Below are 101,515 nucleotides of genomic sequence, written 5' to 3' on the forward strand. Positions count from 1 at the left end.
CATACATTAGAAAGGGACTGCGTGATTCGTCCCTGAACCGCTGTCAAACTTCGGTTTTGTATGAAAATTCCTTTCTGTACGGTAGTATTATATATTCTGTGTAAACACAAATAATTACCAGGATTCGAACCTGGACCTCCTACTTCGTAGGCAGGGTCACTACTGACTAGGTTAGTAGCCTGGTATATAACCTTTTAGACGCCAATGACCGATATATACGCACCGTAGGTTCAACGCCAAAGACCGATTAATCGGCCATAGACCACAGGGCAACATAGACCTAATATGCATATGCATAAAGTTCGAAACCACTCGCGCTTTGGTAAGAAAACTGATGTATGGAGTTACCACTCTTTCTTAACTTATATTTCTCTATGATAGAAATAGTAATTTTTTGAGTTCCATCAAGGGCCTGACACTTATTGATAGAGAAAGATAGTCTTATTGCGATTCCTATAAGAGGAAAGAGAAAATAGTGCCATGCTTTGTCCTTATTACCGACCGGGTGGCATCATAGGTAGGGGGCGATAGCGAAATACCGAAATCTATAAGAGTGAAAGAAAAAAAATCCTATGCTGCCCAAATTTTCTATGAATATTCTTTCTCTTACCCCCGGTCGCTCGGTGACGCGTCTATAACTACTTGTATATACTATTGTCTACGACATTTTTAAATTAAGTACATGAAACTTAGCATGAATATTTATTTTATGTAATGTAACATAATTTATATTAGTTTGTGTAAACTATGTATAATTTATTTTTCGCCATATTTTATGTCTCTTTCCTTTTTGTTGCTTTCTTTTTGTCTGTTACCTTCCGTGATTCTCACTCGATGGTCTCATCGGAAGATCAGCGCTGGAAGTCGCCAGCAGCATGCTGAGATGGGGCCATTTCGTGACACTTTATTTTCACTATGTTCTTTTAATATATGTCTATTGTCTGTGTTTACGAATAAAAACTATTCTATTCTATAATGTATATACAGGGTGAATTCTGGGTCGTATTGCAAGAGAACAAGACATCATACAGAATTCAAAGTTTAACCTAATGCTGTTGTTAATTATTGTTTATCGCCAATAATGATGATTATTTTTAGAGAGCAGTTATTTTTAAACACAAATTCTATTTAAAAAATCGGTTACCAGTATAAAAAGTAGGTGTTGACCGTGACGTCATTGTTTAATGTTACATACATGGAGACTATATAAAGGAGCCAAATCTTAATGTATGAAAAGTGTCCATCAAAAAACAGTAATAAGGCGGCGCCACCATACACCGAAATACTACCAAAAACAACCTACGTAATTTGGTCGGGTTATTTGTTGCCTTATATGGTTCATGTTATACTCATGTCCCAGAGCCTAACTAGCGCCACCGGAGAGATTAGGAACTATTATTTAAAGCTGAAAGCGGTCACTTTTGCGACAATTCTGCCATAAGAGATTGCGATCCTTTCTATACCATCCATAAGTTACATATAAATTTCATATTAGCAAATCGTTTTGATAGTTCTAAAAAGAAACTGATTTGACCAGTAGGAGAATACCCTATTATTATTGTACACTGAGAAAAATGCCCTATAATAATATACCAATAGTACTTAGCATCGGAGCTTTCAGTAAAATGATAAATAAAACCAAAAAATGTTTTAAAACAGTATATTAATATCAATAGGTCGCTATGCAACAAGAAATCAAAAAATGTTTCTGCTGCCAGGGTTTTTTTTTAAATTTCATAAATCGAATTAATTAATTAATTTCATAAATCGGCGCCATGTTAAGACCTAAGCAGGGCAATGGAATTAATGATGAACATGTCAAAGATCAAGCTCATGACTAACAGCCGAAAAATAAGTGGTAGTGGATGGAGAAGAAATGTCATATGTCCAAGAATACATTTACCTGGGTCAATCCCATCCATTTATCTGGGTCCTGGGTTAAGTGGGGTGGGTCTGGGTCTGGGTGCTCTGCACGACAGGACAAGGAGGTCGCCAGACGAACCGGAAGTGCCTGGAAGGGCTATTGGTTTATGAAGGACCAAATGTGTATTCTTCCCATCCTAACCTACGGAGCACAGACTAGGTCTTTGACAAAAGTTCAGAAATCCACCCTTAGGTTTGCCAGCGCGCCATGGGATACGTGGAAAGGGGGGAGGGAAGCCTTTGCCCAGCAGTGGGACACTCTAGGCTCATATAACTAAATAAATATAAATAAATCGAATTTAATAATTTGGTACAATTAACTGAAGTAACTAAGATCTGGTGTGGCGCATACAAATTGTCACTTCAGCAGCGGGAACACAAGTGTTACTAAATATAAGAAAAAATTAAATAACAGATTTACCTTAATCTTATAATTGTGTGTTTACACATAATTATAGTGTGTAAAATACGTATCGGTTTAAGATCGTTCAGATTCATGATTATATTTTTTTAAGTGCTGTTCCAATCTACCTTTATGCTTAAACACCTTATTGCACGAATTACATGAATACGAGACTTCCTCAGTGTGAATACGTTTGTGTTTACTCAAGTAACCTTTAACTGCAAATTGCTTGTTGCATACGTCGCACGTGTAGGGCTTATCCCCAGTGTGCGTGAGTTTGTGTGACGACAAATGAGCTACTTGGAAAAAACTTTTTTCACAAACATCGCAAGAAAACGGTCTAATGCCTGTGTGGCTACGTTTGTGTCTTTCCAAGTCTATGTTTGACGCAAAATTCTTGTCACATATTTCGCATGGAAAAACCTTTGGTGTTGAAATTTTTTCTGGGTGCGTTAACATCATGTGGTTTTCGAGCTGGTATTTTTCTGTAAACCTCTCTTTACACATTTTACAAGAAAACTCTTTAAAACTTAAGTGCACACGTTCGTGAGTAACCAATTTGTATTTATGATTAAATTTCGCTGGACATTGCTCGCAATAAAATCGTTTTGCTTCATCTCCTTTGTGGATTAGCGAATGGGCAGCCAGATGTGCTTTCTCCTTAAATTGTTTATCGCATACTTCACAGCGATACGGCTTCTCCTCAGAGTCGCTGTGTGTGCGAAGGTGTCTATTAAGACCATTTGATGACGGATAATACTTTTGACAGACGTGGCACTGGTAACGCTTCTCCCCAGTATGTTTTAGCTTGTGCACATTCAAATGACCTTTCTGAGTAAAACCTTTTTCACATATATCACATTGATAAGGCTTGCTTCCAGTGTGGGTGTTTTGGTGTCTTATCAAATCGTGTTTTGACAGAAAATTCTTATCGCATATTTCACAAGTGAACGGATTATCGCCCGTGTGAACTCGCATATGGTGACCGAGCAGAACATTTTGCGTGAACCGCTTGTAACATACAGTGCATTCGTATGGTTTCTCACCTGTGTGGACGCGTTCGTGACGGACCAATTTGTATTTGTGAGTGAATTTCATCGGGCAGTCTTTGCAGGCAAACCGTTTTGCTGTCTCACCTTTGTGAATTAGCGCATGAATATACAGTTGTGATGATTGTCTGAATTGCTTTTCACAGATTTCACAAGTGTATGGTTTTATGTCGTCGTGGATGCGCTCGTGTCTGCTCGATTGCGATAACAATGTAAACTTTTTGTCGCATACTTTGCAGGAGTATGTATTCTCACCTGTGTGTATTCGTCGATGACTATACAAGTGAGAGCGATACTTGAATTCCTTGCTACAAATATCACAGCAAAAAGGACCGTGGTAATTTCTAAAATGTTTGGTCAAATGAGCTTTGGTTGTAAACACTTCATTACATGTGTCACAAGTGAAAGTTCCTTTTTCAACCTTGACCTTGACATTTGTATATTTTCGTTTTTTCTTTACATGTGTTTTGCTTCCTTTACAATCTGGCGTCGCGTCGAAGCTTTGCCCCGTCTGATGCTCGACTTCCGGTTCATATGGAGGGACTGAAAAAAAGAAGATAAATGTAGTTAATGCTAAGAGATTTATATCTATTCTATATTCATATAACGGGTTTTTGCGTTAGCTCAAACAGAATACGTAAATAGAACATCAATAACTTTGCTCAAAAGAAGAAAAACTAGCCAAGTGCGAGTCGGACTCGCGCAAGAAGGGTTCTTTACCATTACGCAAAAAACGGCAGAAAAATCACGTTTGTTGTATGGGAGCCCCACTTAAATATTTATTTTATTTTGTTTTTAGTATTTGTAGTTATAGCGGCAACAGAAATACATCATCTGTGAAAATTTCAACTGTCTAGCTATCAACATGAGATACAGCCTGGTGACAGACGGACAGACAGCGGAGTCTTAGTAATAGGGTCCCTTTTTACCCTTTGGGTACGGGTAAGTATGACCAATTGCTAACTGGCGCGGACGCATACCTATATATACGACGAATTTTACCTACATTTGCATCCGCGTGCGTGCGCCCGCGCCAGCTAGCGGAAGCCATAATACGTATGTCATAATGCGCTTATCACGCCGATAAAGGAGACATAAAGCGTATGGTTATTTAGTTACACCGCGTGTTAACTATTAACCTGTGTGTGTATGATAATTGATGGGTGAGGCGTCACCAGGCTGTTAGCCTGGTCTCAAGTCCAGAAACTCAACAAACCCATACATGCGACTTAAGGATGACTCACGTTAGACCGGGCCGGAGCTTCCGGCGCTTACTTTTCTATGACATGACAGGTGGTCACGTGATGCTTTCCATAGAAAACGAAGCGCCGGAAGCTCCGGCCCGGACTAACGTGAGTCATCCTTTATTCGGCAAGAAGTGCCGTGCAGCGGTAGGCTTGTATAGCCATAAGCGAAAATGCATTGGACGTCTCAAACGCTCTTGACACAGCGATGCAACAATCATACGTCAGGGATGCAGTGGCCATTGATGATAAATATGATAATAATTAAGGATCCTGATAAGATAAGTCTGCAATGATTTTGATAACACAAGCAGCTAGTGCAAGTTTTATTTTAAACGTCAAACTTCTATGAAATTATGACGTATAAATAACACTTGCACTGCGTGTGCTATCAAAAAAGTTGCACACTTTTCTTGGTTTAACTCTAGTAATATTTTTACATTTTTTTCGAGAAAGATTTTTTCTGCTCTACGAGTGTGTGTGTGTGTGATGTTTCTTGACATTATCGACGTGAAAAGAACATCCATATTACATTTTTAGCATATTTTATTTCCTTTAGGTATTCATTGGAGGTAGGTATTAGTTTAGGTTTTTCATAATATGAATATAAAGTAAAATACTTAGAAAACAATACAAACTACACTAGACTTATATTGACCGGGATATAGACCGTGATTACCTTTTGTATTGTTTATGAGCTCCCGATATTTCGACGCAGTTACATCTCGTTGTTGTTGCTCATAAACAATACAAAAGGTAATCACAATCACGGTCTATATCCCGGTCAATATAAGTCTAGTGAAACTAACCGTGGATCATTCAAAACTCTTAATACAAAATACATATTAAATCGTATAAACACATTTTGAAAAACCTAATCTAGGGTGCCGTATCAGCGCTCAAGCTGTCGGTGGTCAGGGCCGCGAAGAGGGATACCGATGTCACAGAATAAGTAATAGTATTATCATACAGAACGGCCACGCCCCGCCCCGTCCCGATTCGAATTACCTCGCCCCGCGACAGCATTTACTTTTATTTTATTTTTTTATTTTTATTTATTTTTAAATCATAAATTATAAATAAGCATAATATAATAAGCAATAAGCATTGCCGACCGCTCATACTGTTTTTAAGCAACTTACTCACACAATGACGCGTGTACAGACGTGCCGTTCACACATAGAAACGCAAGTGATTTTTACTATACCTACGCGCCGTGTCCAAGATCACCGCCTTCTGCATCTGACCCTTGATCCAGCCAACTAGCGAGAGTTCTCAAGGAGTTGTTCGAGACTTCACTATGAGACCGTTCGCTGTTACGATTATCGGAACAATATGATCGTCGAGTCAACATCCCACATGGCGGTTATCTCGTGAGCTAAGTCTAGCGGTAGTAGCATGGTAGGATTTTTATCGCCTGTCACTTTTGCACTTACATACTTGTTAGAACGTGACAGGCGATAAAAATGCGACCATGCTACAACCGTAGGCACTCAGCATATAATTATTTGATATTCAGGTGTGGTCGCGCGTCAGTTGACGTCTTTGGCGCTATTTGCAAGTGAATTCGAGCCCCATTTCGACCAATAAGTCTCGAAATTTGATTGTACACATTGTTTAAAACTAAAAAAAAAATACTGCCTTGGGTGAGACTTGAACTCACGGCCTCTGGATCGATACTCCAGCGCACTCCATCCACATTTATCCAACAATCACACACACACACAACACACACGCTCTGAATTATTGAATGAAATTGTCATTATATACTATCCAATAAAATTTGCAAATATGTGGTCTATTTCGGAAACAGCTATTGTAAACCTCAAACGGAGGAGCGGGGTTTCCTGACACAGATGTATACATTCATCTACTAGGAAATTCCAGCCATTATATTGTAATTGTAATTTATTTTTTACCCAAATAAACATTTTTATTTACATTTTTCAAGTACAAAGTATCAGAGCAATCTAGCTAGTCGTTTTAAAATAAGAGCGTAACTACGTTTGTATGGAGAACCTAGCTTGCTGCGGACTCTTAATCGAAATTGTTTAGTATGGCAAGTACTTACGCTGTACAATTTAAAATAATGCTATGAAAACGGATTATATCGCGTTTATTGAATTTATAATACATCCCGACGTTTCGAACCCTTTACAGCGTTCGTGGTCAACGGGTGACTGAGGAAAAACTACAAAGTGCAAAAATACACATACTAAAAATAATGAAACCATCAGAGACTATCTATATACGCGATATAATCCGTTTTCATAGTTTTATTTCATGAGTAACTATCGCGGTAACCGAAGACAATATTAAAATAATGCTTTAAATAGTAGGTACTTAGCGACGTAGCTCACAGTAAAATGATAAATAAAACCAGAAAATGTTCTAAAACAATTTATTGAATATCAATAGGTCGTTAAAGAACCCATATGTATCGAAATCGAATTTCATAATTTGGTGCAAATAAATAACTAAGATCTCGTGTGGCACATACAAATTGTTAGCTTAGCAGCGTTAACATGTGTTAGTTAAAAAAATATAACATAGATAAATCATCTTAATACATAATAATGGTGTCTTACAACAGATACGTTTGTAAGTAAGTGTGTTTAAGATTATTCAGCTTCATGAGCATGCTTTTTTAAATGTTGTTCAAGTCTACCTTTATGTCTAAACACCTTATCGCACAAATTACATGGATACAAAACTTCACCAGTGTGAATTCGTTTGTGTTTATTCAAGTAACCTTTAACTGCAAATTGCTTGTTGCATATATCACACGTATAGGGTTTCTCCCCAGTGTGCGTTAGTTTGTGTGACGATAAATGCGCTACTTGGAAAAAACTTTTACCACAAACGTCACAAGAAAACGGCCTAGTTCCTGTGTGGCTACGTTTGTGTCTTTCTAAGTCTATATTTGATACAAAATTCTTGTCGCATATTTCACATAAATAAACTTTTGGTTTTGAAATTAATATTTGTCCTGAGTGCGTTACTCTAATATGCTTGCCAAGTTGGAATTTTGTTGTATACCTCTTTTCACAGGTTTCGCATGCAAACTCTTTAAAACCCAAGTGAACGCGTGAGTGAGTAGCCAATTTATGTCTTTGATTAAATTTCGCTGGACATTGCTCGCAAAAAAATCGTTTTGCTTCATCTCCTTTGTGAATTAGCGAATGGGCAGCCAGATGTGATTTCTCCTTAAATTGTCTTTCGCATATTTCGCAGCGATGCGGCTTCTCGTCGGAGTGGGTGCGTATGTGTTTGTTCATCTGTGTGTTGCAGGTAAACTTCTTTTGGCAAATTGTGCATGAGTAAGGCTTCTCGCCCCGGTGTGTACGGAGGTGTCTTTTAAGACCAGTTGAAGTGCCAAAATGCTTTTGGCAGAGATCGCAAAAATATGGTTTTTCTCCAGTGTGTGTACGTCTGTGTTGGTTCACGTAATTATGGGACATAAATTGTTTGTTGCAAATGTTGCAGTAAAAAGGCTTATTAGTGTTATGGTAATACAAGTGCGTCACCAATTTTTTTTTGTTTGTAAAGACTTTTTCGCAAACATCACATGTATATGTTCCGTTTTCTTCACTAGCTTTTGTTTCAGTTGAAAGTTTGCGTTTTTCTAACTTTTGCCTCTTTTTTCCTGGCTTTTCTATATTTGCCTGATTGTCCGAACTTGTGCTACTCGTAGCTTCGCTTTGTATCTCCTCTTGTTTGCAAATCCATTCTCCATGCGGTGTAACTGAAAAGGAAAAAATACAGCTTGTATTTTTGATATAACCATAAAACGAGACCTAGGTTTTACGCAATGAAATAATTTAGCCTTAATTACCAAAGGGTATATATTGTGCGGCTAACATTTTTTTCTTTCTTCCTCGCGTTATCCAGGCATTTTTTGCCACGGCTCATGGGAGCCTGGGGTCCGCTTGACAACTGATCCCAGGAATTGGCGTTGGCATTAGTTTTTACGAAAGCGAAAGCCATCTGACCTTCCAACCCAGAGGGTAAACTAAGCCTTATCGGGATTAGTCCGGTTTCCTCACGATGTTTTGTTTACCGAAAAGCAAATGGTAAATATAAAATGATATTTCGTATTCGTACATAGTTACAAAATAGTTATTTACGATACAAGTGCGGAAAAGTCGAAAAACGACCGCAGGGAGTGTTTTAATTCGACACGAGTTGCGAATTACCTTTTCGCACGTGTATCATACAACGTTTTACAGTACATATGGCCCTTTAAACTTTCGAAATATGCACGAAAAGTGCTCTTTACGCACTAGTGCGAAAAAGTAGCACCATATGTACTGTAAAACTCATTAGTTCGAGCTGGGGTTTGAACCCGCGACCTTCGGATTGAAAGTCGCACGCTCTTACCGCTAGGCCACCAGCGCTCTGATCCGTGCGGCTATAATATAATATAAATAATTATATGCGTTGCGTACAGTCAAGGGCATCAATATATATACATTCCCAAAGTTTCAAAAATATGTGTACGCTCTTACACGTTAGACAATAAAGTCGTGTTCACATATTTTTGAGCCATTTGTCTGGATCGATATTTTTGCCTTCGACTGTACATGATCCTCACTCGTGACAGCTGTATCGCCGCGTTAGAAAGTTTGATGTTTTAAATAAAAACAAAGTATAAGTATAACTTAACTAACTTAGCGGTTTCACTCACGTATTTTTAGTCACTCGCGCGACATGTTTCGGAGAACCTAGGTCTCCATTTTCAAGCACTAACAGTGCCTGAGTGACCACTAAAAAGAAAAGAAGGCTAAGAAGAAGGTGTGAAGTGAGAAACCGCTAAGTTAGTTAAGTTAATATATCTGACGATAGTTTAAATTCGATTAAAGTATAAGTAATAGGGAATAATACAATTTGCACATTATAATACAAAATATTAAAGTTTGTTCATCGGGCATATACAAAGTACTAACATATAGTGTGGTCGTATCAAAAATACACGCTATATATTTAACTTTATCAATTTTACCGCAAAACGAACACATCAGCACGAGATCTCCAGGAGAATCCAGCAGCAGCGGACATCCTCAAACCCGTTAACACTCCACAATGCCTGAAAACTCGCCTTTAACCAATGTGTCCTGCCCACCATGACCGGTGCCGAGACATGGACGCTCACTAAGGAGGCTGTGCATTAAATCCGAGTGGCACAGAGAGCCATGGAGCGCGCCATGCTCGGCATCATACTTCAAGACCGAGTGAGGAATGTCGAGATCCGACGCCGCACCAAGGTGCAAGACGTCGGATACGTCATTACCAAACTTAAATGGAGCTGGGCGGGACATGTTGCCAGACAGTGATGGGAGGTGGGCCAAAATGTTAAGGCTGGTTTTAGTGTCACGCGGACCGTCCATGCGGATCGCTCCGCACTGCCAAATCGTGTGAGAAAGCTGTCCGCGCGTCCACTCTAAGACGCTAACTTAATACATATTGGTCCGGTGCGGAGCAATCCGCGCGGACGGTCCGCGTGACACTAAAATCAGCCTAACGGAATGGTGGCCGTCCGTTGGCTCGTTGGGTGGACGACATTAGGAAGATTGCGGGTCACTTCTGGATGAGATTGGCTCAGGACCGGGATAAGTGGCGTACTTGAAGAGAGGCCTATGCACAGCAGTGGGCGATAAAAGGCTGATATGGTGATGATGAATTTTACCGCACGGTGCGGCTGTTACAGGTTTTAAAAAAAAAGTTAAGCAATAGACAATCCACGAGAATTTATAATGGTGTGTATGAGGAATTAATTTCCTCCCGCGGACGCTCCGTCTGTGGAATAAGCTCCCTGCCGAGAATTTCTCGAGGGGCTACAGTATGAGATCCTTAAAAAAAGGAGTGTATAGGTTTTTAAAGAGCCGGCAACAGCCGCATGTAACAGCCCTGGAGTTGCAGGCATCCACAGGCTGCCACCGACGTGGTATTAAGAAAACCGGCCAAGTGCGAGTCGGACTCGCGCACCGAGGGTTCCGTACATTACACAATTTAAACAATGTATTTTTTATGTGAAACGTGAGTGAAATGTCTTTAAAAAACCCGTAGGGGTCGGATCAAAAACTAAGTAATTAAGTCCGACTCACGCTTGACTGCAATTTCTAATAGGTTTACCTGTAATCTTTAGGTAAAGATCTATTTTGTGTATTTTTTTCAAAATTTTAGACCCAGTAGTTTCGGAGATAAAGGGGGGAATGTTCATTTTTTGCCTATTTTCTTAAATACCTAACTTCTAAATTGTTTATCCTAAAATTATAAAAAAAAAAATTTGAGATTTTCACAATGAGCTCTTTCATTTGATATATAACACGATATAGTTTAAAAAGCTTTAAGTTTTAATTTTCTCATTTACCCCCCAAAAGTGGACCCCATGTTTGTTTAAAATTCATTTGTTTACGTTACATGTCTGTCTTTGGGTTACAAACTTACATATGTATACCAAATTTCAACTAAATTGGTCCAGTAGTTTCGGAGAAAATAGGCTGTGACAGACGGACAGACAGACAGACGCACGAGCAGGGGTCGGAAACCGGTATTTGCTCCATACAAAAATACCGGTATTATTATAGAATAGAATAGAATAGAAAACATTTATTGTAAAAGTCTACATTACGTTCTTTTTCGTTCTTTTGTTTATAATTTAATTTTTAATGGGACGTTTTAATAATGCAAAATTGTTTCCTAAATACATGATTCGGTCCTACGTAATGAGCATTAAAAAAAAACAAAATATTGGGCTATTTCGGGGTTTTAAAAAAATACCGGTTCCGAGCCCTGCGCACGAGTGATCCTATAAGGGTTCCGTTTTTTCCTTTTGAGGTACGGAACCCTAAAAAGTAGGAATGCAATTCAAATATACCCTTACAAATTAATGGTCAGGAGACCATCAGAATCTACTATATTATACTCCGTTGCGTCGTCAGCCGTACGTGGTGATATACGTGTGACAGTTAATGTCAAACTTGTCACAACCACTTGACAAAGTCACAAGTATACTTACTTTATTCTTTGGTCAATCAATCAATCTTTATGTAGAATGGCTCCATCGATACTGTCGATGATTTCGCCAACGTCAGTGGGATCCACGTGGGATCGAGTTATATTTCTTCAATCTTGATGTAAATCAGCCAGTGTACGGTAAAAGTATAAATAATACAATTATGGCCTCTAGGGCTCTATCCAGATACGGTTACAGGTAGAAATACCAAATGCTCTTAGAGCACGACGTTGTTCGGTAGTTGTGATATTATGAGCTCTTGTATAGCGATAGCGACTATACAAGGGCCACGTGGAGCTACTTGGCGTTGACGCCAAAACGGTGGATAAACTCGTATCTAGATTAATTCTTCATTATCCGCACACGTCTTCATTAGTTTACTGCATAATAAGCTATCAGTATTACACTTCAAACAACGTTAATGAGCAAAAACAAAAAATTTGTCCCGACTCGATGTCGCCAAGATGGCGGTCGTCAAGCAACCCTACTCTTTGGTCACAAGATTGATAAGAATGACGAAGAAAAAAACACTTGAGTGCAAACATACATTTATTTTCATGTAATAATATTCCTACTTCGTAAATACAAGTTGTATGTATTATTATTAAGTTTAATGAAAATTAATCATAACATCTATCGCAAAATGTTCGCTTTATTTATTATTTTTATTATTATTTATATTATTATTATTAAATGTCAGGGACATCACCATTAAAAACCGTACAAGTTCGAGTCGGACTCGCCCACCGAGGGTTCCGTACAAATTTAACTTACCAATTTTTTTTTACAATTTTTTTTTGCAGTGCTTGACAGTAGCAACAGTATCCTGAGTGTGATAGCGGGTAGGCTCGATAGTCGCTATATGCAGCGCTGGTCGAACCTGCATCGTTCCCTAGCTACGTATGTATTAGTAAGAGTAGTAAGTTAAGTAATAATTAATTATATCTAACATAGTTTTAAGTGCCTGCATGTAATGTACATGTTCGACTAACCTGTTATGGATATCTGTGGTCCGAAATAAATGTTTTTTTATTATATAGTTTTCTGAATTTTCCCTGTTTTGGAACAAATTTCATAGTTCCAGGTCAACGGGAAGTATCCTATAAATTTTGATTCCCTTGAGAATGTCGAAATACTTATAAGTTTTTTGCGGCATAAAAGGCCGTATCATTTTTTTACGTTAACTTACAAGTTTGATTTTTCACAGCTTCTGGGGACTGTAGACCTGAGGATACGGTAAAAAATATCAACTTGATACCTCGATACTCGAGATAAAGGGTCTCTCGGACTCTTGACCGACAGACAGACGGAGAACAACGTGATCCTATAAGTTTTCCTTTTGATGTACAGCCAAGGGCATAAAAGTATATACATTCCCAAAGTTTCAAAAATATATGTACGCTCTTACACCTTAGACAATAAAGGCGTGTTCACATATTTTAGCCATTTGTCTGGATCGATATTTTTGCCTTGACTGTAGGTACGGAACCCTTAGGGCCAGTTGCACCAACCACAGTTAACAGACTGATCAACGTCACGCAGCAGAGATCTATGGAACTGCCCATACAATAAAATTTTGCGAACACTAACGGGGGGACGGCTCGTCTCGTGTGATGCGGAAGGGTCCTGGATTTTTCCCAGGCTACCATCCTCCCACACAGTCCTACCGCTCTAATTGCCATAGGTGCAATAGAGCCCAAGTCAGGTTGTGGTGATATGTTAGATTTATAAGGCTCATCCGGTGTGTCCTAGCCCTAAGTTAGCTCCTAGTCATTAGTTAATTTGCATGTTAATTTGTTTTGTAATTGCACTAACATTATTTTTATTAGCTATGTAAGTTACTAACACATATGGGTGTATTAGGCCTGAAATAAATGACAATTTAATTTAAAAAAATAAATAAAAAAAAGAACACTAACGGTGACAGAAGGTTTGGCGCAACTGACCCTTAATGAAGTAATTGTTATCATAACCTAAAGATTTTTATTCAGAAACACAAGTCGTTCCGCTTCATAACCGCTTAGCCGATTCCTGCTTTCAGTTAAAATTCGCCCCGATTTTAAAAATATCTGTTCGGGCGGCACGGACGTAGCCGGTATACTTAGTCGCGGACACGCAACGGCATACAGTCGCGGATACTGTATTTTCTTACTTAACCACCACTTGTGGGGGTTTTGGTTTTTTGGCAAAGGAGGCTCCTCAAAATATCTATCCATCTCTTTTTGGACTATTGAAGCGAGGTTAGTTTCCATAACTTCGCTCACTGTTGAATCTAAAGTCTGCCCAATTCGTTTTTTCGCTGGAGGTGGGGTGATATCTTCCAAAGGTTCCGACGATTCCGGAATTTCGATTTTCATAGCGGAAGTATGTATGTAAGAACGCGCTGCAAGATTAGTACAGAATTCGAGAAACCCTTGTTTTTTAAAACGTGGATCTAGTAACGTGCTTTCTAGCATCAAAGAGTCATGTATTAAATTCGAAGATTGCTTCTCGAGGTCTTTGTCGAGACATCGAACCAAGTTACCAACCCGTCCAGGCAAGGTTTTGTCCAGTAAACATTCTGCACATTTATACTTCAAAGCACTAGCGTAATAAACAATCTGTAACAAAAAGAAAACTCATTTAATACTATAACTAAAACTTTACAATTTTTTATTTTTACTCTGAATTATTGCTCTAAAAGTCATGATCAAAGGCACGCTGATAGCGCCTACTACAAGTTAATTACGTCATTGAAGAAGTTTGTGCGGGAAACATAATACAAGAAAAGTTACTCAGTTTTATTTTTCTTCAGTGTATAATTACCTCTGCAATCGTGACGGTCCTCCCCGAACTCATTTCCTTCGTCACGTCTTTGAAAAATCGGAAGACTTCCGTCACTCCTTGTATAACGTCCAGATCATTATTTGTTAAAAATATTTCATCAGGATAATCTTCAGTAAAAAGCCTGTGAAGGCTGTTCCTCATTTCTATCACACGTTCGAACATGGCGCATGTCGTGTGCCACTGACCATCAACATCTTCCTTCAAGTTTAGATCTGGTTCCCCCAAAATATCTTGCATTCTTTTCAGTCTTTTACGCGCAAAGGAGCTACGCTTGAAAAACTTTACCACCCGGTTAACCTTCTGATGAATAAGCTTACTTTTATCGAGGGCATTTTGGAAGGCTAGGTTTAAAGAATAGGCGAAACAAGTTACGTGTCTCCACTGATTTAATGCTACGGCCGATTTTATGTTATGGACATCATCCGTTGTAACTGAAACAATTTTATTGGATATTTCCCATTCTTCGCAAATTTTTCTCAACTTTTCCGCCAATTTTTCTGCATTTTGGCGCTCTTCGTAGTCGCACTGGGCACATTCTAAGATATATGCTTTTAACTCAGCTTCCTCGTTAATGAAGTGTGCTGTCACATCTATATAAAACTCATTTTTGTTTGAAGAATACCACTCGTCTACAGTTAAAGCAACATGATCTGTTTTATCAATCTCGTCTTTTACTGTATATTTTGTTTCATTATAATATTTTTCAATAAGTACGTCGGACAACATGTTCTTCGATGGCAATTCATAACCAGGGTTTAATTCTTGGACAAACTGTTTGAATTCAGCAGACTCAACAAGGGAAAACGGAAGGTAGTGTTTTGCAAATAATTTTACAAGTTTTTTATTAATTGTTTTCGTTTTCTCGTCTTCAAATGGTTTCTGTTGCCTCAGCATATCACTAACATCGGTAGCTGGCACGTGGCTGTATTGAGTAATGACTACGTCGGACGATGAAGACGGTAGTGGCAGGCTGGCTGGCTGTTTGGTAACCTTGGCTTGTGAGTCTGATGCAAGGGAATGCTCGAAATCTGATTCCATGACACGATTAAACTCCTTAGGATGTTCAGATTTTGTGTGACAAGTGAGGTTGAATCCATCCTTATATGATATAACTTTTTTGCAAAAGTTGCATTGAGCCAGCTTTTCTTTGTGATCTAAATCCGTGAAAAATTCCCAAGCCATCGATTTCTTCATAGGAAAGCATTTCTCAGGAACTCGACATGCTAAATAACAAAACAAAAACACACTTAAGTCACTTGGGTAATAGTAGCAAATAAAGTGCAATAATATGATAAACACGACCGGTCTGGCTAAGTGAGTAGTGACTATGAAGTCGATGGTTCGAATCCCGGTAAGGGCATTTATTTGCGTGATGTATACAGATCAAAGAGGATATAATAAGGTAGAGCGGTACTGTCATAGTAAATTTTGTAACCACTGTAAATTCACTGCCATCTATCGACATACTTTAAAACTAAAAATGAAGTTTTATAAAAATACGTTAAAATGTATTTATATATGGATAAATGATTTTTTTATTTGTATTAATTATTTTTATATGATTATGACCCATGTTCTTCCACTGATATGCGTTAAAACTATAAATAACAAACAAAACCGTCAACGCCATCTATAAGTAGGCCAAAACTAGTGGCGCCATCTAATCGAGAAACAAATTTTCGTGATTTTCGAGGCACGTTTTTTCCTTAGACTGTATCCATCTATTACGGAGTTATATCTATCTTTGATACAGATATTTGTTTCTGATCTGAGTCATGGCTGTTTCCTATGTACATAAGTATGTATTTATCTATATACGTATGTATATCGTCGGCTAGCACCCATAGTACAAGCTTTGCTCAGTTTGGGGCTAGGCTAGGTCGATCTGTGTAAGATTGTCCCCAAATATTTATATCTATTTATATAAATAAATATTGATTCGATGCCAATATTGCCAATGTCACAGTCACAGTCGAGTAAGACATGAACAATCACTATCAACTACAAGTTTACCGTGCCGCTTCCCAAAAACATCCAAGCACTGGTGCATAGAAAAAGGAGTAGTTGACTCGTTGTCATGGTTACGAAGACCACATTAAAAACAAGAGTAATTAAGTAACGTTTAATATGAATACAGAACAAATATAACAACTCGAATCTTATATGATAAATTTTTTATTTATTTTTATTTTATTAATTAAAAAAATTTACACAGCATTACAGCGAACTAATACACTGAGAAATTTATAATAGAAAGTATTTATACAACTAGGTACATGATACAGTCTAGAAAGGACAACAGAACAAATGTAAGAAAAAAAAAACTAATACAAAACAGATGATTCACGCTTATCCATCGCCTCACAGTACCTCATACATTCTTTACACAGATCCATCCAACTACTTGCAAATAAATCACATTCCGGTGCTGATGCGAGGAGCGCGTTGATATACTGTAGAGCGCGGACAAGTGGTGATTTGCCATGAGACATAGTGCGCGTTTTAGGCACAGCTAATAGGTGAGGACTTCGTGGTCGTAAATTAATTTGGGCCTTAGCTATAGATGGTACGAACAGGCGTACGAGCTGTGCAACCAGTTCAAGGCAGTCCGAGTTCCCCGAAGAATGTGGCTTTCCTGTCCTTTGGGTCCTTTTTATCTAAAATCTCAAAAGATTAAAGGTCCTGATGATTGCACATGGAGCATAAAGACATGGAAAGCCACAAATGTTACGTAAAACCTAACTATGGTTCAAAAGTAAGTGGAATGTCTTCGTTTAGTCGTGAATATTACTTGAATGTCACATTTCTGAGACAAAATATGGATTTTCATAAAAGAAAGAAAAAGGCCATGAAAAACAAATAGTAGATTGTTAACCAAGGGATGATAGGGACACACCTCTGCCGAGGTTGTTTGGCGCTCGAACGCAGTGAGAGCGCCCATAGTCCGAGGCTGAAATGATGCCTTTCACCCGAGTTAAACACTACTTTTCATTTCGAATACGAGGAAAGTAAAATGCATGTGGTTTTTTAAAAACATGACTAAGTATAAATTTTTATAGTATTAACAATTTTTTAACAATTCAGGCAAAAGTATCGTTATTTTTGGAATGGGGAGTTAAATATTAGAACGGAAATTTTGTAACAAATTCATTTAAACCCAAATTTCAATTAGCCTCATGCATGAAGTTTATATTTGAACGAAATATGTTTTATTCGGATGTTTGTTACCGTTATATCATGTTACAAATGCATTTTCGTTTTTAAATTACCATTTAATTACTTAAAATTATAAATAAAAAGTACAAAAATTTGCCCGCGAAAAGCTAGTGAGCGAAACGCTCGAAACGCCACGTGACGTCACGCGTTCGACAGATAAGTGTCATTAGTAGCAAACGTCAGTTGGGCCGCCCAACGTGTGACGTCATCACGCTCTGTCGAATTCGCGCCAAAAATTATGAGCGTTTCAACCGCTCAAAAATTTTCAACATTTTAAATATTTTTTAATAAAATAATGTTAAGGTTTACAAAAGTATTTTTATCATTTCCGATGTTCCAACGATATAAATTATGAATCCAAAAATAAAAATAAATTCATGCATGGAGCTAATTGCTTATCGTAAAAAAAAATCGTATTTGGAACGTAAAATGCTCTAGTGCAGAGACTATTATTTTCTGCACACCTTTTAGAACAACAATGACCCTCTTTCAGAGCAGGAGAAATGAAAAAGAAGATTGTTACTGATACTTAATTACGTGTTGAACTTGTGAACGATACAGCCGACGCGCAAGAATGAGGGTAGACAGAACGCTGTCTACACAACTTTGACACCCACCCGCTATCTTCAGTCACCCGTGAACATGATGCATGTAACTGCGTCGAAATATCGGGAGCTCACAAATAATACAAAAGGTAATCACGGTCTATATCCCGGTCAATATAAGTCTTGTGAACGATAGTTGTAGTACAGTCGCCATCAGATACATCGGAGCGGCTAAAGTGCTCACAAATATCTGAACACGGCTATTATCAAGGGGTTAGGAGTCCCCGGCAAGTTCGGACGAATTTCACCGTCCCATAAAAACGGTGTTTCGTTCTCATTTTAGAACTACTTATTGGATTGTAATGAAACTTTGTACATACAATGACATGAGGTATATCTAGGTCTGTAATTAGTTATATAGCTCCAGTTTATAAAACAAACGAAATAGAGCAAAAACAAGTTTTGTATGAAAAACTTAAATTTGCTGTATTTTTTAACTATGGCATCTGAAGCTACATAAACTAATTACAGACATAGATATACCTTATCCTATTGTAAGTACAAAGTTTTAGAGCAAACTACTACTCGTTTTAAAACGAGAGCGTAAGTTTATATTTATTTATTTATATCACAAAAAATAATACAAAGAACTTAAAGCTAATATGCGCCACAGATATAGTTTATGCGTGGTGCAAACGCCAACTACGTTTGTATGGAACCAAGCTTGCCGGGGACCCTTAAGTACGTAATCCGATATATCGGAGCGGCCATAGAGAAAATAAGTTCTCGAGTCTATATACACGGTGTTACTTGAGCCACTGAAAACATGAGACACCCCAACAGATTTTTTGTATTTTAAAATCATCTTGAGTATTTATTCTTTAATCCGATAAATATTTAAAAAAATATTCGTTGTTTAGTTCTCTTACCAATTCTATTCGACTGGTAATTCTACACAAGATACTTCGTTGTTTGTGACATCAAACAATTGCTAGTTACGATCGCAAACACTGTTAACTGACCATTTGCATACCTTGCAGCAACGGCATAAGGTTTGCCAATTGACAAATAACGTGTCAAATGCTAGTTATTGATATTGTTTCATTACAAACTTGTAGACTGAGCATGTAAAAAAAAAAAAATACCTCCATTAAAATATAGCGCAATCGATTCTCCTATCGATTTTGAACAAACTGTTTTAAGGTTTTCACTGGGTCATGAAACACCGTGTATAATATACTATATTATCAGGTATCGCTAGTGCGATAGGGTGGAGGCAGATCTGCGCGAACTTCGAGTCACCAATTGGCGAGAGGTCGCACAGGATCGAGAAAAGTGGCGCTGTCTTGTCGGAGGCCAAGTCTCATTTTGGGTCGCTGAGCCAACGGAGTAAGTAGAAGTAAGAAAATTATATAATTCTGAACTCATTTATTTTATCCGTTTTGTTTACATAAATTTCGACCAGTTACATATACATAGCTAAAGCAGTAGGCATAGTTTAGTTTAGTTTATTTATCACATGTATACAATTTTCACACAGGTAAAATATACGTACATTTCAGCTTGTACTACTTGTCGTATAATGATCGTTTTTTTGTAATAATAATAATAAGAATTAGAATTGAACATCAGTATAAATTAAATTACAATTAATATTAACAAAAAAATGCAAATAGAAATAAATTAAAAACGCTAAAACGTCACAATAGTAAAAAATAAAAAATATAAAACAATGTCAATACAAGAACACAAGAAAACAATGTAAATGATGTCAATATTTAAAAAATAAATACTAAGTCTAAAATATAATAAAATAATAAAAAGGATTATTAAATAAATCTAGTACTGTATAGTACGCATCAATGTCAAATAACTATAACAAATTAATTAATCAATCAAGGCATGTTCAATATTTATTTTATTATTTGTATATATTCTTTTACGGAGTAAAGCTCCTTGTTGATAACTGTATGAAGTAACTTGCTAAGCTTTTTCTAGTCGGCTTAATCCGATTCGGCATCGACACGTTTACTATGCGTCTGTATATGCCTTTTTAAATTCCATTGGTTATTGAATTTTCTATTACATACATTGCATTTTTGATGAGCTCGGCGAGAGTGCGCATTTTCGTGTATTTTCAAGGTATTTGCTCGTAAAAATTGTTTGTCACATATTTGGCAATTGAACTTCTTACCGTCCATATCATACTTATTGCCAGAATGTATTCTCTGTACATGTTTAACCAAGTAGCGTTTAGTAGTGAACCGCATCGTGCAATTTTCGCAGGCGAATGGTTTCTCACCACTGTGAGTCAGTTTGTGCTCCGATAAATGCCCTATTTGGGTATAGCTTTTATCACATAGGTTGCACGCGTAAGGTTTGAGCCCGGTGTGAACCACTTTGTGCCTTACCAAGTAAGTTTTGCAACTAAAAGCCTTATCACACACATCACATACGAAGGAATATGTGCTGGTGATTTCTGGATGAGTCCGTCGGTGGTCAAGGAAGACTCTTCTTGTTTCGAAACTTTCGTTGCAAATTTCGCATGAATAAACATTGTGTCCTGTGTGTACTCGCAAATGCTCGTCTAGTAGGTATCTATGGTTAAATCGTTCGCTACACAAGTTACACGCCAAAGGCTTGACGCCTGTGTGAACACGTTCGTGCTTAACCAGTTGATATCTATGTAGGAATTTCTTCGAGCAAAGATTACAATCGTACCGCTTTACTGCATCTCCTTGATGTATTAGCGCATGAAGAACCAATTGAGATCGCTGTTTAAATCGTTTTTTGCATACTTCACAAGCGTGCGGTTTCTCGTCAGAGTGATTTCTCTTATGTTTCTTCAAAGAACCTGAACATAGGAACCTTTTCTGGCAAATATCGCAACTGTAAGGTTTTTCCCCACTGTGCGTGCGCCGATGTCGGGAAATATAAGCGTAACTAAAGATTTTGTCGCAAATTTCGCAGTAAAGAGACTTCGCTATACCCATGTGATTAAGTATATGTTGGAACAGATTGCCTTTATTTGAAAATGATTTATTACAATAATCACAGATAAATGATTTTACTTGTATTTCACCCGTGTGAACTTGAATATGTACTTTAAGCTGATGCTTTTGCTTAAAGCGCTTGTCGCATATTCCACATATGAAAGGTCTATCTCCTGTGTGTAAGCGCTCATGATTAAGTACCATATATTGAAATAGGAACTTTTTCTTGCAAAATTTACAACTAAACCGCTTCGCTGCATCGCCCTTGTGTATAAACTCGTGAAGAGTCAATTGTGTCTTTTCTCTAAAGTTGGCATTACATATTTGACAGAAATGAGGTTTCTCATCAGAATGAATCCGCTTATGTTTAGCTAAAGAACCGGAAAACGTGAATCGTTTCTGGCAGATGTCACAGCTGTAGGATTTCTCCCCGGTGTGGATAGCCTTATGTCGATACAAGTAGGTTTGATGAGAAAACGCTTTGTGGCAAATGTCGCAGATGAAAGGCTTCTTGTCAGAGTGACAGCGCATATGCTGGACAAGTTGCTTTTTAGTTGGAAAAGATTTTTTGTCAGCGTCACAGATAAATATTGTTTGTTTTTTTCTTGACCTCTTTCCAGGCGCACTGATATTGTCCAGGATTATGTTAATATTAGTCTTTCTTCCAACAGGTCGTCCTCTCTTTCGCCCCTTACCAACAGCGGGCACCTCGAGACTGGGCCCGCCATAGTTCTCTCGTTTAACCAAGAGTTCTCCCGGATCTGAAATAAAAACACTCATTTCAGATACTAAGTGCAATAAATCTACAAAAGCGCACTTCTGCCGTAAGTCAGAATTTCGTAGTTATGTCAGTGGGGCCACATGGCGGACACGCTATACATCAAAAATCACTTGCGTTTATATGTGTGAACGGCACGTCTGTACACGCGTCATGCGTCATAGTGTAAGTTGCTTAAAAATAGTACTGAGCGGCCGGCAAACGGCCGTCAATCTACAGTCGCTGGGCGAGGTAATTCGAGTCGGGGCGGGGCGGTGCGTGGCCGTTCTGTATGATAATACTATTACTTATTCTGTGGTGGGGCGAAAATGATCCTCTCGGGCATTCTCGGCTCCGTTCGGCTTACCATTGCTCCGAGCAATTGTTAGGGTTTGCACAACTTGACGTGCACGACCACAGATAAGATAATGACTTGAATTTTGACAAGCCTAAATAGCCGAAAGGGACAGTGCCATATATTATTCGTCCTTGTATCGCTGTCAAACTTCGGTTATGTAGGAAGTTTCTTTTCTGTACGGTAGTACTATTACTTATTCTGTGGTTATCTTTTTGTCGCAAACAATATTTATCCTAGAAAAATAAGTCCCAGAAGATAACATTGATGAGCATTTTTCAACAAAGATAAAATGTATATGTACTTAGCCTATGTGTTTACTGTTTAGATTTTTTTGCGCGCATACACTAGTTATGAGCTTCACTTCCACATCGAAATGGCAACGTAGTAAAAGCAGCGCCAGAATGAGCCACAACGAAACCTTTATGTTTAAATCATACCTAATGTCTAAATGTCTCGGATGATTAGCAAAGAAAGATACAGTATGGCTTTAAAAAATATCTGACTTATGACAAAGAGAATTAAGTAGACATAGAGTGCTCACTCCATACATCAGTTTTGTTACCAAAAAGACTACTATTATCGTCGTCGACATCTAGCGTCAAGTAGCGGAACTGTCAGTACTGCTACTCGAGAATAGATGTCAAATGTGTCGCGACTGACGAAAAGTGTATTGTTCAACAATTTACAACTAATATTATAAGCTGAAGGAATTGAAAATAGAGTTCCGGTTATAATATTAGCTGAAAATCGTTGAGCATTAGAATTTCCGTTCGTCGCGACATCTATTGTCGAGTGGCAGTACTGATAATCCCGCTACTTGACGCTAGATGTCGACTACGAAAATAATCTTTTCGGTAACAAAACTGATGTAGAGTGAGTACTCTATGTCTACTTAATTCTCTTTGCTTATGGTAAGCAGATACCGTAGTCTTTAGGCTCCTGCAACTCCAGAGCTTCATTTATTTTTAAGTTAAGAGTTTATTTAGTGGCTACCAAACAGTAGCGTGCACAAAGTTTTGAGACTGGGCAGACAAAATATAAATAAGAGTTTTAATTTCGCTAATTCGAAGTGTTTAAACCCTTTTCCATGATGCACCAATCTACAAGGTTTCCAAAAAAAGGAAAAATATATTCCATGCTTTGATGATTCATTTGAAAACATGTCACATTTCCTGAAAGTCCAATATAATTTGAACCTTAAAACGGATTCATCATCATTATCATCATCATGTCAGCCGATAGACGTCCACTGCTGGACATAGGCCTCCCCCAAGGCTCGCCACTCCGACCGATCCTGTGCCGCTCGCATCCACCGAATTCCCGCGACCTTCACCAGGTCGTCGCTCAAACGGATTGCTAGGGTTGAAATTCTATTGGCGCGTATGTCGCGCGTAAATCGTACTATGCCTAGAAAAGGGTTAATAATGAGAATGACGTATGTTTTTACTAAAAGAAAGCTTTGAAAAGCATCATTTCAATGGTCTGTACACACACACACCCACCGTATAACTTTCACAGTTTACAGTATAAATTTTTCCATATTATAACCCTTTCGTATTTTCGTTGCCGGCAATCGTTGACACCAAAACAAACAATGGCGGCCGAATATAGTAGAATAGTAGGACGGAACAGTAACTCGGATAAAAATTGCCGGGTACAGCGGCTCACACAACCTAATTCCAACATGAGTTGTTATCCGTGTGTGAAATGTAATGTAATACTTAGTATTGGTTTACGTAAAGTCGTGTAAACGTATTTATAAATAAATAAATGAGAGAGGCTATTTGCGTCCCTGCTAATACAACAGAAACATTCAACAAATTCAAATAGACGAGCAATGTTATTATAACACGTAAGGTTGCTACATAACAGTGTATAGTGATATTTGGGCGACCGAGCATCTGTTTGCGTTGAGACACTGTTCCCGCCTTGACCCTACATTCTGTATTAAGGGCGGCAAACAAGAATTAACGAACGAGTGTGAATTGAAGTCCGAAGCCGAAGGCTTAATTAACCACGAGTCCGTAAACCTCGTAATTCCTGTACCGCTGTGTATTAGTACTTGAGTGGCGCGATAGATGGCGCTGCAAGTAGATAAATTCCCTTAATTAGGGCTGAGTTACAAGGGTGTTATCTCATATGTGGTTCAAGCGGGAGGCAAGGATACCTAAATATAGTATTTATTGTTAATTTATTAATCATTGTCTTATCTGGTCACAGACAGCGGTATAGGTATATCACTCAACAAGCAGAAACGACTGCGAATGATGCTATTAAGCTTAGAATAAATTTAAAAATGGAAAAATTACTGCCTTGGGTGAGGTTAGGTTGATGTATTTCGGTTGCCATTATAGCTATAGTTATAAAATGAATATTTAAGTGGGGCTCCCATACAACAAACATGATTTTTTTTGCCGTTTTTTGAGTAATGGTACGGAACCCTACGCGCGCGAGTCCGACTCGCACTTGGCCGGTTTTATTTAAAAAAAAATGTTTTTTTCTAAATAAAAGGTGTTTAAAACTTGTCGTTGGTTCTATGTATCAATTTAACATCTTGTTTGATATAAAACTATGAAAACGGATTATATCGCGTATATTGAATGTATAATACATCCCGACGTTTCGAATCCTTTACAGCGTTCGCGGTCAACGGGTGACTGAGGAAAAATTACAAAGTGCAAAATCTGCAATCTTGATTGACACGGTAAACAATAAACAAATTATTATTCTTATTCTTAAATAAATAGGAGCCAGTGGTGTAACTAGAGGGTGGGATAATTCCACGGGCTCCCAATGCCTCTGTATCTGCCACAGGCTTCAGATGGTACAGTTACGTCATTTTTAAGGGCAATAGAGTCTGTCATAAATATACTACCTATATAGTGTTATATTTTGCTATTTCGAGACCTTCATATTTACGTTATTTAGCAGTATATAAAAAAAATAAAATAAAAATAAAAATCATTTATTGCAGACTAAAAGGTCCATACATGGTTAGTAAACATTAGAATCTTATTACTAGTGTTAGTAGCGCATAAAAACTAAAACTAAAAACTAGACGGCGAGTGCATGCAGCCCCTGCCAACGGTTGAGCATGGGGCCATTTTCGCGCTCCATGAACACGCCCAGAATGCTGTTGGGGCTGCCGCGCAGGCGACGCATCAGTGAAGCGCACCTCTTGCGCATTATCGCCGCAAAGCTGTCAACTTGTGCCTCCGCAAACATACCAGAGGCACTACAAAATCGCGGCAACCCCATCAACACCCGGAACGCGTTATTATATTGGACGCGTAGGCCGTTGTATGCCCTCTGCGTATAGTTGGTCCACAGGCTGCATGTGTAGAATGACTGACAGTACGCTTTGAAAAGTGTAGTCTTTACGCAATATATGTGGAAGCTTGTAATTTGCATTTAGTAGATAAGTCTGTTAACCTATGTATATTAGGCAGTAAGCATCCCAAATAAAATAAAATATATATATATATTTTGTGACCATCCCTATCAAGTTTGGCATAGATTTATGTTCGTGCCTACTTTCCTATACCCATAGGACATAGGCACATTGGTGCCCTAATGGGGCATTCCACGAGAATGTCCCTTACGAAAAGCTTTTACCTTTTGTATGGCAGCTAATTCAATCAAAGTAAAAACTGTAATAGATGTCATATATTAAAGAAAAAGTGACGAAGCCCTCCAGTGGTGAAGGCCAGATTCGAACCGGCGTCTTTAGCTATCGCGGCTAACGCCATGAACCCCTAGGCCACCTCGCCACGGCGGTACCCGTCACAATTTCTCGTCTATATGCCATCTTAGTAAGACTAGGCGTCTTTGACCAGCCCTAAGGGCAAAAAATAAAATAAATTGATCTGTTCCCAAACTTGTTCAAATCCGTAAAGCTCAAGAATATACTGCCAATAATGTTAGCAAAGTCATAAAATATTACCAGTGACTCGGATTAGATACCCATAAAATATTACCAGACCCAATATAATTTTCTTAGCCTTTTCAGAATTATTAGGAGAACGTTTCGTAATATATTATTATTATTATTATTTGTAATGCAGGCAGGCAGTTTAAACAACTGATAATGCCTGTATCCAGAGTCATAAACCGAGTTCTCAGTGTTGAGTAGAATTTGCTTTGTGCTTATCTAATTTATTCTTAAACTCATTGACACTTTGGGCCGCTACTACATCCTCTGGGAGTTTGTTCCAAGCGTTGACCACTCTGTTGCTTAAGAAGTGTCTATGAGGATTATTGTAGGACCTGTGAGACACCAGCTTATACTGATGACCTCTTAGACGGTTGTTACTATGCCGTTCTAGCATCTTAGTTTGTCTTAGAAATATGAGTAGGTTCCCGAAATAGCAAAAAAAAACATCTCCTATAGAAAACATTGACATCTGATCAGCCAAAATGTGTGAACCTGCCAATATTTTTTTCGGGGACTGGTCCCATAATAAAAGTAGCTTAGTTTAGAGTGTACAATAGAAACCCTGCATTTCAAGCCTCATAGTGGACGACACACTGTATAAGGCTGATTTTACTTTACAGCAGAGGTCACCACTTAGTTTCCTCAGGGGTCTGGTTCCTTAAATAAAATGACCATTGCGGTCCGTTTCTCCTTGAGTTTATTAAAGAAGGAAAAAAATAATATGCGGACCGCGGTCCGCCATTTGGTGACCCCTGCTTTACAGTATAATGATTTATATTATAAGCCTTAGCAATCTTCATTTATCTTCAGAGAAATATGGTAAATGGTAATATTCATTAAACACAAAGAGATTTTAGCCAATAAATTACTGCACAAAAGATCCCTATGGGTCGAAGTGTATCCGTAAGGGCCCCTGAAACTATAAGATAAGCCAATAAATTAACAGTATTGGTTGCTACTTATATGAACAGTTTTCGGGAGCCCAAAAACTCTAATCGGGGACATGGCAGACCCCGCTGGCGATGGATGAACTAGACTCCTTTTTGAAGGAGTGGCCAGACCCAGCACTGGACAGAGATCTGTGGAGAGATTGAGGGAGGCCTTTGCCCAGCAGTGGGACAGGTAAGGCTCCAAATAATAATAGTAATAATTGGTTGCTAGGACTTATAACCTCCAGGGCCGGATTTAGAGGAGTGGAGGCCCCCTGGCCCTAAATTATTTTTCCGAAGTTTCTATTGTGGGGGCCCCTCTTTTGTGGAGGTCCGGGGCAGTTGCCCCGATTGTCCTCCCCTAAATCCGGCCCTGATAACCTCATTAGATGTTATAGGTTATGCAAAACATCTAACTACCTTGCTATAGCAAACATGCAACCAGCCCTAGCTGTTGCTGCTAGCGTTGGTTGGTAAAGACCTAGTTTTTTAGGGTTCCGTACCCAAAGGGTAAAAATGGGACCCTATTACTAAGACTCTGCTGTCCGTACTTCTTATAGTGGCAACATCAACTGTCTAGCTATCACGGTCATTAAAAACAGCATGGTGACAGACAGACAGACGGCGGAGTCTTAGTAATAGGGTCCCGTTTTTACCCTTTGGATACGGAATCCTAAAAAGAATAGAAGTATTGCAATAACATTCAAACTGCATGAATAAATTACCTAACTTTAGAGAAGGCTAGATGTTTAGCACAACCTATAACTGAACAATAGAATAAATCTACAACTCACCCCCAACAAATTCAATATTAGGCTGCACAGGTTCTTCCTTGACGACCACCTCGTGTTTGACCTCACGTCCAGCATACAGTCCAGCATCACCAGCCTCCTCATCCCCCCACTCATCCTGTTCTTCTTTTATACAGTCTACAAATTCTTTCTCTTGTTCGACATCTCTCTCCACTTTTATTTCTACAGTTTCACACTCTTTATTTTCAGACATATTTTGTCTTGCGGAATCATTGGGTCAATAATTTGTCGCTTTCTTTCATAATAGCGTACGGAGAGTGTCATCAACTGGGTCACACAGACATTTTTGCTGTAGCTTGGTTAAAACTAAAATCTGTCTAGTCCAGCTAGTTAAACAGTAAAAAATTCGATTACTCGTTGCTTTAATACAAGCAATAAACATACAACTCGAACCAAAATGGCAGCCACGTAACGCAACCACGAAAACTAATGACAGCACTTGGACAGCACATACAGCAATGACATTAAGTGACATTAACAAACAAAAAGTGCGAAGTGTCCAAAAAATATAGTGTGAGTGAACCAATCGCTTTGTTCCACAGCTAACATACACGTACTTTGTACTTGTACATTTCCTTTGATGAAGCCTCTACACAGTCAATCTTATTCATCAGCTTAAATAATGGGCTTTTTAGGGTTCCGTACCCAAAGGGTAAAAACAGGACCCTATTACTAAAACTCCACTGTCCGTCTGTCTGTCACCAGGCTGTATCTTATGAACCGTGATAGCTAGACAGTTGAAATTTTCACAGATGATGGATTTCTGTTGCAACAAATACTAAAAACAGAATAACATAAATGTTTAAGTGAGCTCCCATACAACAAACGGATTTTTTTTTGCCGTTTTTTGCGTAAAGGTACGGAACCCTTCGCGCGCGAGTGACTCGCACTTGGCCGGTTTATTTTCATCTAAGAGCCTACTGCGAACCACTTTCGACGTGTTTCCTTTCTGTCGCACTTGTAAATTCGTACGTAAGTGTGACTGGAGTGGTTCGCGGTAGACCCTCTTGTTCTCAATCACTTGCACATTCGATCGACAGAGAGGCAGTTAACGAACTTTAGATTTTTGAGTTTCGCGGTAGACATATATCATACTACTCTTTGCGGTAGACCCTCTGACCTGACGAGCGATAAAGCTCGACCCAAAAAGTGGCTGTCGATTATTGGTCGTGCATTATAAGGCTGCGCATTAACCGATTGGACTCCTGTCAATGTCAGTGCCAGAAGTCAACAGTCAATTGCGGGCATCTTTCTCTGTCACTCTAATTACGCCTTAATCGGCGTAAAAAAGATAGATGCTCACTTTGCGAACTTCGGTGCTCGCCTGCTCGCGGTAGATCTTTATCTCTCTGTTTTTAACGATTTTCTGCTCTGCAGATTTTGGATGGTTCTTAGTTCTGGATATTGATTTGAATTTAAACTAAATTAACTAACAACAAATCGTTAATCGCGTGTTCATTAACCATTACCTTTTGTTACAACGTTAAATCGATCGCTGGAAACCGCAGTTACTAGTGAAGCCTTTACGTTTCGAGATATCCCGGCCCGATGGACACGGATTTTAAGTCCTGCTGAGAGCGAGCACCGAGCATATTGAGTCGGTCGCAAAGAAGAATGAATGAACGAATAAAGAACGAATGCGAGAACGAAGACGAAGACTCGCCGGGCGTGAGTGAAGAAGAAACGGCTGCTAGCCTTTACACTGATTATGAAGAAGCTGAGAGTGCACAGAATGGTCAGATAGACCATCAGGTGAAGGTAGAAGAGGCTGAGCAGAGTCTGTATGAGGAACATGAGGTGAAAGATGTGTTGGGCCCTGAAAAGAAAGTGGTTGTAATGCACCAAGGTTTGTTGTATAATTATTATTCCTAACGTAGTATTTATTAATAATAATTATTATTATTATGTGTGAATGCACAGGCAGCTTAACGCTGATACGTGCACATCAATGTCCACTTGTGTTTTGTAGTCTTTGAAAGTGTTCATCGAGTTTGTTTTTAAAAGAGTTTATCGAGGGTGCACTGATCACTGACTCGGGCAAACTGTTCCACACTTTCACTATGCGGTTAGATAGGAAGTGTATAATATGGGTATGTGTGTAATATGTGTATGTGTGTATGTGTATGTGTAGTGTGTGTATAATATTCTATATGTATAGTGCACAACTTTGGGAACAAATCAAATTATTTTATTAAATATTTTTGATTTGTGTTGTAAGCAGTCACACTACTATATATAAATTATAAACTGAAATAGACGGCATATATTAAAGAAAAATTGACAAAGCCCTCCAGTGCTGAAGGCCGGATTCGAACCGCGTCTTTGGCAATCCGGGCTAGCGCCTTGAACCCCTAGGCCACCTCCTATACTGTCACTACTGCCACTATATATGCCTATAATTCTATATAGTGGCAATTTTAAAATGTTGGTTAAGGCTTCTACAGATGCAGCTAATAGCATGCGGTTTAGATAATTGCTGGCTAAGAAGGAGCAACAAATGGGGCTGGCTTGCCCTGTCAATCCCTAGAATTGTGTCAGTTTTTTTTTATTAGGAATTTTAAGATGCCAGCCCTTTGAGCCAAATCTCATACTTAAAGGGGCAAGCTATGATGGCGCCATCTATGCAAACCTTTGACAGTTGCCAACACCATTCTATTGATTGATCAAATCGTATGCAATTGTAGATTTATATTCAAATTTCGTCAGGTGGACGAAAACTAGCACAATAACCCTACTTACTTATTTCAAGGGTGCATTCCTGAGCTTAAATTAAGTCACTTTCTCAAAGACAAAGGTATTCTAATTAACTCTATTTTAGTGATAATCAATATTTGTGCCATTTTCAACCAAAAGGGTACTTATTGTCGCTTGTCAGTAAGGCGCTTTTTCCATATAGCTTCAATTAGAAATCAACCTTATCAACAAGCGACAATGTGGTACCTTTTGGTTGAAAACGTCACAATTTATTTTTATCCGATAAGGCCCACACACTTGCCTCAGGGCCTGTTTACATATTGATTAGTGATTAGTAGGAGCTGTACGAGTTAATACATTTCCTACTAAATGCAAACATTGATCGATGTTCAAAATGATATTGATATGTCAAAGTTTTCAATTGTTTGTTTGAGCAGGGGTGCGAAACTCCTCGCTTCGGGCAAACTCGGCTCGTTCGCCTCAGCATTGCTAGCAATTATTAGGGTTGGCACAACTTGACGTCCCTTTGCGTGCACGACCACAAATAAGATAATGACTTGAATTTTGACAACCCTAAGCCATAAATTAGAAAGGGATAGCATGATTCGACCCTGAACCGCTTTCAAACTTCGGTTTTGTAGGAAGTTTCCTTTCTGTACGGTAGTACTATTATTTATACTGTGGTTCCAGTGGGTGTAAATTCAACATCGTTTCAGAAACCATGGGCTCAGGGATGACCTGCTCTGTCCGACTTGAACACATGCGTGTGGACATGGAGCTCCGCACATACAGGATTGGTGATAACATTCAGGAGTTCCAGCATTTCCCGACTTGCGAAGACAGTACAGGAAATGAAAAGAAAAAGAGTAAGTTTAATAAAGCAGATACGCTTTTCATATAGATTTTTGTACATTGACCCGCCCGTTGCTATCTCCAAAGATAGATGTAACTCCGCTTCAAGAAAACACTTACGGAATGGCTACTAGACAAATGCTTTTACTCAGGAAAGGACTATTTAGCAAATAACCCTAATATCTAGTTGCTAAGATCCCAACTAACTTTAACTTCTGACATAAGTTACTCTGATTTAATACTATAAAATTGTTAGATACTGTTTTGACTATGATTTTTTTTTTTTTTTTTTTTTTTTTTTTTTTTTTTTTTTTTTTTTTTTTTTTTTTTTTTTTTTTTTTTTTTTTTTTTTTTTTTTTTTTTTTACTAGCCTAATTTAGTGTCCCACTGCTGGGCAAAGGCCTCCCCTCGTTTCCTCCACTCGACCCTGTCGTTTGTAGTGTCCCGCCAATCCGGATAAAATGCGTCTAAGTCGTCCCGCCATCTCCTTTTCGGCCTGCCTGCACCCCGGCCAGCACCATCTATGGTGTTCCGTGGGTCCCACTCGGTACTCGGTCTTTCAGGGTGCATGCGGCAGACATGCCCAGCCCAGTCCCACTTAAGCTTAGCGGTCTGGACACCTACATCTACAACTCGAGTTCTGGAGCGCAGTTCCGTGTTTCTGATTCTATCAGTTCTGCGAACACCTAGTATACTGCGCTCCATCGCTCGCTGGCAAACCTTGAGTTTGGACTTTAACGCCTTAGTTAATGACCATGTTTGAGCACCGTAGGTTAGGATAGGCAGGATACACATGTCGATGAGTTTGCGCTTAAGACACAGGGGAAGGTCGCTATGAAATTTATTTTTGTGTAATATCTTGACATTTAATTTTCTGTGATATTTTGGTGGTAGTGTATACATTGTTCGCCTCTTATTGTACTTGTAAATAAATATTGTAAATATTGCATGCCTTCTCTGGTAGAACATAAGACACGCTTCTTTTAAATGTTTATCTACTTATGTAATACTATGTTCTTGCAATAAATTATTGATTGATTGATTGATCCGTAATAGATGGTTACAGTCTAAGGAAAAAACGTGCATCGAAAATCCAAGAAAATTTGATTCTCGATCAGATGGCGCCACCACCTTTGGCCTACTCTCGTATAGATGGCGTTGACGGTTTCGTTTGTTATTTAACAATTTTAACGTATTCGCATATCAGTGAAAGGACATGGGTCAAAATCATATAAAAATAATTAATGCAAATATTGCAAATTAAAAAAAAACATTTATCCATATATAAATACATTTTTTGATATTTTTATTTTTAGTTTTAATCGTGTGTCGATAGATGGCAGTGAATTTACTGTGGTTACAAAATTTACTATGACAGTACCGCTCTATCCTATTATATCCTCTTTGCTATCTGTATTGCACGCGCATATAGGTATACTGGGTGGAAAAAAAATGGGCCCTGGAGGGAAAGTGCCTTAAAACCTTAAGTTAGCTCATTTTACTTAAAGGAAACTGGTTATAGTGTTACATAAAAATTTGGTACATTGTCACCGTGGAAGCGCGTAGCACTGTCTTAGAAACTAGTTTAAAACTAAAAAGTTTATTTATACAGATATGTTTATTTATTTATTTATTCCTGTGCGCTAATAATATTTTCTATGTATTCCAGATCGCGCTCAACATAAAAACATAACGACGCTACCAGAAGAATCTATAAAGAATGAAATTCCACTTGAACATCAGAAAAAGCATCTTACAGAGATGCGATATAAATGTGCCTATTGTACTTTCTCCAGTAACAAGAAAGAGTATTTACACAATCATCAAAGTACACATACTGTCGAAAAAGTCGAAAAACCACACAAATGCTCGTACTGTAGCTACGCTGCATGTATGAAAAGTATTATCAAAGTACACGAGAGGATACACACTGGTGAAAAACCTTACAAGTGTAACTATTGCAGTTACACTAGTTCCACAAGCAAAGTTCTAAAAACACACGAACGAATACACACTGGTGAAAAGCCTTATCAGTGCGACTACTGTACTTACGCCAGTGCCAAGAGATGTGCATTAAATCTCCACGTAAGAACACACACAGGTGAAAAGCCTTACGAGTGTAAATACTGCGGCTTCAGAGTTGCCAATAAAAGTCATTTGACAACCCATGAAAGAATACACACTGGTGAAAAGCCATACAAATGTAACTACTGTAGCTACGCGAGTGCCCATAAAAGCGATATAAATGTTCATGAACGGTCTCACACTGGCGAGAAACCATACACGTGTAACTACTGTGATTACGCTAGTTATCTAAAAAGTAGTATAAAAGTCCATGAAAGAAAACATACTGGTGAAAAGCCATACAAATGTACTTACTGTAGTTACACTAGTGCCCAAAGAGGGCATTTAAAGGCACATGAAATGACACATACTGGTATAAAACCCTACAGATGCGACCAATGTAATTTTGGTAGTGTGTTTAAAAGCAGTTTACTAGAACACAAAAAGGGCCACTTACACCAAGCACAATTGACGAACACTGGCCCCCTTTCGCAAGTGCCCGGCGACCATATAGATGTAATAAGCGGCAATTAAGATAATGACGGCACTACATACATCTATTTTTTTTTATGTGTTCGTGTGTTAGTCGGAATCCTAATAGAATAGAATAAAACTTCATTTTATATAAATTAAGTTACAGAATTATGGCCCGCCAAGTGCAAGTAGTATTATTTTATGTAATATATGTTTTAGGTTTTCGGAACTTATGTACGAAATATCATTTGATGTTTACCAGTCGCTTTTCGGTAAAGGAAAACATCGTGAGGAAACCGGACTAATCCCAATGCCTCCAATGAGACCTAGTTTACACTCTGGGTTGGGTCAGATGGCAGTCGCATTCGTAAAAACTATAGTGCCTACGCCAATTCTTGGGATTAGTTACCAAGCGGACCCCAGGCTCCCATGAGCCGTGGCAAAAATGCCGGGACAACGCGACGAGGATAATGATGTTTTAGGTTTCAAAAAGAGAAATTGAGATAGATGCAAACTTTAAGTATTTTATCAAACACGACACACTTTACCAATTTTTAACATATTAGAATTAGACATGATTGACAGAAAAAAACATGGTAACCAATACCAAATAAAAAACAAAAATATAAACTAGAGTTCTCTACGCTAATATTATAAATATATCTAATGTGAAAGCCCTCATTATTTGGTCGTGAAATATTATATTTACATCCCGATTTTTATAAAGATTTTAACAGTTACAGATTTTCTCACTGATTATTTTGTTAAGTAACGCAGTATTGATATCTTAAGACTATAAAACTAGTTAAGTATACTTATGGACAAATTTAGAGGAACGCAGAAAAAGTTTAATTACAAATTTTGAAATTACTTTAGGTGCTGTAATCCAGTAATTAAAACTTTTTGCGTTCCTCTAAATTTGTCCATGGGTATAATTATTAAATAAGTTATTATAATAATACTTAGTTTAAGAAAATGTATGTCATATCCTGGCTGTATTATTTTATAACATAGTTTTTTTACAATGGTGCAATTTTTTTTAAAATACAAAGCCTATATTGCATAGACATAGTATATACAAGTAGTTATAGACGCGCCACCGAGCGACCAGGGTAAGAATATTCATATAAAATTTGGGCAGTATACGATTTTTTCTCTTTCACTCTTATAAATTTCGGTATTTCACCATCGCCTCCTACCTATGATGCCACCCGGTCGGTGAGGACAAAGCATGGCACTATTTTCTCTTTCCTCTTATATGAATCGCAATAAGACTATCTTTCTCTATCAAAGAGTGTCAGGCCCTTGCTATATTGTGTCCCTCTGCTGGGCAAAGGCCTCCCCCTGTCTTCCACCACTTCCCACGGGTTTGTGCATGCTCCCGCCAGTCGCCACAAAAAAGTCCAAGTCGTCACGCCATCTCCTTTTTGGCCTGCCTCTGCCTCGGATCTGTGGTCCCCATTCGGTCGCTATTTTGGCCCTATAGATGTGTTTCGCCCAATCCCACTTGAGCTTGGCGGCCTTCACACCCACATCCGCGATACCAGTTTCAGTACAAAAAACTTAAAGAAGCGCCACAGAAACTCATAAAGTTTATGCGTGGTGTAAACTTTATGTATCACTTCGCTCAAACTGCATGTTTAATATTTCATTATATAAAGTTAGTATACTAGATATAATAAGAAAGAGAAGTTAGGTAAACAGATAGCAGGTATAATCATATAAAATTAATTATGAGTGTATGTACGAGTAAGCAACCTGCCCGTGCATACATATACATGGATGAATGAATATACCTATAGATACACTTCAAGTTACTGATAAGTTTGTTAATTAATGATAACTTTGTTTTCCGCTTACTGCTCCTACACTAGCTACTTTAGATTAGAAATTATTTAATTAAGGTAGGGCACTCAAGGTCTATTAACACATTGCTTATTATTACATCATTTTTGTATATGACTGTTTGTTGCCTAAATAAAAAAAAATAACACTTGCCATAACACATTCCCGGCCTTTATGTATAATATTAAATTTATTGAACGCGTTTTTACACCTATTTTAATTTTCGAGACTGTTTTTATACATATCTTCTGGTAGATTAATTAGTAAATATCTACGTATCTTGGTAAAATATGTGTATTTCCATGAGAGAAGTCCTTATGCACATGTAGCATAAAGCCGGATTCACATTTGTCTGTCGTGTTGTGTGGTCACGCATGCACGCTGCGTCAGACAAATGTGCACGCAACCATATTCTTCTTTTCTTGATGGACTTGAGGGCGGTGTTGCCCGTAGCCAATGTCACGTAAAAGGGTAGGAACGAAATAAATGCTCTTAGAGCACGACGCTGTTCGGTGGTTGTTGTAGTTGTCTCGTAAAACCGATAGCTGGATTTTACGAGAAGCACGTGGACTACCGGCCGTTGACTCCAAAATGGTGGTTAAACACGCTTTGAGATTAATTCTCCATTCACTGCACACTACCACATTAGATTATTGTATAATAAAGCTATCGATATTACACTTTAAACAATATTAATGAGCATATTAGATTATTTTAAACCGGGTCACTCACGTATTATTAAGTCGAACCCGGACCGAAACATGTCGAGCTATTCGACTTAATAATACGTGAGTGACCCGGTTTAAAATAATCTAATATGTTTGAGTCTCACGGGAGTTTTATAGTTAAAATATTAATGAGCAAAAAACAAAGGAATAAACACGAGGCTACTATCAAGATGGCGTTCGAACCGGAAGTCCTGCAACCATATTAAATGTATGAAACCGATTGCCGTCACGCGTCACCACACAACACGACATGGCAGACAAATGTGAATCCGGCTTAAGGACCCTCTAGGCATGGAACGCGACATATATCTAGGTTGAACAATTGTGTTACAATAAACGATGATTATAATTAGTTTTTGTTCTCACGAATTAAGTTTGTATTTCTGCCACTCCTGTCACTTCTTATAGATGGCGCCAGTATATGTTTTACTTGTCTGTCTGTTGTTTTGTTTTATGAGCTTTGCCTATATTTTATTTTATTTATTTCCAAATATGCAAATTTACAGTTCTAAACCAAAGCACTTACATACTACAATAAATCATATTATTAAATTACATTATATTAATTCACGCATGTCAAACTATAATTTAAATCATTTCTTAAACTACCAATTGTACTCAGTCATATTATTAAAAAAAGAAAAAAAAAAAAACGTTTATTCAAAGATCTTACTTACAACTAAATACATATTTTCTTCTGCCAAACCACACAGTGGTTTGTTGGCAGACGAGGCTCCTTTGCATTTGTGTTAGCTGTTGATATGTAACTTAACTTTATCTTAAACCTAAACTACATAAATACAATAAATTAAATTACATTATAAATAATTCAAATTGTAGATTAAACCTTATTCCTAAAATTATTAAGTTTATATAAATCAATCATAGTAAAATTACACATGTATAAATCAAATCAAATTAAAGGGTAGTTTGCCTAGCATCCAGGCCATAAAAAAATCACTAATCGTAGGATAGATAGGTAATACCTATGCTAGCGCCATCTGTAAACTACTTCGAACGGCCAACCCCATTAGGCCATTACCTCCTCATGCTGAACCAGTGTAGATGAAATTTGGTATTTTTTAATACTACATCGGTGGAAAACAAGCATACGACCAGGCTGGTGGTAAGTAGTCATCGTAGCCTATGGACGCCTGCGTACACATGCGCGTTGCCGATCCTAACACTCCGCACGCTCGTTGAGCTCTGGCAACCTTACTCACCGGCAGGAACACAACACATGTATGTAATAATTTGAGTATAGATGTGGCCTCGCTCTGCATTTTCTATCGCATGTATAACGCGGAGTGCTCCGAGTAAGTGTTCGGATTAATCCCTGCCGCTTTTCACCATCGCCCTACGCGACAACATTACCATCTTCACCATTTAGATGGTTGGCAGTCCTCAACTGTGCGTTTCTCCAGAAACTTCCTGCCTCGCACAGCTAAACTGTGGAATGAACTGTCGCCTGCGGTATTTCCGGACCGATACGACCTTCAAAAAAAGAGCGTACTCCCATCATAAAGGCAGGCAACGCACTCACAACCCCTCCGGTGTTACGGGTGTCCATGGACGGCGGTAATCGCTTACTATCAGGTGATCCGTCTGTTCGTTTGCCTCCTGTATCATAAATCGTGCCATTTTCAATCAATAGGGTACTTATTGTCAGTTGTCAATAAGGCGCTATTTCCATACAGCTTTAGTTTGAAATCAACCTTATTGACAAGCGACAATGTGGTACCTTTTGGTTGAAAATGTCACAATTATAATTTTTATCACGGAGATCATCATTACACACGCAGACGAAACGCGGGTTGAAGCTTAGCTTAGCAGTTAGTAACTGCACATTAGTTTCAATGCCTCTGGAATACTCTGAATTAGCCTTGTTCCTAACTGTAGTCTGCCAAACAATTTTGTCAGTAGAAAAGTTCAAATTTCCTATGGGACTATAACCCTTCGCGCCTGCATTTTTTAAATTTGCCCCTTTTTTTACTGACGGAAATGGCTTGACAGACTATATTTCAAATTGATATTCATATATCTCGAGATATTTAAAGCATTTTTCAAACAGCATGGGTACGGTGACAGATGTCAATTCCCGACAGTTTATAACAACCGCAAAACGCAGTCTTGCAAAAATGTACTGGATGCATCTATCACCGTAACCATGCTGTTTGAAAAATACGGGGCCGTGCGCGCTGGAAGATCTGCCATCTTGTGGCCTAAATCGGAATCATAAACTGTAAATTGACACTTCACGCCAAAGCAAATGCTGCCCTCTACAGTTCACGTACGTTTTCTTGCGCATTGTAGGTTCTGCCATGTTGTGGGCTACATTGGAAGCGTAAGCTTGACATTTACACTTCGCGCCAATAAACATGGGGGCTTCTGTGCTGCCACCGTTCATGCACGATCCCTATCTCCTGACTTCGGACCAACTCGGCTTCGCTCGGCTCAGCATAGCTCCATGCAATTATTAAGTTGTAACACACCGTCGCACCGCACCAAGGTCATTGTCCGACGCATCCATTCTCGCTCTTACTTATGGTTGCGTCGCACAATGACCTTGGTGCGGTGCGATGGTGTGTTACGGCCATTAGGGTTGACACAACTTGACGTCCCTTTGCGTGCACGACCACAGATAAGATAATGACTTGAATATTGACAACCCTAAATAACCGAAAGGGATAGTGTCATAATTTAGAAAGGGATATCATGATTGGACCCTGAATCGCTGTCAAATTTCGGTTTTGTCGGAAGTGTGGTACGGTCCCCTATAATGATGTGACAGACAGTCGGACGGACAGAGTAGCACCGCGAGGGTTCCTTTTTACCTTTTTTGGTAGGTATAGAACTATAAAAAGACAATTATTTAATAAGAAACATTTATTCCGACTCAAACCAAACATATATTATCTATAACTGAATTACACAACTTACAAGATATTTATAGCATACCATAGACATGTATAATACTTAGATTCGATCAACATTTAATGCAACATATGTAATACATACGATGTGGCTGTACTTAATAAATAAAACAAAATAAAACATTTTGGCAATAATTCATCAGTGAAAGACAAAAAAAGAATAATAGATAACATGAAAAAAAAAAAAAACCTAGATTCCTACTAAATAGTAGTACTTCAAGCGGTTGTCAAATAAGTCTTAACCGAGATTCCTAGTATCAAAGATAGATATAACTCCGTAATAGATGGATACAGTCGAAGGAAAAAACGTGCCTCGAAAATCAAGAAAATTTGATTCTCGTTCAGAGGGCGCTACTAGCTTTGGCCAACTGTCGTATAGATGGCGTTGACGGTTTCGTTTGTTATTTAACAATTTTAACGCATATCAGTGAAAGAACATGGGTCAAAATCATAAAAATAATTAATGCAATAATTAATTAATGCAAATAAAAAAAAATGATTTTATCCATATTTAAATACATTTTATCGTATTTTTATAAATCTTCATTTTTAGTTTTAAAGTGTGTCGACAGATGGTAGTGAATTTACTGTGGTTACAAAATTTACTATGACAGTACCGCTCTAGTATAAGTTACTCTATGCTACTATGTACAGTCGAAGGCAAAAATATCGATCCAGACAAATGGCTCAAAAATATGTGAACACGACTTTATTGTCTAAGGTGTAAGACCGTACACATATTTTTGAAACTTTGGGAATGTATATATATTTATGCACTTGACTGTACCTAAAGCGGTTGATCAATTTATATAGTATTTAAGAACGACTTTTGGCCTTATACTTAGTCAGGTCATAAGTTCTGTCACAAAGGTTTTGACTGATAAAATGTAACACAAAGCTTTTAATACAAAAAACTTAGCCATGATTGAAAGCTTGTTTTATACTGATAAAAACCTAATATACTGTCCGCGCGCCAATTCCGTGCATTCGGAGGTCGGGGAAGTGGGGGGGGGTGCGCCGCGCCCGTACGTACAAAATGACACCACCGTCACGACGCCCAGAATTCCTAACATTCCTCAGCCGTGCACGGAATTCGCGCGCGGACAGTACATTGTAATTAGTTTAAAATTTTGATCGCGACTTTATTTACTAGTTATTTTGGGATTGTCGTTAGAAGCGAATACGCGGCTGAATTGTGAAAAATTATACTTCACAAAAGCGAGTAAAAGACTGTGTCACATCAAAGATAGATATAACTCCGTAATAGATGGATACAGTCTAAGGAAAAAACGTACCTCGAAAATCACGAAAATTTGATTCTCGATCAGAGGGCGCCACTAGTTTTGGCCTACACTCGTATAGAGGGCGTTGACGGTTTCGTTTGTTATTTATAATTTTAACGTATATCAGTGAAAGAACATGGCTCAAAATCATAAAAATAATGCAAATAAAAAAAATCATTTATCCATATTTAAATACATTTTATCGTATTTTTATAAATCTTCATTTTTAGTTTTAAAGTGTGTCGACAGATGGCAGTGAATTTACTGGGGTTACAAAATTTACTATGACAGTACCGCTCTAGTATAAGTTACTCTATGGTCACATTAATAAACTAACACTTGTCGATATTTATTTAATCATTAGCACTAGCAAGTTTTTGCCCTCAAGAAAGCGGGCCAAGTTCATGAATGTTTTACTTTACGATGCTATTTTAATGTACAGATGTAGTGCATAATTATTTTCCTTAGTTTTCACGGAAACGTACGCGCGTGCCTTGCTATCTCAGTCAGTCTCGGTACAAAAAGTACTGAGCTTAACTGAAGTAGCATGACAAATACGAACGTGTCCGAGAAAACACGATGGAAAACAATAATGCACTACATATGTTAGCTACATTCTTGAATAATATTTTTACATTAAAAAAAAACTGCTGTCAGTTTACTCCTAATTCTGGATAACAGTAGTGTGCAAAGTATCCCTGTATTTCCCAAGTAAACCTAAGTCCCGATGTCCTTTTAAAAGGACTCTGGGACTTGGAAGCAGGGATGTTGCGAATATTCGCATCCGCATCCGCAACCGCGGAACTTCCGCATTATTTTCAACATCCGCATCCGCATAAAATCGATGCGGAGCTTAATGCGGATGCGGATGTGGAACAGGTAGGTACAGGAACGTCTTAGCGGCGGCGTAAGTGCTAGGTAATTTCGTCATTAGCCAATAGGAATCTCGTTTCGTTTTTCTGATTCGTCGATCGAGCACAGCCTATGACGGACAGCGACAAGAAGTGAAGTTTGTTTTATTTGGACTTTAGTATGGTAATGCGATTGTGGGGCACCTATATTCTTGTTCAAAGACTAAAAGTCTCGTTTTTTTTAAATAAAAATTAATAGTGTTAAATTAATAAAAATTAATTTGACGTTTTTTATGTGCCTAATCTCGACATCTGCATCCGCGGATGTGAGCCTTTAAAAATCCGCATCCGCATCCGCGGATGGTAAAAAAATCGGCATCCGCAACATCCCTGCTTGGAAGATTAAATATCACCATTAGTTTTCCTCGTTTTCCTCCGCTTGTTCACTATGCGTCTGCACATGTCTATTAAAATTGAATTTATCCCTAAACTCCTTATTGCATATATCACAAGTGTACACCAAGTGCACTCTTTGGTGTTTCTTCAGCTCCCTTTTGAGGGCGAAATGTTCGTTACATACTTCACAGACAATGGTTTTGTCTCGCGTGTGAGTCGCTTCGTGCCTCCTCCTGACGCCACCCTGTTTGAATTGCCTCCCGCATACCCTGCAAGCGTACGGTCTCTCGTTCGTGTGCACTCGGGAGTGAATAACCAATGAGGGTTTGCAGCTGAACTTCTTTGAGCATGTTTCGCACGAGTAGGGTTTATCCCCACTGTGAACTAACATGTGAGAGTTTAAATGCGCTTTTTGGGAGAACTGCCGCTGGCATAAATCGCAGCTGTACGGCTTGGTTCCAGTGTGTATGCGCTCGTGTCTCACTAAGTCCGCCTTTGTTATAAAATGCTTGCCGCAAATTTCGCATATACGCGGCTTGTCACCGGTGTGTAATCTGTTATGACTGTCTAGTTGGAACTTTTGGACAAAGCTCTGCCCGCACGTTTTACATTCAAACGGTCTAACCCCAGTGTGGTTTCGCTCGTGAATCGTCAGCTTATACATGTGTATGAACTTCTTTGGACAAAACTTGCACGAATACTGTTTCGCCTCTTCCCCTTTGTGTAAAAGCTCATGCAGCTTCAGTTGGGTTTTTTCTCTAAATTGCTTCTTACAAATTTCACATGAGAACGGCTTGTCTTCTGTGTGAGTTCTTTCATGCTTAATCAGATGGCTAGAGCACCTGAACGCTTTATTGCAGAGTTTGCAACTGTATGGTTTCTCGCCAGTGTGAATCCTCTCGTGCGCAGACGCGTAAGTCTCACACGAAAACGTTTTGTTACAAATACCGCAATGAAACGGTTTTTTATACTTGTGATAGTTAAGATGTCCAATCAAATACTTTTTTACTGTAAACTTCTTGTTGCATAGATCACATTGATATTTTCCAGTCTCTTCGAGATCAGTGTTAACTTTTCCTTTTTTCTTTCTTTCCTTGAACCTCCTTCTGAAAAGAGTTCCTTCGTGCATGGAAGTAGAGAGTCTGGTTATCTGTAGTAACATGCTGTTATCTGTGGAGCCCCAAGTGGAGCACCCTAATTGATCTGGCACAATGAATTCTTCAACTGCCTCTTTTTTGCATGTGTTTTCTTCGAGTGCAACTGGAAGGTAATTTTAAATTAATCAAAAATCATCAAATATACAGAAAAAAAAAACATAAAATCAAAATCTGACAGAATTCATATACAATAGGTTAACAAAATAAAAATAAAATAAATAAAAATATTGAAAACGCTTTTAAAAAAATTGTTTCATTTCAATTTAATTCAATTCAATTTATTTATTTATTTATTTATATGTTTATATTACTTATGAAAGCAAAATAAAAATAATTAAATAATTATAATAATTATTATTATATTTTAATGTAATGGGTTGATACCTAAATAAATAACATTTTTATTTAATTATTTATTTAAAAGAATGTAAAAGATCGTATATAGATCGTTTATAATTATTTATAATCGATTATATATTTGCTGTGTTATTTTTCAAAAGTAATTTTTAATAAAAAGACACGTCAAGATCGCTTAGAGTTAGACCAAGATAAGTCTGCAACGATTTTGACAACACACGCAGTGCAAGTGTTATTTTAAGCATCAAACTTCTATGAAATTATGACGAATAAGTAACACTTGCACTGCATGTACTATTAAAACCGTTGCAGTCTTTTCTTGGTTTTACTCTACTTTCTTTCTAATGCTAAAAAAACGAACTATAAAGCCCAAGGTGCTGGAAATCATTTTTTAAGGAAATTATGATGTTCCAGAATATTATTTAAGCTAAAAAAATTGTATGCACAAAAAAAGTGCCCTAAAACAGAAAATTGTCACTTTGATCCCTCCTAGCAGGGTAGAAAAGTGCCACTTTGATCCCTCCTAGCAGGGTAGAAAAGTGCCACTTTGATCCCTCCTAGCAGGGAAGAAAAAGCCCTTTTTCGAATGGGTGATGTGAAATTGTAGATTGTGTCATAAGGGAGGAAAATGACATACGAGGGGCGTTCAATATAAAGTGAGAATGAGATGCAAACTCTTTCAATATTATAAAATTAAATACTGGCCGGTAAAGCTAATCTATCTAGCTGATTGCTATGAAAAAAAAACGAACTGTCTTTTGTTTAAAAAAAAAATTACGGTAATTTCTTTGCAATGCTATTGAGTACGTTAGCGAAAATGGAGAAAATTGAACTGCGCGCCGTTATCAAATACTTGGGTTTGAAAAAAAATTCTACGGACCAAGTCAATTTAGATTAGAATTTTAGGGTCTAATGTTCCTCCGTATTCGACAGTCGCACGTTGATGCGCCGAATTTAGACGTGGAAGAACATCGACCATGGACGACCCCCGCTCCGGACGCCCTACTACAGCAGTAACTGAAGAAATTGTGAAAAAAGTCGAAAACTTAGTTAAAGCGGATCGTCGAATCACGGTTCGTTTTCGCAGAAAATGTAAAGATTTCAACGGGGAGCGTGCATAATATTATACATGAACGCTTGGGTATGAAAAAAGTATCTGCGCGTTGGGTACCAAGAATGCTTACTGACACGCAGTAACAAACTAGAGTCTTGATGTGTCAAGAAGCTTTGGACCTAATACAGCAAGACCGGGAACTTTAATTGGCGCGAATAACAATGGACGAAACATGGCTCCATCATTACGACCCTGAAACGAAACTGCAGTCTATGACACGGAAAAGGCCGTCATCTCCAACTCCGAAGAAATTCAAGGTGGGCCCATCTGCCGGTAAGGTCATGGGCTCTGTTTTTTGGGATGGTAAAGGGGTAGTAATGATTGAGTATCCAAATCCAAACAAATAGCAACATTGCGCAATGAGATCCGCGAAAAACGGCGAGGTAAACTCTCGAAAGTTGTGCTGTTCCACCAGGACAATGCCCCGACACACAAGTCCGCCGTTGCAATGGCCGCAATTCGTAGTGCTAAGTTCGATATCCTTAAGCATCCACCAGATCTCACCCCCAGTGATATCTATCTATTTCCGAGATTGAAAGAATACCTGAGTAATAGGGTCCCGTTTACCCTTTGGGTACGGAACCCTAAAAAGACTTACCATTCACAAATGCTGCTCCAGGTTCCTGCACAGATCCTGTTCCAAGCACACCGTCCTCTTCAACGTTGAGGTCGCTGTCCAAGCCCGCTTGTTCAGCCGCCTCGCTTTCTCCGTCCCAGTGTGGTTCCTCCTTTTAGAATAGAATAATATTGGTTTACGGGTGAATTAACTTTTAGAACACTTAATTTCGTGTCCTAGTCCTAGACTCCTTAACATAGAATAAATAAATATTATAGGACATTCTTACACAGATTGACTAAGTCCCACAGTAAGCTCAAGAAGGCTTGTGTTATGGGTACTCAGACAAAGATATATATAATATACAAATACATAAATACATAGAAAACATCCAAGACTCAGGAACTATCTGTGCTCATCACACAAATAAATGCCCTTACCGGGATTCGAACCCAGGACCATCACCTTCACAGGCAGGGTCACTACCCACTAGGCCAGACCAGTCGTCAAAAGACGAAAAATCAAGGGAATAATTTTTTTTTTACTTTTTTGTTTACACAGGCATTATTAAAACTCGCAGCAGAAAAAAGTTTTCTCACATACAAAAATCAGGGACACACCATTTTGGTATTTTTCTGCTGCGTTACCGTACAAAATCTAACTTTTATCTGATCAAGTTGTTAATTTTAATGTGTTAATTAAATACTTATGTATCTAACAATGCCCGTGTAAACAAAAAAACCAAGGTCAAGTGCGAGTCGGACTCGCGCACCGAGGGTTCCGTACTTTTTAGTATTTGTTGTTATAGCGGCAACAGAAATACATCATCTGTCTAGCTATCACGGTTCATGAGATATAGCCTGGTGACAGACAGACAGACGGACAGCGGAGTCTTAGTAATAGGGTCCCGTTTTTACCCTTTGGGTACGGAACCCTAATAAAAACATCAACATGGTTTTTGAAATATTGATTTTTCTTTGCTAGGGAGTCTAAAACACGAAATCGGTGTTCTAAAAGTTGATTCGTCAACCTTATTTGTAAAAATATACTTCATATAAAAATCTCTTAATTTTCTGCAATTTCTTGTCGGACTATACGTACAATATGCATGTATTGTTTGTCATTTGTACTTAGTAATAAGTTTTTATTAATAGTCGTTTACATATAGGAAACTATAGGTCTATTGCCAGAAAAATGTTACTTTAAATACTCATCTGTTTTATAAGACTGTTTGTTTCTTAATAAATAATAAAATTAATTTCAGGCAAAAAGAAAAAGTCAAACACACTGTACGTGCAATGCAATACAATACTTGAAACCAGTGGTTAAAATCCCTACTTAATATTATAAATGAAATGTCTGTCTGTCTGTTACCTCTTCATGCTAAAACCACTATACCAATTTTAATGTAAGACCTTATTGTACCTATGAAAGCAATATATTACTGATTACTGAATGAAATTTGGTATTTAGATAGTTTGTTCGTTAGGTCGATGACATCCGGAAGATTGCGGGTCACTTCTGGATCAGATTAGCTCAGGACCGGGACAAGTGGCGTACTGGAAGAGAGGCCTATGCTCAGCAGTGGGCGATAAAGGGCTGATATGATGATGATGATGAGATAGTTTGATGCCCGAGGAAGGACATAGGATAGTTTTTAGGGTTCCGTACCCGAAGGGTAAAAATGGGACCCTATTACTAAGACTCCGCTGTCCGTCTGTTTGTCTGTCACCAGGCTGTATCTCATGAACCGTGATAGCTAAACAGTTGACATTTTCACAGATGATGTACTTCTGTTGCCGGTATAACAACAAATACTAAAAACAGAATAAAATAAATATTTAAGTGGGGCGCCCATACAACAAACGTGATATTTTTGCCGTTTTTTGCGTAATGGTACGGAACCCTTCGTGCGCGAGTCCGAATCGCACTTGGCCAGTTTTTATCAATCATTAACATCATTCACATAGTGTTCGCAAGAAAGCACACCTCCGTGGATGCTGGCAGTATATATATGCAGCTTCTTTTGTACTTTTGCAAGTCAATTGTCACTTATTCATTTTACATTTGGAGTTATTTCTAATATAAACCCGGTAGACCCGTAAACACATCGACAAAATTGCATGCAGAAGCTAAGAATGTAATAAGTAAAGATATTTTACCTTTACACACACTATCTCCATCTTCACCTCCATATCTGATGATTTTCCCCCCCTCCCCTTTTCTACAGCAATATCTTTAAATTTTTCCTGACCTTTTTCTTCAGTACAGTCTAACTCATTCTTAACTATTACTGTTTCTACCCTCGTTTCGTCGTCTATTGGCTCTGTTTCCTTTTCAGACATATTTACTTGCTGTTCCTATTGAATTTGGAAATTTTAATGGAGATTTAGTCTAAATAAACATTCATTTTCCTTACAAACAATTAATGGAGATTAAGCTTCTGAATAATGAAAATAATTACATAGATTGTTAGAATAATGTTTTTATACCTCCTAGACCATGAAGAGAACCTTAAAACCCTATTTTTCTACATTAATTAAGAGTTTTAACACATAGACATAAAAAAGGATTAGATCGATTTTCGGTCGAATGTCACTGTGACGTGACAAATGAATTAATGAAATCAATACATGTGTTACCCAATCCTATTGACCCACAGATTACGTATCGTCCCGTCTTTATAATGTCTCCTCTACACAATCAATCCAAACAGTTATCAATCAGTATTTGCAGTAGTAAATTTAGTAAGCAACAAAAAAACTCGACTAATCATTTTGTCGCATTGCGTATGTTCTGTCCCTCATGGGTGCATGCGTACAGCTCATCTATAGGATTCTGCCATCTATGGCAGTAGTATCCTTTCTTGCGTGCAACGGAACGTTAAGAGGGAATTGTTTTCAACATGGAGACTATATAAAGGAGCCAAATCTCTATGTATGAAAAGTGTCCATCAAAAAACAGTAATTAGGCGGCGCCACCATACACCGAAATACTACCAAAAACAACCTACGTAATTTGGTCGGGTTATTTGTTGCCTTATATGGTTCATGTTATACTCATGTCCCAGAGCCTAACTAGCGCCACCGGAGAGATTAGGAACTATTATTTAAAGCTGAAAGCGGTCACTTTTGCAACAATTCTGCCATAGGAGATTGGCATCCTTTCTATACCATCCATAAGTTTTCAATTATCATAAAATTGTCTCATACCATGAATCTAGTATAACTGGATCGGTCATGAGGAGTGGGGGAAAATGACCGAACGGGATAGTCTTATGTATCTTTCAGTAGGAGTAGCAGAGAACGCGCTGTTATTGTTTGTCCTTGTCATAGTTTCACTTTTCCACCGCTGCCACAACCGAGGTTGTGGCAAACAAATAAGTACGTGACATGTCATGTTTGTTCGTTGCTTGTTTAATTATCGTTGTTTTGTATGAAATTGTGCTTTCTCTTATGAAATATAGTGATGGTTAGCGTTTTGAACTTTGATAAAATACTGGTGAATTATTCTGTAATCGGCTGTAATAGCCGCTCTGAGCAAAAATATGAGATCATAACCTTTCACACGTAAGTACGGTATTTTACACCTTCCTCTTAACGCAATATGTGAGAATAACATCGTAAAATTACGTTACACTCAAAGCAATGTAGAATCAAACGATTTCAATAAAAATATCACAATTATTTACGCAAATTAACAAAACATTATTTGTAAAATTATCCGCCCAAATTACGTAGGTAGGTAGGAGTCTGAGGTCAGCCATTTTTAAACTTCTTCTTAATTTAGCTGCATAACAATCATGTTAGGGATACCAGATGAAAATATCATAATTTTATGGGTAATTTTGACCTCGAAGTTTTTTCGTACTTCTAATTCCAAAAAATAAATAAACAAATGTTGTGAAGATTAAATGTGGTGTAGTTTAATTGGTGTGATTGCGATTTGTGATTTCTTTAAATTAAAACCCATAATACATTTTATTTTACGTTTTATTTACTAAACATGTTTAGTTTTGTACCACCTGCGCGAATTATAGGAGGTATTTCATTGTTTATACGCCTAAAAAGAACGGCCCATTGACATTTTATTTAACAATTTTTTAATACCGTCAAACAAGCTAACTTTGCCCCAGCGTGATATCAAATATTGGGGTAATTTTTACCAATATGGTATCCTCACGTTTATGACGTCATCTATGTCTATCCCTTACGGGCGCACGCGTATAGCTGGTCTATGTAATGCTAGGTCTATGTCTCATACGAACGAATCCTGAGCTGTGATTGGTTCGATTCAAGGTAACTTAAAAAATTCTTGACATCGGAAACAATCCAGATTTGACAAATTGACATTTAATTCAAGTAGGAAAAATAACGGCCAAATGGTGAATTGAAGGGAAGCGCTACAAAATATAATTGTTTTGCATTATTTGAAGTGTTTTATTGTATTGACAAGCGAGTTATGTAAAACTATGTATTCTACAATGGAAGCGAACGATTTTATCGCTAAATTGAAGGCTGACGGGTCGGCCAACGATCTCCATGACCTGGACAAAGTTTACGCAAATTACAAGGAACTTTTAGAGATATTGCCATCAAAAGACAAGGGAACGTTTTCTCTGAACGTTCTATGTATACTTTGCAGGTATGTAGACACTCTTATCAATCTAATATTTATCTATTTCTATCAAATTTATGCTTTGAAAGCATAGACATATATTACTTCGTAAAGACCGGCCTTACGAGCACTACGAGTGGAATGTTCGGTCGGAATTGTATGCATACGCTTATCCTATGTTTACAACAATGATGACGCCTTTCCTCAGCGCAATTCGCCACACGACTGAGCGCGCTGGTGTAACTAAATGCGATTTTTACTCCAATGTATCGGCCCCATTCGTAGTGCTCGTAAGGCCAGTCTTTACGAAGTAATATATATGTCTACTAGCGACCCGCCCCGGCTTCGCACGGGTTTACGAAAACTTTACAAATTATACACTAAAACGTTCCTCAAGACTTACTCTATTGCAGGGTTTCTTAAACTTTTTGCAGTCACGGACCATTTTCACAATTTAAATATTTCCACAGACCCCGGTAAAAAAATATTTTAGGAAAATAATAAAAACCCTTCTATATTTTTTTTAAATTAAGTTTCATTACACTTAGATTTCGTCAAGTTTACTACAAAATTTTCTAATAAGTATATTTAAAGTAGGTAACTGACTTACTGCGGACCCCCGATAAACATGCTACGGACCCCTAAGGGGTCTGTGGACCCCACTTTAAGAAACCCTGCTCTATTGATAGATGAAAACCGCATTAAAATCCGTTGCGTAGTTTTAAAGATCTAAGCATACATAGGGACAGACAGCGGAAAGCAACTGTATTTTATACTATGTAGTGATGTTTGAAAGTAAGTTTGAGTCGAGGTATTTCACCAAGCATCGTTGGTCGATTTGAATGAAAAAACTAGTAAATTAAGGCTTAGTAATATATTTTAATTAGGGTTCCGTACCCAAAGGGTAAAAACGGGACCCTATTACTAAAGCTCCGCTGTCCGTCTATCCGTTCGTCTGTCCGTCTGTCACCAGGCTGTATCTCATGAACCGTGATAGCTAGACAGTTGAAATTTTCACTTTCATTTTTACATTTTTTCAAAAAAAAAATATATTTTCATTTTCATTTTTTCATTTTCATATAAATATTTAAATGGGGCTCCCATACAACAAACGTGATTTTTTTGCTGTTTTTTCCCGTAATGGTACGGAACCCTTCGTGCGCGAGTCCGACTCGCACTTGGCCGTTTTTTTTTAACATCACCTACTCTTGTTTGAAAGACTTAATAAAGTATATAATTAGATATATTGGCGATTGTAATTAACATTAAATAATTTCACAGTTTAGATTCACTTGTTTTAGTCATTATTTAATGTTAGTATGTCTCACAACAGTTAAAATTCGATGATTGTAATTAATGTTATTTACAGAAATATTGACAAAGTTCCATCATGGCGCGACAAGATAGACACCAAAGCGTTGTTGACCCTATCTATAGACTGTGTGCGGCAGACCAGGGGCCTGGAGAAGCCTGAGCGGGTGAAGGTTCTGGCTTGTGTGTATCATATACACAAGTTTATCGTGAGACAGGTGAGCAATATCTAGAATATGCAACTCTACTTTCATTTCATTTTCCAAGTCAGCCCTTGCTTGGATAGGTGGTTGTTTAGCCTTCGTAAAACATGTCCTATCCAGCACCATTTCCGCAGAAGTATCTCACTTACGATAATGTTCTTAAATTCCAGCCGTCTCACCCACCACCAGAGCTTGTTCTCAAACTGTCCTACATGCCATTTGAGTATGAGCAGGACAACCTGCTCTCCGAGTACTGCAAGACATACTGGAACCTACTCGCTGACCGACTCATGTTCATTGAAAAGTTCAAGACTGGACGCCGAGCCATCATCAAACTATTACCGAAACTTATCGAAGACATACAGAAAGTCATACTCATCTATGATAGCGTACAATTCTGTAATACTATACTAGTGTTTCTATTAAAGAAATTACATTTTCTGTACAATACTGCACATGCTAAGGAGCTAAATAAGAGTTTCGGAATGATATTTGAAAGTTTATCATTGAAAAAAGATGTGAAATCCTTTAAGAAGTTAACTGAGAAAGAAATGCTGGAGCTATTTGTAAAGTTCAGTGATTGCTTTTATGTTATAGCGGAAAATGCAACGAAATTGAATTTTCAAGATTCCGTTTTGACTGCAGCGGTTCGTAGCTGTATACCCTTCATCGGTCATGCTCCGGAGCTATTCCACTGTCTACAGACATTCTACTTAAACTCATTCTGCTGTATATTGACTGATAATGATAATCCCAGCATCAATGAGACTGTATTAAACAGTTTGATCATTTCATGTGAAACTACGGAAAAAATGGGATATTTAAAAGCGATGAGAGCAACTTATCCATATATAAATCAATTATTAAGAGTGTTTATCGAATATAATTTGTCAAAGTTAACATTAACAGAAGAAACTCAAGAAACATGCCTTAAACTGATAATACTTTTACTTGATAAGTTAAAAGATACAGAACAGTTGTTGAAATGCGATAACTGTAAGATAAAATCAGGCTTACATGACGCTTTACGACTGTCGTTCATGGCTAAAAACTTTGTGTCCGTCTGCCTTAACTCAAAACTGGATGTGAATATGATTCTACAGCCGTATCTCATGATTATAAAGAAGCAACACAGCATTTTAACCGATCTATGCCGTCTAGGTTGCTCAAATCATGAAAAATACCTCCGTAAGCTGCAAACGGACATACATAACACTGCTATACTTTTAAACAAATCAGAGAACTATAACTCAGCGATACAACTGTTCGATTTATATTTAAGACATGAATTTCTTCACTTTAAGGCGGCTCAGGACTTTAAAAATATAAGCAGAGCGTTATACAACAAGAGTATATGTGAGTTAGACTGTAGAATGTATGAGAAAGCGCTCTTAGACGGGTTTTTGAGCTTAGTATTCGCTCAACCAGAAGGACTTAGCTCGGAGAAATACATGGGCTTAGTCATGGATGTGAAGGCTAAAGCCCTCAAGGGCTGTGACGATGAGGAGTTGCAGATGATAACAGTGCTGGACGCTTGCAATGTGGCTGTTGAGAGGAAACTGTATGGAAATTTGAAGCCGTTCTTCAGTCATTTGGAGTTCAAGTGAGTTATAGTTTTTATTTTAATGTTTATTTGGCCACAAACGGTACAATAATAACGGCTATAGACTTATTTACTTACCCAAAAGCAGATTAGAGTGTTTAGATACAAGTTTAACATTTGTCGAAAATAAACAATACTTACATCGTAAGCATAATCCCTACATTTTTCATAATAAACCTTCAATAAACCTAATAAACATCAAATTATATTTCGTATCTTAAGAATCACACTTATTGACTATTTCAGCACATTACTCCACCACGAATTTACTCTGTATGGTCGTCTATGGCCGTCGCTGTCGCCTGTGGCCGGCGTGTGGCGTGCCCTACATTTCCTCTCTTCTGGCAAGCGATACGCTTGGATGTGCGGTGAGTCAAGTTTCTATAGTCACCCTGTATGGTCGTCTATGGCCGTCGCTGTCGCCTGTGGCCGGCGTGTGGCGTGCCCTACATTTCCTCTCTTCTGGCAAGCGATACGCTTGGATGTGCGGTGAGTCAAGTTTCTATAGTCACCCTGTATGGTCGTCTATGGCCGTCGCTGTCGCCTGTGGCCGGCGTGTGGCGTGCCCTACATTTCCTCTCTTCAGGCAAGCGATACGCTTGGATGTGCGGTGAGTCAAGTTTCTATAGTCACCCTGTATGGTCGTCTATGGCCGTCAGCATCGCCTGTGGCCGGCGTGTGGCGTGCCCTACATTTCCTCTCTTCTGGCAAGCGATACGCTTGGATGTGCGGTGAGTCAAGTTTCTATAGTCACCCTGTATGGTCGTCTATGGCCGTCAGCATCGCCTGTGGCCGGCGTGTGGCGTGCCCTACATTTCCTCTCTTCTGGCAAGCGATACGCTTGGATGTGCGGTGAGTCAAGTTTCTATAGTCACCCTGTATGGTCGTCTATGGCCGTCAGCATCGCCTGTGGCCGGCGTGTGGCGTGCCCTACATTTCCTCTCTTCTGGCAAGCGATACGCTTGGATGTGCGGTGAGTCAAGTTTCTATAGTCACCCTGTATGGTCGTCTATGGCCGTCAGCATCGCCTGTGGCCGGCGTGTGGCGTGCCCTACATTTCCTCTCTTCTGGCAAGCGATACGCTTGGATGTGCGGTGAGTCAAGTTTCTATAGTCACCCTGTATGGTCGTCTATGGCCGTCAGCATCGCCTGTGGCCGGCGTGTGGCGTGCCCTACATTTCCTCTCTTCTGGCAAGCGATACGCTTGGATGTGCGGTGAGTCAAGTTTCTATAGTCACCCTGTATGGTCGTCTATGGCCGTCAGCATCGCCTGTGGCCGGCGTGTGGCGTGCCCTACATTTCCTCTCTTCTGGCAAGCGATACGCTTGGATGTGCGGTGAGTCAAGTTTCTATAGTCACCCTGTATGGTTGTCTATGGCCGTCGCTGTCGCCTGTGGCCGGCGTGTGGCGTGCCCTACATTTCCTCTCTTCAGGCAAGCGATACGCTTGGATGTGCGGTGAGTCAAGTTTCTATAGTCACCCTGTATGGTCGTCTATGGCCGTCAGCATCGCCTGTGGCCGGCGTGTGGCGTGCCCTACATTTCCTCTCTTCTGGCAAGCGATACGCTTGGATGTGCGTTGAGTCAAGTTTCTATAGTCACCCTGTATGGTTGTCTATGGCCGTCGCTGTCGCCTGTGGCCGGCGTGTGGCGTGCCCTACATTTCCTCTCTTCAGGCAAGCGATACGCTTGGATGTGCGGTGAGTCAAGTTTCTATAGTCACCCTGTATGGTCGTCTATGGCCGTCAGCATCGCCTGTGGCCGGCGTGTGGCGTGCCCTACATTTCCTCTCTTCTGGCAAGCGATACGCTTGGACGTGCGGTGAGTCAAGTTTCTATAGTCACCCTGTATGGTCGTCTATGGCCGTCAGCATCGCCTGTGGCCGGCGTGTGGCGTGCCCTACATTTCCTCTCTTCTGGCAAGCGATACGCTTGGATGTGCGGTGAGTCAAGTTTCTATAGTCACCCTGTATGGTCGTCTATGGCCGTCAGCATCGCCTGTGGCCGGCGTGTGGCGTGCCCTACATTTCCTCTCTTCTGGCAAGCGATACGCTTGGATGTGCGGTGAGTCAAGTTTCTATAGTCACCCTGTATGGTCGTCTATGGCCGTCAGCATCGCCTGTGGCCGGCGTGTGGCGTGCCCTACATTTCCTCTCTTCAGGCAAGCGATACGCTTGGATGTGCGGTGAGTCAAGTTTCTATAGTCACCCTGTATGGTCGTCTATGGCCGTCAGTATCGCCTGTGGCCGGTGTGTGGCGTGCCCTACATTACCTCTCTTCCGGCAAGCGATACTCTTGGATGTGCTGTGAGTCATGTTACTAGTCACCCTGTATGGTCGTCGATGGCCGTCAGTATCGCATGTAGCCGGCGTGTGGCGTGTGCTACATTACCTTTCTTCTAACAAGCGATACGCTTGGATGTGTGGTGAGCTGGTGAGTCATGTTAGTTGTTACTAGTCACCCTGTATGGTCGTCTATGGCTGTAATATCGCATGTGGCCGGCGTGTGGCGTGCCCTACACTACCTCTCTTCCGGCAAGCGATACGCTTGGATGTGCGGTGAGTCATGTTACTAGTCACCTTGTATGGTCGTATATGGCCGTCAGTATCGCCTGTGGCCGGCGTGTGGCGTGGATATGTGGTAAGTAGAGGCAATATATATTTGATTTTGGACGTAAAAATGCCTAAAATCATCGTGCCTATTGTGCAAAGACGCTTATGCGGTATCAATTCTTTTTTCATGCGCTCCTTGCATCAGCCTCTCAGTTTGATTTGTTTGCAGGCAGACAGGTCAGGTGCGTGATGAATGTTTGAGGTTTTGTGAGAAGATGGATGCACGTCCTTCAACAGTTTAAAATGTGTTAATTATTTATTTTTAAATGTTAGTATTGAAATTTGTGATTATTTGTATATTGTTTCTTTTTCTTTTTGTATTTTCTGTGTAAGTTAGCAGTGGTTTGGTATTTTACTGTCATACTGTTTAACTTGTTTGATAAAAAAAAAAAATCGAACGCAGTACTAATATTCTCCTTTTTTCAGCACAACCCCCCTCCCTAGACACCCTCTACTCCGTCATTCTCCACACCCCCACCGTCGTCCGCACAATCCACAGCGCGCAGCTGTCCGCCATTTTGTCGTCTATACTCGACAAGATGGCGCGCACGGGCGACGTCAAGATACAAGTGATAGAGGCTACGCTGATGTTCTTGAAGGCGGAGATGGATTTGACTGATGCAGCTGTGAAATATGAGTGGAAGATTAAAGATCAGGTCAGTTTTACATCTTGTCGTCTATACTCGACAACATCAAATGTTTTCCCGCTAAACATTGTCTATGGAAATATAGTTTTAAAAAGTATATGTGGTAGGCCACCTCTTTGTTTGTCTATTGCAAAACTTATCTAGTGACGTATGTACTCTCAGTAGTCTCAAAATTATGTGTTATTTGTTAAGCGGTGTTTCCAAAGCACCGCGTTTTACCGACCTCTGGTGTACAATATTTCGAAATTAATCATATATTTACATCGGCAATCTTCTTTGCCCAATAGGGAATATTACGCTAAACTCTGCGGAGAGTGCGTTAATCACAGGGTCTACCGCGAAACACGAAAATCGAAAGTTCGGTTTCTGCCTCTATCACTCTTACATATTCGATCTATAGAGAGGCAGATAACGAAATTTCGATATTCGCGTTTCGCGGTAGGCCACCTGTAAACAAACCGCCTTGATGCATCAACGTCATAGTGAACACTTGTCAAAAAACTGGTTTAAGGCACAGTATGTATAAGTTACTCTATGGTTTTCTATAGGTGCTAGTGCTGCACTCTGGTGGCAGAATTTTGCAGTAATACTCCCTATTAATTCAATGGTAGAAGTATGATTATCCTTAACCCTTTAAGTGGCAGGAACCGCCTCGCGGACAATTAAAGTCATTTAAATTTGGAATTTGATTAATTAAAATAAAATCGAAATTCCTTCAACTCAATTTTTTTTTTATTTGACGTATTATGCCACTTGAAAGGTTAGGTTTTTGAGGTTATTACGAACATACAGACAGACAGACAGACGTGGCGGGGGCCTTTCTTTTTTAAGGTGTAGTGATACATCTTTTTTTCTGTTCAGAGCATAGACCCGGACTTGGTGCCTTGCTGCCGAACCCTGGAACAGGAGCATAAGGCTTTAAGACCCGCTCTGCGAGGAGTGAAGCTTTGGACTGAGGTTCTGTCGCGCCTGGACGCCGGTAACACTCCAAATTACACATGTTTTAATAGGAAATATTACGCGAAACTCCGCCACTACCACAATCTGAGTGTCTAACGTGAAACAAGAAAATTTCTTTATCTAACATCTCTGACACTCTTGCATATTCGAGCGATAAAGAGGCAGACAGCGAATTTTCGTATTCGCGTTTCCCGGTAGGTCCTCTGTAAACAAACCGCCTTGATGCATCAATGTCATATTTTATTATCTCTGAAAACTTGTCAAAAACCTGTTAAAGGTACAGTATGTATAAGTTACTCTATGGTTTACTAAAAAGAACATTGCAGTAATATCCCCTTATTAAATACGAAATAATACGCATACAATAAACATTAGCATTACACCCATACATTAATACATTACTTTTTGCATGTGTATTGTACAACGTTTTACAGTACATATGGCCCTTTATATTTTCGTCATAGGCACGTATTGTGCTCATTACCGCCCTAGGGCGGTAAAGGAGCACCATATGTACTGTAAAATTACCTTCAATGCATATTATTTGCGGATATCATATGCATTTTAACTTATTAGAATAATATCTGGGACTTTTTGGCCTTATACAACATGCAATAGTTAAAACTTATTTGTAACGTTTTTCAAATATTCAATAACATACGTTTATTTCAGTACCGCAAGATTTCTTGACATCACCTCTGCTCGTGTTACGCGTCATGTTACAGCAACTGTTACACGTACGGAGCGTGTACGCGTTGCAGCTGGCGCATGTAGCACTGCGAGTCAGTCAGCATCTTCAAGACAGGTTAGTATTGTGTATTATATCGTGTTACGCGTCATGTTACAACAACTGTTACACGTACGGAGCGTGTACGCGTTGCAGCTGGCGCATGTAGCACTGCGAGTCAGTCAGCATCTTCAAGACAGGTTAGTATTGTGTATTATATCGTGTTACGCGTCATGTTACAGCAACTGTTACACGTACGGAGCGTGTACGCGTTGCAGCTGGCGCATGTAGCACTGCGAGTCAGTCGGCATCTTCAAGACAGGTTAGTATTGTGTATTATATCGTGTTACGCGTCATGTTACAACAACTGTTACATGTACGGAGCGTGTACGCGTTGCACCTGGCGCATGTAGCACTGCGAGTCAGTCGGCATCTTCAAGACAGGTTAGTATTGTGTATTATATCGTGTTACGCGTCATGTTACAGCAACTGTTACACGTACGGAGCGTGTACGCGTTGCAGCTGGCGCATGTAGCACTGCGAGTCAGTCGGCATCTTCAAGACAGGTTAGTATTGTGTATTATATCGTGTTACGCGTCATGTTACAGCAACTGTTACACGTACGGAGCGTGTACGCGTTGCAGCTGGCGCATGTAGCACTGCGAGTCAGTCAGCATCTTCAAGACAGGTTAGTATTGTGTATTATATCGTGTTACGCGTCATGTTACAGCAACTGTTACACGTACGGAGCGTGTACGCGTTGCAGCTGGCGCATGTAGCACTGCGAGTCAGTCGGCATCTTCAAGACAGGTTAGTATTGTGTATTATATCGTGTTACGCGTCATGTTACAACAACTGTTACATGTACGGAGCGTGTACGCGTTGCACCTGGCGCATGTAGCACTGCGAGTCAGTCGGCATCTTCAAGACAGGTTAGTATTGTGTATTATATCGTGTTACGCGTCATGTTACAGCAACTGTTACACGTACGGAGCGTGTACGCGTTGCAGCTGGCGCATGTAGCACTGCGAGTCAGTCGGCATCTTCAAGACAGGTTAGTATTGTGTATTATATCGTGTTACGCGTCATGTTACAGCAACTGTTACACGTACGGAGCGTGTACGCGTTGCAGCTGGCGCATGTAGCACTGCGAGTCAGTTAGCATCTTCAAGACAGGTTAGTATTGTGTATTATATCGTGTTACGCGTCATGTTACAGCAACTGTTACACGCATGGACCAACCGGTGTTACCAGTAACATTCCCAAAAGATGGTAAGACACGAAACTGATGATAGTGATGATTTATATGAGATAAAAAAAACCGGCCAAGTGCGAGTAGGACTCGCCCACCGAGGGTTCCTTTTTAGTATTTGTCGTTATAGCGGCAACATAAATACATCATCTGTGAAAATTTCAACTGTCTAGCTATCACGGTTCATGAGATACAGCCTGGTGACAGACAGACGGACAGCGGAGTCTTAGTAATAGCAAAGATAGATATAACTCCGTAATAGATGGATACAGTCTAAGGAAAAAACGTGCCTCGAAAATCAAGAAAATTTGATTCTCGCTCAGAGGGCGCTACTAGTTTTGGCCTACAGTCGTATAGATGGCGTTGACGGTGTCGTTTGTTATTTAACAATTTTAACGCATATCAGTGAAAGAACATGGGTCAAAATCATAAAAATAATTAATGCAAATAAAAAAAATCATTTATCTATATTTAAATACATTCTATCGTATTTTTATAAATCTTCATTTTTAGTTTTAAAGTGTGTCGACAGATGGCAGTGAATTTACTGGGGTTACAAAATTTACTTTGACAGTACCGCTCTAGTATAAGTTACTCTATGGTAATAGGTTCCCGTTTCTGGGTACCCTAAAAATTATGTTTTTTTTTTCAGACCGGCCTACTTAGAAGCGGCTGGGGTCATACTGTCCCGTGCGTACAGACCGAGCGAACATTTACGTCGCATACTGTCCGTGGCGGCCGAATGGGCTGCTCGCATGATGGAGGACGAGAGAACCAGGGAGGCGGCGCTAGTCTTCTTATGTGATGCCGCGGTAAGTCTCATAAAACTTATTGCAATGATATTGGCCCACCATTGGTTAAAAGCAAAGATAGATTCCGTAATAGATCGATACAGTCTAAGGAAAAAACGTGCCTCGAAAATAACTAAAATTTGATTCTCGATCAGATGGCGCCACTACGTACAGAGGGCGTTGACGGTTTCGTTTGTTATTTAACAATTTTAACGCATATCAGTGAAAGAACATGGGTCAATATCATAAAAATAATTAATGCAAATAAAAAAAATCATTTATCCATATTTAAATACATTTTATTGTATTTTTATAAATCTTAATTTTTAGTTTTAAAGTATGTCAATAGATGGCAGTGAATTTACAGTGGTTACAAAATCTACTATGACAGTACCGCTCTATCTTATTATATCCTGTTTGGTTTAACCAAAGATAGATGTAACTCCGTAATAGATGGATACAGTCTAAGGAAAAAACGTGCCTCGAAAATCAAGAAAATTTGATTCTCGTTCAGAGGGCGCTACTAGTTTTGGCCAACTGTCGTATAGATGGCGTTGACGGTTTCGTTTGTTATTTAACTATTTTAACGCATATCAGTGACAGAACATGGGTCAAAATCATAAAAATAATTAATGCAAATGAAAAAATCATTTATCTAAATTTAAATACATTTTATCGTATTTTTATAAATCTTCATTTTTAGTTTTAAAGTGTGTCGACAGATGGCATTGAATTTACTGGGGTTACAAAATTTACTATGACAGTACCGCTCTAGTATAAGTTACTCTATGGTTTAACTTAGGGTTTGGGCGAAAAAATCATTACTATAAGTTATTTTAATTAAGTTTTTATCCACAGATATTCTACCACAACACAAAACAAGCAGCCGCCTCAGCGAAACTCATCCGCGTGGTCCAGGCCGGCCTCTTAAACGAGATAGACTCTATGCCTATAGCAATAGGGCGTGTTTTAGACGCTCAGGCGCTCTATGGGGACCTCAGTGCGAGCGTCAACGCACAGAGGCACTACCTCACTGTTGGGAACAATGGTGAGTACTTTTGACGACCGGTCTGGCCTAGTGGGTAGTGACCCTGCCTGTGAAGCCGATGGTCCCGGGTTCGAATCCCGGTAAGGGCATTTATTTGTGTGATGAGCACAGATATTTGTTCCTGAGTCATGGGTGTTTTCTATGTATTTAAGTATTTATATATTATTTATATCGTTGTCTGAGTACCCATAACACAAGCCTCCTTGGGCTTACCGTGGGACTTAAACCTCCACCTCCACCCCTTTCCTCTTATTAAATCTTAATAATTTTTTATTTTTCCTAATTTGTGGCTTTCCATCACAGAAGGGTCCTTATGATTTAAGTTAAATAAGGACCAGTTTAATAGAAATTTTGATAGAATCATCCTTTTTTTTTATTATAAACTGATCGGCGATCGGCATCCTTATTGCACATGAAGTATAAGGAACCTTCTCTGATGGAAAGCCACATTTTTTTAATTCTTTCAGAAACCACCTGGTGCCTCCGCCAGCGCCGCTCCCTCCTCCTGAAGCAGAGCATATTCTCGGCCAGCCTCCGCGCGGTATCGTTGTCCCGCTCGCTCCGCTTACGTCGGAGAGGGAGGGCCGCCGCCGCGTGCGCTCTCGGCTCCGCGTCCGCCGAGGCGAGACTCGCGGTTTGTGTCGCCGCGATGGACCCCAGTCGGTGTGACGTGGCCAGAGTGAGTCCATGGATTTATATCTAGTCACATGGCGGACACGCTATACATCAAAAATCACTTGCGTTTCTATGTGTGAACGGCACGTCCGTACACGCGTCATGCGTCATAGTGTAAGTTGCTTAAAAATAGTACTGAGAGTACGCCAGAAGTCCGCCAGATTTCTGTCGCGGGGCGAGGTCACTCGAGTCGGGGCGGGGCGGTGCGTGGCCGTTCTGTATGATAATACTATTACTTATTCTGTGATCTAGTCTTGGTTTTTAGGGTTCCGCACCCAAAGGGTAAAACCGGTCGAGTGCGAGTCGGACTCGCGCACGAAGGATTCCGTGCCATTACGCAAAAATCGGCAGAAAAATCACGTTTGTTGTATGGGAGCCCCACTTAAATATTAATTTTATTCTGATTTTAGTATTTGTTGTTTTAGCGGCAAATTTCAACTGTCTAGCTATCACGGTTCATGAGGTACAGCCTGGTGACAGACGGACAGAGAGGTCTTAGTAATAGGGTCCCGTTTTTAGGGTTCCGTAGCCAAAGGGTAAATACGGGACCCTATTACTAAGACTCCTCTGTCTGTCTGTCTGTCACCAGGCTGTATCTCATGAACCTTGATAGCTAGACAGTTGACATTTTCACAGATGATGTATTTCTGTTGCCGCTATAACAATAAATACTAAAAAAGTACGGAACCCTCGGTGCGCGAGTCCGACTCGCACTTGTCCGGTTTTTATCCAACAGCGCGACGCAAAGGAGGGTAATTGGGGAGGGTGGGTATTTAAAAGTCTATGTATGTATGATTGTCCATTGTGGCACTCAAGAGACTTTGATCGTCGATAGATTTGTCTTAATAGAGAGTATTACTGATTTACTGCAATGTTCTGCCACCAGAGTGCAGCACTAGTGCACGTCCTAGTAACTTATACATAGTCCTGTGTTTGTGCTACCAAAGAGAATTAAGTAGACATAGAGTGTTCACTCCATACAGCATTGTCGAGAAGCAGTACTGATAATTTCGCTACTTGTCGCTAGATGTCGACTACGTAAATAACAGTTTTTTTGGTAACAAAACTGACGTATGGAGTGAACACTCTATGTCTACTTAATTCTCTTTGTTATTGACTGAGTTATCGACCGATGGAAACTTAGCCTTAAGCATCACACTCCCACACTTTGTCACTGCAAAGCTTACCTATCATTCAATTAATCAATCAATAAAAACTGTAATAGATGTCATATATTAAAGAAAAAGTGACGAAGCCCTCCAGTGGTGAAGGCCGGACTCGGTCTTTTAGCTATCGCGGCTAACGCCATGAACCCCTAGGCCACCGCGCCACGGCGGTGCCCGTCCGAATTTCTCGACTATATGCCATTTTAGTAAGACTAGGCGTCTTTGACCAGCTCTAGCAGTTTTTAATTTATATATAGTAGTGTGACTACTTAAAAAAACACAAATCAAAATATTTCATAAAATAATTTGATTTGTTCCCAAACTTGTTAGTCAATCAATCGTTTATTTGCACATAAAAACATAGTACAATGCATGCAAATATATTTATATGAAACATTACATTACACCACCGGTAATGACAAAATTAATTACACAATCTCAAAAGAAAATACATTACAATAAAAAATATAGTAAAAAAAAAACAAATATGTATCAATTTTTTAACATGCAGATACGTCTGCGAGCGATACTCCAAATTTTATATTAAAGGAAAAAATGGAAAAAGTTACACTTCCGGCAGGATTTGAACCCGCAACCTCCGCAATCCGTGCGTTGCTCTTAACCAATTGAGCTACGGAAGCCTACCAGAACCTTGCAAATCTTTCCATTCCTTCCCTTATGTGTATACACGCCTTTGGGGTGGCGTAAAGCGACATCTACCGTAAGACGATTACATCTTTTTAAAACCAGAACCGTTAAAAAGATGTAATCGTCTTACGGTAGATGTCGCTTTACGCCACCCCAAAGGCGTGTATACATAAGGGAAGGAATGGAAAGATTTGCAAGGTTCTGGTAGGCTTCCGTAGCTCAATTGGTTAAGAGCAACGCACGGATTGCGGAGGGAGGTTGCGGGTTTTAATCCTGCCGGAAGTGTAACTTTTTCCATTTTTTCCTTTAATATAAAAAATTATATGTATATTATATCGTTAGAATACTCGTAACTGTGCCGGCTACCTACAGGACAGGCTCTGCCTAGTGTAGGAACCATGTATAAATTACTCTTAATTTACATTATTCGAGTACCTGCTTTTGTTTTATGATTATTATGTTTGATCAACATCATATATGTACTGAAATGAATGTACTGAAATATGTCAGTTAATTCATAAATTGCCAATAAAATTAAGAGAATAATTTATATCAACATAGAGTAACTTATACTAAAGCGGTACTGTCATAGTAAATTTTGTAACCCCAGTAAATTCACTGCCATCTTTCGACACACTTTAAAACTAAAAATAAATATTTATAAAAATACGATAAAATGTATTTAAATATTTTAATTTTTTAATTGAATCATTTAATCCAGATAACATTGATCCATAATTAAAACATACAAAACATTTGCAATAAAAATAAAAATAAATAAGATTAAGTATAAATATGGATATGGATAAATGTTTTTTTTTATTTGCATTAATTATTTTTATGATTTTGACCCATGTTCTTTCACTGATATGCGTTAAAATTGTTAAATAACAAACGAAACCGTCAACGCCATCTATACGACAGTTGGCCAAAGCTACTAGCACCCTCTGAACAAAAATCAAATTTTCTTGATTTTCGAGGCACGTTTTTTCCTTAGACTGTATCCATCTATTACGGAGTTATATCTATCTTTGATATCAATTAGAAGTATATTACCTTTGTTTCAATAATTGTAAGCTCGTTGCAGACTTGCTAAAAACAAATTAACTCATAAAAATTATTAATTTCAGGTGACAATCGACCAACGCTTAAAACACATCGTCGGCCTTCAATCTAACGAGTGTGCCCTCCAAATACCGATCCAAAACGACCCCAAAACCGCCCCCTCCACCCCCCAACTTGAGGCCGTGCGCGACGCACGCATACCCAAGAAATATCAAACTAGTCCATCTATACCTATTGAATATGTCGCCGCTTTTAAAACGCCGGAATTTTTTGACCACGATGCCAAATGTGAATGTTACGCGTGTGAAACGCCTTCAATATTCATTTTGGCGTGTCAATTGCTTGGAATGGAAGCCAGCGTGTATTATAGAGGTAGAGAATTCGATGTGGCTAAGAATTACTTCAACGGTGTGATAGAAAATTTCTGTGATGTTGAAAGTAAGATGAAAGCGGCTATGAGGAAGCTTAGAGAGAAATTTGAGAAGTATGTGGTTGATATAATTGAGAAAAGTCTTGAGAAAGAGCTATTTAATGTTGAATTGGAAGTTTTGATTGAAGCTGCGTATTATGAGCTTTCACAGAAAAATTACGCTAAATCTGATGATTATATATATGTAAGAATCAGTGAAATACTTCAAGCGGCAGATGTAGATGGTTATACGAAAAATGAAATCATGAATTTGATGACTGCTTCTGAAATTTTAAGAAGTTCTGATAATATACAAGACCGAGTGGCAGATATTGAGAATGATTTGGAAAATCTTAAACTTACACCTACTAAAGAAATACTTAAAACGCCAGAAGCGAAGCTTAGTCAACCGCCTGTGTTTGACAAAGTTATTGTGAGCAAAGATGAATTGCCAGATTTGAAATGTAAGATCCCGGCTCTTAATTTCGATGAGCCTGAAGAACAAATTGTTCCAGAAAAGAAAATTAACTTCAAAATACCCATCCCGATAACTAATAAAGCTGTACTTGAAACTATAACTCCAAGACCATCTCGTTCAAAAGTAAAAATATTAGTTACCGCACCGTATGAAGAAGATATAGATGTAGCCATGACTCCACAGACGGATAAGTCGAAAGCTGAATTTTTTACTCCCTACGAATCTACCCCGGATCAGTTTTTCACCCCCCAAACATCAGTCAAAACTTATGCGAAGAAATCTTTAAGACAGAACATTGTTAAGAATTTGGAGCAAGAGTTTACACGGAAAGAAATTCCAAAAGATTCGAAAAGGCTTTCAGAAGCTGCGAGTGTAGACGATACAATAGGGAATGTTACAAAAGATATGAAGAGAATTTCAAATAATATAAGTCCAGAAGGCGACTCTAAAGAAAATGCCAAACCAAATATACCGAAAGCACAAAAAATAGATACAGCAAAGAACATTCTAGAGCCAAAAAGAGGTAGAGTGGAAACTGGGTCGCTTTCAAAAGCTGCGAGTGTAGACGATACAATAGGGAATGTTACAAAAGATATGAAGAGAATTTCAAAGAATATAAGTCCAGAAGGCGACTCTAAAGAAAATGCTAAACCAAATATACCAAAACCACAAAAAATAGATACAGCAAAGAACATTCTAGAGCCAAATAGAGGTAGAGTGGAAACTGGGTCGCTTTCAAAAGCTGCGAGTGTAGACGATACAAAAGGGAATGTTACAAAAGATATGAAGAGAATTTCAAAGGATATAAGTCCAGAAGGCGACTCTAAAGAAAATGCCAAACCAAATATACCAAAACCACAAAAAATTGAGGTGGTAAAGAACGTTCTAGAGCCAAAAAGAGGTAAAGTGGAAACTGGGTCGCTCCGGACTTTGAAAGACAGAAGGCTCAAGCGTTCCACCAGCCCAGGGCATCTGCCCAAAGAGGATGTTAAGGATAACCCGAGGACTAGGCTTAAGAAACCGGCGGTGAAGGTCCAGAGGGATGACAAGAAATGACAGTTGACAGCTGTCAAAATATTCTAAAATAGGGACTATTTACAAGGTATTTCAGTGTGTTGACACCAAAGAGTGCTTACTCCATACAAAAAGACTATTATTTTCGTAGTCGACATCTAGCGTCAAGTAGCGGAATTATCAGTACTGCTACTCAACAATAGATGTCGCGACGAACGGAAAGTCTAATGCTCAACGATTTTCAGCTAATATTATAACCGGAACTCTATTTTCAACTCCTGCTTATAATATTAGTTGTAAATTGTTGAGCAATACACTTTTCGTCAGTCGCGACACAACTGACATCTAGTGTCGAGTAGCATTACTGATAATTCCGCTACTTGACGCCAGATGTCGAATACGAAAACAATAGTCTTTTTTGGTAATAAAACTAATTGATGTATGGAGTGAGCACTCTGTCTACTTAATTCTCTTTGGTTGACACATAATTGCCGAAGCTAACATAATTTTCTTAAAATTATCCATATTGACTTTTTTACATTAAAAGCAAGTATACCATAGAGTTTACAGAATGAAAGAATGCGACAAAATTAAAAACACGTTTTAACATTACCGGCAACATAGAAAACAACATACATAATTTGGTCGAGTTCATTGTTGCCCACCAAGCTTAACAAGCTTTGCTGTTTTGACATAGCACAAACTTAGGACTTTTTAGAAGTAGGCGAAAACGAAAAGAGAGACTTATCTTTCCTTGCTGAGATTCAGCGAAGTTTGACGTTAAAAATAACACTTGCACAATCTGGGCTAGCAAAATCGTTGCTAACTTGGTCAAACTCTACATCTCTATTATCTAATAATAATTAGCCTCATGCATGAAGTTTATATTTGAATGAAATATGTTTTATTCGGATGTTTGTTACCGTTATATCATGTTACAAATGCATTTCCGTTTTTAAATTACCATTTAATTACTTAAAATTATAAATAAAAAGTACAAAAATTTGCCCGCGAAAAGCTAGTGAGCGAAACGCTCGAAACGCCACGTGACGTCACGCGTTCGACAGATTAGTGTCATTAGTAGCAAACGTCAGTTGGGCCGCCCAACGTGTGACGTCATCACGCTCTGTCGAATTCGCGCCAAAAATTATGAGCGTTTCAACCGCTCAAAAATTTTCAACATTTTAAATCTTTTTTCATAAAATAATGTTAAGGTTTACAAAAGTATTTTTATCATTTCCGGTGTTCCAACGATATAAATTATGAATCCAAAAATAAAAATAAATTCATGCATGGAGCTAATTGTGTTATTTCTAAGGATTTTATATTGTAAATTGTGCCCTAGAATTCTTTCCAAATAAAGAAATGTCATTGCTAAATATTTGTGACGTTTTAAACAAAAAGGTACCACATTGTCGCTTGTCGATAAGGTTGATTTCGAATTGAAGCTATATGGAAATAGCGCCTTATTGACAACCGACAATAAGTACCCTTTTGGTTGAAAATAGCATATTTATTTCTAATAAACCTTTTTATAGTAACTATGATTTGTTTTTATTACTTACTGTTTTCATTGCACATTGCAAGTTTTCTGTGAATCTGGAGGCACGGTAGTGCTCCCGCCAAGACGAGCAAAGCAAAGCGCAAGGGCACTACCTACCTTTTCTCGAAGCGCTTCTTCGTTTTTTTTTTGAACCTAATGAGAGAGAGAGAGAGAGAGAGAGAGAGAGAGAGAAAATTTATTTAACATCACAAAACATGAAACATAAAATATGTAGGTTAATAGTTTACTAATGTACCTAACTAGATACATTACTTCTTAACTAAATTAATTGACATTGGCATTAAAGACAGCGTGATGTTAAAAAGGAGTCTCGACTCAGCATAATGTTGCAGTAAATTTACTGCAACGCTGGTTTTCAGTCGGATCCTATAAACAAAAAGAAACACTAAGTACCTATTACATAATAAAAGGAATAAAGACAAAAAAAGTTTTAAGTGATAAAAGAAAAAAAAAAGAAACCTTAAGTATTAAGAACATTAAATGAGAAAAAGAAAGATAAAGAATAGGTATATGGAAGGTGTATGAAATGAAAGTGTGCATTGTGTTGTTGAGTGTGTAGTATTATTATAAGTACTTATAAAATTATAAAGGATTTTTTGTGTTTTTGTTGGTTAAGATATATATTTATACGTAGGTAAGACTGATACTGAAGTGTAAAGTGTGAATGTGCGTATTTGTAAATAATATTATATTAAATGTCATTATTGTATGTATTATATGGCTGGGCTATAATCAAAGATAAGAGGGTATTGCTCTACCGCCAAGAGGTAGTTCATTTTGAATCTGAAGAAGGTGTCGCTTAAGCTGTGTTTTAAAACTTTTAAGAGAATTTAATATCTTTAATGGCGGAGGTATATTATTCCAGCACTTAGTTGCTGTGTATTTAAAACTACCTCGAAATGCGGATGTGCAGTAATGAAAAGTTACTAATTTGTTGTTGACCGATCTAAGACCATATTTCATAGAAGTGTTTGAACGCCAGGTGAACTTTTGGAAGAGGTACTCGGGTTTTGAAAACTTTAATACTCCAAACAACAAGGAAGATAGATGAAGTTCTCTTCTGTAAGTCATTTTAAGAATGCCTGATGAATTTAAGTAAGGTGTCACGTGCGTTCGTGGAGGGATTCTAAAACAGTAACGTGCACATGCATTCTGGACTCTTTGTATAATGCGTTCAGTTCTAGCTAACAACCGTGGTCCATAAACCACGTCCGCGTAATCAAACTTTGAGAGTATTAGCGTATCACAAAGGTTGACTCGAAGGTCTACGCTAAGAAAATCACGGATTCTATAGAGGACCTTAAGTCTATAAAATGAGTTTCGGGCAATATCTGCTATGTGACTTTCAAAACGAAGACATTCATCCATTATAACACCTAGATTACGCGATTCAGAAACACGATCTATTTCTTCGCCTGAAATGGAAATGATAGGTTTATGGTTATCTATTTGTATTATTTGATGCTTGGAGCCAAAAATCATAACTTTTGATTTATTAGGATTAAGTACTAAAGAGTTCGATGATGACCAAGTTGTTATGTTATCTAAGTCTTCATTTATTTTGGCAACTGCTACAGCCACATTAGCAGGATCACATGGGATGTAGATTTGGATATCGTCTGCGTATATGTGGAAGTTACTATGTTTTATTACATCACGGACATCAGCTGTATATAGGATAAATAAAAGCGGGCCTAAGATCGACCCCTGTGGCACTCCTCTAGATAAAATAGATGGTTTGGATTTCAAAAACATACCGTTATTATCTGTAAGTTTGATAACTTGCGTTCGACGATTAAGATAACTCGAAAACCATTTAATTGAGTCTGGTTCAACGCCATAGTATTTCATTTTGGATAACAATAATTTTGTATTAATAGCATCAAAGGCACGTGAGAAATCAAGAAGTGTCATTATAGTTCCCCTGCCCATATCCTGTGCAGATAGTATATTGTCTACTACATCAAGAAGTGCAGTTGCCGTACTACGCGATTTACGAAACCCAGATTGTTGAATAGGAAGAATTTGATTTCTTTCAAGAAAAGCATATAACTGTGTGTATACAATGCGTTCCAATATTTTAGATATACAAGGAAGAATGCTTATTGGTCGCAAATCTTTAAAACTAGTGATATTATTTTTTTTAGGAAGAGGCGTTACCAAAGCCACTTTCCAGGCATCGGGGAAGACTGATGATGTTATGGATTTATTTATTATTACAGTTATTGTACTAAGTGAACGAGGAAGAGTTAGAAGTAGCATATCTAAGTTAATACCGTCATCACCCAGAGCAGAGGATTTAAGTGATCTGATTATTTTAAGCACAGAGATCTCATCTACTGGCTCTAACCTAAATGATGAAGTATGATAGTGGTTGGATTCAAAGTAAGCCTGATATGGTTGTGGAGCTACAGGACTGCCTGGAACTTGGAGGAAATGTGAATTAATAAGATCTGGGTCACGTAAATGAGTAGGAATTTCATGGTTCTGAGAGTTATGAGTTATTTTCACGGTACGTTTAAGATTGTTCCATAGAGACCGAGAGTTACTAGCATTATGGTTAATATTTTGGTTGAAATAAGCCCGTGTTTCATTAAATAGAGCTTTGTTGACGCAGCTTTTTAAATCAGTGTAGTATTTTTTATGTTCATCTAATCCAGATGCCCTAAACCTATTATGAGCCTGATCACGCAGGCGCATCATTTCCCTAATCGTATATGTTATCCAAGGATAGCTTCTTTCTCTGATAATAACCAGTTTTTGAGGTGCATATAAGTCGAACAGAGATAAAACTATGCTATTAAAAGAATTGACCATATCATTTACGGTTGATAGTGAAATGATATTGTCCCATTGAATATATTCAAGAGATTTGTTAAATATTAGTAAATCAATATCTTTTAGTGGTCTTAGAATAACTTGCTGAGGCAAAGGTTTAATTTTCTTTATATTTAGTTCACAAGTTAGGAATGCATGGTGACTAAGAGTAGGTATATAGTCTACTTGAGTGTTTAAAACGGCAATGTTGCTACAAATCAAATCTATCAATGTACTGCTATGACTTGTAAAGTGAGTTGGCTCATTAACATATTGTGTAAAATTTAAATAGTTTAATTGAGTGAGTTTAGTACAATTTCGGTCTTTATTTAACAAATTAATATTAAAATCTCCCATTAACGTAATATAGTCATAACTAGAGAATGAGGAAATAGTTTCAGTTAGTGAATCTATAAAAGTATCAATGTCTAACCATGGTGGCCGGTAAGCTGTTCCTAGAAGTAAAACTACACCTTTAATAGATAACTTAAGCCACATTTGTTCAACTACGGAGTCAGAGGGATGAGCACAGCGCCGCGCAGTAATGCCTTTCCTGATGTAAAAGCCGACGCCGCCACCGCGTTCGCGCACCGAGCGAGGCCGTGGGACGTGGCGCAGGCTATAGTTCGGCAAGACAGGTGCCCGCCCCTCTTCCCCTTCCCGAAGCCAGGATTCATTTATAGCCATTATGTCTATATTACGCTCTTGAACTGCAACTATAAATTCGTTATGATTAGTCCCTAGAGAGCCTGCATTGAGAAGTCCTAATTTTAAATTTATTTTTTTGGTCATTTATAAATAGAACTAGGTTCGTATAGGACTAGGTTAAAAACATTTAGCGTGATAAGTATAAAAAATGCGTGTGTTATGTATGACATCGAGTAAAAAATAGCAACAAACATACAACTAGTTAAAAAGTAAAGGCTTAGTGTAACAAAAAGTTTCCACAGAAACAGACTACTATGATAAAGTATTGCACGAGACAGATATTTTTGAGATCCATAAGAAAGAAACCTAGTATTTATATAAAAATCTAAATTATAATTAATAATATGTAAAAAAGTGGCGCACATTAGGGTTAAACATATTATCAAACCGCAATCAATTAGGCAGCCCTTGAAACGGCGCGTGTTGACTATTAGATGCAGGTCCCTTGTATAGTTTTTCCAACACTGCTTCCGATGAAATTCGTACTATTGAGCTAATTTCGGAGCGACGCATATAAATGGTACCGTTTGAGGTCCAAGTGAATTTAAAGTTTAGTTGAGCTCCTGCGGCTCGGGCTTTACTGAAAAGAACCCTGTTAGCCTTTGTGAGGTGTTCGTTTATGTACACGCGACGAGAGCTTCCCGGAACTTCCAGCATATCAGTGGTGAGCCCGCGGCGTACTCTGGCGGCGCGCAGGATCTGGTCACGCGGGGCGCGCCGCGTCAGCGTCAGCACAACGGGTCGTGGCCGCTCGACGCTGCCCACGCCACCGCCGCGAAGGCCCACGCGCCGCACGTCATCCACGTCACGAGGGTCCAGTTCGACACCCAACTTGGCGCACATTGTGTGAATTACTTGTTGTAAGTTTTCGCTATTGTGTTCTGTTAGACCTAAAATTTCGACATCCTTCAGTAGATGGCGCTGTTCCTTGTATTCTATTTCTTGGCGCAGCTCGACCACTTCAGTGCGAAGATTTTTTACTTCAGATTTACAAAAATCTAGCTCTTTCAGCTGGCTTTTCATTTCTGAGATTTCATTTCGAAAAGATGCCACGTCCTCAGAGGTGTTGTTGAGCGATGTAGTGAACGCGGTCATCTCTCGTGTCATTGTGTCGAAGACGCGTTGCAGTTGCTGGAGGGCTGTTGTAAATGAAGAGAGAACCTCGTTGGGAACAGTCATTGATGCTAGGTTTTGAGCAGAGTTTAAGAACTCCCTAGTAGCACTTTCATCATCTGATTTTGAGCCAGACGTCGGCGCCGGCCGTTTTTGGGGTGGTAAAACTGACTTACAACTAGAAACTGGTTGGTTTTGTGTTATTGTAAAGTCTGGAGGAGAACATAAAGTGTCGCCAAGTACAGTGCAAATACTGTCTGTAGATGAGTGGGTTAAAGACAAGTCATCTGGGCGTCGCTTTTGTAATTTTTTGCAGGCTGTGTTATTTGACGATGGAAAGACTGAGCACGGGAGTTTTGATATATCAGGCTTGGGCAATGGAGTACTTGCTGATGTTGGTAAGTCTTTTTCATGGCACCTTCGGCATTTCCAGGTTTTTTTATTGTCCACAGACATTAGGGTATAACGTTTGCTACCAACACCGATGCGTTCTAGGCAATCTAAGCAGTATCCCACGTTACAAGAGGAACAATCCAGTGAATGCCTGCTGTTGATTCTTTTATCGCAATTTCCACACTTGGCTGGAGGACTCATTGTGTTAGTACTTAAGGCTTTGTATTATTTATTCTTTAGACAATAGTACACTCTATTTTCTATTTGCCAATGGTAAAATGCAAATCGACCGGCTACTACTAAACGTCATCGACCATTAACCATTTGTATACGAACCGATCGAAGGTATTTTTATTTTATGTTGTATAATCACTCGTAACACAATTTACTATAAAAATTCAGCGCAGTTTCTATTAATTATTATGTTTTTATAAATTATTTATTTTATATTATACGCTTTGGCAGTTGTCGTGTTGACATTTTATCTCAATAACTTGGGTTTGGATTATACCAGATAAACAAAATTCTCGGGATAAGGTGGCATTAGTAAACTTATTAAGCGTAAAATTTTTCAATTACATAGCTCATATACTTTCGATTTTATTCATATCTTAAAAAACCCGATTTCGTCACTCACTGATGATCATCAAAACCTTTAGGATACTTCCTGAAATCCTAGGAAGCTGAAATTTGGTATGTGATAGTTTTAGTACACAAACAACAGTTAAATTAAAAAAACTTGAAATTTTTAGCCCCTAAGGGAGTGGAATTTTGTATGGGGAATTAATAACCGCTGAAACCGATATATTTGAAATTTGGTATGTAGATAGTTTTGGTTATGGGGAAGGATATAGAATAGTTTTAGAATAAATAAATAACCCCAAAATCACCCCGTAAGGGGGTAAAAAAGAGCGTTAGGGGGAAAAAGGGTGTTGAAGTTTGTATGGGAAATCAGTATAAGCAGATTGTGTAAAAGATGCCCCCAGATACGTATTTCAGGATTTTTAATAGTAAATTACCCCCAACCCTTTAAATTAGGGGATAGAAGATTGTCATAAGCAACTTACAAAAATAAGCGAAATCCCACCAAAAACATTTTCATGTAAAATATTGCCAAGACGAAACCATAAGGCTCGCACGGTCAAAAAGTTATCAGATCTCTTGAAGAGCCAAGCTTCTAACACTACAAGCCCTAACTTCACAAACCGAAATCAAAGATCAGCAATTCAGCACTGTTTGTTTTAAGCGTCATATTATTTCTACGTTTGACATTTGTGGTTGTCATTTTAGTCTACGGAATAAAAAAACAGACTATGTACACTTTATATTAAAAAATGAAACCGGCCAAGTGCGAGTCGGACTCGGGCACGAAGGGTTCCGTACCATTACGCAAAAAAATCACGATTGTTCTCTGGGAGCCCCACTTAAATATTTATATTATTCTGTTTTTAGTATTTGTTGTTATAGCGGAACAGAAAAACATCATCTGTGAAAATTCCAACTGCCTGGTGACAGACGGACAGACAGCGGAGTCTTACTAATAGGGTCCCGTTTTTACCCTTTGGGTACGGAACGAAAATGATAGATTAGATACCTATAGATAAAAGATTTATTTGTACAGCTGCAATTACACACAATATTAATACAAACACATCAGAAAAAAAAAAAAAAACGGAGTTATGGTAGTTTTGTGAGCTCACAGAGCCACATTAACATTGTACTAGCATAACGTAGTTATAGCAACATAGTCTCAGACTAGCGACCCGCCCCGGCTTCGCACGGGTCACACAAAACCGTAAATTAAACCTAAACCTTCCTCAAGAATCACACTATTGATATGTGAAAACTGCATAAAAATCCGTTCAGTAGTTTTTGAGTTTATCGCGATCATACATACACACAGACGCAGTGGGGGACTTTGTTTTATAAGGTGTAGTGATAGTCCCCAAAATAGGTCACCATGTCACGACTAATCATTGAACCAAGTCGAATCTTCACCCTATTTCCAAGAGAACTGAATCACAGTAATTACATTCCAAGTCATTAACTAATACCTATGATGCTATGACCGGGTGACTCGTTTTAATGTCATAATGATAAGTGTATGCTCGCGTTTAGTTTAGTGATATATTTATAAGGAAATGGACGTGCGGACGATACTGTAAGTAATTTATTTGACCTATGTGACGTTTATTTTATACGTAGGTACGTACAGGAGTCAATTAGTAGATTGTGTTACAAGGGAGCAAAATTACATATTTACGGCGAGGGCATACATTGAATCCTAAACGAAGCGAAGGATTCTGTAATAGAATCCTTCGCTTTCTTCGATTCTAAAGTAGAATACTGAGTGTAGTGAGGGATTCAAGTGTGTTACGTCCAAGATGGAAATAATTTTGCTACCATGTGACACATACTGCTTTTCAAATCACCTATGAGGTCTTTATGATGTTTAAAAATATAATTTTAAGCTAAAAAGTAATGTGCAAAAAATGTAAAAATAGTGTCCTAGAACAAACAAGTGTTATTGTGATCCCTCCTAGCAGGGAAGAAAAGTGCCACTTTGATCCCTCCTAGCAGGGAAGAAAAACCCCTTTTTCGAATTAGTGATGTGATATAGTTATTTGTTTTACAAGTCTATTTCGCTGATTAGCGAACTAAGACTCCACACTCGCGTTTGCGGCTTCGCGTACGAGTGTGGAGGGGCTTTAGAACGTGACAGGCATGGTGACAAGCGATAAAAATGCGACCATGCTACCGCCGCTGGTGTGGTGAAAAGACTTGATTATTAGACCATTGCTTTCTTTCTAGAACCGTCGTAGTTGCGTTGTGGGTGTGTGGTTGCGTCTCAGCACAAAATGAACAAGTTGAGGCTACAAACACTACCAGCTCCAGTGGTAAGTACCTACCTATCATCATCATATCACGTATAGCCAACAAACAGGAATAACACTAGTCTGACTTATACTTAGACGACGCTATTAGTAACATTTTTGACGTTAAAAAACGGTCCATATGACCAAAGATAGATATAACTCCGTAATAGATGGATACAGTCTAAGGAAAAAACGTGCCTCGAAAATTAAGAAAATTTGATTCTTGTTCAGAGGGCGCTACTAGCTTCGGCCTACTGTCGTATAGATGGCGTTGACGGTTTCGTTTGTTATTTAACAATTTTAACGCATATCAGTGAAAGAACATGGGTCAAAATCATAAAAATAATTAATGCAAATTAAAAAATCATTTATCCATATTTAAATCCATTTTATCGTATTTTTATAAATCTTCATTTTTAGTTTTAAAGTGTGTCGACAGATGGCAGTGAATTTACTGGGGTTACAAAATTTACTATGACAGTACCGCTCTAGTATAAGTTACTCTATGATATGACTGACGCTTGTCTGACACGCACGTTATCACTGGCAGCGACAGTTCAGGCCGCGTAGCCAACATGCCAATCGCTTACGCTCCGTAGCGATCGATACGCAAACTGTCACTGTCGTACTAATATGGAAGAGTGGAAAGACACAAAGCGTTTCGTTACTTTCGTTGCCAAAGCGATAGCGATTGTCACCTTGGCTAGGCCAGCTGTTCAGTTCTTGCATGGAGACTATACCTATAAAGGAGCCAAATCTATGTATGAAAAGTGTCCATCAAAAACAGTAATTAGGCGGCGCCACCATACACCGAAATACTACCAAAAACAACCTACGTAATTTGGTCGGGTTATTTGTTGCCTTATATGGTTCATGTTATACTCATGTCCCAGAGCCTAACTAGCGCCACCGGAGAGATTAGGAACTATTATTTAAAGCTGAAAGCGGTCACTTTTGCAACAATTCTGCCATAAGAGATTGGCATCTTTTCTATACCATCCATAGTTCAGACCTTGGAATATTTACTGGCACGTTAAAGCCTTACCAGTAATATATGATCATTGTCAAGAGGGCGCTGTTGTTGCGCATGTATAGGGTGACAGTTCAGTATAGTATGAAAAAAATAGTTCCAGTAAAATTCCGCAACATGGCGCGTGATCATATATTCCTGGTCAGGCTTTACATAATTTATAATTGTTTATCTACACATTTTCCTCCTTTATAAGCAATTATCCCCGTCAGAAAACCTACTCGTAGATAAGCAAAAAGTCATTAATGCTTATGTACCTAAAAAGGCCCTATTTGACTCGAGACTAGTCACGACTAGGCTAATGGCTAGTTTAGCGATAAGTGACGATGTCAGTAAAAATTGAACGCAATCATAGACTGAAATGAAGTTCTGGGTGACATTATAAAGGGCAATATAGTTGTCTTAGATAGGGTCAGGTGGAGTAAATATAAAACGGGTAAAAATAGAATAAGTTTTTGAGTGTTAAGAACTTAGTCATATTTTTACCCGTTTTTAGAGTTCCGTACCCATGGGTAAAAACGGGACCTCATTACTAAGACTCTGCTGTCCGTCTGTCACCAGGCACCAGGCTGTATCTCATGAACCGTGATAGCTAGACAGTTGAAATTTTCACAGATGATGTATTTCTGGTGCCGCTATAACAACAAATACTAAAAAGTACGGAACCCTCGGTGCGTGAGTCCGACTCTCACTTGGCCGGTTTTTTTTATATTCACCCCACCTGACCCTACATTATTACTTACCTAAAGCCTGGCCAGGAATATATGATCACGTGCCATGTTGCGGAATTTCACTGGAACTAATTTTTTCATACTATACTGAACTCTCCAGACTACGCGGCGCGAAGCCGCGAACGCGAGTGTGGAGTCGATTTCGCTAATTAGCGAACTAGACCCCACACTCGCGTTCGCGGCTTCGCGCACGAGTGTGGAGGGCATTATACATTGAGAATAACAGCGCCCTCTTGACAATGATCATATGTTTCTGGTCAGGTTTTACTATATTTTTTCTAATACTTTTTAAACTCCCCAGAACCTGCCAAGGAATGTCTAACCGCCAGAAACGTGAGCGGTGTGTGCGTGCAACGGAACAGTTGCGACTATAGCACGGGAGCCATTGATCTCACACTATACGCACCACATAACTATACCAGGTACGTCCTATGAATACTATTGGATTTTTGAAGCCCAGTCACCCAGTGTCCCTCCCACAGATTTAATATATACGCTAGATGACGCAAATACCACGATTTGTATTGTAACCAAAGATAGATATAACTCCGTAATAGATGGATACGGTCTAAGGAAAAAACGTGCCGTAGGCCATGCAGGTAGGCCGTTGCCCAGCGGTGGGACCACAGAAATAAATATACCATAGAAGACGCAAATGCATCTACTTCGCGTGTCCGAACCCCGACCGAGCGTCGAGGTTGACCGTCGCTCTTGACAGTCCACGCGCGTCAGTTGTTGCAGCCGGACGTCCGTGAAAACTTTAAAAATGCTTCGTTGCATGATAATTAACTGCAAGAGCCCAAGAATTGCGAGCAACCAAAAGCAAGAACATGTTTCCTATCACAGATAAGTAATTTTAAAATTATATAGTTGGCACGCTTGGTTTTAATCAAAGAGGATATGATAGGATAGAGCGGTACTGTCATAGTAAATTTTGTAACCACAGTAAATTCACTGCCATCTATCGACACACTTTAAAACTAAAAATGAAGATTTATAAAAATACGATAATAGTACATTATGATACAAGTGTGCTAAGTTGGTCACCACACACGAGGCGATATTGTGCGCGCGAGCTGTAAGCGAGCGCGCAATAAGAAAGCCGATGTGTGTAATGACCAATGCACACGCGTTTCATACGACGTTTTTCAACACACTTGCGAGAAAAAAAAGAAACTTTCATATTAATCAAATTTTAATAGTTAAAACAGTTAGTATTGTGTGTTGCATCTGTCATACTCGTACTGCCGGTCGCCCCTCGCCCCGGCCGCGGGCGGCGCGGCGGGCGGGCGGTCGGGCGCGCCGGTGCCCGCCAGTCCGACCAATTAAAGAAGGCTCCCTTTCCATGCATATTATTAGCAATCAGTTAGCTTTTTAACTCAGTCGGATAATATAATGAAAAACCACGAATGGAATAATACACTGAAAGAGCACGCGTTTAATATCTAGGATTATGAGCCAAAAATCGGTGGAATAAAAACGTCGTTTTGAGCAAGTGTGTTGAAAAATGTATTAAAATATGGATAAATGATTTTTTTATTTGCATTAATTATTTTTATGATTTTGACCCATGTTCTTTCACTGATATGCGTTAAAATTGTTAAATAACAAACGAAACCGTCACCGCCATCTATCCGAGAGTAGGCCAAAGGTAAAGCCATCTTTTCGAGAATCAAATTTTCGTGATTTTCGAGGCACGTTTTTTCCTTAGACTGTATCCATATATTACGGAGTTATATCTATCTTTGATACTAGCATCAGGAAATAACACCCGAAACGGGCATGGGACCTTTTGGAAATAATACATAAATATAAGTACAAAAATATATATTTCTAAAATTCATGAACTCCGTTCAACTAATACTATTAATGTCTTACACTCATAATTATAAGGATGGATGCAATTGGGTTGGCCGGTAGTAGTATTTTACAGATGGCGCCAGCATAGCTTGCCCTGTCAATCCCTAGAATTGTGTCAAATTCTTCTTTTTAGGGTTCCGTACCCAAAGTGTAAAAACAGGACCCTATTACTAAGATTCCGCTGTCTGTTTGTCCGTCTGTCACCGGGTTGTATCTCATGAACCGTGATAGCTAGACAGTTGAAATTTTCACAAATGATGAATTTCTGTTGCCGCTATAACAACAAATACTAAAAAGTACGGTGGGCGAGTCTGACTCTTCTTCTTCTTTTTCTAGGGGCTATGTAAGGCTCCAGAGCCTATGTATCACTGCGACCATCTCTGATCTATTGTGATCGCCACCTACTACAACTCTCGATCCAAACCTGCAACTTCAGTCTGACTCGCACTTGGCCGGTTTTTTTTACTTTATGGCCTGTATACTAGAGCCCTTTAAGCCAAATCTCATAGAACCAAACTAGAGAAAGGGGCAAGCTATGATGGCGCCATCTATTCAAACCTTTGACAGTTGCAAACCCCATTGATGACTTCTTTTTATCACAAAAAGTATCACAAAACTTCCGTAATTCTTGAAGCGCTGCTAAACTCTAACAAGATTCTATTTGGGCAAAGAGAATTAAGTAGACAGAGTGCTCACTCCATACATCAGTTCTGATATTAAAAAGACCATTATTTTCGTAGTCGACATCTGGCGTCAAGTAGCGGAATTATCAGTACTGCTACTCGACACTAGATGTCACTTGTGTCGCGACTGACGAAAAGTGTATTGCTCAACAATTTACAACTAATATTATAAGCAGAAGGAGTAGAAAATAGAGTTCCGGTTAATCCGGTTATAATATTAGCTAAAACTCCTTGTTGCTTTGTCCCTGGTACAAATGGGAATCTATTCCTGAGTTAATTTTCAAACAGTTTGTGTTTCTCAATGTTTTCGCACTGGTGGTGCCACCAGGCGGTTGCCAGCAATGTGGTCGCAAACTCCTTGTTGCTTCGTCCCTGGTACAAATGGGAATCTATTCCTGAGTTAATTTTCAAACAGTTTGTGTTCCTCAATGTTTTCGCACTGATGGTGCCACCTGGCGGTTGCCAGCAATGTGGTCGCAAACTCCTTGTTGCTTTGTCCCTGGTACAAATGGGAATCTATTCCCGAGTTAATTTTCAAACAGTTTATGTTCCTCAATGTTTTCACACTGATGGTGCCACCTGGCGGTTGCCAGCAATGTGGTCGCAAACTCCTTGTTGCTTCGTCCCTGGTACAAATGGGAATTTATTCCCGAGTTAATTTTCAAACAGTTTGTGTTCCTAAATGTTTTCGCACTGATGGTGCCACCTGGCGGTTGCCAGCAATGTGGTCGCAAACTCCTTGTTGCTTTGTCCCTGGTACAAATGGGAATCTATTCCCGAGTTAATTTTCAAACAGTTTATGTTCCTCAATGTTTTCGCACTGATGGTGCCACCTGGCGGTAGCCAACTGAGTGGCTAAGAACTCTTTGTCGCAGTGGCTGCAGCTCCAGTTAGGTTCGTTTTGATGGGCTTCCCTAAAAATATAAATAAATAGCAGATTGTTAACCAAGGGATGAAAAATGAAAATGAAAAAATGAAAATGAAAATATTTTATTTCATTAATAAAATGTTACATTACAAGGTAGTAGGTTGGGACTTCCTTTTAAGTATATTATACCTAAACTGATGGACTGGATGAAAGGCATTTCTGCCGAAGTAATAGTTTGGTGCTCGAACGCCTGCCTTTCACCCGAGTTAAACACACTACTTCACATTTCGAATACGAGGAAAGTAAAATACATGTGTTTTTTAAAAACATGACTAAGTATATTTTTCTAGCATTTCTTGAGGGTACTTTCAATTAACCATTTAGGTAAAAGTATCGTTATTTATGGAATGGGGAGTTAAATATCAGAATGGAAATTGTATAACAAATCCATTTAAGACCAAATTTCAATTGCTTATCGTAAAAAATGAAACAAATCATACTTGGAAAGTAAAATGCTCTAGTGCAGAAACGTATCATTTTCTGCACACTTTTTAGAACAACAATTACCCACCACAACAATTAACTGGGTCATTGTTTATCTATGAAGTGTGCAGAAATGATACGCTTCTGCTTTAGGGCGTTTGTGTACCCACTTAAAATGTGCCTTCAATTTATGTGTACCCACCTAAAATGTGCCTTCAAAAGTGTACCCACCTAACCTCCTAAGTCCCAGCTTTTTTTAAACGTCATAGTCCTAGAGGCCTCTTGTTAATTTCTTTGCACATAATAAGTATTTGCTGTCAGTCCTGAACAGACTATTTACAACTCTATGGACTGTCAGAATACTCCGCGCGAGCATTCAAATTTGAAAGCCCCCGCATCTAAACATTTTGTACCGAAATATGTACTATCGGTGTTTATTACTATAGTAATGTACTTAATGCTGGGACTGAAGGGTGACTTTTATTATGTACAAAATTTACGGGTACCGCAGGACTTAGGAGGCTAAAATGTGCCTTCAACAGTGTACCCACCTAAAATGTGCCTTCAAACGTGTACCCACCTAAAATGTGCCTTCAAAAGTGTACCCACCTAAAATGTGCCTTTAAAAGTGTACCCACCTAAAATGTGCCTTCAAAAGTGTACCCACCTAAAATGTGCCTTCGAAAGTGTACCCACCTAAAATGTGCCTTCAAAAGTCTTTTATTATGTACAAAATTTACTGGTACCGCAGGACTTAGGAAGCTAAAATGTGCCTTCAACAGTGTACCCACCTAAAATGTGCCTTCAAACGTGTACCCACCTAAAATGTGCCTTCAAAAGTGTACCCACCTAAAATGTGCCTTCAAAAGTGTACCCACCTAAAATGTGCCTTCAAAAGTGTACCCACCTAAAATGTGCCTTCAAAAGTGTACCCACCTAAAATGTGCCTTCAGTGCCTCTATTCCGTGGACGCCGTAATATTTCCTCTGACAGATAGAACATTCCAGCCGCAGCCAGTTGCTATCAGTGTTTGTGAACTTGGTCACCAGGCTTAACCTGTCAAAGAATAGTTCATTAATTATTTGTGGTGTTTCCTATAAAAAGGGACCTTATTGTCGATGGCGCTTACGCCTTATAATCCCAAAACCTCCCTGGCAACGGGAATGCACTTATTTGTTAGCCACACTGTATATTGTAGGTATTCATGGATGCAAATATAGAAATGAAAGTAAAAATGGGGCATTTTCTGTGAAAAGGGACCTTATTGTCGATGGCACGTACGCCGCACACCGTCACGCGGCATTGTATTTACATCGGAGCTTCGTTAATAACGGCGTAAGCGCCATCGACAATAAGGTCCCTTTTTACACGACTGCCCAAAAAAAAGAGTGTAATGTTTTCAGCGTTCATGTTTGTATGTATATATGTATGTACCACATGTTGCTAAATAGTTCTGCTTAGTAAAAAAAAATACCTGGATATATGAAACAACAGCATCGGTGAAATCTTCTCTTCCAACTGCAAATCATACTTCTCCGATTCAGTATCAACTTCTTCATATAAATGTCTCACATATGGATATTTGCCCATATGAAATCTAAATGTACAAGGTATCTCCACCCTGCCATTATTGTATGACGCTGGCAACACATGCAAATCTTCATTAATAGTTTTTAATATCGTATCTACATCCTGTTGTTGCTCTATGTTGTATCTATTGGACCGCTGTATTTTCTCTATAACTAATTTCAAGTCTTTTCTCCCTACATCCCCTTGTGGTTTAGTATTTTTGAATGATTGCAAATGAGTGTTTAATTTAGGCTCCCGTTGCAGCCGTCTTAAATTTTTATTTATTAGTTTATGTTTGAAATTCGGCAGTATTTCTCTTTTATATTTAAAACAGGCCATATTTATAAAAATATTAACATAGCAGGAATTCAGCATGGACTGAAAAGACTGTTGGTTAATATATATTTTTGATGGTACGTAAGAATTTATATTAAATATTGAGCTTTTGTAGTGCGGATGTGGTTTTCTAAAGAATAGTTTATTTAATTCATTTCTAGTGCAATTTATCTCTAGGACAACGTCGCCGGGGACCGCTTTGCTGGTTTCGGGGATTTCTTGGCTATGTTTTAGTTTCTGGGCCGCTTCTATGGCGAAACGTTCAGTCGCTTTCAAAATGGTGGAGAGGTATTGCTTTAGGGATGTGTATTCTACGTCCAGCATTTTTTCAATCTCTTCGTGGTCATCCATACAGCGGGTTTCATGCATTGCCTAAAAGTCAAAGTACAAATTGTATGGGTCAAAATTCTTTTCGTTGTCTTGTCACGCTTCCATTTTTGTCTTTTATCAAATAAATAAAAAAAATTAAGTGCTATTGCATGTCTTTCTTCATTCAATATAACTCCACACACACACGCACGCACGCACGCACACGCACACACACGCGCGCACACACACACACACACACACACACACACACACACACACACACACACGCACACACACACACACACACACACACATAAGTATGTACTTACACAAAATCATGCAATTTCCACTTTTGTTATTTTTAAGCTTCTAATCTTACTTAATATAAGTACTTTTTGTTCATTTATTTTTTATTATATAGGTAACTACTTGTAACATAACGGATGAGCAGGATCTCCTGCCACAGGTATTGTATACCTACTAGGAGATCTTTACCATTGTATAATAACCTGTATGTTTTAAAAGAAATAAACATTTTTCATTTCTAGCTGTAGACTATAATTCTCTGGAGAAAAATTAAAAACTTAATTTCACGCCATAGAAAAATCTCCACCACGTTTTTTTAAGAACAAGAAACGAGCAACGAGAAGAATTTTGACTGTGACCCGTAGTCCTGTACTTTCAAAACCCTGACTCGTACACAAATGAGTTTCTCGGAACTTATACGGAAAACTAGTTTCAACTAAGGAAAACGCGTTTTCACTAAAAACAGGTTTTTAGTGACATACAGAATAGTTACATTTAATATTTACCAGCCAGTTGGTATAGGAAAACAATTTGTGCCATTCTCAACCAAAAGGGTACTTATTGTCCGGTGTCAATAAGGCGCTATTCCCATATCGTTTTAATTTGAAATCAACCTTATCGACAAGCGACAATGTGGTACCTTTTGGTTGAAAATGTCACATCTTAGGAAACCTGCATACGTTTGTAATGGATCTCTACTGTTTCCCATATAGTTTTAGGTCATAATGTATTGTTTGTCTACATTTTCGTTAGTCATAATTTGGTTTTTCTCAGAAACGCGTAACTTTTCAGGATTGCCATAAAACAAACCAAACCTATCTATTGGATAACCTAAGGAAAATCCTGAAAAGTTAACGGTTTCAGAATTATGACTAATGATAATATGACAATCATTACATTATGACTTTCAATAATTATGTCAAACAAAGGGACCCCGTCTGTAATGATTACCTGATCAAATTCATCCCACTGCGGCCAATCCTTCAAGAATTTCTTTAGCACGTTCATATATATGTCCACACAGATAAAGTGCAGGTTGGCGGGGTCCAAGTCAAACTCCTTCTTGAGGATGCCGACGAGCTGGTTGTTCGTCAGCTTGGTGTTCTGCTTGCCGTTGTAGTTTATTAAATGCTTCATTAGTTCTAACAGGGGTTTTTCTGGAAAATAACTTGTTTGTTATTATTTCTAGCCTTACTCTAAGAAGTCTGTGTTTTTTCAAGTAGACACACTACTATTTGAACTATAAACTGAAATAAATGTCATATACGAAGGAAAAAATGACCAAAGCCTCTAGTGTCCAGAGCTGGAATCGAACCAGCGTCCCCTGTTTACCGGACAGCTCTGGTTCACAAACATGGGTGTACACAAATAAAGTAAAAGAAAAAATAAGATCAACACAGAGAGCCATGGAAAGGCGTATGATGGGACTGGGATGGGAGATACAAAAAATAAAACACACAACAATAAGAGAAAAAACAAAGGTTGCTGATGCCCTCTCAAATGCTTTAAAACTTAAATGGGGCTGGGCAGGACATGTAGCCCGAATGACTGACAAAAGGTGGACCAACATAACCACTAAATGGAAAGCACCAGAAGGCAAACGGTCCATAGGAAGACCAAAAAAAGGTGGGCAGATGACATAGTCCATACAGCTGGAAAACAATGGATGGAGAAAGCGAAGCAGAGAGATGATTGGATAAAATTGGAGGAGGCCTACACCCAAAGAGGGATCCATATAGAAGATAACATTTAAATTACAAATACAAAAACCATATAAAACTTCTTATGGAATAAAGGGCTATAATAATAATAATGAAAAAATTATAATAATATGTCATTTATTTCAGTTTATTTGTAGCCTTTTTTCTTTTTTGTTTACGGAGTGGGCGAATACATGTACGCACTGTCCCCCCGGCCGCGGGAAGGCCATTGATTGGGGGGTGTGTGGGACTAGCCGCTACTGTCCCCTCTCAACTGGCGAGAGGGGATGGAGAACTTGGCCCAACCTACTAAACCCTGCAGGCAGTGGTAACAAGGTGCAAGATGCTAATTGTTTATGCTCTGTAGTGACCAAAACGCAACTGTACACGACGCGCATAGTATTGTATAACTTAGTCATTTAACATGTAATAGTTTTAAGTTGTGTCCTATGTACAAATAAAATATGTTTTTATTGTGTTTTCATAACATTACAGGGCAAAGTATGGGTAGCATACTTTGTACCTTTTAAAGGAATCTAATTAGAGAATTCCAATTAGGTAGAGTTAGGATTGCAATATAACTTAATTAGGATAGGATTGTAACAAATAAAGTATTTTCCCTATTGTGTTTCATTACGTAGATCTGCATAATAAAAGTTTCGAGGCGCAGGCCACGGCAGCACTTTGTTCTAATAGGAAATTGTGATAATTTTATTATTATTATTATTATTTAGCTTTATCCCACATTAGTGGTCCCCAAGGGTATAAGCCTCCTCCATCTGTCTCCACCTCTCTTTGTCGGTGGCAACATCCATCCATTTTTTTCCCGCAGCCAATTGTGATAATAGGCTAGTCTAATTAGATAAGTAGGATAAGTAAATAAAACATGTAATTTGTTAAAATATTTAATAAATAAAGAGAAACGTAGAAGGGCCGAGGAAGGAGAGGTCTGCGCATGCGCGAAGCGCAGACGCGCGCGCCAGTGAGGTGCGGGGGAAGAGGTCTTTAAATATGGTGGGAATAAAAGGTGATGCGCCGCCTATAGAGAGCCACTACGAAACGAGCAGCCGAGCAAGAAACACCCCTCCTAAGAAGAAAAAGAAGAACCTCTCCGACCTCGACCCTCCTGCATTTGATATAGAAGAGCTCCAGTTGTTTTACTCCATCCTGCCGCCTATGCGGAACACCCCATACAGTCCACAACCCCTACGATAGACCTCAAGGGCTTAGGGCCAACACTCACAGCAACTATCGTGTCATATCAGGTTGTCAAGGAGAAGGCAGAGGACCCACATGCATGGAAATTGCTCCACCGACAAGAGTCTAACTCTTAAATATATGATGATGATCAGGCTATAACTTTAACAAATACTGTATAGTCTTTAGCATAGAGTAACTTATACTAGAGTGGTACTGTCATAGTAAATTTTGTAACCCCAGTAAATTCACTGTCATCTGTCGACACACTTTAAAACTAAAAATGAAGATTTATAAAAATACGATAGAATGTATTTAAATATAGCTAAATGATTTTTTTATTTGCATTAATTATTTGTTTGTATTTGACCCATGTTCTTTCACTGATATGCGTTAAAATTGTTAAATAACAAACGAAACCGTCAACGCCATCTATACGCCATCTATAGTGTCAATTAGTTCTTAAGTAGTATTTAATATTGTACGCAATATGGGTAAATGCCTGAAATAAAAGCTTTTTATTTTATTTTTATTTTTTATTTATTTATACGACTGTAGGCCAAAATTAGTAGCGCCCTCTGAACGAGAATCAAATTTTCTTGATTTTCGAGGCACGTTTTTTCCTTAGACTGTATCTATCTATTACGGAGTTATATCTATCTCTGTCTTTAGTAATTGGCAAATTGTAGTTTGTTGATTTTCAGACTAGCAGATCAACAGAACATTACAAACGTAACGCTTATCCTACTTACGAAAATCGTAGTTATGGAAGGAACATAGTACAAAATTCCTTGTTTCCGACGTTTCAGCTAGGTTGCACTAGCTGTGGTCACGGAAGACTGACGTCCCAGTAAAATGCCAATTGAGATATTAAATATATACAAGGTAAAATAATGAAATTTAATCGCGTTAGACCCGGTAATGACATTATGTGAAACGCGAGAGTTTATGTCGCTAAACTTGTGATGAGTTGTGTAGTGAGTACAATGTGTAGTATGTATAACAAGTGTGATAATTAAGATACCTTCATCATCATTATTATCCGCGGTAGACATAGTCTCTGCATCGTCGTAAGATCTCTCATCCATAGTCAACTCTTGTGCGCTCGGTTTATTCTTAATCTTGTTTTCAAGTACATGTTTGCCTTGCTCGCCATCAGACATTGACGCTATCTCATCGCTCGAATCGTCCTCGACCACAATTAGTGACATTTTAAGTTATAAATTATGAAATTCGCTGCAGTAAGCTAATTTATTCGCTTCGACTACTTTTTCTCCAAACACGTGAATATAAAAAATATAAAAATGACAATTGTCAAGCCAAGCAAAACCAAAACGTCAAACTTCAATACAAAAAAAAAGTACAGATACGAAAGTATTTAGCCAGCAGTATGCGAGTTAGAATCAAATTAGAATCGATTTAATAAATCGAATGGTGTAAAAAAGTATTTTAAAAACTCTTCATTTAAAGTCATATTCATGGAGACTATATAAAGGAGCCAAATCTCTATGTATGAAAAGTGTCCATCAAAAAACAGTAATAAGGCGGCGCCACCATACACCGAAATACTACCAAAAACAACCTACGTATTTTGGTCGGGTTATTTGTTGCCTTATATGGTACATGTTATACTCATGTCCCAGAGCCTAACTAGCGCCACCGGAGAGATTAGGAACTATTATTTAAAGCTGAAAGCGGTCACTTTTGCAACAATTCAGCCATAAGTAAGAGATTGGCATCCTTTCTATACCATCCATAGTCATATTTCATATTTATAATAAGGAAAATGCAACCACGGACGTGGAGATTTTACAGAAAGAGAATATTAAGAAACAAATCTTGTCAGTAGAAAAAGGCAGCAAATTTAAAAAATGTAGGCGCGAAGGGATATCGTCCCATAGGAAATTTGAATTTTGCGCCTTTTTCTACTGACAAGATTTGCTTGACCAACTGTATATAATATAATCCTATATAATCATATTGATGGTTGTCCTTCCATAGAAAATTTGAAGCTTCGTTTTTTTCTACTGACAATGTGGATTTGCCCATGACCAGAGTATATTTCCCATCCCTAAACTTAGGGGCCTACCGCGGAAAACAAAAATCGAAATGCCTCTTTCGCTTAAATATGATAGAGAGGCATAAAACGAAATTTCGATTGTCGCTGTAGGGCATCTGATCCCATATTGGTATTTTTTTAAAGATAAACTTGTTTGTACTTCAGGCCCTGCGCGACAGCGGAGGTGTGCTGCCCGCAAGCCGCCATTGTCCACGTGGAGCCCCCTAGCCACGTCACGTTCGACAGCGACGAAGATGATGATGATGATGATGATGACTGACACTTCTGAGATCAAAATGTATACGTCATTATGACGTCAGCGACGTCATTATGACGTCAACGACGTCATTATGACGTCGCTGACGTCATTTTGCTACCCGGGACCTTACATCCACACTGGACATTCCGTCTGAGCCATGTCCAATGAGGGCTATCGTTTTTTTGCTCACCAGTTGGCGCCTCTGTTGATGGTGGTCCAAAAGACCATGGAGACTGTATAAAGTATCGCATAGAAACTCGCCACTCCTCCGCGCGTTATCGCTGCTCAATGCACTCCTGACATCAGCACCAGAGTGCGACTTGTTTGCGTGGAGATGGGCGAATGTGTGCCAGGAGTGTCTGAGGTTTTGTGAGATGAAGGATGATAGGCTTTCCAGCACTTGCATTTGACTTGACTATTTGTATTTTACTTTATATATATTTTGTATTTGTAATTTGTATACCTGTAACTAGTTTAATTATTCGGTGTATTGGCCTATGCTGTGATGCCGTGTAAATAATTTAAATAAATAATAAATAAATAAAGGAGCCAAATCTCTATGTATGAAAAGTGTCCATCATAAAACACTAATTAGGCGGCGCCACCATACACCGAAATACTACCAAAAACAACCTACGTAATTAGGTCGGGTTATTTGTTGCCTTATATGGTTCATGTTATACTCATGTCCCAGAGCCTAACTAGCGCCACCGGAGAGATTAGGAACTATTATTTAAAGCTTAACGCGGACACTTTTACAACAATTCTGCCATAAGAGATTGCGATCCTTTCTATACCATCCATACAAAAGACTAAAGAACAGCTGTCAGTCACTGAAGTGACAAGTGACATTTGACATTTCGGACTTTGCGAAGACCACCATCTACACTAGCGTCCCTAGCGGCGAATTCATACTCATTTCCTATCGTCGTCTTGGCATTTTTTCACGGGACCCTGAACTCAGAGGGGAAACTAGATATTTTTTAAGTCCGGTTTCCTTACGATTTTTTCCTACAACGAAAAGCGATTGGTACAAATCAAATTATATTTTGTAAACAAATTTCAAAACACATTGGTAGTTCGAGGTTAGAAGTGTTAGAACCCGCGACCTAGGCATACGTAGTAGAGTTAGACTAAAACAAGTCTGCAACGAATTTGACAGCACACGCAGTGCAAGTGTTATTTATACGTCATAATTTCATAGAAGTTTGACGTTTAAAATAACACTTGCACTGCGTGTGTGCTATCGAAATCGTTGCAAACTTTTCTTGGTCTAACTCTAGTAACGTAGTATTCCCTTGGAAACAAGATACCACATGTAACAGAATCAATGTGAAGAAAGAGATGCTAAATGAGTTTGACGTCATTTAAGGTCATAGAAATATGATTTAACCTTTTCGACGCCGTGTCAAACACAAAAGCTGTCACTCGGACGCCACATCACAGAAGTGTCAAAACTAAAATTGAACTTTATGCAGATGCACTTAGGTCTATGTTGCTCTGTGGTCCTTGACCGATTAATCCGTCTTTGGCGTTGAACCTGCGGTGCCGATATATCTGTCATTGGCGTCCAAAAGGTTAAGGTCCTACTTCACGCTTCTAGGGAATGATTTTAACGGAATGTCCAGACTTTAAATTTAGGCTTGTATTATATTAAGGAATATGTAAATATTAAGCAAACCATGAAACTAAGCTGCATTGTCTATGGCAGGTTAGCCTACATCGTTAAAAAAAGACGCATTGTGAATTTCATTGTATTTATTGTTTAGTTTATTAAAATAAGTTTTAATATAAAATATGTTGCGTAAGTTATTTCTGTGATTAAAGATTTTGAATAAGCTGATAGGTTGTTATTGCTAAATTAAAAACAAATATAAGTTCAATAGCAATAATTTGCAGTGGTCTTTACCAGTAACTACAGAAGCGCTGGTCTTATATAGACGTTCGATTGGTAGACCTTAAACTGCTGCTGGGATGGTGGTCTTATACTGCAGTTTGATTTGTAGACCCATGGTCACACAAACACAAAACAACATTTCGGTAGACCCGGTTTCGGTATTAAATAGGTGCTCGGTCTGCACGGTGGTAGACCCATCCATGATAAATCCGTAGGTCGAAAGCGACTTGAGGGACAGCATCGTCGTAGCGACATGTCGGCGAAGATGTCGGCGCATTGGTCATAACGCGGTCCTACGTAGGGGTATACACCCATGGTAGACCCGTGGGTCTTAAGCAGCTAGTCGTGAGGGACTGTATCGTCGTAACGACAGATGCGGCGGCGTTGTCGGCGCGTTGTTCATAGCGGTTCTACGTATACACCCATGGTAGACCCGTGGGTCTTAAGCAGCTAGTCGTGAGGGACAGTATCGTCGTAACGACAGATGCGGCGGTGATGTCGGCGCGTTGTTCATAGCGGTTCTACGTATACACCCATGGTAGACCCGTGGGTCTTAAGCAGCTAGTCGTGAGGGACTGTATCGTCGTAACGACAGATGCGGCGGCGATGTCGGCGCGTTGTTCATAGCGGTTCGTATACACCCATGGTAGACCCGTGGGTCTTAAGCAGCTAGTCGTGAGGGACTGTATCGTCGTAACGACAGATGCGGCGGCGATGTCGGCGCGTTATTCATAGCGGTTCTACGTATACACCCATGGTAGACCCGTGGGTCTTAAGCAGCTAGTCGCGAGGGACTGTATCGTCGTAACGACAGATGCGGCGGCGTTGTCGGCGCGTTGTTCATAGCGGTTCTAGGTATACACCCATGGTAGACCCGTGGGTCTTAAGCAGCTAGTCGTGAGGGACAGTATCGTCGTAACGACAGATGCGGCGGTGATGTCGGCGCGTTGTTCATAGCGGTTCGTATACACCCATGGTAGACCCGTGGGTCTTAAGCAGCTAGTCGTGAGGGACTGTATCGTCATGGCGACAAATGCATCGGCGGCGGCGGGAGCTGGCGCGATGATCGCGGCTGCGAGATCGGGATCTCTGGCGGGATCTGATAAAGAAACAAATTTTTATTAATCTTAATCTCTTGTATACATACTGCAATGGCGTCTGCGTTCGGGACATATTCCGTGTAATAAATTTTAGCGCCTCATAAAGAAAAGAGATACAAACCTGTGTGAGCATTGTAACAGAATAGAAGACCTGGTCCACATATTAATAGAATGTACTAGAGGCCAAGTCGAGCGGAAAAAAATGGCAAAGAAAAAAGTGTACGGCGCGTATCAGCGTGTCATGACCCTAACAGCATTTATACGTCATTATGACGTCAACGACGTCATTATGACGCCATAATTACGTCATTATGACGTCGCTGACGTCACTTTGCTACTTGGGGATGAGCATTTTGTAACTCCATTGATGTCACAAGAGCGTTTCCGGCTCTTTAAGAGCTTTTTCTATATACAGTGAACTAATTTGATTCCTATAGGCTACTATAGAACCCTACTATCGCTTTAACTACTAGATATATGACATATATCACTCAATAAGCACTGTCGTAGAAGATAAACGAATTGATTAATTATAACATGGTTCTATAGTAGCCTAGGAATCAAATTGGTTGACTGTACGTGGATTTACCGTGGAGTTATACCCACGTCTGAACAAATTATATATTTTCTATTTATTTCAAAAACAGACAATATATTAGCACGAAAAACAGACACAATATTGCGGTAATCATATTCATAATCATGTTATTGGTAATAAATAATTACATGTCAATAAGTATTTCAAATACAATTGTAAATAGTTTTCTTTTAGACTAATAGGAACTATTGCTAAAGAATAATTCTTTATGATCATAGAACGCCTGCTCTATAAGTTAGAGCTTGTGGCTTTTTATCCAAGAAAGGTTATACTTCATGTGCAATAGGACCTTTTCATTAGAATTTCTGATGTAAGTTCAGATAGAAAGGACCTTGTAATTGTACTTGAAGCATAAGGACCCTTCTGTGATAGAAAGCCACGTATTGTAGGGTTGTAGGTCAGTGGCATTTACCTTGAGGTGGCGCGAAGACGTGATTTAGACGCGCTGCTTCGGTACATACTATCGAAGTCTTGGTTGAAGAGCTGACCTCCGAACTGGTAGCAGGCGTAGCTAAGGAGGAGGAGCGCTGCCAGCTGTACAAAAAACACATCTCTATAAATCCAGTCATTAGTAAATGTAAGTGGAAACGAATATTGACGCCTGAAAAGTCGAATATCAATATCAATATCAATAGCAATATCGTTAGTGTTGTGTCGACACCCCTAACAGAGCGACATCCCTAGTGTGCAAAACGTTCAAGTTGATAAAAAACTCAAGATCAAGTGCGGGTAGACTTATATTGACCGGGATATAGACCGTGATTCCCTTTTCGTGGTTTTCGGGAGCTCACAAATAATACAAAAGGTAATCACGGTCTATATCCCGGTCAATATAAGTCTAGTGAAACTAACCGTGAATCATTCAAAACTCCAAGTGCGGGTAGTTCGACAAAGTCGCGCAGCTAGAAGATATTGATGTCAACTTCTGGCTTGATTTCCTCCTACGCTGACATCGGTCGCTGACGTCGGTCGAGCGTACGAATCAACACAATGTTCTATGGGCACAGCGCCCTAAAAGCATTTATACGTCATTATGACGCCATAATTATATCATTATGACGTCGATGACGTCACTTTGCTATCTGGGCGACGCTGATGTCCGCGGCTGATTTTTCTACCGACGGTACGCTCGACCGACGTCAGCGACTGCCTTCAGCGTCGGAGGAAATCAGGCCTTAGCCAGTCTTTCTCCGAGAGCACGGGGATAATGCCGTCTTCGAAACGTCGTAGGTAATTTTAAAACTTAATTGTGATTAATACGCGATAATGTCCCGTTTTTAATTAAAGCTCGCTCCAGACTTACGCGGCGCGAAGCCGCAAACTCGAGTGTGGAGTCGATTTCGCTGATTAGTGAACTAGACTCCAAAGCCGCGTTCGCGGTTTAGAATAGAATAGAATAGAATAGAATAATATTTATTCAGGCAACATCATTATTACATTACAAAGATACATTAACAACAACAACAAGAAAAAAAAAACAAAAGTGAAAAATACAAAACTAACAGATAAGGAGGTTTCGCGCCGCGATTCGCGCACAAGTGTGGGGGCTTAATATTTTTATAACTTCTATACTTAGTCTTAAAAATGTTATGGCATATTAGTCTGGCTGGTTCTTAAAATGCATGAAATCCAAAACATTCCGGTCTCCGGACACATCGTTGAGAGGGACAGAGTATAAGGTATTAGGTATAGCTATGTTATTTCTCTGTGGCTCTTAGCAGTAAGATAGAAAAAAGTCCCCAAACCCATCCCTTCTTCTTCTATTTACTCCCTCTATTCAATTCAATTCCATTATTTATTTCGAATTATAAAGATCCATATAGTGTTACTAGGTACACAAATCTTAAAATTAAGGTTAATGACATACAATTTACAACATAATTTAATATACACGTGACACAAAGATATCTATTTCTCTTTGTATTTTATTTTAATTTTTAATGTAATTTCAAGATGTCGTTTTAAAATAAGAGAGTAACTTAGAATGTACCTACGTCGGCAGTATGTATTCTTGTGGCTCTGAAACGGTAACGTTTTTATATGAACACCCATGCTTTTTTACCGCAATAATAAAGTTTGTCTATAATAGTAACTATTACAATATAACACAAATAACGTGCCCTATTCTAATTTACCGCAAGTAATTAACTCCTAATGGAATCCATTAGAAAAGAATGAAACCACAATCAAAATTAGATCATGAATTAAGATAAGTGTTTAGGAATGGCGCCTAATGTAGATAATGGCCTTAATTGAGGTACAGTACAATCCACAGCTGAGTAAGGTTAGTTAGGGCAAGAGGCACAATGGCGCTAGTGCGCCGTTTACTGAGAAAAGTACGATTATGTTATAACGTGTAACCGAACACATTTTCATGTAAAATGTTGCCAAACCGAAACTACTTATAAGCCCGCTACAGACTACGCGGCGCGAAGCCGCGAACGCGAATGTGGAGTCGATTTCGCTGATTTGCCAACTAGACTCCATACTCGCGTTCGCGGATTCGCGCACGAGTGTGGAGTGAGCTTAAGGCTCGCATTGTCAAAAAGTTATCAGATCTCATGCAGAGCCTAGCTTCTAACTCAACAAGCCCTAACTTCACATACTCTACACCTTAGTAAACCTTATTGACGTGTTGCTACCGACTGTACATTTAATAAAATACTATTAAAGATGATTAAAGTTAAAGGTTACATTACAAATAATACTTTTTCAGAATCAGTGTGATAGACCTGTACCGCTGGCTATATTTTGACCCCTAGGTTATAAAAATATTAAAGTCAATTCTGTTTTCGCTTATGAATACTTTGTTAAGATGTAAATCTTACATTTTGTTTTGTGTCATATATATAATTTGCTTTTCTAGTAATTTGTTATTTTGTGGTAATTATTTTTTATTTTGAATTATCTTGGAGAAAAAAATATTCGAGAGAAAACATGTAACTGTGTTGCATTTAGGATAGTGTTTTTAGTGTGAAAACATAGTTTGTGTCAATTACGTCCACTGCAATCTGATACTAAGTCATAATATTCTAAATGACACAAAAAAAAATTAGAGTTAAAAAAAATTACTTAGGTCGAATTTAATCGTTTAAATAGGTCCATTAAATGATTTTGTGTCTTATTAAGGCATAGCTTCATAAGATATTTGATGATTTTGTTGTAACAGGCTGTCACCGTTACAAAAGAATATTAAAGATATTAGAGTTTATATCTTATTAATTTGAAATGCGGGATAAATAAGATGTATGAATTTGTGTCACTTGCATCCACTGCATAAACAAATATTACAAAAATATTATTTGCGTTCAAACGAAGCTAGCGGGCGGTCTGAATGGGCAACGGAGGCCGTGCAGGGTGGGGCCGCGGCGTGACCTTGCCGTACGCAACGCATGTTTACTTCGCCTGTGCGCCAAATTAACGCAACTTATTCAAAGAAGTTACGCAAACAACACAACAACAAGCAAAAAGCAAGTAAAGAATGCGTCGAATTATCTTTTACCTATTTAAAACTCATAGATATTGTACAATGTCACCATTATGCAAAAGAACTGTAAGTACATGTTTGATTTGCGAGCGAGCTGGCAACATTGCGCAGGGAAATCTTAAAAATATCGCGTTTACGTGAACGCCACATACATTTGTGACAGTGATAGGGAAAAGGTACCAATAAAGTAAAATTTGGTTATTAATACCGTGACTTTCTTTCATTCTTTGATAAAAAAAATTGCTATTTATGCAACAAGTGCGGAAATCATCTTTACGCACGTGTATCATACAATGTTTTACTATGCATTGTGCGAGTAAATAAAAAAACATGTCATGGCAAATAAGTTTAATTATTAAAAGGAGTGTTTTAAATCGACACGAGTTGCGAATTACCTATTCGCACGTGTATCGTACGTTTTACAGTACATATGGCCCTTTAAACTTTCGACATATGCACGGTAAGTGCTCTTTTCCGCACTAGTGCGAGAAAGTAGCACCATATGTACTGTAAAAAAAAATTGAAAACAAAAAGCACTTGTGCGGAAAAACAGTACTTTCCGCACGATATGGCTCCGTAGGAAACGCACTTTTCGAGCACATGCATTGTAAAAAAATATATAGGACTGTATCTCCTAAACCATGCGTCGTAGCGCAAAAATAATAAAATTTTCGTTCCCCTTTATGTAACCCAAAAGTAATACATGAAAAATACAATGAAAAAAAAAGAAACAAAATCTTTATAGGGCTGTATTAGCTGTATCTCCTATATCGTGCATCGTAGCGCAAAAATAATCAAATTTTCGCTCCCCTTTAAGAAGCCCCTAATTAAGATTTAAAAACGCAAAAAAGAAAAAAAAGAGGAAAAAATCTTTATAGGGCTGCATCTCCTAAACCGTGCATCGTAGCACAAAAATAATCAAATTTTCGTTCCCCTTAAGAAACCCTTAATTAAAACTTTAAAAAAAACCAGGAAAAAAAACTTTATAGAGCTATTAAAGCTATATATATAGATATAATATCTCCTAAACCGTGCGTGGTGGCGCAAAAATAATAAAAATTTCGTTCCCCTTTATGAAGCCCCAAAGTAATATACTAAAAACACAATGAAAAAAAAGAAAAAAAATAACAAAAAACTTTATAGGGCTGTATCTCCTACACCGTGCATCGTAGCGCAAAAATAATTAAAAAATCCCTTTATGAAACCCCTAATTAAGATTGAAAAACGCAAAAAAGAAAAAGTGGAAAAAAATCATTTTAGGGCTGTATCTCCTAAACCGTGCGTCGTAGCGCAAAAATAATAAAATTTTCGATCCCCTTTACGGAACCCCAAAGTAATATACAAAAAACACAATGAAAAAAAAAAACAAAAAAAACTTTATAGGGCTGTATCTCCTAAACCATGCGTCGTAGCGCAAAAATAATAAAATTTTCGTTCCCCTTTATGCAACCCATATTTTATATTTAAAAAAAAAACGCAAAAAAAAAAAAAAAAAAAAACATTATAGGGCTGTATCTCTTAAACCATGCGTCGTAGCGCAAAAATAATTTAAAAAACCCCTTTAAGAAACCCGTAATTAATACTTAAAAAAAAAACAAAAAAAAACCAGGAAAAAAAACTTTATAGAGCTGTATCTCCTAAACCGTGCGTGGTACCGCAAAAACAATAAAATTTTCGTTCCCCTTTATGCAACCCATAATTTATATTTAAAAAAACGCAAAATTTAAAAAAAAAATCTTTATAGGGCTGTATCTCCTAAACCATGTGTCGTAGCGCAAAAAAAATAAAATTTTCGTTCCCCTTTATGAAACCCCAAAGTAATATACAAAAAACACAATGTAAAAAAGAAAAAAAGAAAAAAAAAACAATAAAAAAATCTTTATAGGGCTGTATCTCCTAAACCATGCGTCGTAGCGCAAAAATAATAAAATTTTCGTTCCCCTTTATGCAACCCATAATTTATATTAAAAAAAAAACGCAAAATTTAAAAAAAAAATCATTATAGGGCTGTATCTCTTAAACCATGCGTCGTAGCGCAAAAATAATTTAAAAAACCCCTTTAAGAAACCCGTAATTAATACTTAAAAAAAAAAACAAAAAAAAACCAGGAAAAAAAACTTTATAGAGCTGTATCTCCTAAACCGTGCGTGGTACCACAAAAACAATAAAATTTTCGTTCCCCTTTATGCAACCCATAATTTATATTTAAAAAAACGGAAAATTTAAAAAAAAAATCTTTATAGGGCTGTATCTCCTAAACCATGCGTCGTAGCGCAAAAATAATAACATTTTCGTTCCCCTTTATGAAGCCCCAAAATAATATACAAAAACACAAGAAAAAGAAAGAAAAAAATAATAACAAAAAAACTTTATAGGGCTGTATCTCCTAAACCGTGCATCGTAGCGCAAAAATAATCAATATCCGTTCCCCTTTAAGAAGCCCCTAATTAAGATTTAAAAACGCAAAAAAGAAAAAGAGAAAAAAATCGTTTTAGGGCTGTATCTCCTAAACCGTGCGTCGTAGCGCAAAAATAATAAAATTTTCGTTCCCTTTTATGAAACCCCAAAGTAATAACAAAAAACGCAATGACAAAAAAAAGAAAAAAAAAACAACAAAAAAAACTTTAGGGATGTATCTCCTAAACTGTGCATGGTAGCGAAAAATTATCAAATTTTCGTTCCCCTTAAGAAGCCCTTAATTAAGATTTAGAAACGTAAAAAAGAAAAAGAAAAAAATCTATATAGGGCTGCATCTCCTAAACCGTGCGTCGTAGCGCAAAAATAATCAACTTTTCGGTCCCCTTTATGTAACCATTAGTTTATACAAAAAAAACGCAAAAAAAAGTTTTTTTTTTATAGGGCTTGATCTCCTAAACCATGCGTCGTAGCGCAAAAATAATTAAATTTTCGTTCCCCTTTATGAAACCCCAAAGTAATATACAAAAAACACAATGTAAAAAAGAAAAAAACAATAAAAAAAACTTTATAGGGCTGTATCTCCTAAACCGTGCGTCGTAGCACAAAAATAATCAAATTTTCTTTCCTCTTTATTCAACCCTTAATTTATATTTAAAAAAAAACGCTTTCACTAAACTGCTGTAACTCGGAAACTTATATTTATATTTATATTTATTCAACATTACATATCATGTGAATTACAAAAGATGTTAGTTACAGGTAGTTGGTACATGACACCCTGATAGGGCACAAAATGCTAACAGATAGGTACTTACAATTCTAGCGAAAATCAAAATAATTAATATAATTTAAAGCTAAGATAGTTCATGCAAAGCAAAGGTATGTCAAAACAATATTAATTAAATTAAGAAGTTATACAATGCAATGTCATAATCTGATATTATAATTATTTTTAATATTTACATAATCATATTCATTCCTACTATATTTAACTTAACGGATTCCATTTCAACAAAGTGTCATCATTTAAAAATTCGTCAATTGAATAGTAAGACTTATCGGTGAGCAGCATTTTTAACTTATTTTTAAATATTTTGTCATTACTTTCCTGTTTCAATATTTTGGGTAGTTTTTGCTATGATGACGCATCTACAGTAAGGACCGTTTCTGTACATAGCTAATTTCGAGATTGGTAAGAAGTACTGGATTTAGAATCCACAAAGGGGACTTTACTAAATTATGACACATATTAAAGCCTGACCAGTAATATATGATCATTGTCAAGAGGGCGCTGTTCATTCTCATGTATAGGGTGACAGTTCAGTATAGTATGAAAAAATATTGTATTTAATGAACATCATCATCAATGTAATTAATGTTGCTTGCCACGCTTAAACATAACAAAAATCACAATAAATTGCGTCTTAAAATAAACTTAAAAAGTCTACTAAAAATCGAAACAAAAGTAATTTTTAAGTCGCTGTTGTGACATTCTCAATCAAAAGGTAGGTACCACTTTGTCGTTTACCATAAAGACGAAATTTGATTATATCTTTATACAAATAACCTGTCAGAGAAAGTGGTACCTTTTGATTAGGAACGTCACAAATGTTGGTCAGTATGAGGAGTGCAGCCTACAGTTTATTTTTAATTATATTTATATACCTACTACGGTAAGATTGATAAGACAATGTAATTATGCCTCCGAATGAAATAAATACACTGTATCGCAAAACTAAGTGGCGAGACAGCTTATAATGCCATCTCTTGGTTGGTCTTAACAAGGGTAAAGGAGATAGTATTAAGATCTCAGTCGCCAGCTGATATTGCGGCAAGTATAATAAGCACCCCACCCGCGTAGGTACCCTTCCCCGCGCACGCCCTTCTTGCTCAATTGAGTTCTATTTTGCCAGATAGTAAAAAAACCGTGGATCAAAATGACCCAAATTATGAATGATGTCTCAATGTGGTATTATAATATTGTAGACGTAAACTTAATAATATGAATTTTTTTTTGTGGCAGATACAGGGTGTTAATTAGAAAAAAATTTTTTTTAAATAAAAGCGGTGGATGAATTTGACACAGATTTGTTTGAATAACATATAACAATGTTCTGTAAAGTACAACACTTCACTTACCGACTCTAATATTTTTTTAGGCGTTTTAGGATCAATATTAGGTATTTATTAAATGCCATTATACCCGTGGATGAAAATGACACAAAATGCGTGTGTACGTCGGAAGCCACTTTGCCTTTACAGGGAAACAAAGAATTTCGTCTCGAATATTTTTTTTACAGAATGCTGATTGAAAAAAGAAATACCTAAATTTCTACCTAAGCAAATACCTAGGATGACACAAAATATTATTTTTAGGTTTAGTATATGGTCTGGAAACTATATATAAAAAATAAGCAACATTAATATTCTTATAACCTCAGAAGTTATTGGTACAGGTCTATCTCCTCATCCAAGAATTGTAAGTAGTTTAATCTTTTTTGGCAACTTCGCCTCTTTGATCTAGATTTAAGCGTCTTACCTATATAAGTGGTCTTAAGACCAACTCAAGAAGCATCCAGGCTGAAGATTCAGGCGCTTTATAGATACAAAAAGTAATGTAGA

The 101,515-nt window shown here is 38.5% G+C and overlaps 7 protein-coding genes across 9 annotated transcripts; 3 read left to right on the forward strand and 4 right to left on the reverse strand.

The window, feature by feature from the left end:
- Positions 1-1,706: 1,706 nt before the first annotated feature.
- On the reverse strand, positions 1,707-28,422 carry LOC134752126 (zinc finger protein OZF-like). Of its 3 annotated transcripts, XM_063687704.1 has the most exons (3): positions 27,987-28,422; positions 14,440-15,683; positions 12,232-14,234 (listed from the first exon to the last, which is right to left on the reverse strand). In XM_063687704.1, the coding sequence occupies exons 1-3, from the start codon at positions 28,195-28,197 to the stop codon at positions 13,608-13,610; spliced, it is 2,082 nt and encodes a 693-aa protein (XP_063543774.1). In that variant the 5' UTR covers positions 28,198-28,422; the 3' UTR covers positions 12,232-13,607. The 3 variants fall into 3 exon arrangements, with proteins under 3 accessions (XP_063543776.1, XP_063543774.1, XP_063543775.1); XM_063687706.1 differs by lacking the exons at positions 12,232-14,234; positions 14,440-15,683 and adding an exon at positions 1,707-3,918; XM_063687705.1 differs by lacking the exons at positions 12,232-14,234; positions 14,440-15,683 and adding an exon at positions 20,001-21,975.
- Positions 28,423-29,359: 937 nt separating this feature from the next.
- LOC134752269 (zinc finger protein 664-like) lies at positions 29,360-36,615 on the forward strand. Its single transcript, XM_063687905.1, has 3 exons — positions 29,360-29,850; positions 31,415-31,564; positions 33,220-36,615. Exons 1-3 carry the CDS (start codon positions 29,619-29,621, stop codon positions 34,146-34,148), a joined length of 1,311 nt encoding a protein of 436 aa, XP_063543975.1. The 5' UTR covers positions 29,360-29,618; the 3' UTR covers positions 34,149-36,615.
- Positions 36,616-39,632: 3,017 nt separating this feature from the next.
- LOC134752090 (zinc finger protein OZF-like) lies at positions 39,633-47,668 on the reverse strand. The gene is made up of 3 exons (XM_063687651.1): positions 47,471-47,668; positions 45,351-45,480; positions 39,633-43,384 (listed from the first exon to the last, which is right to left on the reverse strand). Exons 1-3 carry the CDS (start codon positions 47,651-47,653, stop codon positions 42,144-42,146), a joined length of 1,554 nt encoding a protein of 517 aa, XP_063543721.1. The 5' UTR covers positions 47,654-47,668; the 3' UTR covers positions 39,633-42,143.
- Positions 47,669-49,680: 2,012 nt separating this feature from the next.
- Positions 49,681-68,054, forward strand: LOC134752408 (uncharacterized). Its single transcript, XM_063688118.1, has 13 exons — positions 49,681-49,952; positions 51,295-51,454; positions 51,610-53,042; positions 53,289-53,410; positions 55,488-55,598; positions 56,079-56,308; positions 57,161-57,278; positions 57,932-58,064; positions 58,549-58,674; positions 59,891-60,050; positions 60,888-61,077; positions 61,545-61,756; positions 64,697-68,054. Exons 1-13 carry the CDS (start codon positions 49,780-49,782, stop codon positions 66,572-66,574), a joined length of 5,046 nt encoding a protein of 1,681 aa, XP_063544188.1. The 5' UTR covers positions 49,681-49,779; the 3' UTR covers positions 66,575-68,054.
- Positions 68,055-72,014: 3,960 nt separating this feature from the next.
- On the reverse strand, positions 72,015-72,800 carry LOC134752409 (uncharacterized). Its single transcript, XM_063688119.1, has one exon. It carries the CDS (start codon positions 72,798-72,800, stop codon positions 72,015-72,017), a length of 786 nt encoding a protein of 261 aa, XP_063544189.1.
- Positions 72,801-75,222: 2,422 nt separating this feature from the next.
- LOC134752185 (uncharacterized) lies at positions 75,223-89,446 on the forward strand. The gene is made up of 4 exons (XM_063687798.1): positions 75,223-75,288; positions 75,939-76,024; positions 78,066-78,186; positions 89,300-89,446. The coding sequence occupies exons 1-4, from the start codon at positions 75,269-75,271 to the stop codon at positions 89,412-89,414; spliced, it is 342 nt and encodes a 113-aa protein (XP_063543868.1). The 5' UTR covers positions 75,223-75,268; the 3' UTR covers positions 89,415-89,446.
- On the reverse strand, positions 79,577-88,364 carry LOC134752152 (uncharacterized). Its single transcript, XM_063687750.1, has 5 exons — positions 88,100-88,364; positions 85,130-85,335; positions 83,133-83,935; positions 82,595-82,714; positions 79,577-81,221 (listed from the first exon to the last, which is right to left on the reverse strand). Exons 1-5 carry the CDS (start codon positions 88,284-88,286, stop codon positions 81,089-81,091), a joined length of 1,449 nt encoding a protein of 482 aa, XP_063543820.1. The 5' UTR covers positions 88,287-88,364; the 3' UTR covers positions 79,577-81,088.
- Positions 89,447-101,515: the final 12,069 nt, after the last annotated feature.

This window comes from Cydia strobilella, chromosome 24 (assembly GCF_947568885.1).
Source record: "Cydia strobilella chromosome 24, ilCydStro3.1, whole genome shotgun sequence".
Lineage (NCBI taxonomy): Eukaryota > Metazoa > Arthropoda > Insecta > Lepidoptera > Tortricidae > Cydia > Cydia strobilella.

What these genes read in the sequence shown, in the direction of transcription:
- LOC134752126 (XM_063687704.1), bottom strand. Translation starts at nt 28,197, where the DNA reads ATGTCTGAAAATAAAGAGTGTGAAACTGTAGAAATAAAAGTGGAGAGA. An exon ending in TAATATTGAATTTGTTGGGG is followed by an intron (nt 15,684 to 27,986) that starts GTGAGTTGTAGA and finishes TTTGTTATTTAG; the next exon opens with CATGTCGAGTTCCTGAGAAA. An exon ending in GGACCGTCACGATTGCAGAG is followed by an intron (nt 14,235 to 14,439) that starts GTAATTATACAC and finishes TTTTTGTTACAG; the next exon opens with ATTGTTTATTACGCTAGTGC.
- LOC134752269 (XM_063687905.1), top strand. Translation starts at nt 29,619, where the DNA reads ATGAATGAACGAATAAAGAACGAATGCGAGAACGAAGACGAAGACTCG. An exon ending in AGTGGTTGTAATGCACCAAG is followed by an intron (nt 29,851 to 31,414) that starts GTTTGTTGTATA and finishes ACATCGTTTCAG; the next exon opens with AAACCATGGGCTCAGGGATG. An exon ending in AGGAAATGAAAAGAAAAAGA is followed by an intron (nt 31,565 to 33,219) that starts GTAAGTTTAATA and finishes TATGTATTCCAG; the next exon opens with ATCGCGCTCAACATAAAAAC.
- LOC134752090 (XM_063687651.1), bottom strand. Translation starts at nt 47,653, where the DNA reads ATGTCTGAAAAGGAAACAGAGCCAATAGACGACGAAACGAGGGTAGAA. An exon ending in TGGAGATAGTGTGTGTAAAG is followed by an intron (nt 45,481 to 47,470) that starts GTAAAATATCTT and finishes CTATTCTAAAAG; the next exon opens with GAGGAACCACACTGGGACGG. An exon ending in TGGAGCAGCATTTGTGAATG is followed by an intron (nt 43,385 to 45,350) that starts GTAAGTCTTTTT and finishes ATTACCTTCCAG; the next exon opens with TTGCACTCGAAGAAAACACA.
- LOC134752408 (XM_063688118.1), top strand. Translation starts at nt 49,780, where the DNA reads ATGTATTCTACAATGGAAGCGAACGATTTTATCGCTAAATTGAAGGCT. An exon ending in GCGATACGCTTGGATGTGCG is followed by an intron (nt 53,411 to 55,487) that starts GTGAGTCAAGTT and finishes GAGTCATGTTAG; the next exon opens with TTGTTACTAGTCACCCTGTA. An exon ending in GCGATACGCTTGGATGTGCG is followed by an intron (nt 55,599 to 56,078) that starts GTGAGTCATGTT and finishes TCCTTTTTTCAG; the next exon opens with CACAACCCCCCTCCCTAGAC.
- LOC134752409 (XM_063688119.1), bottom strand. Translation starts at nt 72,800, where the DNA reads ATGACTGTTCCCAACGAGGTTCTCTCTTCATTTACAACAGCCCTCCAG.
- LOC134752185 (XM_063687798.1), top strand. Translation starts at nt 75,269, where the DNA reads ATGGACGTGCGGACGATACT. An exon ending in ATGGACGTGCGGACGATACT is followed by an intron (nt 75,289 to 75,938) that starts GTAAGTAATTTA and finishes CTTTCTTTCTAG; the next exon opens with AACCGTCGTAGTTGCGTTGT. An exon ending in GCACCACATAACTATACCAG is followed by an intron (nt 78,187 to 89,299) that starts GTACGTCCTATG and finishes TTTGTACTTCAG; the next exon opens with GCCCTGCGCGACAGCGGAGG.
- LOC134752152 (XM_063687750.1), bottom strand. Translation starts at nt 88,286, where the DNA reads ATGTCACTAATTGTGGTCGAGGACGATTCGAGCGATGAGATAGCGTCA. An exon ending in CTGTTGTTTCATATATCCAG is followed by an intron (nt 82,715 to 83,132) that starts GTATTTTTTTTT and finishes ATTCTTTGACAG; the next exon opens with GTTAAGCCTGGTGACCAAGT. An exon ending in GCACTGAAGGCACATTTTAG is followed by an intron (nt 81,222 to 82,594) that starts GTGGGTACACTT and finishes TTATATTTTTAG; the next exon opens with GGAAGCCCATCAAAACGAAC.